This window comes from Microcaecilia unicolor, chromosome 6 (assembly GCF_901765095.1).
Source record: "Microcaecilia unicolor chromosome 6, aMicUni1.1, whole genome shotgun sequence".
Classification (NCBI taxonomy): Eukaryota; Metazoa; Chordata; class Amphibia; order Gymnophiona; family Siphonopidae; genus Microcaecilia; species Microcaecilia unicolor.
The window spans coordinates 193,104,587-193,248,765 of NC_044036.1; the positions used below are offsets into that span (position 1 = coordinate 193,104,587).

At 46.8% G+C, this 144,179-nt stretch overlaps 1 protein-coding gene across 2 annotated transcripts; it reads left to right on the forward strand.

Moving 5' to 3' along the window:
* Nucleotides 1–2,615: 2,615 nt before the first annotated feature.
* Nucleotides 2,616–102,990, forward strand: IFRD2 (interferon related developmental regulator 2). 2 transcript variants are annotated; one of them, XM_030206467.1, is made up of 13 exons: nt 2,616–2,818; nt 11,049–11,108; nt 36,707–36,823; nt 38,819–38,903; nt 46,719–46,843; nt 65,494–65,651; nt 73,404–73,454; nt 74,447–74,628; nt 75,446–75,551; nt 81,628–81,765; nt 82,453–82,581; nt 88,675–88,770; nt 101,155–102,990. In XM_030206467.1, the coding sequence occupies exons 1-13, from the start codon at nt 2,773–2,775 to the stop codon at nt 101,233–101,235; spliced, it is 1,374 nt and encodes a 457-aa protein (XP_030062327.1). In that variant the 5' UTR covers nt 2,616–2,772; the 3' UTR covers nt 101,236–102,990. The 2 variants fall into 2 exon arrangements, with proteins under 2 accessions (XP_030062327.1, XP_030062328.1); XM_030206468.1 differs by lacking the exon at nt 11,049–11,108.
* Nucleotides 102,991–144,179: the final 41,189 nt, after the last annotated feature.

Genomic DNA, 144,179 nt, shown 5'->3' on the forward strand with positions numbered 1-144,179 from the left:
TTGATGGACCTTTGGTCTGTCCCAGTATGGCAATACTTATGAAAGAGGGGAGATGCTGGATGGAAAGGGGGAGAGGACAGAGTTAGTGAAGGGGCATGGGGAGAACAAAAGTGAGGAAACGATGAAACTCCATAGGAAGATGAAGTAAAAAGAAGGAAATTAAAGAATGGATAGTAAGAATGAATTAAATCTGGACAGAGAGAGAGAGGCAGAAAAATAAATTGAAGAAAAAGGAGAGAAAAATGACAAATGGACAGGAAACCCTGGCAAGAGAGTTAGGAGAATACAAAGGAAAGCAGAATCAATAGACTGGGACCAACACAATTAGAAAAAGTAAATGGCCAGACAACAAAGGTACAGAAAATAATTTTATTTTTAATTTAGGATAAAGTAATGTGGTAGCTGTGTTAATAAAGGTTAATACATACAAATAAATCACAAAACAGAAAATAAGGTGATACCTTCACTGTTTTTTAAAACATTTTTGATTAGCCTTCAAAGACCAGCACTTCCTTCCTCAGGTCAGGCGAGGATACCATTACAACATTTTATTGTCCTGACTTGACCTGAGGCAGGAGGTTTTGGCCTCTGATTGAAAAGAGTATTAGGCTATTAAATAAAATATTTTCTGATATGGCTGTGGGATTGAGGTGTGCCAGGAGGTGGAGCCATGTAGAGTGGGTGGAGACAAGGCAGAGTGGGGCAGGGCTGGGGGTGTATACTAAACTCTCTCAAAAATTGGGACCCCTTGGCAACTCTGCACCTGGCTCTGAATTGCAAACCTTCCCTGTTTAGCTGCCCGTGTCATAGCCATGCTGCCTTCAGTTGGTGCAGGCACCCTTTCTCCTTCCATGTCTTGCCTCATCTGATGCAACTTCCTGTTGCATTAAAGAAGAAGGGACACAGTGGAGGAGAGAGTACCTGTGCCAGCTAAAAGCAGGGCAGCTTTGATGCTGGTGCCTATACTGATATGATTTGCAGTCCACTGAGCAGGCGGAGGGGAGGGGTGGGGGCGACACCAGGCCATAGGGAGGGGACAGGCACAATTCAAGGGCGCGAGAGAATATGCCACTGCACGTGAAAAGCACCTTTAGGCATGTGAGCTGGCGAAGGGACCTAAGTACTTGTGTACAGTGGTGTAGCTATGTGGGCCCACGGGGGGCCTGGGCCCCCAAACATTTTGTCTGAGCTCCTGGTTTTGCTGGCAGGGGTCCCCAACCCCTGCCAGCTGAAGCCTTGTTCAGCACCGCTCTCCTGTGGCGCCACATTCCCAGCCCTGCTGTCTCTTCCTCCTGACATCCTGCACGTTCCTTTCAGTGAAATCGAGCATGCAGAGTTTCACTTAAAGGAGCGTGCATGACGTCAGGAGGGGCGCAGCAGGACGGGGGGGGGGGGGGGGGGGGGAGTGAGGCTTGGGGGGGTGGCGGCAGCAGACTAAAATGTGCCCCTCCACCTCAGGCCCTCTCCCACCGCGAGGTCTGGCTACGACCCTGCTTGTGTCACATGCCTAATACTTGTGACTTTGTATATGAGTTCAAACGGCGGCCTCGGGAGCCTTCTTCAGAAGTCTTGCAAGATCACTGCTTGAACTCTTCGCAGCCATTTTGAATCAGCGCCAGGACGGGAGGTAACAAAACAGTCTGCAGCCGCCCTGGGCAGGAAAGAGAGGGGCTGTTTCCTGCCCTGAAGAGGTCAGTAGACCACCAGGGCAGTACAGTGAGGAGAGGATAGGACACCAGTGGGGGGGTGTGACAGAAGGGCAGGGTGGTATGTGATGGGGGTGGGGGAACAAGGTGTATCTGTTGAAAAAGCTGGAGCATCAGTTGGAAGTTGGGAGCAGAGCAGGAACCAAGGCCCAGACTGGAGGCAGTGGAGGCAAGCCCCAGGCTTTAGCTCCTAATTCCCTTTGTGATCCAGCAACTATGAGGTTTTTCCCCCAACAGAGAAGTCTGACTATATTGCACAAATAGGTCCCTCTGGGTCTCCTCCACCCTGTCAGAAGGCAGAACATACTAGAAAGCCTTGCAAAGGAAAAATCCCTACCATTAACCAGAGCTATCCTCACTTATTTATTCCTTTACCCTTAATCGTTCTGTTTACCCGTCTTATCTAGATTGTAAGCTCTTTAAGCAGGGACTGTCTTTTTGTGTATGGTGTACAGTCAGCGCTGCGTATGCCTTGTAGCGCTATAGAAATTATAAATAATAGAAGTAGTAGCTAAACCATACCTAATTTCAGTCAGTGCCTGGCACTAGAACAGAACTGAGCTCAGGCCCAATTGACCCAGGAAAGGAACAATCCCTGCAACATTCTGAAAAGGGCGCTTCCCTCAAAGTACACGTTGGCCACGTATAGTTGAGAAGTTTCTCACTTAAGAAAAGATTACCCGTTGTAGGCTGCAAAGCACCTTCCTTCCTGTCTCGCTTTCCCACCTGCTCTCGACACGTCAGCTGCGCCGCGCCGTGTGTTCCGGGACTTGTAGTCCTGACGCTGCCGTGTCACAGTTGAGTGTCCCGCGGCGATTGTCGTCTGAAAACTACATGTCCCAGGAGGCGCAGCGGCTGATGCCGGCGGCGGGAGCTGAGCGCGTCGGTCGCGACTCGCGAGTCAGACAGTGTAGCGGGGTGAAGATGGTGGAACTGGCAGCGGCGTGCTCTTTCCTCGTGCAGAGCGTTAGCGTCACAAGCGACGGGAGCGGCACCCCCGGTCTCCGGTTCCTCCACCCTCTCAGCGCAGGCGGCCGACCGGTCTCTTGATACCGAAACCAGCAACATGCCCCGGGCGCGCAAGGGCAACTCGCAGAAGAAGGGCGGCCGGGGTGAGTGGCCGGGACAGGGGGAGGGTGCGGGACAGGAACAGGTGCAGGCCCTCGAGCTTCTCTGACGTAGGTTAATCAAGCACCTGAATAACTTTTCCTGATTATGGTGGCAGTAATGGAACAGCTGTTTGATTGGAGGGGTCGAAGAGGCCAATCTCTAGCCTTGCCCCCTCCCCCCAGTGATGCTATGTTGGGTAAACTATTGATGGAGTCGTGGCACCCGGGGGGGGAGGGTGGTCACCCCACCTATTCTGCTGGCTACGGGCCTAATCGCTGTAGCAGAGATTTTCAACTTTTTTCATCTTATGGCACCCCCCCCCCCCCTCCACTCATGTTATCTCTATGACACTTTGTACCCATACATTGTATTATTCCTGTGATACTTTGTACCCATACATTGTAAGCCGCACTGAACCTGCTATCGAGCGGGAAAGAGCGGGGTATAAATGCAACAAATAAATAGACCATTTATTTATTTGTAGTATTTGTATCCCACATTTTTCCACCAATTTGCAGGCTCAATGTGGCTTACATTACCGGGTAAAGAATTACAAATGGTATTGCATTAAGGCACATACATGGTAAAATAGAATACAATATGGTATTGCATAGAGGTTCCTGAGTAATAGAATAAATTATAACATAAGTTAGATAATCAACTATAGAGAGTTCATTTCCGGCATGAGAAATAAAGTGGTAGTGCGTATTGCGTAATTTTCATTAGTAGCAAGGAGGTAAACAGTCATGTGTAGAGAGTTCGATTTTGTCTAGTTCATGTAAAGTCTAATTGTTCAGTATTTAGGATGGATCATTATGGTATGCCTTCTTGAATAGGTCAGTTTTCAGTAGGTTTCGGAAGATTGTTAGGTCGTGCATTGTTTTTATGGCCTTCGGTAGTGCGTTCCAAAGTTGCATGCATATGTAGGAGAAGCCGGATGCATATGTGGATTTGTATTTAAGTCCTTTATAGCTGGGATAGTGGAGATTGAGGAATGTGCATGCTGTTCTTTTTGTGTTCCTAGTTGGCAGGTCTATGAGGTCTGACATATAGATCGCGGTTTCCCCGTGGACGATTTTGTGGACCAGGGTGCAAACTTTGAACGCAATTCGTTCTTTTAGTGGGAGCCAGTGTAGTTTTTCTCTTAGGGGTTTGGCGCTTTCGTATTTCGTTTTTCCAAATATGAGTCTGGCTGCTATGTTTTGGGCAGTTTGAAGCTTCTTAATGATTTGTTCTTTGCATCCGGCATAGATGGCATTGCAGTAATCTAGGTGGCTTAGCACCATTGATTGTACCAGTCTGCGGAATATTTCCCTTGGGAAGAATGGTTTGATTAGTTTGAGTTTCCACATTGAGTGGAACATTTTCTTTGCTGTGTTTTTCGCATGGCTTTCGAGTGTGAGATTCCGGTCAATTGTAGCTCCAAGAATTTTCAGACTGTCTGAGATAGGAAGGATGTAGTCTGGGGTGTTTGTGGTGCTGGGTTTGTTTGTGTTATATTGTGAGGAGAGAGTGAGACATTGTGTCTTTTCTGCATTTAGATTTAGTTGGATTGCGTCCACCCATGAATTCATTATTTGGAGGCTGTGTTTGATTTCATTTGTGATTTCGGTTAGATCGTGCTTGAACAGGATGTAGATCGTGACATTGTGTGCATAGATGTACGGATTGAGTCCTTGGTTTTTGCTAAAGGTGTCATTAAGTTAAAAAGGGTTGGTGAGAGCGGTGATCCTTGTGGTACTCCGCATTCAGGTTTCCATGGTGATGACGTTTTTGAATTTGATATCACTTGATATGTTCTTGCAGTTAGGAAGCCATTAAACCATCTAAGTACGTTTCCTCCAATCCCGAAGTACTCTAAGATGTTCGAAAGTATTTGGTGGCTGACCATGCCGAACACGCTGGACATGTCAAATTGTAGGAGAAGCACATTATTTCCGGTTGCAATTATTTGTTTGAATATGGTTAGGAGAGTGATTAGCACTGGTGCTGTGGTTGGATCGAAATCCTGACTGTGATTCATGTAGTATTGTGAATTTGTTTAAGTAATCGGTAAGTTGTTTAGTTACTATACTTTCCATTAGTTTGACTACCAGAGGAATGGATGCTACTGGTCGATAGTTGGTTGTGTCATTTAATTTTTTCTTTAAATCTTTGGGTATAGGGGTGAGTAGTAAATTTCCTTTCTCCTTGGGGAAAAGTCCGTGTTGTAACATGTAATTCATGTGTGATGTGAGGTCTGTTATGAATTGTTGGGTGGCGAGCCTTATTAGGTTGTTGGCACAAATATCCAGTTTGCAGTGGGATTTGGCAAATTTGTTAATTGCTTGAGTGATGGTTTCTTCGGTTAGAAGATCGAAGTTTGTCCAGATTCGATCTGCTGGGTATTCATCGGGGGTTGGGTCCAGGCAATCCATGAATTTTTCGTGATCAGTGGTATCGTGGATCATAGTTTTATAAATTTCTCATTAAAGTGTTTGGCGAGGTTGTCTGCTGATGGGGTGTCTGTGCTGGTTGTGGTAACCGGTGTGGTGTCTAGTAATTTATCCACGAGTTGGTAGAGTTTATGTGCGTCTTTGTAGTCTGGCCCTAGTTTGGTGGTGTTGTATGCTTTTTTGGTTTGTCTTATTGAATATTTGTATTTTCTTTGCATTTGTTTCCATGCGTTAAGTGTACATTCATCTTTCATTTTTTTCCATGCTTGTTCTAGTCTCCTGACTTGTGTTTTTAGAATTTTCAGTTCTTCTTTGAACCAAGGTATTGAGTTTTCTCTTCGTGTGGTTCTTGTTTGTAATGGTGCAGTTCTGTCTAGTGTGCTCCTGCATCTGTCGTCCCAATTTAGTAAATAGTGTTTGGAGTCTGTTTGTGCTATTCATTCATTATTGTAGATCTGTTGCCAGAATGTTACCGGGTCAATTTGGTCTCTCGTGGTGTAGGTTGTGCGTTCTTGCTTGAGGTACGTGCCTTTTTTTCGACACTGTAGGGTTAAGTTTAGCTTGTGGTGATCTGACCAAGGTATGTCTGTCCATTTTGTGTCTGTTAGTATAAGGTTTAAGTCTGGGGATAGTTTGTGTGTGATGAGGTCAATTGTGTGTCCTTTGACATGGGTAGCTTGCATACTAGGCCAGCTAAGGTCCCATAGTTGGAGGAAGTCCTTGCATTCATGTGCATTGGTTGCATTAGGGTCTTCTAGGTGTATATTTATGTCCCCAATTATAGGTAGATTGGAGTTAGATACACGGGTATTCGATATGAAATCCATAAAGTGTGGTTGGCATTCTTGCCAGTTACCTGGTGGTCTGTAAAACAAGACAACTTTTAAGTTGTCAAGCAGGGTGGTATGGTTAATTCTAACTGAGGCGATTTCAAGTTTTGGTGTTATAATAGACTCGGCAGTTGTTGTAACAGTGAAGTGAGATCTATAGATTAGTGCTAGGCTTCCTCCTTGTTTTTCTTTCTTTGTCCAGTGAGTAATTTTGTAGCCTGGGGGGCAGAGTTCCAAAATTATGGGGTCTTATGGTCATGGATCCAGGTTTTGCTGATGAATAGTAGGTCGAGATTGCTGTGCTCCAGTCTGTTATAATTGTTTTATTGATTACTGATCTGGGGTTTATGTATCCCACTTGAATTATTTGGTAGGGGTCCGTGTTTGGTGGTGTGTGGATTTTTATTAGTTGTCGTTCCTTTGTATTAGTGGGGCCTTTATTTCCTTTCTGTTGTGGTTGTCCGCATGTTGGTAGTTTTCCGTTGTTTGAACTGTGACCAGTTTGATAGGGTGTATTGTGTCCAATCAATCTTTGGTGTGTGTGTAGTATGGGTATCATGTTACTTTCAGTGAGTGGAGTAGTTAGAGTTATGCGAATTAATGTTATGGAGTAAATTACTAGTAACAGTTTGAAGGTATTCATTTTGATATTGGGTTCAATGTGGTTTCTGAAACTGGTAGGGTTTCTGAGGGCAATGTCAATGGTCGGAGGTAGGGATCTTATTGATTGCATAAGGATGATTTACTCACAGTCATTGTTCAGCCGTGGTATCCCAGGGTACTGAGGTTCTTATAACTGTATCTCCAGTCAGAGATGGGGATCTCGGTAGGACGGCTGCAATGCAGGGTTGAGGACAGTCGATGCAGGCAGGCGCGGGGCGCCGGCTTCTCCCAGAGTGATCGTGGGCCTCCCACTCCGTTGTTGCCGCGATCTACGTGGAGTGGTGATGGTCGGCCACGGGGTTGGGCTGGCTGCAGGGTCTCCGTCGGGGTCATGATTCACATTGTCCTTCCGACGCACGGTATTCCTCTTCCTCGCTGCTCTGCAAGGTCGTGGTGGACGGTCTGTTGCTCGGCGCTCTTTGCTTTCCAACAAGCGGAGGGGCACCACCTCTGTGATGGGGGTAAAGGAGGGCGCTGTTGTCCAAGCCGCTCCGCGATCCCGGCTAGGGGGAAGTCGTCTCTGGTGTCGGACCACCTGGGGAGGGCCGTCGAAGAAGTTTGCAGCCGCTCGTCCTACGATCTGCAGGTGAGGCCTTCTTTCCGGGGGCGGGTGGGGATTGAGTCCATCCAGGGCTGCGCCTCGGCCACGAGGCATGGCTGGAGCTGTTTGGAGCTGGATCCCAACCGGGGTCATTGGAGCAGCAGCTCCGTGACCCTCTTGTCAGCCACCATCTTTTAGTCCATCATTTTACCTTCTCTCCTCTCTGCACATAGGCCTTCATTTTACTTTCTCCCCTCTTCACGCAGTCCAGCATTTTACCTTCTCCCCCTTCCCCCCACCCCCCCCCACACGCAGTCCAGCATTTTACCTCCCACCCCCACACACACACAGTCCAGCATTTTACCCTCTCCCCCTCCCCAAGTACACAGTCCAGCATTTTACCTTCTCCCCCCTCCCCTGCACGCAGTCCAGCATTTTACCTTCCCCCCCCCACACGCAGTCCAGCATTTTACCTTCCCCCCCCCATACGCACTCCAGCATTTTACCTTCTCCCCCTCCCCCCTACACGTAGGTCATCATTTTACCTTCTTCCCCCTCCCCTCCCACACGCAGTCCAGCATTTTACCTCCCCCCCCCCCCCCACATGCAGTCCAGCATTTTACCTTCTCCCCTGCACACAGTCCAGCATTTTACCTTCTCACCCCTACCCCGCACGCAGTCCAGCATTTTCCTTCTTCTTCTCCCCCCCCCCCCCCCCCCCCCACACACACACACATAGTCCAACATCTCTCTTTCTTGTTCCTTCTCCGGTCAGTGACCGCCTATGTAGAAGCAGGAAGTTGTATCAGAGAGAAGGCTCCAGGGTTGGTGCAAGCAGGCTGTATGAAGTGCTGCTCAATGTTACCGACCACTAGAGATGAGAAAACTTTTAAAAGACGCATTCTGTTCCGGCACAAATTAATCTCACCCTCAACTCCCGCGGCGAACACCTGTAGACTGGCTGCGGCACACCAGTTGAAAAATGCTGTGCTGAAGAATAATACCGCACAGCATTATATCCAATCAAATTAATACAATCATATTATACCAAAAAGCATAACTTTATTCAATTTAAACATAAATTCCTACTAATTAGTGGAGATTAAACAAACCACTGGTGCAAGGTATTTAACAACTATGACACTCTAAAATTCTTTTCAATTCACATTTCCCATGACTTTGTATAACATACACATAGTCAATTGACTTATATTTCTCATTCCAAATGAAAAGATGTTTGTATATTCACGTATCTAATCCATAAGCGAGTGTCAGTTATATGTCCGTTGATAAATAAGAGAAATTATCAATGTCCTCGTAGTGAGTCAGTATCCTCTGAAACCATTGACTCCACTCCCGAACCAGATCTTCTATCAAGTTCTTCTCACAACAGTGTTAGAATCTCACACATATCCACAATTGTCCACAGATCTCAACACGGCCTGTGTTGAGATCTGTGGACAATTGTGGATATGTGTGAGATTCTAACACTGTTGTGAGAAGAACTTGATAGAAGATCTGGTTCGGGAGTGGAGTCAATGGTTTCAGAGGATACTGACTCACTACGAGGACATTGATAATTTCTCTTATTTATCAACGGACATATAACTGACACTCGCTTATGGATTAGATACGTGAATATACAAACATCTTTTCATTTGGAATGAGAAATAAGATAAGTCAATTGACTATGTGTATGTTATACAAAGTCATGGGAAATGTGAATTGAAAAGAATTTTAGAGTGTCATAGTTGTTAAATACCTTGCACCAGTGGTTTGTTTAATCTCCACTAATTAGTAGGAATTTATGTTTAAATTGAATAAAGTTATGCTTTTTGGTATAATATGATTGTATTAATTTGATTGTGTAAGTATAGGTTATAATAGAGGGATTAATTAAAATTAACCGATAATTAAAGGATTTAAGACCTGGATTGTTAGTTTAGCACAGCATTATATGAGATATTTAATGTAGCTTTTGCATCCTAGAGAAAAAAAAGGCATTTTTACGTTTCTTGGGCAAGGTCATAGAGCAAGTGGAAGTTAGAGAAAAGGAATGGCCCTGTTATGTAAACCCCGCTGTTAATTCTGAGATTAGAGAATTAATTATTTAATGTACTTTGTATTTTAATCACCTTTTCCACCAAATCAGAGCTCAGGAGCTGACTGTTACCTAATGCCATAGAAAAATAATTTCATGGCTGCAAAAATAAATTAATAGTACCTTTCTTCATTGATCAAAGTGAGGTGAGATCAGCTCTTCCAGAAAATTGCATTGTAAAGGGCTTATTTACTAAGCTGGATAACTTAATGTATGCTAACTGCATTACCTTTGCAGTTAATGTGCTAATTTGTACATTAACAGCTAATATGGAACAAGATGGAGAATGGGTGGGGGCTGCATCTTAAAGTGAATGCAGAGGTTGGTAGCTTGGCAGATAATGTGCCTCTGTTAATGTCACCTAAACGGGTGTAGCTAACTGCATCATGTTATCTGCAGTGCCATTAGCTGTACCCAGCAGTTAACAAGAGGCTTTGCAACTAACAATGTGGTAATTTTCACATGCCACACTTTCTTGAATAGGCTCCTAAGTGTTAGGAAATTCACATGACATATTAGTGCGTGTGTAAATCAAGGAGCAGTAAGGTATTGTACTGCTCTTACGTTGACTCTAAAAGTTTATGATTCAGGTGAAACAGACTTGGAACCCAAACACGTGTCATGTATCAAACGACATCCTGTTGGCACTCTGAGGAAATGCAACACTGGCCATTTAAGGGAGAGTGCACAGGGCGTGGTGGGCGTAGATTAGCCTGCAAGGTCCCACTGATGGAAGAGGTCTTCTAGGAGGAGTATCTGAACTGCCACTTTTCAGGATTTTTGTAATCCCGACATCTGAGTTGCCTTATAGCTTGGAATTTTCAGATTCCTAACTAAATAGTTTTTTATGTGATCCTTAAATATTTTTAATCTAGGGGGTCACGCCAAAATTGTGGGCACATCTGATGCATAGATTCTTAACAGACTGTTGCACACATGAAGCAAAAACAGCTACCGCACTTTTCTGTTGTATCATCAAGGCCAGCGTTAGGATAGGGCAATCAGGGCGGTCACCCTGGTTGCCATGTGACGAGACACCACTAACCAAGGGTCACAAATCACCCATTGGGGGAGAGAGTGAGTGTACAAAAGGCATACCTAAGCTGGGGACAGGAATTCTTCCCCCTCCTGCCCCCCCCCCAGATCCTGTGTCTATCTAGGGTGGAGTAGAGAGAGCATACATACATTTCCCAGGGGAAGCACCAGTGACAATACCTACCAAGGGTCCCCTAGTTTTAGAGCTGGCCGTGCTTCTCATTGTACCATAACCTGTCAGGGAGGCAGAAATATCGTGTCCTCTTACTGGCATGATCCTGTCATTGGGTTGTGTCTTATTGTTTGAGGTGCTGTAGGCAACTTCAGAAAGGGTGGGGTGACTACTGCTCAGGGTATTGGCATTAATCTGGGGCATTAATCTGGTGTGAGGTTCTACAAGGGGGCTGCGGCTGGAGACAGGAGTGGGATGTTGGCAAATTGTTTTCCTTTGGGTTATTTATGACTAGTTCATAGCTGATAGCTGATAACTATGCTCCTATCTTACAAAGTCTAAAGTCCAATGGAGAAACCTGGCGTGAACTCATGTTATTTTTTAAAAATTATATTACTGAATTTTGGTTTTCAACTTTTTACCCCTTTATGACCCACCTGTTGCTGTGGTAACAGGGTCCTTGAGGCAGGAGCTGCTGCAGCTACAGGTTTCAGCCAAAGCCAACCGTCTGAAAGGTACAGTTGTTCTGCCTGTCCCAGCATGGCCTTGTGTGACACTGTCTCTTGTCCTCTGATGTTGTCATCTGCTATACTCCTACTGCATGGCGCACTTTCATGTCTCGCCTCTTAAAGGAAGTCCTTGTTTTTGTGAGTGGGATAGTACTGCTAAGACAGATTCCAGATCTATAGGAACTGTTACTGATTCTAAAGACTGGGGACCCTTCAGTAGATCCATAATCACCCTTCAAATTCATTTCATACATAAAAAGAAATGGCTTGGTTCTTCATCCAAGAATATTCAAATCGGCTCCACTTCTGTGATTCTGGTTAACTTATTAAGGGTATTGTTATGTTAGTTTCTTAAATGGAGCTCATTTTGATTGGCTATTACAAAACATGGAGGGGCATTTTAGATAGAACGTCTAAATCTGAATTTGGAAGTTTTACACAAAACGTCTAAATTCTGAACAGGAAAGAAGGTCATTTTCGAAAAAGAAAAACGTCTATCTTTTGTTTTCAAAAATACTATGGATGTTTTTTTTTTTTTTTGGGGGGGGGGGGGGGGCATTTTAGAATAAAAAATGTCCAAAATCAAGCCATTGGGACGTAGGAGGAGCCAGCATTTTTAGTAGACTGCTCCCCCTGACATCCCAGGACAACAATAGGGCACCCTAGGGGGCACAGCAGGGGACTTCATAAAATGCTCCTAGGTACACCTCTCACCATTGCTCCTTTACCTTGTGTGCTGAGCCCCCCCAAAACCCACCCCAAACCCCACTACCCCCAACTGTACACCACTATCATAGCCCTTATAGGTGAGGGGGACAACTATATGTGGGTACAGTGGGTTTCTGGTGAGATTTGGAGGGCTCACAGTTTCCTCCACAAGTGTAACAGGTAGGGGGAGGTAGGAGCCTGGGTCCACCTGTCTGAAGTGCACTGCACCTACTACTAAACTACTCCAGGGACCTGCATTCTGTTGTAATGGACCTGAGTATTACATCTGAGGCTGGCATAGAGGCTGGCAAGTAATGTTCTTAATCACAATTTTTGGGAGTGGGAGGGGGTTAGTGACCACTGGGGGAGTTAAGGGGAGGTTATCCCTGATTCCCTCCAGTGGTCTTCTGGTCATTTGGTGCACCTTTTTGTGTGGAGTGGAGGAGTAGCCTAATGGTTAGTGCAGTGGACTTTGATCCTGGGGCAGTGGGTTCAATTCCCACTGCAGCTATTCGTTATAAAAACAGGTATACCTCAAAACGTCTTAAGTTTTAGTCCTGAACGTTTTTGTTTTGTTCAGTTATGGCTGAAAAACTAAGTCTTAGGAATGCCCCAAGTCCCACCTTGAACACACCCCTGGCACGCCCCCTTGAGATTTAGATGGACTTCTGACGGACCAGAGAAAAACGTCTAAAAAGAGGTTTCAAAAATACTGATTTGGACGTTTTTGTGAGATTTATGTGCAGATTTATGTGCAGATTTATGTCACTTTTTGGAAGTTTTTCTCTTTTGAAAATGAGCCCCAAAGCGCGCGACTTTTTTTTTTTTTTTAATGCAATCATGACTTTTTGGTTTCTTATTCTTAATTGTTTAAAATCCTACTATATAAATGAAGAGTGACCGACGTGCCGCAGGTCACAAATCTCTCCCTACATTGTTAGAACTTAGAAGCAGTAACAGCAACACGTAGAGGCAGGACCAGCGGTATGTCACAGCTGTCTCCCAACGTCGTTAGCCTTAGTCCTAACCACACCCAACTCCTACGCCTGCAGCCCCGTACTTTTACAATGCGAACAAAGGGGCGCAGAAAGCCAGTTACCAAACGCCCCAGCGGCCGGGATCGCCCCCTTACCCCTGTCCCGCCAAGGTCACTACCGCCCCCCCTGAGGTCGCTGCTGGCCCCTCTCCGTTGAACTTACAGCGCTTCACCTCCGAAAGCGCAGCAAACAGCGGAACATTGCCTCCCTTCGGCCTTCCTTCCCTCCCTGTGTCCCGCCCTCACCAAAGTTACATCACGCGAGGGCGGGCCGGGCCACACAGGGAGGGAAGGAAGCCCGAAGGGAGCTCATCTGTCTGCTGCTCTGCGCTTTCAGAGGTGAGGCACTGTGAGTTCAATGGAGAGGGCTGGCGGCGACCTCGGGAGGGGGGGGCGGTGGCGAACTCGGAGGGAGGAAGACACCCTGGAACTGTGAGAAAGGGAGGGAAGGGGCCTGGAACTCGGATCGAGGGAGGGGCCCGGAACTCGGAGGGAGGGGCTGGAGCTTGGAGAGATGGAGGGGGCATGGAAATCGGAGGGAGGGAGCATGGAACAGGGATGGAGGGAGGGGAGCCTGCAACAGGGAGGGAGGGAGGGACCTGGAACTCGGAGGGAGGGAGGCCTCGAACTCGGAGTCTCTCTCTCTCTCTCTCTCTGAACTCACTTTCACACTCTCTCACACACACAGAGTGGGACAGCAATGCCAGGAATGGATCCCATCCAAGAAGACAGGAGAAGCCTCCACAGAAAGTCAAAGCAAAACAGCAAAAGTAGAGGCTGACAAATGCGCAAACCAATAGGGAGATAATATCAAAAACCAGTTTATTCAGAATATTCATATCAAGGACCCGACACGGTCTGTGTTTCAGCGCCAAAGCACCTGCCTCAGGGGTCACAATCAACTTTCTCTGAGAAGAATCTGATAGGCTTGAATAATTCCTTTATGTAGGCAAGTTAATCCACAGAAAGAACAAAGGAACAGCCAACCGATCAGCAAACACCATGTGACAAGAAAAATATTCTGAATAAACTGGTTTTTGATATTATCTCCCTATTGGTTTGCACATTTGTCAGCCTCTACTTTTGCTGTTTTGCTTTGGGAATAGATCCCAGCCACGTAGCTCACACACACCACACATACAGTGAACTCATTGAAGTCAAACAATAACGCACCATACCCCATATAGGTTACAGGAACATGTATGGGGGGGGGGAGCAGGTGACTCAAAAACGAGCCCTGCTTTGATGCCTCAAGCAACTCTGTCTCTCTCTCTCTGAACTCACTCTCACACACTCTCTTCTCTCTCTTTCACACACACACACACACTTTGTCTCTCTCTCTCTCTCTCTCTCTCTCACACACACTCTATCTCTCTCTGTCACACACAGAGCGGAACAGCGACGCCGGGAATGGATCCCAGGCATGTCGCTCACACACACCACACATACAGTGAACTCATTGAAGTCCAACAATACCGCACCATACCCCATATAGGTTACAGGAAGATGTAGGGGGGGGGGGGGCAGGCTACTCAAAAACGAGCCCTGCTTTGCTGCCTCACACAACTGGCTAAGGAGCAAATGACCCTCCACTGTCACAGGGACTCCTAGCAGCTCTCTCACACACATATACACACTGTCACTTTCTCTGTACCCCCAACTTTTCCCCGCACCCTTTCAAGCACTACACATTACGTTCATCAAATTTTACTTCATATGTCAGAAATAAAAAATATTGCCAGTTTTAATGGGCTTAACAGCTTGTATTTCTATAAATGGGAGCATGGGGAAGTTTGTCCAGCTCTTTTATACAGTGAGGGGGGGGATAATCTTAAGACTTGTTGCTTGTTTACCCATGCAGTGGAGCTCATAGTAAAAGTTCACATTGCCATTCAGTAGAAGTCTTCAAATATTCCCCAGTTTAAATGTGGGCAGGGGGTGGGGGGAGGTTGCAGGAGAAGGACAGAATCTATTTTAGTTCTTAGAAAATGTAGATATCTTCCTTTGTCAACTAGGGCCAGCTTAAGAGACCGTTGTGCCCTGAGCCAGCTTTTGGTTTGGCACCCTCCCATTGGCATGCCCCCATTGTCATGCACTCCCCCTCAGGGCATCCTTCCCCCCCCCCCCCCCCCCCCATCCTGGCCTACATTTAAAGGCAGTTTTCCCCCACCTGAATATTGACAGTGTTTCACCTAATGGTATCTACATTAGCCCCTGCGTCTTCCCTCTGCCAAGCCCCTGTGAGAATAGGAAGTTATGTCAAAGGAGATGCCAGGGCACAGCAGAAGGAAGATGCTGATGTGGGTTGCTGGTATCTTTAGGTGAAACGCTGTCTGTTTGGGAGGGGAAAACTGCCTTTAAAGATAGACTGGGAAAAGTGATCTGAGGCAGAAAGAGGAAGGGGGTTGCCGTCTCTTCTTTTTTCCCTGCACATGCACCACCACCAGGTAAGCTCTGGGTCAGTGACTTCACAGATTCAGGCATTTGGCGCCCTTTATCTCCGGTGCCCTGAGCCAGAGCCTCACCTAGTCCATAGGTTAAGGTGGCCCTGTTGTCAGCATACTTTTAAAGGAACTCTGTATTCTGAACGCCCTTTTTACTAAACTACATTCTATGGCGTCCCACAAAACAATCCAGAGACTTGTGGGTTGTGCCCCTCTACCAGCAGTTGGAGATAGAGAGAACCTCTGAAGTTTGCTATATGTGGACCTGTGCAGCCAGCTGAACCTCAGTATTCTCTCTATCTAGCAGGTGGAGGGACATCTCTGTGCAGCTCTGGTTTGATCTGGCCACTGGTGTCTTTTGGGCCTAGTTTAGCACAGACAGGGGTTGAGTGGCTGTTTGCAGCTTGTGGTGTACAACCTGGTGGTGCCAGGTCCCTCCCGGTCTCCCCCTACCTTTCCTCCGTCGCCCGGGGCTGTTGGCCTGATCGGGTGTTTCCTTTCTCTCCTGACTAAAAAAAAGGTAAGAGACTTTGTTTTTGTTTAATCATACGGAGGAACTAGACATTCTGCCGAATCAGTTTTGTGGCAGGCGTTTGTGGAGCAAGTCTGTGCCTTCTGAGGCGGCGAAGCGCTGCTCCCGGTGTGGGGGCCGGAGAGCAGCATTGGGGGAGTGTGAGTCCTGCCGCCGTCAGCCCGTGATGGGGGTTTCCGTCAGCCGTCTGGTGAGGCGGAAGCGCAGGGGATAGTTCCGGCAGTTTCCTCGGGGCAGTTAGTGCAGCGCGCATTGGCGGGCGCCATTTGTTCCTCTCAGGTGCGACCCGCTCCACACTTGGTGGTTGATAGACAAGAGGCGCAGCGACCTTCTGTGGCACAGGCTCCGATGGAGGGAAGCAATGTACAGGGAGCAGGGGAGTCCCTTGCAGTTCCTTTTACCACGGATTTTGTTTTATTAATGCACAATGCCTTTCTTTTGAAGAAGTCAGGAGCTTCTCTTCTGGCAGCCCCGTCTCTTCCTCACCAAACTTCAGTTGCTGCAGCCTCTCAGTCTTTCCTGCCAAAACGTCCCTGGGTGGAGATTTTGGATCCCGAGGAGCTATCTGACACAGATGGCCCGGTTTTGTCTCTGGGCTCTCCCTCAGAATCTTTGGATTTGGCAGATGAGGTCACCGTGCTCTCTGAGGAGGGGGATGATCCGACGGCTGCCTGCATTTTTCGCAGAGAAGAGCTTCCTTCCCTGATTGTTAGGGCTTTTGAGGTTTTGGCCATTTTCTCCCTGAATCGTCAGGGGGAACAGGTCCGGTGCCCTCTATTATGTCTGGCACCAAATGCCGACCTTGTTCCTTTCATGTGCATGAGGCCATGAAGATCCTTATTTTGGCGGTGGGATACGCCGGACAGTGGGCTTAAGGTTGCTTAGAGCTATGTCACGTCTTTACGCGCTACCTGCTCCTGACTTAGACTTGCTGAAGGTCGCTACGGTGGATTCCTTAATCACAGCGGTCACTAAGAAAACCACTCTCCCTGTGGAGGGTGGCACGGCGCTCAAGGACCCTCAGGATCGTAAGTTGGAGACTTGCTTGAAATTGTCCTTGAAGTAGCGGCCCTTTCCCTGCAGGCCTCAGTTTGTGGCTCCTATGTGGCGCAGGCATGCTTATCGTGGGTACAGAACACTTCCTCTCCGGAAGATCTCATGGCTGTTTTGCCGGCCTTGGAGTCCAATTTAGCCCTCCTTGCAGATCTTCTTTAAGATCTTTTGAGGGCTTCACGAAGGAGTTTTCCCTAGCGGTCACCGCGCATTGCTGGCTGTGGTTGCGGCATTGAGCTGCAGACGTGGCCTCTAAGTCATGTTTAGCAAGGCTTCCTTTTAGGGGAAAGCTTTTGTTTGGGACAGACTTAGAACAGATTGTGAAGGACCTCAGTGACTCTAAGGGCCAGCGCCTCCCGGAGGACAGGTCCAAGTTTGTACGACCGGCAGGACTTAGACCTAAGTTTAAGGATACACAACGTTACCGTCCAGGTTGCAGGGCCTCTTTTCAGAGAGCAAGGTCTTCTCAGAGGCCTCAGCCCTTTCGAGGTGACAGGCGGGCCTTCCTTTCCGGTAACAGAAACCAGCCCGCAGCCAGGTCCGCCCAGTGTTGGGACCCTGGTCCATATCCAGCTGGTTATTGGGGGCAGACTGTCCCTATTCCTGGTGGAGTGGACCTGGTGGAGGTTGACGGCTACAAGTTAGAATTGGCTCGTCCGATAGTAGACTCTTTTCTGGAATCTCCTTGCAAATGTCCCGCCAAGGTGCGGGCCATTCAACACTCCCTCCTCAACTTACAATGGCTGGGTGCCGTCCTGCCTGTACCCCCAGCAGAAAGGGGTGTGGTCGATACTCCATTTATTTTGTGGTGCCAAAAAAGTCCATACATTCACTCGTTATTATCGGGTGGATGTGGCAGCTTGTCATGATGCGGTGTTTGGCACGGCGGTGATTTCTGCAGGGTTGGGGGTGTCCCGCCCTACTTGAGGACTGCTTGGGTACATCCCACAAGTCTCTGGGATTGATCTGTGGGATGCCATAGAAGGAAAAATTTAATTCTTACCTGATAATTTTCTTTCCATTAGTCCCAACAGATCAATCCAGAGGCCCCAAGGGCAACTAAAATGATAGCGGGGATAGGACAACTTCCCTATGAAGAAAGACTAAGGAGGCTAGGGCTTTTCAGTTTGGAGAAGAGACGGCTGAGGGGAGACATGATAGAGGTATATAAAATAATGAGTGGAATGGAACAGGTGATGTGACGCGTCTGTTCACGCTTCCCAAAAATACTAGGACTAGGGGGCATGCGATGAAACTACAGTGTAGTAAATTTAAAACAAATCGGAGAAATTTTTTCTTCACCCAACTCGTAATTAAACTCTGGAATTCGTTGCCGGAGAACGTGGTGAAGGCGGTTAGCTTGGCAGAGTTTAAAAAGGGGTTAGACGGTTTCCTAAAGGACAAGTCCATAAACCGCTACTAAATGGATTTGGGAAAAATCCACAGTTCCGGGAATAACGTGTATAGAATGTTTGTACGTTTGGGAAGCTTGCCAGGTGCCCTTGGCCTGGATTGGCCGCTGTCGTGGACAGGATGCTGAGCTCGATGGACCCTTGGTCTTTTCCCATTGTGGCATTACTTATGTACTTATGTCTGCAGTTTTGTTGTGGTTGGTTAGTTTTTTTCTGGTTCCGTTGTCCTGAATGTTCCTTCGTTTGATTAAAAAATAAAATAAATATAGAAGTGGTGGAAGTATGTTGGGCAATTGATCTGCCAATGTCAGGAGAGTTTTCTATTGTTTCCATTCCACTGCTTTGGTATAGTTCATACTGAGGTTCAGCTGGCTGAACAGGTCCACATATAGCAAACCTCAGAGGTTTTCTCTGTCTCCACCTGCTGGTAGAGGGACACAACCCACAAGTCTCTGGACTGATCTGTTGGGACTAATGGAAAGAAAATTATCAGGTAAGAATTAATTTTTCCTTTAACCTGCATTGACTGTCCCATAACGCCTAATGTGGAAATTCTTATGAAGAGGTGTGGTATGGTTGGTGGGCTGTGCCTTGCATTTAACATACAGGTCATTACTGCATGTTAACTGCTAATGTGGCAGATAATGCAGTGTATCTAAGGTCATTTGGCGTTATCGGATATGCTATTAATATGTGCTAGTTGGTGCTCCTTGTTGCTTCCTCCTCCACAGTGTTGCAACCCCCCCCCCCCCCCCCCAAAAAAAAAAAAAAAGTTACCGCATTTTAAGTGCCTTAACTTTGGCGCTGAACATGTCCTAATTGCTCTTATTCCTCCTCTTCAACCCCACTGCCACCATCATTGCTCCATCCTTGGATGTCACCTGACACTGCCATTCCTCATCTCTTCTCTTACAGCCATTCTGCTGTTAAATGCAATAAATAATGCATTAAAGTAGGAACTGCTTTCACTGATCTACACAACTTACTCTACACTTTCAATGTTAAAGGAGGAGTGGCCTAGTGGTTAGGGTGGTGGACTTTGGTCCTGGGGAACTGAGGAACTGAGTTCGATTCCCACTTCAGGCACAGGCAGCTCCTTGTGACTCTAGGCAAGTCACTTAACCCTCCATTGCCCCAGGTACAAATAAGTACCTGTATACAATATGTAAGCTGCATTGAGCCTGCCATGAGTGGGAAAGCGCGGGGTACAAATGTAACAAAAATAAAAAAAAAATTATAGAAGTATTAAACAAAAAAACAAAGAATAAGAAACCAAAAACTTATGGTTGCATAAAAAATTCACACCCTTTGTGATAGCAAATCCAAATTAGCTCCATTTTAAGGAATTGCCTTAACAATGCCCATAATAAGTTTATTAGAATCACAGCTGATTTGAATATTCTTGGGTGAAGAACCAAAGCTGTTTCTTTTGTATGTATCAAGGGAATTTGAAGCAAAGGACTAAACATGTTGGTTACGGATCAACTGAAGGATCCCCAGTCTACAATTTTGAATAACTTTATCATGGAGTTCCCATCATTGTAAAGTGGAAAACGTTTGGCACCATCAAGACACAATCTTGATTAGGTTGTTCCTCCAAGTCAGTTCTGCAAGTTAAAGAAACCGGTTGCTGTGAGGTCTAAAATTGTAAAAGTGTATGCATGATTTCTGCTCTTTACACTACACTAAACATCTTAGTCCATGTAGTCCAAAATAGTGCGTAAGTAGGCGACTACCTGGCTCCCTGTTGTAAAATTACCCTTATGATGTTCCACATAGTGTTTGCAAAGAAACTCTTAATGGGCACTACATGAATATTGCTTTTTGAATATTTCTGTATTTGTTCTTTCATTTTGTATAGATTTAAGTGACACAAGCTCCTACTTTAGATTCAGGTTCGCTTTATTTGATATACCACTAAGGAGGCCATCTTCATAGCAGTGTATAATACAAACCACAAGAAAGTCAACTACAATAATAAAGGAATAGGAAGCAATCCAGCTTACCTCACAGAGAACAAAAAAAAAGAAGAACCCAGAATAGGCAGCACATTGAAAGGCAGCCACTCTATAAGAGTGACTAAGTGCTGGTAGGTCCAAAATGCTGCTAGAAAAGAAACGTTTTAAGAGCAGCCTTCAGTTCTAAATGAGATCGTAGTACTTGCATTTTAGTCTGCACTTTTTGACAGCAGAATATGAAAACTGTGCAGGGGTATGAAGATTTTTACAAAAGGTTCAGCAGTGTGATATAGCAGAGGGTGCTACTCTCTGCCAGTGATCGAAGCAGCACATTGGAGTCCATGCATCTGGTAGATGAGAGCAGGAGCAAGTGCTTACCGAGCATATCTTCACTTAAGTCAACCTGGCATTATCTTTCCCTGTATCAGGTTCCTAAATATGTTCGGATACAGGTGCAGGAGCAGGTCTTAGGCTTTTATGATCATTAACCCCCAGATTCTATATATAGCAATTACAGTTGCTTGTGCAAATCCGTGTTCATAGCTGATTTACGCACGCAACTTAATTGATAAGCCAATCAGTACCAGTAATTGGCTGTTAACCAGTAATTGACTGCATTTTTGTCCTTTAGATTGTAAGCTCCTTTGAGCAGGGACTGTCCTTCTTTGTTAAATTGTACAGCGCTGCGTAACCCTAACAGTGCTTTAGAAATGTTAAATAGTAGTAGTAGTAGTTAACAACCAGTAATTGGCCTTAATTGGAAGTTATGCGTACATTGTATGAATAACGATGTGTGTGTAACTCAGCGCTTAATTTCAAGGGGGCATTCCTGTGAGTTCAGCTCATCAATTAGCTGATTATTTTTGTATCAAAATCTCTCAAATTAGAGATCAGTTCTCTATTAGTGCTTTAGATTGAGAACCTATTGGTAGCTCTATCTCTCGGGTTTCTGTAGACAAAATGTGGATAGAATTTGCCCCTATAACTTGGTCTATGGTTTATGCACTTTACAGAAAGTGTAGCACTACTTATTGTGCCCTAGATACCTACTCCTTGTATGTACTAAAGGCTGCTTCTGGTCACTTTAAGGGTCCTGTTACGTTGGCTGCAAATGCTTCTCGCTGCAGGACACTTTTCCATCAGAGCTAGGAGAAATTATGGGTTTTCACAGTTGGAGTTATTATAAAGAACCTAGAAATCTAGGGCCAGATTCTATATAAAGCACCTAAAAAATCTGCGTAGTAAACATTTCCGCTTAAGCGTATTCTATAGGTGGCACCTAGATTTAGGCACAGAATGCACCTGGATTATGGCACGGCTCTCTAGTTCGCTATATAGAATCCGGCACCTAGTTTCTAATTATAGACCGATAGTTTATATCTCTTTTTTTGTTAAGATCTTGAAGAATTGCTTGCATCACAGTTGACCAAGTATTTGGAAAAACACGATTTACTGCACTGCTTACAATCTGGCTTTAGATCATTTTTCAGCACCGAAATGGTCATTCCTTAACGCAGGCAGCAGATGAATCCATCAACTGGTGAGTTGTGTCCGTCTACCAGCAGGTGGAGATAGAGATCGCTGACTTCAGTGAGTGGTATTGGACTACCAGCCCCTCTGTAAGCTAGTATATCTCTATCTCCAGCAGGTGGTGTACGTCTCCTTACCAGCTCCTAGATTTTCTGCTTTGGGACTCCTCCTGGGCTGCTGTTTGCTAGCCAGTTGAGTGTGGGGGTGGTTGGCACTGGTGTCATCCTTGGCGGCATACCTCTTTTGGGGGTCCCTGCCTCACCCCGTGTCCCACGTCTGTCTCTCTTCCTGCTTTATCTTGCTTTCCTCTGTAACCTTCCTCACCTTAAAAAAAAAAGATTTAACAGGAAACAGCTGCAGGAACTGTGTTTAAAATAAATAAATGAGAGAGAGAGAGAGGAATGGAGGAGTGGCCTAGTGGTTAGAGTGGTGGACTTTGGTCCTGGGGAACTGAGGAACTAAGTTCGATTCCCACTTCAGGCACAGGCAGCTCCTTGTGACTCTGGGCAAGTCACTTAACCCTCCATTGCCCCATGTAAGCCGCATTGAGCCTGCCATGAGTGGGAAAGCGCGGGGTACAAATGTAACAAAAATAAAATAAAATTTTCAGCATTGCTGAACAGAGTTGGTACTCCGGCTCTCCGTTTGAGCTGTCCTGTCAGTGTTTGTTGGAGGGAGGCTCATTTTCAGCGCGGGGTGAGTGCTTTGATTTTTTTCCCCCCTCGGACTTGTGCGGTGATTCGATATGGCCGCCGAAGTTGTCAAGCGCTGCTCCCACTGTGGTAAAAAGAGATCCACAGTGGGGCTTTGTGTAGTGGGTTGCTCCAAGTCTGTGCCGGCTGATGCTGCAGCTGTAGGAGAACTGTCGGCTTCCCGTGCTGAGAGCGCGTCTTCGCGCACCATTTTGTCTCTCCCCGCCAACGCGGCTCCCGCCAGTCAGCTGATGGCGGTTTCGGAGCCATTGCTGACGGCTGAGTCAGAGACTCTTCCTGCAGCTCCAGCACGTTGTCAGGATTCCTATTTAGTTTCTGGGGGCTCTGGGGATCCATTTTCGCCAGAATTTGTTCTTTTGTTGCATCAAGCTTTCCTGTTAAAGAAAGCTACCTCTCAGCCTATTCCTCAGGCTCCTGTGCTTCCTGTTCATTCCTCGGAGGCAGGATTTGAGCATTTATTATCTGCTCAGGATTCTTTCCCTTCCAAGAGGAGGAGAACTGCTATTTCTGAGGCAGTTTCTTTGGGACCTGGGTCCTCTTGGCTGCTCTGTCAGGGGACTCTCTTCGTCCTTCTAGAACAGAAGATTTTGAGGAGGGGGAGTTAAAACAGGAAGAGCCTGATGACCCCACTGCGGTGCAGGTTTTTCATAAGGATGAGCTAACTTCGCTGATTTCTAATGCGTTGGCGGTGTTGGACATTGCTGATCCAGAGTCTACTGTCCTCCTCTTCGGTCAATCTTAAGATGACCAGTACCCGTAAGCCTTCTAAGGCGTTTCCAGTTCATGAGGCTATTCAGGAGCTCATTTCTGCTCAATGGGCTGAACCTGAGGAGAGTTTTAAGGTGGCCAGAGCAATGTCTCGCCTTTATCCGGTGGTTTCGGATCAGGCAGACAAGTATGTTCTTCCAACTGGGGATGCCTTGGTGACCACAGTCACAGAAAAGACAACTCTTTCAGTTGAAGGATACGCAGGACCATCGTCTAGAGGCTTCTTTAAAGCGTTCTTTTGAGGTGTCTGCTTTGGCTCTTCAGGCATCTATTTGTAGTTCATATTCAGCCAGGGCCTGCCTTAGTTGGCTTCATCAGGCGCAAGAGCAAGATCTGGAGGAAGGTTCTCGTTTAGAATCTGTCAGCCTGTTTGGAATCTGGGTTGGCTTATCTAGCTGACCTCCTTTTATGATTTGGTTCGTTCTTCAGCTAAGCTTATGCTTCTGATGGTGTCTTCTTGCCGTCTGTTGTGGCTGTGCCATTGGTCAGCAGATTTGGCCTCTAAGCAGAGACTTGTCATCCGTTCCGAGGTAGACTTCTCTTTGGAGAAGATTTTAGAGAAGATTGTCAAGGATTTGGGTGACTCGAAGGGTCAACGTCTCCCTGAGGATAGAGCTCGGTCTGCTGCAAAGCCCTCTTCTAATTCTTCTGCTTGATCTTGGTTCAGAGAGGTACACCGTTATCGTCCTGGTCGGCCGGTTTCTAACTTTCAGCGGAGACCGCTTTCAGCAGCGTTCTTCCTTTCGCAATGATAAACGCTCTGCAGCCTCCTCTTCGCATCCCAGGCCTGCAGGACGTCCTTCACAATGATGGGGCGCAGCTTCACTCTTCCATTCCAAAGATTGGAGGTCGGCTGACCTTGTTCTTTGAAGAGTGGGCCAACATTACTTCAGACCTTTGGGTACTAGGTATTATCAGAGACGGTTACAAGCTAGAGTTTTCTTCTCCCGTTGGCGACGTTTTCTTGGAATCCCGTTGTGTATCTTCTGCCAAGCGGGTAACACTGCAAGAGACTATTCGTTCCCTTTTGTATCTCGGGGCGATTGTTCCTGTTCCACCTTCCGAGATTCGGACGGGTCGTTATTCCATTTATTTCGTGGTACCTTGAAAGGGAGGTTCCTTTCAGCCCATTCTCGATCTCTGCAAGGTAAATCAGTTCTTGAGGGTGCGTCATTTTCGCATGGAAACGTTGCTGTCTGTGGTAGCAGCGGTTCAGCCAGGAGAGTTTCTCACGGCTTTGGACCTCAAGGAGGCCTATCTTCACATTCCTATTTGGCAGCCACATCAAAGGTTTCTCAGCTTTGCCGTACTAGGACATCATTTCCAGTTCAGGGCGCTTCTCTTTGGCCTTGCTACAGCTCCTCGGACTTTCTCCAAGGTCATGGTGGTTGTGGCAGCATTTTTAAGAAAGGAAGGGATCAGGGTTCATCCCTACTTGGACGACTGGTTGATTCGGGCCGATTCGGCTCGGGAAAGCCACAGAGCAACCGACAGAGTCATTTGTCTGTTGCGGTCATTGGGCTGGGTGATCAATCTGCCCAGGAGTCAGCTGGTACCTTCTCAACAGCTGGAATACCTAGGAGTTTGCTTCAACACAGCGTTGGGACGTGTCTTCCTTCTGGAGGAGCGTGTTCTCCAGCTCCATTCTCAGGTATCCGTTTTTCTCCGGTTGTCCAGTCCTCGAGTGTGGGATTATGTTCAACTTCTCCGTTCCATGGCGGCGACCTTGGAGGTGGTCCCTTGGGCCACAGCTCACATGAGACCGCTTCAGTTTTCCCTTCTGTACAGGATTATCAGTGCAGGCTCCCTTGGCTTTCCAGGGCGAAGCGCAGCTTGACATGGTGGTGCCACGGTCCTTGCTTGCGGAAGGGTGTTTCTCTGGCAATGCCTCAGTGGATTGTAGTGGTCACGGATGCCAGCCTGTTTAGCTGGGGAGCTCTTTGTCTGCAACGGTGTGCCCAGGGGACATGGTCATCAACCGAGGCCGGTTGGCCGATCAATTGCCTGGAACTCAGAGCAGTTTCCTGTGCTCTCCTGCAGTTTCAGTCCCTAGTGGAGGGGAAGCAGGTCCCAGTTTTGTCAGACAACACGATGGCAGTAGCATACATCAATCGTCAGGGTAGCACCAGGAGTTCGGCTCTGGCAACAGAAGCGACGCAACTTCTTCAGTGGGTGGAGGCTCATCTGGAGTGCCTGTCGGCGGCTCACATTGATCGGGCGCGTTGTTCTGCGGATTGCTATGCACCCGGGTCGGGTCGTTCTGGTGGCTCCAGATTGGCCTTGGCGTCCTTGGTATGCGGATCTAGTTCGACTTCTGGAGGAGCCACCTTTGAGGCTTCCAGTCCTACCCGGCCTCCTCCATCAGGGTCCAGTAAACTTGGAGGATCCCTACCACTTTGGTCTTACGGCCTGGCTATTGAGAGGTAACGTTTGAGAAAAAAGGGCAATTCTGATGTTGTTATAACTACTCTTTTGCAGGCTCGTAAGCGATCCACTTCCATAGCGTACACCTGTGTTTGGTGCACCTTCATGGCCTGATGTAACGAGCGCGCGTGGTCTCCTTTTCAAGCTTCGGTGCCTCAGCTCTTGGCGTTTTTGCAAGGCGGATTACAGAAAGGTCTAGCCTATAACTCACTCCAGGTGCAGGTTGCAGCCCTGGTGTGTTTTCGGAGTAGAGTGTCAGGCTCCCCTTTGGCAGCGCATCCGGACGTGGTTAGTTTTTTGTGGGGGGCTCTTCATCTGCACCCTCCCTTACGTCAGCCCTGTCCGGCTTGGAACTTTAATTTGGTTCTGAAGGCGTTGCAGAACTCTCCCTTTGAGCCTTTGCGTACTGTTTCTGATAAAGACCTCACCTTAAAGGCAGTATTTTTAGTAGCTATTGCTTCGGCGCGGAGGATTTCCAAAATTCAAGCCCTCTCTTGTCGAGACCCTTTTCTATAGTTCTCGGAAGCGGGAGTTAAGCTGCGTACTGTGCTTTCCTTTTTGCAAAGGTTATCTCAGTTTTTCATCTCAATCAGCCTCTTTTTCTGCCTTCCTTTTGGGAGGACGATTTTCCAGGGACGTTTCAGAAGCTTCATTTGTTAGATATGCATCGCGTCCTCCTACGTTACTTGGAGATGTTTAATGATTTTAGTCGCACAGACCATTTGTTTGTTCTTTCTGGTTCTCGTTGTGGCCTAGCAGCTTCTATGCCGACTATTGCTAGATGGCTTAAAGAGGCTATTTCCTCAGCGTACTTGTTAGCTGGTCGGATTGCGCCTATGCCTTTGCGGGCGCATTCCACTAGGGTGCAAGCGACTTCATGGGCAGAGTCGTCAGTGTTGTCTTTGCAAGAGATCTGTCGGGCAGCTACTTGGTCTTCTGTTCACTCGTTTTCCAAGCATTATAGAGTGGATGTGGCAGCCAGATCCGATGCTGCTTTTGGGTTGGCAGTTTTGACTAGGGGGGTGACGGGGTTCGCTCCCTGTTTAGATACTGCTTTGATACATCCCACCATTTGATGGATTCATCTGCTGCCTGCGCTAAGGAAGGTAAAATTATGTCTTACCTGATAATTTTCTTTCCTTTAGCTGCAGCAGATGAATCCAGCATCCCTCCCTGATTTCCGTCGCAATTTTTTGATCTGTTCACTCGGGAATGTTGTTGTTGTTGTTCCTCTCTGTTCCACATGTTTTTTTGTTTTCCAGTTTTCATGCAAGTTATACATTTGGAATCAACTTTATCTTCAGTTTGTTATGAAGTGTTCTGATGTTGTTTCTCTTCGGGTGAGGAAGGTTTTCTGTTGCTTTGTGATGAGATATATACTAACTTACAGAGGGGCTGGTAGTCCAATACCACTCCCTGAAGTCAGTGATCTCTATCTCCACCTGCTGGTAGATGGATACAACCCACCAGTTGATGAATTCATCTGCTGCAACTAAAGGAAAGAAAATTATCAGGTAAGACATAATTTTACCTTTGTTCTTTAGTTGATAACTAGTAAAAAAGACCCGTTTCTGATGCAAATGAAACGGGGGCTAGCAAGGTTTTCTTCAGAGTGTGCATGTGGGAGTGTCCCTGCCCTCTGCCCTCTCTCCCTCCCCCTCCCCCCTCCGAGTCCAGTCCTTCAGTGTTAAGTTTCCTGCTGTGCTGTGTTTGTGTTACAGAGAGAGTGAGGGCATCTCTCTCCTCCCCCCTCTGAGTCCTTCACTGTTACAGAGAGAGGGATTTCGTGCTGTGCTGTTTTCCTTCACTCATGGGGAAACCGGATTTCTCTGGCGCTTCACACTTTCGGCTGGAGGCTTCATAGAACGTTGGGGTTGCCTTTTATATATATAGATGTGCATCAATTATTGTGTGAATGTAAAAAAGACTTGATACTACAATTCAATCTATGTAGCACTTTTTAATTTAGTAGATCATAGTATTCTATTAAACGTCTTAGAGAATACGGGGATTGTTGGTCAAGTTCAAAAATGGTTTTGTTGTTTTCTTACACAGTGCTCATACAGGGGTTAAAATGAATGACAAGTTTTCAAATATAATGTTTGTGGAGTCCGTCATGGCTCCCCTCTATCTCCCATTCTCTTTAACATTTACATTCATTCTTTAGATTTCCTCTTGGAACAACAGGTTGTCCGCTTATATGGTTATGCAGATGGAAACATAGAAACATGACAGCAGATAAGGGCCAAATGGCCCATCCAGTCTGCCCATCCTCTGTAACCACTAAGTCCTCCTTTTTCTAAGGTATCCCATGTGCCTGGCCCACACTTTTTAAAATTCTGACACAGTCTTTGCCTCCATGATTTCCACCAGGAGGCCATTTCACGCATCCACCACCCTTTCCATGATAGAATATTTTCTTAGATTCCTCCTCAGTCTGTTTCCTCTTAACTTCATCCTTTTCCCTCTCATTCCAGAGTTTTCCTCCATTTGAAAAGGGCTCACCGCTACTTTTGCCTTCAAGAATTGGTGTAAAGTCCACAACTAAAAGTATCCATGGACTTTCAGCAACCTGCGGCTCTTTGAAAATTGCCCTCTAAATGAGTAGCTAATTAATATTTTATGAGATGGTTTTGATGCTAGTAGACTGCATACTTTGAGCTCATGATCTAAAGGAAAGGGAACCAGAAAGCCTATTTCTCCAGAATAAGCCACTCCATGAATGAACCTGGGCAACACTGACCCACTCCACAAATACATAGAACTCCTAGTATCAACCTTCAGCTTCTACAAAACGTTGGAAGGTACAAAAGCTCCTCTCCTAGACATCTCTTCCTCTTTCATGCTTCCTTCTGCTTAATGAGCCCTGAGGATTTAAAGCTGCGATGATATTTATGTTGTTGTTTTTAACAGTTTGTTGCTGAACTCTGACCTCACAGCATCCGGCTTTGTGTGTTTCTCTGGGCTTTGGGGATATTGGTCTTTTGAGAAGCTTTCTCTACAATGTTCATTAAGAGAGGCATTCCCGCTTATTCTGTAACCTAGCACTTCATGTTAGGCATTATATATGGTGCCAATCAATAATAGTTGGGTCCTAATTAGCACAATCTGAATTTGTGCACACTTCTTGCCACATGCTATTCTATAACTGTGTGCTCAAAGCTCGTAGTGTGCAACTCAGAAGGGGGCGTGGCCATGAGATGTACATGGGCCAGTCAGGGGTGCTCCTAAAATTTTCACGCAGTGTTATAGAATATTAGGGATGTGTGCCCAAATTGGGTGCTGGGAATTACATCAGGTTTCAGCGGGTGCAAGTCCTGGCTTATCTTTGAGTGTCCATTATAGAAAATAGCATTGAACGCCGAATTTGTTTTGGCGCTTTTTACGGAATCTAGCCCTAAGTGTGCAGAAATGTTATAGAGTAGTGGCACTTAGTGCACCAGGGGTGCCAATATTTTGCAGTTATGTGCATTCTGTAACGCACACACTAAAGTCGCCTAACATGTAACTGCAGAGGGGTTATATATGTGGGCGGGTGATGGACCTGTCACTAAGCGACACGCGCAACTTCTACAGTGCTTTCAGTTGAGCACATTACATGGCACACAGTTCACTGGCTGGCGTAAATTGGCAGGCTGATCGCTAGTATTTTGTGATGGGTTAGGTGTGCCTCAGTGCTCTGATAGAGTTGGTGTCTACATTGCCTACATCTTGGTGCCAAGTTATAGAATTGCCCCCGTTGTGGCTCTGTTAAGAGGGCAGGAACCAGGAGCAAGGTCTGCTTGCCAGCTCTTGATATCTTTCCAACAGAGACAAAATCCGAGGGAGTGAGACTAAATAGCTGGTATCCCAGTATACTGCAGTGCTTACGGGGCATATTACAGGTCTGGTGAAAATTGCACAATTAAGATTTTGTAAGTTCAGAATGGTTTCCATATCATCATGCTGATCAATCCATAGACTGGTGGGTTGTGTCCATCTACCAGCAGGTGGAGATAGAGAGCAAAGCTTTTGCCTCCCTATATGTGGTCATGTGCTGCCGGAAACTCCTCAGTATGTTCTCTATCTCAGCAGGTGGTGGTCACACACAGCAGCAGCTCTGGCTAGGTCTCCAAGCCTAATTTTTAGGTTTTGTTGAGTACCTGGGGTTGAGGGCTCTTCTTGAGCAAGTGCAAACCTGGTGGTGCCAGGTCCCTCCTTTTCTCCCCCCTCCCGCTGGCTCCGTTAAAAAAAAAAAAAAAAATTTTGGGACGTCCTTAAGGGCGTTTATTTCAACGTTTATTTCAACGTTTATTGCAGCTGCTCACTGGGACACCAGTTCGTTACAGCTCGGAGCGAGAAGCAGGTAATTTTACCTTTTTATAGCGGGCAGGGGGTTCCCCGTTCGGTCTCCACGTGGCTTATGGTGTCGGAGGGCGAGGGCGCGAAGAATCGCTCCCCGGACCGTGTGTGCGCTTCTAGCGGGGATGCGGGGGTCTTAAAGTCTGATTCGCCCTTGTTGGGTGTCAGTTTGGAGGCCGGTCAGTGTCCCGGGTCTTCCTCCGGTGCGGCGGTTTTTCCCGCCATAAACGCCCATCCCCCGCTTCTCGCCTCCGCCATCTTGGCCGGCCACTCTGCTCGGACGGCTTCTTCTTGGGCCGCCCTTGAGCTGGGAGACGTTAATGCCATGGCCGCCCTTGATTTGGGCGACGGCAAAAAAGCGGCTAAAGTTAAGCGCTGTTCTTCCCGCGCGGCTCCTTCGCGGAGTGTCGCGCCGGACGCCATCTTGGATGCGCAGCATGTTTCTCCCCCGCTCTTGCGAGCGCCGGTTGAGGGTGCGTCTAGGGCTGTGGCCCAGGCTGCTGAAGTGCACAGTCTGGGGGGTTTCTCCCCCGAGTTTATTTTGCTGCTGCATCAGGCCTTCATTATGCAAAATGCTGCCACTTCTCTCTTGTCCGATAAAGGGGTTGAGGCCCCCGGAAGTAAACGCCCTCGGGTGGATTCCCAGGCCTTAGAGGACTCTGTTTCCTCTGATGTAGATGAGGGCAGCGTATCTGAGTTCTCCCAACGGTCCTTTGGGGATTCCTTGGAGGAGACGGATTCCCGCTCGGATGGAGCGGATGACCCCTCTGCAGCGCGGATCTTTCGCTCAGAGGATTTGCCCAACCTGTTAGTGCAGGCCATGAGCATTTTGAAGATTTCCTCTCCAGAGGATGTCTCTCCCTCAGCCCCTGTTGGCTCCGCCATTATGCTGGGGACGAAGCGCCCGCCTAGAACCTTCCACGTGCATGATGCCAAGCACACCTTAATTTCGGCTCAATGGGATGTCCCGGAAGCGAGCCTGAAAGGGGCTAGGGCTATGTCCCGCCTCTATCCTTTGCCTGAAAGTGAACGTGAGGCCTTTCTTTGGCCTACCGTGGATTCTTTAATCACTGCGGTGACTAAGAAAACGGCGTTGCCGGTGGAAGGTGGCACGGCCCTAAAGGACGCCCAAGACAGAAGATTGGAGGCGGCCTTAAGGTCGTCCTTCGAGGCGGCTGCCTTAAGTTTGCAGGCCTCAGTTTGCGGCTCCTATGTGGCCAGGGCGTGCCTGACGATTGTGCAGCGGGCTTCCCCCTCGGATCCTTCCTTGAGGGCTGATTGGCCGGCCCTGGAATCGGGCTTGGCTTATTTGGCAGGCTTACTGTATGATGTCTTGAGAGCCTCGGCTAAAGGTATGGCTCAGACAGTCTCTGCGCGGCGCTGGCTTTGGCTGAAACATTGGTCTGCTGACCACACCTCTAAGTCCCGCCTGGCTAAGTTGCCTTTTAAAGGCAAGCTGCTCTTTGGGGTCGAGCTGGACAAAATTGTGACCGATCTCGGCACGTCTAAGGGCAAGAGGTTACCAGAGGTCAGGGCTTGGGCCAGTGCTCGCCCCGGTAACTCCAGAGGATGGTTTCAGGAAGCCCGTCGGTACCGCCCGGGCAAGTCGGGCTCCTCTGCCCCCCCTTCCTTCAAGAGGAACTTCTCCCCCAAGCAGCATTCCTTTCGCAGAGACCGCCGTCCCGGAGGTGCGCCCTCCGGTCCTCCCCCAGGGTCTCGTACCCAATGATGGGGTCCTGGTCCATGGCCCAGTGCAGATTGGAGGACGCCTGTCCTCGTTTCTGGGCGAGTGGACCAGGGTAACTTCAGACGCTTGGGTGCTGGAAGTCATCAGAGACGGCTACAAGCTAGAGTTCTGCCGACCCTTAAGAGACGGGTTTGTACTCTCTCCCTGCAAGTCTCCGGTCAAAGCTGTGGCAGTGCAGCAGACCTTGGACAATCTGATCCGCCTGGGTGCGGTCGTTCCGGTGCCAGAAAATCAGCTTGGCAAGGGACGTTACTCCATTTACTTTGTGGTACCAAAGAAAGGAGGTTCTGTACGGCCTATCCTCGACCTCAAAGGGGTCAATCGGGCCTTGACAGTTCGGCACTTTCGCATGGAGACTCTCCGCTCTGTTATAGCGGCAGTGAAGGCAGGGGAGTTCCTGGCATCCTTGGACATCAAGGAAGCGTACTTGCATATTCCCATCTGGCCTCCTCATCAACGCTTTCTGCGTTTTGCAGTCCTGGGCCGACACTTCCAGTTCAGAGCCCTCCCGTTCGGGTTGGCTACTGCTCCGCGGACCTTCTCCAAAGTAATGGTGGTCATCGCGGCCTTCCTGCGAAAGGAAGGAGTACAAGTCCATCCTTATCTGGACGACTGGTTGATCCGAGCCCCCTCTTATGCAGAGTGCGGCAAAGCTGTGGACTGGGTGATTGCTCTTTTGAGCTCCCTGGGGTGGATCATCAACTGGGAGAAAAGCCAGCTGCGCCCGACTCAGTCCCTGGAGTATCTGGGAGTTCGATTCGACACCCAAGTGGGCAGAGTGTTCCTGCCGGACAATCGGATTGTCAAACTTCAGGCTCAGGTGGACCAGTTCCTAGTAGCCTCTCCGCTTCGGGCTTGGGACTATGTGCAGCTGTTGGGCTCTATGACGGCCACGATGGAAGTAGTGCCCTGGGCCAGGGCTCATATGAGACCACTACAACACTCTCTGCTGCAGCGCTGGACTCCGGTGTTGGAGGATTATGCTGTGCGCCTTCCCTTGGACCCAGCAGTGCGCAAGGCGCTGAGCTGGTGGCTGAAGACAGACAAGTTGTCTGCAGGGATGCCTCTTGTGACCCCGGAGTGGATTGTCGTCACGACGGACGCCTCTTTGACGGGCTGGGGAGCCCACTGCTTGGGAAGGACAGCGCAGGGGCTCTGGTCTCCTGCAGAGGCAAAGTGGTCTATCAACCTCCTGGAACTCAGAGCCATTCGGTTGGCGCTTTTGGAGTTCCTCCCGGTACTGGCGTTGAAGCCAGTACAGGTCCTGTCGGACAATGCCACGGCTGTGGCCTATGTCAACCGCCAGGGAGGTACCAAGAGCGACCCTCTAGCCAAGGAAGCCATGAATCTATGCCAGTGGGCGGAAGCGAACCTGGAACAGCTGTCAGCGGCCCACATTGCCGGAGTCATGAATGTCAAGGCGGACTTTCTCAGTCGCCATACCTTGGATCCCGGAGAGTGGCAGTTATCGGCTCAGGCGTTCTTGGACATCACGAAGCGCTGGGGCCGGCCGAGCCTAGATCTGATGGCGTCATCAGCCAATTGCCAAGTGCCGCGCTTTTTCAGCAGAGGACGGGACTCTCGATCTCTGGGAGTAGATGCTCTTCTCCAACAGTGGCCGACACATGAGCTTCTCTATGTGTTCCCGCCCTGGCCCATGTTGGGCTGGGAACTAGACCGGGTGGCAAAGCATCCGGGCCGAATAATCCTGGTGGGTCCGGACTGGCCCAGACGTCCCTGGTATGCAGACTTGATAAGGCTATCAGTGGCCGACCCTCTGCGGCTGCCAGTGGAGCAGGGCCTGTTGCATCAGGGTCCCGTGGTGATGGAGGATCCCTCCCCCTTTGGTCTTACGGCCTGGCTATTGAGCGGCAGCGTCTGAGGAAGAAGGGCTTCTCAGACAAGGTCATCGCCACTATGCTGAGAGCGAGGAAGCGCTCTACTTCTACTGCTTACGCCAGGGTTTGGCGTACCTTTGCAGCGTGGTGTGAAGCAGTCTCACTTTCTCCCTTCACTGCTCCAATTTCTTCAGTGCTGGCGTTCCTGCAAGAAGGTCTGGAGAAATGCCTGTCGCTCAGTTCCCTTAAAGTCCAGGTAGCGGCTCTGGCTTGCTTCAGGGGCCGCCTGAAGGGTGCTTCCCTGGCTTCGCAGCCAGATGTGGTACGTTTTCTCAAGGGAGTTAATCACCTGCGCCCTCCTCTGCACTCAGTGGTGCCTGCGTGGAATCTCAACCTGGTGCTAAGAGCCTTGCAGAAGCCGCCTTTTGAGCCCTTGTCGTGGGCATCTCTGAAAGACCTAACGTTGAAAGCAGTCTTTTTGGTGGCTATCACTTCAGCCAGAAGAGTTTCCGAGCTCCAGGCACTCTCATGTCGAGAGCCTTTTCTGCAGTTCACTGAGGCAGGAGTGACTATTCGCACAGTGCCTTCCTTCCTGCCCAAGATTGTTTCTCGCTTCCATGTGAATCAGCAGCTCTGTCTCCCTTCCTTTTGTAGGGAGGACTACCCAGAGGAATACTCTGCTCTCAAATATCTGGATGTGAGACGAGTCATCATCAGATACTTGGAAGTGACCAATGATTTCCGGAAATCGGATCATCTGTTTGTCCTGTTTGCAGGTCCTCGTAAGGGTCTGCAGGCTGCTAAGCCTACAGTGGCAAGATGGGTCAAGAAAGCCATTGCAGCGGCTTATGTGGCGCAGGGAAGGTGCCGCCTATTCAGCTGAAGGCTCACTCCACCTAGAGCTCAGGCGGCCTCGATGGCAGAGGCCGGGTCCATCTCCTTGGAAGAGATATGCAAGGCGGCAACTTGGGCATCGGCCCATACCTTCTCCAGGCATTACCGCTTGACTGTGGCTGCTCGGGCGGAGGCCCGGTTTGGAGCTTCAGTGTTGTGGTCAGGGATTTCTATGTCCCGCCCTGGGTGAGTACTGCTTCGGTACATCCCACCAGTCTATGGATTGATCAGCATGATGATATGGAAGGTAAAATTATGTATCATACCTGATAATTTTCTTTCCATTAATCATAGCTGATCAATCCATAGCACCTCCCAGATATCTGTACTGTTTATATTATGGTTGCATTTCAGGTTCAAGTTTAGTCTTCAGTTCCTGTTCAGGAGGACTTCGTGTTCAAGTTTTTCAATTGGATTCTTCAAGAGTTGAGACGAGTTTGTGTTACAGTGAGCTGCTGCATTCCTCTCCCCTCCGTTTTACGGGGCTGGATTGAGACCTAAATTCTGCCGGCGCTGCCTCCCGCTTCGTGCGGCTGTAGGGCAGCTTTGTACCCCTCCCGCTTCGGCGGTGTCAGGGTCAGTCAGCTCCTCCCGCGGTTGCGGTTGCAGGATAAGCCAGATCCCCCCGCATCGGCGGGGTGGTGTCCCTCCCCCGCTCCGCGGGGATGAGCTGGACGGATTCCCCTCCCCCACTTGTGTGGGGATGAGCTGGGTTAATTCCCCTCCCCCGTTTCGGCGGTGGTGAGCTGGGCAGAGTGTCCCTTTGTGGGTGTAATTCTCTAAGTGCTGAGTCCTGCGGATGGAGCTTTGATATCGACATACTGAGGAGTTTCCGGCAGCACATGACCACATATAGGGAGGCAAAAGCTTTGCTCTCTATCTCCACCTGCTGGTAGATGGACACAACCCACCAGTCTATGGATTGATCAGCTATGATTAATGGACAGAAAATTATCAGGTATGATACATAATTTTACCTTCTCTACATTTGCTACTTAGGAAGCTGCAGGACTGTCGATTCGATGGTCCTAAAAGGAACTCTTGACTAGAGAATGACACGGGGACAAAGTTTGTCCTTGCCCCATCCCCGCAGGTTCTGTCCCCACCCCATCCCCATGGGCTCTGTTCCTGTAAACGTAATCTGCAGAAGCTTCGAACACTTAAAATATCAAAAAGGAACAATATACTGTGCAACTGTTGTTTATAAATCACATATAGAAAACAATAATAACAACGAGCAACTATAACCCTCCCCTACCACCACCACCCTCTACCCTTCCAACTCCAACAATAGCTGACTTCTACTACCCCAAGGAATCCTAATCCACCCTGTTAAAATGTCCAGGGGTACAAAATACAATCCATTTTGTACTCCCTAATGGGGGAGAAATATGCCCTATGAAGCACTGTTACAATTTTTTAATCTGTGGATGAATAAGATGTCATCAACAATCTCAGGATTCAGTCTAGCTCTCCTGTCTTCCACAGTCCTTCCTGCAATAGAAGATGTCTTCTTAGAAGATATACTGGTAGCAGGAATGAACAGGATCCCCCATGCAAATTTTGCTAATTGTGGCCAGCATGTTTGCTTGTTTTTCCAAAAAATCAAAATATCATTGTCTGCATCACTCAAACATAAATAACAGTCCAGTTTCTTAACAGTCTTCAAAGTAGAAATGATACAGGGACAAAGTTTGTCCCCTTGGGATCTGTCCCTGCCCCTTCCTTGCGGTTACCATGAGTCCCTGTCCCTGTGTCATTCTCTACTCTTGACTTAAAGGTTCAAGAAACAACAGAGTCAGAGCAGGCCTCCAGCTGAGCTCATTCTGAATTTTCTGCCATTCTAATGCCTCAGACATCAGCTGGTTTGTGCACTGCAAGATCAGTACAGCCAGCCCGCATAAGATCTGCACAACCAGCCCATGAGTTTTAAAAGTGCTGGTGGCATTACAGAGGATGTTGGGGATGACGGGTGGAGGCGGCACTGCAGCAGCATAGAGGCATGAGCTAAGATTTTATTGGAAGCTGGATACATTTATCAGGCGATTCCCCCCCCTTCCCGCTCGTGTGCTGGTATCTCTTAGGAAAGCATTGCTGACTTCTCTGTTGGGAACAAGCTGTAGTAATACTGAGTACTGCAAGAACATTTCCCATATTTGTGCTTAATAAGCACTCTGTGATCAACTGCTGGAAATTTTGCTTGCAGGAGCCCGTAATGGTGCCAAGGATGACTCGCAGGCTAGCGATGATGAGGTAGCAAGTGAGGTGCTGAGTCACTACAGTAGCGCCAGCGAGACCACCAGTGTCGTAGAGGAGGGGACAGGTGAGTAACACCCTACCCCCCCCCCCCCCCCCCCCCAGAGAGTGGAGGTAAACCTGAGAACAGGCAATAGTAGTAGGCAGCTGGGTGAAAGGAAAGTAGATTGGGATTGCCTTAGTTCAGACAGTCCCTTGGTTTTGTAGATAGACGCCAGGTAAACTTGTGCATCTGTGCACCACACATTTGCTAACTGGCACCATCTTTCTCCAATGTTTATTTACTTGGATTTATCATCTGCCCATCTTTACAACTTCAAGTAAAAAAAAAAATCACATAAAACATCAACACAAGAATATGCATTAATCAGAGAGATAACCAACATAAGAACAAACCATTCTAGAACTAAGACTAAGATGACAACAATATTAAAATGGCTCATAACACTTCATAGGGATATACTGTGAAAGCATCAAAGGAGAGAATATTAATAATCCCCTCTTACAGCGGATGCCACAAGGGGCCAGCTTTTTTGAAGGTATACAGTTATAAGATGGGTATTGCCAAATGTAAGCCCATGCCCGTTGTGACGTGTCGTAAGCTACACAGCTTTTTGTATGCTAACCCTTCTCAAAAGAAATCTTTCAAGTGTAAGAGTGGACTATTTGATACTCTCCTATTTTGATGCTTTCATGGTATGTTCCTGTTTTGGTTTTGATTATATTATTAGAGCCTATTTTTGTCTTTGTATGATTTGGTAAGAACATATCATAAGTACTGCTCCAGTCATTCATGAGGAGGCAGACAGACTAAAAGTCACACTGAAAAGCCAAGATAAATCTCAGCTTCTTTGGCTTCTTATTCCAAAGGCACTTTCCTTTTTGAACTAACTGAACTTCTTTTGGAGTGGAGCAAAGGACTAGGGGCCCGATGCACAAAGGGGGATTAAAGTTACCGAGTTGCAAACAGCAACCAGTGCACAAAGGGGATCGCATGCAGATGAGATGCACAGATTCCCTTTTGTGCATCGGTCACCATGTGCACAAAAATCCCTGGTGGTCCAGTGAACCATTTCCGGTCCCCCTCCCCCGAAAGAATTCCCAGGTGGTCCAGTGGAACTATCCCCCATGCCTCACCCCCCCCCCCCCCCCAAAAAAAAAACAATTCCATGGTGGTCCGATGGGGGGCCCGGATTGTTTTTTTTTGGGGGGGGGGGATCGGGGCACCGGGAGGGGGGAATGGTACAGGGTCTACAGATCACTAGGATCACTAGGGAATTGTTTCAGGGGGGGTCACACGGGAATCGTCAGAAGGGGAGAGGTAGGGAGAACAAAGCAGGCTGCCTGCTTGTGCTTCCCTCCCCTCCTCTCCAACAGCTCCAGAGCAGCTGTAAAATTTGCTCTGTAAGGCTAGGCACTCTGGAGCTGTGCATCACTCAGAATGTTCGTTAGAATACTCATTGTAATACATTGCATGGGGATCTCAGTGGCTGCTAACAGCACACATTAGAGCCACAGTAAACCCCTTTGTGCATTACTCGCTAAATAACATTTGCTTTAGACTGGCTACAACCAGTCTAAAGCAAATGTTCCTAGCACAGCAAGCTTTGTGCATCGGGCCCTAGGTCAGGGGAAACCAGGTGATGTAATGGGAATGCAGCTTCTAGGTGGTGGTAAAAAAAAAAAGTCCCAGTGTGAAATAAACGGATGATGTTAAAGAAAATAAACTCCGGTGACCCGACATGGCCACATTTTGGCAAATGCATACATCAGGGCAGTGGTGACTTTGTAAACAAAATGGAAACAATTATTTCTTTGAGCTTCGGACAGTCTTGCTCCAGAGTGTATCTCGGCATAGGAAAAAATGCATTTGCATTTTTTTTTCTGTGGTGAAATATACTTTAGAGCAAGATTGTCAGATAGTCAAAGAAATAATTGTTTCCATGTAGTTAACGAATTCACCCCTTGATACAGTAGAGCAAAAGCAGGTCTGTTGGGTAGCATGCAATCCCAGTGCCTCAACCCTGCCAACCTGCGCTATCATTTTCTTTTTGACTTGCAGTGAGTGAGGGTGTGGATGAACAGACTCTGCAGGATGAAAGAGAAGATAAACTGAAAGAAAGTATCGACAGCGTCATGGACAGGAGGTGAGATGAGGCCAGAGGCAAGCTAGTCACAGAATAAAATCCCAGGAAGCTCATGCAGTAGAATTGGTAACAGTATGCATACATTTTAGAGAAGGCTGAATTCTGGGATTTCCTCATCAACTGGGACCGGATTATTTTCTGTAACAAGAATGTGCCTTGCTGCTGAGATCAAAGACCCAAGAGTCAGACTTCAGACTGTGTGAAGCAAATGCAGCATGTTTGATGAGCGACCATCTCTCCTCATCTATTTCTTGAACTACATTGCGTCTGCAAGGACTATGGTCTTACAGTTTGTAGAGTATATGCTTATATTGAATAAGCAGTGCCCTTGTAGCTGTCTTTATCCAAGGACAAGCAGGCTGCTTGTTCTGATGTGGGTCCACATCCGCGTGGAGCCGGGAATCGACATTTTCAAAAGCAAAATATAAACTTTTGCCAGAGTCTTCTGGCGTGCGTGCTGCGTGGACTGACTTCCCGTCCGCCCACTGCGCGAACGCGTCTCCTCAGTTTTTCTGCGACGAGGTATGACTGGTTCCTCCTGCGCTCCTTGTTGAGGCCCGGGAAAGGAGTCTTCATTTTCGCAAGTTTTTTCGCCTACTAAATCGTTGGTTTGTTTTAAAAAAAAAAGAAAGAAGTTAATTCTCTTAGTTACTTCCTTAGTATTTTCTCCTATTTTTAAGTTTTCTTTGTTTTCGACGCGGCCGGGTTTCTCTCCCTTTTTGTGCCCCTTTCATTTTGGCACAACCGCGTCTTTTGATTTCGCCGTGGCCATTTTTCCTTCCATGTCATTGAAGACACCCAGCAGCTTCAAACGTTGTACTCGGTGCAACCGGACCATCTCAGGTACCGAAACCTTGTGTATCCAGTGCCTTGGGCACGACCACAGCAAAGCTGCTTGTAGTCTGTGGCTTCGTATGAAGAAACGGACCCAAGTGAATGGAGAAGCCCAGTGAAAGAAACTTTTTGGGGCTCAATCCGGTCCTTCGACGTCAGCATTGACATCGGTACTGAGGTTGTCGGCATCGACGTCGGGAGCAAAGGTAATGGTTGCTGAGAGACCAAGTTGCTCTGAGAGCAGTGAGGCATCGAGTGGGTCTCCACCTGGTCCGAGGCCTCCTGCTATGCACACCCCCCCCACCCCGGGACCGACCATCATCGGACCCGACCCCGAGGAGACATGAGGATTCCACGTCGTCCTCGTCGGTACCGAGGAGTCCCAATGACAGGCATCAAGCGAAAGCGAAGAAGCACCTTCATCAGTCTCCTTCTACACGCGGTGCCAGGAGCTCCGGGGCGTCGAGGGACTCGGCACCCGAGAAGCATTGGCGCCGGACTGCTATGCCAGTCTGCTTCGGTGTCGGGGGTGCTTGCGCCTTCTGTACCGTCTGCTACAGTGGTGTCTGGCCTTCCCTGCGGTGAGCTCCCCGTCATTGGTGTCAGCTGCCACCCAGGTCGACTCTCCGACGTCAGTGGAGGAAGCTTCACCGCAGTCCAGGCGGGCGTCAACATCGCCATCGAAGATGTCGATCCTCGGCGTCGAGGCAGGCTCAGTCTCGGAGTGCCCTGAGAGAGGTCTTATCCGATACTGAAGAGGAGCGTTCGTGGGAGTCAGAGGAAGAGAATACAAAACAAACTGAACAACAGCCAAATTCAGTTCCAAAAGGTCATAAAAAGGCATACAATACTTGAAAGCATGAAGATTACCCTCAGAAACCAAGGTGTAAACCAAGGTCTGACCAACAGGACCCGTTATCTATATAAGATTGTGGGGCCCTTATCGTTTCACCCACTTCTGGGCTTCATCAGGAACAACCCAGTTTAAACAAACTTATGCAGGGGCATTCATCTCGCTGGCAGGAATCCACTAGGAAACACCAGACCACGGACACCAAAATCTTATATAGATAACGGGTCCTGTTGGTCAGGCCTTGGTTTACACCTTGGTTTCTGAGGGTAATCTTCATGCTTTCAAGTATTGTATGCCTTTTTATGACCTTTTGGGATTGGATTTGGTTGTTGTTCGGTTTGTTTTGTATTAGTTTACGCAACTTAGATCAACATCTCATACTGTTACCTATTTATTAGTCAGAGGAAGATCCCAGATACTTTTCTTCTGAAGAGTCGTATGGGATTCCCTCTGAACCTTCCCTTCCACCTGAAAGGAAACTATCTCCTCCAGAGAGTCTGTCCTTTACTTCCTTTGTCCAGGAAATGGCTACGGCTATTCCTTTCCCTATGGAGGTTGAGGATGAGCCCAGGGCTGAGATGCTCAAGGTCCTGGACTATCCTTCTCCACCTAGGGAGGTTGTGACGGCTCCTCTACATAAGGTACTGAAGGAAGTCCTTTTGCGGAACTGGTTGTTCCCTCTGTCTGGCCCTGTGATCCCAAAGAAGGCTGATTCCCAGTATCAGATCCATGGTGAACTTGGGTTGATGAGGTCTCAGTTACCCCACAATTCCATGGTGGTGGACTCTGCCCTCAAAAGAGCCAAGAGTACTAGAGACTATGCTTCGGCGCCCCCGGGCAGAGAAGCTAGGACATTGGATTCTTTTGGGAGGAAGACGTATCGGGCCGCTATGCTCGCCGCCCGAATCCAGTCTTACCAGCTCTTCATGAGCATCCACTTGCGGAACTCGGTGAGGCAACTGTCTAGCTTGGTTGATGCCCTCCCTCCGGAGCAGGCCGGGCCTTTTCTCCAGGTAGTCAGGCAGCAGAAGGCGTGTAGTAAATTCCTGGCCAGGGGCACTTACGACTCTTTTGATGTGGCATCCAGAATCACTGCTCAAGGGATGGTGATGCGCAGACTCTGGTGGCTGCGTGTCTTTGACCTGGATCATTCAGTCCAACAGCGGATGGCGAATGTACCTTGCTGGGGGGGGACAATCTTTTTGGTGAAAAAGTAGAGGATCTTGTTGACCAGATCAAGAAGCATAATGATGCTGTGGTTTCTCTCTCCCGCCGGGCATCTTCTGCTACCACCTCCTCAATTAGGAGGTATTTTGGGGGGAAGCGGAGTGCTCCCTATTCCTATGCTAGGCGTAGGTACACTCTGGCTTCTCAACAGCCTACCCAGGCTCAGCCCCAGTGCACTCGTTCTCGTCAACAGCGTGCGCCTAAGGCCCCTGCTGCTCCCCAGCAAAAGCAAGGAACAAGCTTTTGACTGGCTCCGGTTCAGCATAGCCGCTGTAACAGTGTCCGTACCGGACGACTTGCCGGTTGGGGGGGGAGGTTAATGTTTTTTCACCAAAGGTGGCCTCTCATAACCTCCGACCGGTGAGTTCTTCAAATAGTCTAATTAGGAAACGCTCTCAATCTGGAATCCACACCTCCAAATTGTCCACTGGGAGCTCATTCTTACAGCTCCCAGCACAAGCAGGCACTTGAAGAGGAACTCTCCGCCCTTCTAAAGGCCCATTTGGTCGAACCCGTTCCCCCAGGGGAAGAAGGGCTGGGATTCTATTCCAGATATTTCCTTGTGCAAAAGAAAACAAGGGGGATGCATCCCATCCTAGACCTAAGGGCCTTGAACAAATTCCTAGACCGAGAAAAGTTCAGGATGGTTTCCCTGGGCACCCTTCTTTCCATAATTCAGGAGAACGGTTGGCTATGCTCTCTGGATTTAAAGGATGCTTACACACACATCTGGATATGTCCAGTTCACAGAAAGCATCTTCGGCTGGAAACACAGCACTTTCAGTACCATGTACTGCCCTTTGGTCTGGCGTCTGCACCCTGAGTCTTTACAAAGTGTCTAGCAGTAGTCGCAGCATCGCTACGCAGACTGGGAGTGCATGTGTTTTCTTATCTCGACGATTGGCTGGTGAAGAGCACCTCGGAGGAAGGTGCTCTAGAGTCTGTGCAAATGACTATTCAGGTGCTAGAGCTACTGGGGTTCGTAATAAATTGCTCCAAGGCCCATCTCACTCCTGTCCAAAAATTGGAATTCGTTGGAGCAGTGCTGGACACGAAGACAGCTTGGGCTTACCTTCCCGAGACGAGGGCAGACTGTCCCTGGTGTCCACAGTTCAAGCGTCTCAGCAGATCATAGCTCAGCAGATTGAGACTTCTGGGCCACATGGAGGGGCATAATCGAACAGGGACAACCATCTCTAAGGGCGTCCATCTCTAAGGATGTTCTGGCGAAGGGGCGGGGAAACCCGTATTATCAAAACAATATGGACGTCCATCTTTTGTTTCGATAATACGGTCGGGGACACCCAAATCTCAGCATTTAGGTCGACCTTAGAGATGGTCGACCTAAGAGATGGTTGTCCCCGATTTTCGGCCATAATGGAAACCAAGAACGCCCATCTCAAAAACGACCAAATCCAAGCCCTTTGGTCGTGGGAGGAGCCAGCATTCATAGCGCACTGGGCCTCCTCACATGCCAGGACACCAACCGGGCACCCTAGGGGGCACTGCAGTGGACTTCAGAAATTGCTCCCAGGTGCATAACTCCCTTAGCTTGGGTCCTGAGCCCCCCCAACCCCCCCTAAAACCCACTCCCTACAACTGTACACCACTACCATAGCCCTTAGGGATGAAGGGGGGCACCTACATGTGGGTTTCGTGTGGGTTTTGGAGGGCTCACATTTACCACCACAAGTGTAACAGGTGGTGGGGGGAATGGGCCTGGGTCCGCCTGCCTGAAGTGCACTGCACCCACTAAAAACTGCTCCAGGGACCTGCATACTGCTGTGATGGAGCTGGGTATGACATTTGAGGCTGGAAAAAAATGTTTTTTAATTTTTTTTTTTAGGGTGGGAGGGGGTTGGTGACCACTGGGGGAGTAAGGGGAGGTCATCCCCGATTCCGTCCGGTGGTCATCTGGTCAGTTTGGGCACCTTTTCAAGGCTTGGTCGTGAAAAAAAAGGGACCAAGTAAAGTTGACCAAATGCTCGTGAGGGACGCCCTTCTGTTTTTCCATTATCGTCCGAGGACGCCCATCTCTTAACCATGCCCCCGTCCCACCTTCGGTACACTGCCGACACGCCCCCGTGAACTTTGGTCATCCCCGCGACGGAAAGCAGCTGAGGACGCAAAAAAATCGGCTTTCGATTATGCTGATTTGGGCGACCTTGGGAGAAGGACGCCCATCTCCCAATTTGTGTCGGAAGATGGGCGTCCTTCCCTTTCGACAATAAGCCTGTCAGTCTCTACAGTTCATGTAATTCCCATAGCACGTCTACATATGAGATCAGCTCAGTGGACCCTAGCTTCCCAGTGGTATCAAGCTGTGGGGAATCTGGAGGATGTGATCCAACTGTCCATCGATTTTCGAAATTCTCTTCAGTGGTGGGCAATCTGGTGCAATTTGACTATGGGACGACCATTCCAAATTCCTCAGCCGCAAAATGTGCTGATGACTGATGCATCCCTCCTAGGATGGGGAGTTCATCTCGATGGGTTTCGCACTCAAGAAACCTGGTCCTTCCGGGAAACAGGTCTTCAGGTCAACCTCCTGGAATTACGAGCAATCTGGAACGCTGTAAAGACTTTCAGAGATCGGCTGTCCAACCAGATCATCTTGATTCAAACAGACAATCAGGTTGCAATGTATTACACCAACAAGCAGGGGGGCACCGGATCTCGCCCTCTGTGTCAGGAAGTTGTTCAGATGTGGCTTTGGGCACGCCAACAGGGCATGTTTCTCCAAGCCACTTATCTGGCAAGTGTAAACAACAGTCTGGCCAACAGGCTGAGCAGGGTAATGCAACCTCACGAGTGATCACTGAACATGGACGTAGCCCGCAAGATCTTCCGAGTGTGGGGCACCCCCTCGGTGGATCTTTTTGCCACTCAGATCAATCACAAGGTCCCTCAGTTATGTTCCAGGCTTCAGGCCCACGACAGACTAGCATCAGATACCTTTCTCCTACATTGGGGAATAGGCCTTCTGTATGCGTATCCTCCCATACCTCTAGTAGGAAAGACTTTGCTGAAAGTCAAGCAAGACCATGGAACCATGATCCTCATTGCACCCTACCGGCCACACCAGATTTGGTTCCCTTTTCTTCTGGAGTTGTCCTCCGAAGAACCGTGGATATTGGAGTGTTTTCCGACCCTCATCACCCAGAACAAGGGGTCGCTTCTACATCCCAACGTCCAGTCTCTGGCTCTCATGGCCTGGATGTTGAGAGCTTAGAATTCGCGTCCTTGGGTCTTTCAGAGGGTGTCTCCCGAGTCTTGCTTGCTTCCAGGAAAGATTTCACAAAGAAGTGTTACTCTTTCAAATGGAGGAGGTTTGCCATCTGGTGTGACTGCAAGGTCCTAGATTCTCTCTCTTGTCCTACACAGACCCTGCTTGAATACCTTCTACACTTGTCAGAGTCTGGTCTCTAGGCCAACTCCGTAAGGGTTCACCTCAGCACAATTAGTGCTTATCATCGGCGTGTAGAGGGTAAGGCTATCGCTGGACAGCCTTTAGTTATTTGCTTCTTGAGAGGTTTGCTTTTGTCAAAGCCCCCTGTCAGACCTCCGCCAATGTCATGGGATCTCAACGTCGTTCTCACCCAGCTGATGAAAGCTCCTTTTGAGCCACTGAATTCCTGCCATCTGAAGTACTTGACCTGGAAGGTCATTGTCTTGGTGGCTGTTACTTCAGCTCGTAGGGTCAGTGAGCTTCAGGCCTTAGTAGTGGATGCACCTTATACTACTACTACTACCACTGTTTCATCACAATAGAGTAGTCCTCCGCACTCACCCTAAGTTCCTGCCAAAGGTAGTATCAGAGTTCTATCTGAGCCAGTCAATTGTCTTGCCAACATTTTTTCCCCAACCTCATGCCCACCCTGACGAAAGCAGTTTGCACACCTTGGACTGCAAGAGGGCATTGGCCTTTTACATGGTATGGACGAAGGCCTTCAGACAGTGCACCCAGTTGTTTGTTTCTTTTGATCCCAACAGGAGGAGAGTCGCCATTGGAAAACGCACAATCTCCAATTGGCTAGCAGATTGTATTTCCTTCACTTATGCCCAAGCTGGGCTGACTCTGGAGGGCCATGTCACTGCTCATAATGTTAGAGCCATGGCTGCGTCGGTGGCTCACTTAGCCTCCATTGAAGAGATTTGCAAGGCTGCAACATGGTCGTCAGTCCACACATTCACAGCTCACTACTGCCTTCAGCAGGATACCCAACGCGACAGTCAGTTTGGGCAGTCAGTGTTGCTGAATCTGTTTGGGGTTTAGAATCCAACTACACCCACCTAGGCCCGTTTTTGTTCTGTTCCAGGCTGCACGCTCAGCTAACAGTATATAGTTTCAGGTTAACCTATGTTGCGAGGCTCAATTGACCAATGTTCATTGTTTTGAGTAAGCCTGGATGCTAGGGATACCCCATGTGTGAAAACAAGTAGCCTTCTTGTCCTTGGAGAAAGCGAAGATACTTACCTGTAGCAGGTATTCTCCAAGGACAGCAGGCTGATTGTTCTCACAGACCCTCCCACCTCCCCTTTGGAGTTAGTTATTTCATATGCTTTTTGATTTAACTGAGGAGATGTGCTCGTGCGGCGGGCGGGAAGTCAGTCCGCGCATGCGCGGTGCGCTGAGCATGCGCACTGGAAGACTCTGGCAAAAGTTTGTTTATTTTTTGCTTTTGCAAAATGCCGATTCCTGGGCCGACGCGGACGTCGACCCACATGTGAGACCAATCAGCCTGCTGTCCTCGGAGAATACCTGTTACAGGTAAGTATCTTCGCTGTTTCTCCTGTGCCCCTGGTGTGTGAGCAGTAGGGCTGTTTGTACATACTGAAGAGACCCTGCCTCCCAGTTCCCCAGAGCAATGGTGATACATCACCATGTCTCTCTCTTTCAGCGCAAAAACTCGTCAAGTGGCGCTGGAGAGCCTGCGACTGGCATTCTCCTCTAGGATATTGTACGATTTCCTTCTGGAGCGACGACTGACTCTCACTGACGCGCTGGAGCGTTGCCTGAAGAAAGGTATGACCACCACCACCAAGCTGCTGGGAATCAAACTGGGAACTGAAAAATGAGAACAAGCGGGGAAGGCATGCGAGCATAGTTTATGTATGTATATATATATATATATATGTAGGCAATGTATGTCTGTACTGCCTATGGGTTGTTAGTTATGGGCTTATGTGTTTCTTTTTGTGTACCAGTGTTAGGATATATGGTAATGGGTGGTTTATGGGGGGGGGGGGGGGGGCAGTTGCAGGTTGGTGGAACAGCTGTGGGGATAAGTTTTTGGAGCGGGGCAATTAGAGTTTGGGTGTGAGGGCAGTTTGCAGGGTGTGTGGACATTTACAAGGGGTTATTATTTGAGGGTAGGACAGTTTGTTAGGGTATAGTGTTGTAGGATGAGGCATGGAGTGGTGAAAGAGTTGGGGGGGGGGTAGTTTTTGAAAGTGGGGCAGTTAGGTTGTGGGTGTGAGGGCAGATGCAGGAAACACTTTTTGGAGAGGGGAGAGCAGTTTATGTGGTCGCAAGGCAGTTTGCAGGAGGTATTTTTTTGTGGATGGAGCATTTTTGGGATGGTCAGGCATTTTCGGTTGTAGTACTTGGGCATGGGAACAGTTTGGGGTGGGGATAGTAGAGAACAGGGAAAAACACTTTGAAAGGAGGAATTTTTTTTTAATTGAAAATTTTAAACTATATCAACAATCAGATTATAGCCAGAAAACAGCAGCTAATAACAATTACAGTATAGTCATCCTCAACCCATCTTCCCTGTTCCACCCCCCCCCCCCCCCCCCAATATCATAACCTTTGGTCTAATGGGTGGTTGGTCTGCTTTAGATAGAAAACTTATAGCGCCATTAGATAGTCAAGCAGGTGGCACAATCAATCTTGGGGCATCCAGATCTATCCCCAAACAGGATCTCCATGTGACATATTTGTCCCATTGTTTATAAAATTGTATAACTTGTCCAGCTCGAATTGCCGTCAGCTTAGACATCTGGTACAAATAGTCCACCTTCAGCACTGGAGGTGGTAGCGGTTTTTCCAAGTGGCTGCCAGTGTAATTTTTAGGAGGAATTCTTTGTTACTTCCCTAGCGTCAGAAGCAGATGAATCCAGAACCCTGGATTGTGTCCGTCTACTAGCAGATGGAGATAGAGAGTACTAACTTGTACAGTATGAAATAGGACGTCCCGCTTCCTGGCTAGTCAGTATTCTCTATCTCCAGCATGTTAACGGATGTGTCCTTGGGCTCCCGCTCTGGCTTTGCTGGTTCAGTGGAGCTGGGGGATCACTGGCTGTGCGGCGCCAGCTTTGGGAGGTACACCTGGTCACCCCAGGTCCCTACCCCACCCCATATCCCTCTCTTTTGGCCTCCCACCATCTCCTCATTTCTCACAGACTGCTTCATTTGTAAAAAAAAGTTTTTTTGTTGGCAGCAACAAGCAGTGCAACTTTAAAATAATAAAAATCTTCTGACTCTGTTCGGCAGGGTGTGAAGGGCCGGATTCGCTTGTGGGAAGCGGCGGTGAGGTTGATGCTGGTCTTTCCCATGTGCGGGAAACACATAAGACTCTTGCAGATGCCACCTCTATCTCCTACCGCGGTTTTTCCCACGGCCACTGCACCTGCTCTGCCACTTGAAGCAGCTGTTTCTTTGGTGCCCGTGGTTCCGGGTAATGCTGGAGAGCCGTTGGTGGTTTCCTCCATGGGAGGGGGGGGGGGGGTCGGATGACTTCTTTTCCCCTGACTTCATTTTGCTGTTCCATAGGACATATTTAATGGAGATCAGTGGTTGGGGCTGGGATTTCTTCTCTCCCTTCTGGGACTGTGCAGAATCTGGGTTGTAGACTACATGGTGCCTTCTTCCAAACGGGCACTGGAGATACGAGCCGGGGGATGATTTTGAAGCCCCTGCTTCCTCGGACCCTCTGAGTTGGGTGGGGTTTCTGCTTCTCTGGCCACCTCGGGGCTGGTAGATCCGGAAGACGGGGAGCAGCAGCTTAAGTCTGATGACCCTATGGTCAACTACTGCTGACCCAATGCGACCGCTGACGGTGGTCCCGCTCTGAGCGCATGCCATTTCCGGGGGGAAAAGAAAAACCCCGAGAAATGTCTTGCGTGGTGATAACCCAGGTGTAAACAGGCATCGCCATGCACTGCCCAGTTAGTTCGGGAGCCCTTATTGCCACCTCAGTGGGTGGCGGTTAAGGCTCCTTACCGCATGGCCATGTGTGCTTGGGGTTTTTTTTACACACTGAGGTAAAAAGGGCCCTGGTGTGCGGGATAAATGGCCCCCGCCGCTAGTGAGGGCACTTTTTCTCGCAGCTTGATGATCGAGAAGTAAAAGGGGCGCTCAGGGAAGACAAAGCCGTAGCAGAGAGATTAAATGGATTCTTTGCTTCAGTCTTCACCGTGGAAGATTTGGGTGGGATACCGGTGCCAGAAATGGTATTCAAAGCTGACGAGTTGCAGAAACTTAATGAATTCTCTGTAAACCTGGAGGATGTAATGGGGCAGTATTACAAACTGAAGAGTAGCAAATCTCCTGGACCGGATGGTATTCATCCCAGAGTACTGATAGAACTGAAAAATGAGCTTGCGGAGCTATTGTTAGTAATATGTAATTTATCCTTAAAATCGAGCGTGGTACCGGAAGATTGGAGGGTGGCCAATGTAACGTCGATTTTTAAAAAAGGTTCCAGAGGAGATCTGGAAAATTATAGACCGGTGAGTCTGACGTCAGTGCCGGGCAAAATAGTAGAGACTATTATTAAGAACAAAATTACAGAGCATATTCAAAAGCATGGATTAATGAGACAAAGTCAACATGGATTTAGTGAAGGGAAATCTTGCCTCACCAATCTACTACATTTCTTTGAAGGGGTGAACAAACATGTGGATAAAGGTGAGCCGGTTAATATTGTGTATCTAGATTTTCAGAAGGCGTTTGACAAAGTACCTCATGAAAGACTCCAGAGTAAATTGGACAGTCATGGGATAGGAGGTAGTGTTCTATTGTGGATTAAAAACTGGTTAAAAGATAGAAAACAGAGAGTAGGGTTAAATGGTCAGTATTCTCAATGGAGAAGGGTAGTTAGTTGGGTTCCCCAGGGGTCTGTGCTGGGACCGCTGCTTTTTATCATATTTATAAATGACCTAGAGATGGGAGTAGCTAGTGAGGTAATTAAATTTGCTGGTGACACAAAGTTATTCAAAATCGTGGGAGGATTGTGAAAAATTACAAGAGGACCTTACAAGACTGGGAGACTGGTCGTCAAAATGGCAGATGACGCTTAATGTGAGCAAGTGCAAAGTGATGCATGTGGGAAAGAGGAACCCAAATTATATAGCTACGTCATGCAAGGTTCCACGTTAGGAGTCACGGACCAAGAAAGGGATCTAGGTGTTGTCGTTGATGATACGTTGAAACCTTCTGCTCAGTGTGCTGCTGCGGCTAAGAAAGCAAATAGAATGTTAGGTATTATTAGGAAAGGAATGGAAAACAAAAATGAGGATGCTATAATGCCTTTAAATCGCTCCATGTTGCGACCGCACCTCGAATATTGTGTTCAATTCTGGTCACTGCATCTCAAAAAAGATATAGTGGAATTAGAAACGGTGCAGAGAAGGGCGACAAAAATGATTAAGGGGATGGGACGACTTCCCTATGAGGAAAGGCTAAAGCGGCTAGGGATCTTCAGCTTGGAGGAAAGGCGGCTGAGGGGAGATATGATAGAGGTCTATAAAATAATGAATGGAGTTGAACGGGTAGATGTGAAGCGTCTGTTTACACTTTCCAAAAATACTAGGACTAGGGGACATGCGATGAAGCTACAATGTAGTAAATTTAAAACTAATCGGAGAAAATGTTTCTTCACTCAACGTGTAATTAAACTCTGGAATTCATTGCCAGAGAATGTGGTAAAGGCAGTTATCTTAGTGGAGTTTAAAAAAGAGGTTTGGACTGCTTCCTAAAGGAAAAGTCCATAGACCATTATTAAATGGACTTGGGGAAAATGCACAATTTCTGGGATAAGCAGTATAAAATGTTTTGTACTTTTTTGGGATTTTGCCAGGTATTTGTGACCTGGATCGGCCACTGTTGGAAACAGGATGCTGGGCTTGATGGAACTTTGGTCTTTCCCAGTATGGCAATACTTATGTACTTATGTAAATCCTGAAGAACACCCAGAGAACTAAAAAAAAAAAACATTAAAAAGAATAGGAGAGGGGGACCATATGATGTGCTGAGGAGAGCAGACGTGTGCTGCTGTTCCTCCCGGGCCCCAACCCTTCCACTTGACTGAAAGACGGACAAAAAAAGATAAGAAGCGGCAGCAAGCCCCAATAAGCATTACCAAGCTGTATGGAACCCTTTGTAACAAGATCTGGAGCGACTATGCCCGGAAAAGGGGGGAAAAAGAACCAGAAAAGGTGCGGGGAGCTGACGAGCCAAAGATGGCGGCGAGTTTTTCAAAAGCGCAACTAGAACAACTCACAATGGCGGTGAAAGCGGCGATCGAGCCACAATTTAATCAGCTATCAGAGCAGATGACCACATTAGAGGGTTACCTAGAAGATACTCAGAAGCGCACTGGAGAGCTTGAGGCGAGAGTGTCCGCAATTGAAGACAGTGAAGGCAACATGGCGGCTCAACTACAAGAAATGAAAAACACCATAGCGACGCATGCACAGCAAATCGACAAATTGGAAAACAGCTCCCGAAGAGACAATTTAAGGATAGTAGGTTTCCCGGAGACTGTTCCAGACGCTTCCCTGCAAAGCTTGCGACAGAAATGGTTGAAGGCAGAATTCACCTTGTCGGATAGTATTGAACTGCTGTGCCTGGAAAGAGCCCATAGAGTGGGCCGCAAAGGTGAACGTGCAAATCGCCCATGATTAATCATCCTCGTCCATAATTTCATCCACAAAATGGAGATACTCCGAGGCGCCAGGATAAAGAGAGAACAGCTAATGTACGAGGGAACACCGGTAAAAAAATTTTCAAGACTATTCTAAAGCACTGCAAGAGAAGAGAAAGACATTTAACCCAATTTGCCAAAGTTTAGTGGCAGCGCAGAAGAGATTCAGAATCGTATACCCAGCAACCCTAAAGATCTTGCATGAAGGAGACTGGCATTTTTTTGGAGCACCAGAAGCAGCACAAGCTTTTATAAGAGATCGGAAGATTCAGACCTGAGAGACGCAGATAAGTAACTGCATAAGGGTTATGCAAGGAATTCCCAGGTTATTGAGTTTGGGGAGTTAATACAATAGTTATATAATATAGACAAGGAAGTGGCTGATAAATGTAGTAAACGCAAGGCGGATTAAGATCAGGATTGAGAGGGAGGGGGGGGATAATGTTGGACAAGGTAATATTCCTTGAACATAGGAGAGACTTGTGTATTGCCAGATATGCATTCAATCTCATGGATGTGTTTACTCTGTGGAATAATCAATAAAAATGGTTGAAACATAGAAAGGGCGTTATTACACAGAACAGTACACGAGGTATTATTATTGGAATTTAATGTTTGAGTTTATTGCTCACTGTTACATACTTTTTCTGTAACTGTACAAAGATTATGTTCAAAGGTATTAGGAATAAGGGGGGAAAGGGGAGAAAACTGTAATAAAAATTTGATGATAGCAGCTAAGGCTTAACGCACATAGGATTGACCTGTTTACTACCAGTTATGTACTTAATCTTATGGATGTGTTTACCATGTAGAATCATCAATAAAAACCGTTAAAACATAAGATCAGGATTGAGGGGGGGGGGGCCCTACACGTCTGGAATCCCAGTTCTTCATCTCGTATCCGAGAGAAGAACAAGGGTAGATGAAGGGAAGGGATGGGGATAGTAAAGGGAGGGGAAAGGGTGAGAGGATGTCTCGATGTGGAGCTAGGCAGCAGGGAATAACGGAAGTGGATGAGAGAAGGTGGGAAGGAATTGGGAATACGAAGCAGAGACTGGAGAGTAATAGTTGTTGGCTCTCGGGTGAAGCTGGGCACCCAGAGGGCGAGATGAGGATAGATGGAAGCGCAGAATACAGTAAAGGAATAAGTGATGACTAAAACAATACGATTGGGCACTTGGAATGTGGGGGGCATTGTCACTCCAGTGAAATGGGCTAAGATTTTGTCAGGACTTAAAAGGCATAACATTGATATCGCTTGCCTGCAGGAGACTAGACTAACGGAGGAGGAACATCGGAAATTGAAAAGAATGTGGGTGGGAGAGGTTTTCTCGGCCTCCTCCTCAGAGCGGAGAGGGGGGGTAGCAATTCTAATTAAAAAAAGGTCTAGCAGCCAAAGCAGAGTGGGTGTCGGGAGATGCACAGGGCCGATATAGTACATTTGTGGTTGCAAGATAGGGAATACCTGTTGGTCAATATCTATGGGCCGAATAACTATGATGCAAATTTCTACCAGATGATTAGGCAAAAGTGCCAGCCCTATAGATCATTAAAATTAATACTAACGGGAGACACTAACTTAGTATCAGACCCTATGTTAGACTGCACGGCGCCAAGAGTTGCTCATAGAGAGGGGGCTAGAGCTCGAGTGTTGCCATCCCTTATGAGGTCACTGAACTTGGTGGATGTATGGCGAGCACTGCATCCAGGAGAGCGCGATTTTACGCATACATCACGAGCACACGGAACATCATCCCACTTGGATTACATTTTACTGGATGTAAGAGCTTTTCCCTGGGTGACAGAAGCATGTGTGGGACCGGAAGAGGTTTCAGATCATACCATGGTATGGATGGATCTGGAGGTGACAGAATTTTACCAAAATCGTGCAGGGTGGAGGTTTCCCGCTTATATGTATCATAATATAGATTTTAGAACTTACCTGCAGGAGAAATGGGAGGAGTATCAACAGCATATTGGCATACATAGAGAGCAGCCAACTTTATACTGGTCAGCAGCAAAAGCGGTGATGAGGGGCGAGATCATTGCATATATGAGCCGAAGACATAAAAAACAATCAACGGCCATATTAAATTTGGAATCGCAGCTTAGGAAAGTAAAGAATCGATACATTCAAAATCCCACGATAAGAAATAGAGAGAATCTAGAAACGATACAAACCACACTTAATTCATTGTTGCATGAACGCGTGACACGGTCACTTCACTATAACAAGTATAAGCTACAGCGGTTTGGTAATCGCTCGGGACCGCTGTTGATGCGTTTGATCAAGCCATGGGAGCCGCGTAGGGTGATAACAGGGATGAGAGATGATAGGGGAGTCCTTAAACATAAGAGTGAAGAAATTGCACAGATACTCACAAAATTTTTACTAACCTGTATGGCCCACGGAACCCAATAGACCCTCAGGAATTGCGAGCATACCTGACAAAAATAGTGATGCCCCAGCTGACGGAGCAGGAGCAACAAGAACTAGCTCGGCCCCTAGAAGGGAAAGAATTGCAGGACATCTTTCGCAGCTTAGGCCTCTATTCAGCGCCAGGGCCAGATGGATTAACAGGGGAATTCTATAAAATGCTTCCCCACACTAGTCTGAAGCCATTGATAGCGTTCTGTGATCAAGTGGTACGAGAGGGAGGATTCCCACTGCATTCTAACTTGGCACTGATTTCACTGATACCAAAACCAGGGAAACCCCCAGACCATTTCACTAATAAATGTAGATGTTAAGATGCTAGCGAAGGTTCTGGCAAACAGGTTAGGCCCCATTTTGCCGAGACTAATCGGGAAAGAGCAAACAGGGTTTATACAGGGTCGGCAGTCAGTAAGGAACATCCGTCGTCTTTTAATAGCAATAGCACACTGTCAGATTATTAAGGCCCCGGCAACGCTATATAGCTTAGATGCGGAAAAAGCGTTCGACACAGTGGCCTGGGAATACCTTTTTAATACACTGAAATATATGGGATTTCAAGGGTGGTATTATGAAGCTGTCGTAAGTATATATAACAATCTGGCAGCCTTGTTAATGATTTAATGGGGTAAGAATGGACCCATTCAAGATAGGGCGTGGAACGCGGCAGGGATGCCTCCATCCCCACTTTTTTCGCGATAGCGGTGGAACCACTCTTAAGAGCAATTAAGCACGCTGGAGGTGTAACTGGAGTGACAATGGGGAAGGAGACAGTAAAGGCACTAGCATTTGCAGACGATCTAGTAGTAATCACTCAGGACCCTGAAAGATCATTAGTAGAGGTGTTGCAGTTACTAACAGAGTTCGGAGGATTCTCAGGATTTACGCTAAACAGGCAAAAGTCACAAGCAATGGAGGTACAGCAAGGGGAGGATGGAAGAGACAATTCCCCCTGACCTGGGCGGAGGAAAGCATTTGTTATCTGTGAATTACCTTACCCAAAGAACTGACACAGCTCTATACTCAAAATGTTGCAGACTTGATGAAAGTCACGTGCAAAAAATTAAAAGCATGGAAGGACAGTTCTCTATCATTGATTGGACGTATAACACTATGTAACATGATACTTATACCAAAATTTGGCTACATGTGTTCCAATCATTGCCACTATACTTAAAGAGGAAAGACAAGACAAAGTTAAACAGATACCTGCAAAACTTCCTATGGCGAGGGAAAAGGCCTAAGCTGCCGCTGCAAGTATTGCAAGTGCCAGTGGAGCATGGTGGATTGGGTCTTTTTTTTTTTTTAATTTGTATTTATTTATTGGTTTTATGTAATAACAAACATGTTGCATATCAAGCAGTCATTCGCTGATACAATCCAAAATGTTCCCATCCCCCTCCCTCATCCCCCCTCCCCCCTCAACAAATTATACGTTTAAGATTTATGTCACGCGGGTTAAACTCCGATATTGAGTCCATAATTCTGAAGATTCATTATAACGTCCCAATCTTTTGTCCGTAAATTTCTCCATTTCGCCAATCAAAGATAACTTCAAAAGCCAATCCTCTTCTGAGGGTGCCTCTAATTGTTTCCAATGCTTTGCTATTACAGTTTTTGCCGCTGCCAAGCACATTCTTTTAAACCGACTCTGCCATTTAGCTCCTCGTCTATTACCCAATCCAAGCAAACACCATTGAGGTTCACACGGGAAGGGCTTCCCCGTGTGGGCTGCTATCTTTGTTGCGACATTTCCCCAGAAGACCTGTATTTTGGCACAGGACCACCAAATGTGTAGATAGGTCCCTTCCTCATCTCCACATCTCCAACACCATTGTGATGTCCCTGGAAACATAACATGCAGTCTGTGTGGGGTATAATACCATCATGACAGGATTTTGAAAGCATTTTCCTTTATCAGCACACAAGTTGAGGCTTTAGTAACCTCAGCCAGAATTGCCTTCCACTCGTGTGCTGTAAATTCCTTATTCAAATCCCGTTCCCACTGAAGCATATAAGGACACTTCTCAAAGGTCCTACCCCTTAAAAATTTATACAATATCGAAATAGTACCTTTCATTTTCCCCAGGGAACTCCACATATTCTCTAGGCCCTCAAACTCTTCCGGGTCCGTCTTCAACCACCCTTGTGTTTGTATATAATGTTTGACTTGTATGTAAAAGAATTGTTCAGTCTCTAAGATCCCATTTTGTTCTTTAAGCTCCGCAAAGGGCACCATTTGTCCATCATCCATTAGATCTCTAAAACAAATTATCCCTTTCTCTGCCCATCTCCTTGCCACCGGATGTCCCATTCCTATCTGAAACCCTGGTTCTCCCCCAATGTATGCAAAAGATGAGGTGAGCCTGGACTGCCACTGGTTACTCCTAACCACTGCCCACAATGTTAAGAGGTGTTGCACAAAAGGATTGGAAGTCAGTGTTGTGTACATTCTACGTGGATAGGAGGCCCAAAGTACTGATTTGAGACATTGATTCGGCACCATAAGTTGATCAAGTTGGGCCACCACTGACAGCCTGTCTTGGCTCCATGCAGAAATGAACTTTAATTGAGCAGCCCAGTAGTACCATTTAAGGTTTGGAACACCTCTTCCCCCCAAGTCAACTGCCTTCCATAACAACTTTCTGCTTTGCCTTGGCGCTTTGCCCTCCCAAATAAATCTCAATAGCGCTCTCTGCAATTTCTCCAACTCCCCCTTTGGCACTAATATTGGTAATGTCTGAAAGAAGAATAGTACTCGGGGTAGAATATTCATTCGGACAACTGCAATACGCCCCGCCCCCACCATGACAGCCATTTCCCCGTCCATGCTTCTAAATCTGCTCGTACCTGTTGAAAAAGTGGTATATAGTTCAGGGAAAATACTTGAGAAATCTCCATAGGTATCCTGACCCCCAGATATTTAATCTTATCGTGCCTCACACGGAATGGGTATGTTCGCATGAGCTCTTGCATCCAGGCCTGTGTAAGGGAAATCCCCAACAGCTCTGATTTGTCATAATTAATCTTAAAGCCTGACATGCGTCCGTACTCTGATAGAATTACCATCAAGTTCGGAAGGGTCAATGCAGGATTTCCCACAAAAAATAACACGTCGTCCGCAAATAATGCTAATTTGTGTTCTATAGTCCCAATTACTATCCCTTTTACATCCGCAGATTCTCGAATCTTCTGCGCTAACGGCTCTATATAGAGCGCGAAGAGCAGCGGCGACAGTGGGCAGCCCTGGCGAGTGCCTCGTTCTATCGGGAATGTCGACGTGTACCCCCCATTGATTTTTAATTGAGCTATTGGCCTTTCATATAGCCTATGAAGCCATCCCAGTAGACCAGTCCCAACTCCCATATTTTCCATAACTTCCCAGAGATAAGGCCACTCCACCCTATCAAATGCTTTTTCTGCATCTGTACTTAGCAAAGTGACCGGTATATCTTGTCTCTGAGCCTCCCATATAACATGCAGGGTTCGGCGTACATTATCTGCTACCTGCCGGCCCTTAACAAACCCAGATTGGTCAGTATGTACTAATTTTGGTAGGATTGCACCTAGCCGGTCTGCCAATACTTTTGATAATATTTTTATATCTAGGTTGATCAGCGAGATTGGTCTATAGGACCCACATATTGCAGGGTCCCTTCCTGGCTTTAAAAGCAGGGATATTCCCGCCTCGTGCATACTAATGGGCAAAGACTGACCCTCAAAACAGGCATTACCCACTCTCATCAGCAAGGGTCCCACTTCCCCCGTGAAAAGTTTGTAGAATTTGGCGGAGTAGCCATCCATTCCTTGGGCCTTTCCTCCCTTAAGATTTTTAATAGCTCCTGTGATTTCATCAAGACGAAATGGAGCTTCCAGCTTACGGCTCTCTTCGCTAGTCAATTTGGATAGCCCAAGTCCCTCGAAACTCTGCCGCACCTCAGCATCTTCCAACCCTATTTCTCTTTTATAGAGCTCTTTATAGAAAGTTAAGAATTGAGTTCTAATTTCTTCATCCCTGTAATATAGTTGGTCCCCTGGGCCTTTAATTTTTGTAATGGTGTGATTTCTCTGCCTAGCCTTAAGACAATTGGCCAGCATTTTCCCTGACTTATTACTATATTCATAAAATTTATGTTGGAGAAGCTTCCTCATAATTCCACCCGCATTATTTGTAGCTTTTCCAATTCCATCCGGCACCTCCCGAGCTCCTGCAGGTCTTTTGCTAAACCCCTCGCCTGGTGTTGTCTTTCCAGATGAACCAGTCTGGATCTCAGATTGAGTTCCGCAGCTTCTCTGGCGCGCTTTTTACGAGCCCCCCACTTTATGAGGTGCCCTCTTACCACCACCTTCAATGCGTCCCAGAGAGTTCCATCTGAAACCTCCCCCGTGTCATTGCTTATGCAGTAAGACTGAATCACTTTACGAATATCAGCACAAATTCTGTGATCCCCCAGTAGTGACTCATTTAATCTCCAAAAGAGGAGCCTATCTTCCTCCCTCCACCCCTTCAGTTCAAGTTCTACTGGAGCATGATCTGAAATACTAATGGGGCTAATCTCAGAATCTATCACATTATCCCAGAGTGTGCGACTGCACCAAATCATATCTATTCTAGTATATGTAGTTTGTGAATGAGAGAAAAATGTATATGTCTTTTGGCCTGGGTGTCTGAGCCTCCAAACTTCTACTAAATCTAACTGTGACGTCAATTGTTTTAGTTTTTTACTGTGGGTCACATTTATACTGCCTCCTCCTCTAGAATGGTCCATTGGTGTCATATATGTATTGAAATCACCTCCCAAAATCATATGGCCTTGTTGGAACTGGGAAAGTTCCTCTGTCATATTATCGAAAAAGTCCCCCTGCCCCACATTCGGGGCATATACATTCACAATAGTCACAGGTTTGCCATATAGAAGTCCCTTCACCGCCAAACACCTGCCTAGGACATCCTTGTAAATATCATTAATTATAAATGGTATACCTTTCCGAACATAGATTACAAGCCCTCCCACTTTTCCTCCTCTGTTATCAAAATGAGCTATACATTCATCAAAAGATTTGTGCTTGAGCAAGTGAGCATCACCACTCTTAATATGTGTTTCCTGTAGCATTACTATATCCCAATGAAGCCTTTGCACCTCCCGAAATACACGACTGCGTTTTGATGGGGAGTTCAACCCATTGACATTCCATGTACCCACTTTTAACCCCTGACCCCCCTCCCCCTCCCCCTCCCCTCCCCCCCCCCCCCCCCCCCCCCCCCCAAAGTAGCTGGTAGAGAATCTGCCAGCAGAAGGTTCTGAGGGAGTAACTCCTCGCCAGAGCAGACTATTATTGGGCTTCATGTGAAAAACCCCAATTGCTATACACTGTTTCAATCCTTATCCCTCTCACTATTCTTCTCTTAGTATTATTGCTAGCCAACATAAAACATATGTATTAACAACATTTCAGGAGCGACATAAAACTATCGCCTAAAATAGACATGTTCAACCAACTGATGATAAGATTAACACTGTATGGTGTGCATCTAGTTCTCACTATCATATACTCAAGTCCCACTCTTCTGTGGAGATCCTCGAGGACTTGTTTCCTTTCTGGAGCCCACTCTCTGCCACGTGGATGCCCTGCGTGACTGATGCACAATTGCAGAGGATGATCCAGAAGCTTCTGGTGGTAAATCCTTACAGCCCAGATCCTTCAATATAGTCCATGCCTCTCCCAGCCGTGACACTCTCCGGGATTGACCTCCCACTGTAAATTGTAATCCAAAAGGAAATGTCCATCTGTATCGAATACTGGATTGTTGAAGATATTGAGTAAGATCTTTAAATGATCTTCTGCGTTGTAGGGTGCCTAATGCCAGATCTTGAAATATCGCAATTTTCTGGTTTTCCCAGAGGACCTCGCCCTTAGCTCTTGCTTGTCTCCAAATCCTGTCTTTGATTGCATAACTTGAGAAACAGACTATTATATCTCGAGGTTGAGAGGACCTCCTGGGTCCCAGGCTTCTATGTACTCTGTCAAATTGGATTGCAAGATCTCCTTGTTCCTGCTGGGTCCCTGCAGTCTCTCCCAGAATAAGAGCACATATTTCTCTAATAATTTTTGCACAGTCCATATTTTGATCAGTATCTGGAATGCCTTTGAATCTGAGGTTACTTCGCCTTGAGCGATTTTCCAAGTCCTCCAGGTCTAATTCCATTTTTTCCTTATCCTCTTTCAGGGATTGTAGTTCAGACTGTAACTGGTGCACTTCGCCTCCCACGTGCTCCAGCTCACCCTCTGCCTGCTCCATTCTATGCCCAATTTCCCGCATGTCTTTTTGTAAATCTGTGACTGCCTCCTTAATCGTCTTGCGAACAGACGACATCTCTGCTTTCAAGGCCTTAAACCATCGAGCGACTTCTTTTTTGGTAATCTCTGTGTCGCTATCATGTTGTTCCACGAGGCCTTCCGCCTCCGATTCGGAATCTGCAGCCGCCATTTTGGCGCGTGTCATATGCGATCTGCTGCCAGAGTTCGCTGCTCCGTCGCGCTTCTCCGCCGTGAATTTAAATTTATCTAATTTTTTCCGGGTCGCCATAGGCTTGTGTTGGCCGCTGTGTTTTTTATCTGGATGCCGAATTTTCGGGGATTTATTCGTCGTTTTCGCCGTCGCTCTAGCGGAGCTCCGGAATCATGCGTCCATCCCTGACGCTGACGTCACTTCCTCCGATTGGGTCTTTTAAATGTGCGGCTTTTAACGGTGGCGAGTGGAATGTGGCACACAGCAGACTGGTATCGAGACAAAGAAGATACTAATTTAGAAATGAGCTTGAAAAAAAAAGACACACTTCAGCTGCTTACTGCATACAGGAGGGGGGAGAATCCCACAACCGCTGAAAGCTACATCAATGTTACCAACGGCTAAAGCAGTATGGCGCTGGCTGTGCAAACTTGATCACTTTTCGACAAGGACGACGCCATTTCTAGCAGTATGTGACAACCCTGCGTTCCCTCCAGGAACTTTATATGATGCTTTCCAAAGATGGAAAACGCAGGGAATGATATATTTAGTGAATGTGTTGGCAGAGGAAGGGAAGATTAAATCATTTGAACAACTACAGCAGGAGTTCGGGCTCCGAGAAGGAGATCGTTTTCATTATCAACAGCTGCAGCATTATGTGGCTAGTTTGCCTTGGGAGGATTTAGCGGAGGAAGAACTGTCCTCGGCATGCTCCCTAGCGGCACAACAAAAAGTGCCGCTCTCATCTCATCATAAACATATCAGGGTCTCCATTCTCGAGCCAAATTTTCGGAAATTTGCAATGAACTGGACAACAGAACTGGGGACTCTTATAAAGAGTGATACATTAAAAACACACGTGCTGCCAATAAGGAAAAGTACCATGTTCACCGCGCATTGGGAATTACAGTACATAGTAACATAGTAGATGACAGCAGAAAAAGACCTGCACGGTCCACCCAAGAAATGTGCCACTTTTTTGTGTATACCTTACCTTGATTTCAAGTTTGCAATGAGAGTATATGTACCACCTAGGCGAGCGTTTTATATGGGAGTATCGCCAGATGGAGAATGCAGCAAATGTGGCGCGCAGGGAGCTTTGCTGGGACATATGTTTTGGCTTTGCCCGAAGATAGAGCAATTCTGGTCATCCCTATTACATACGGTGTCCCACATGTGGGAAACAGGCTGGCACTATGAAGTGCAACTATTATTTGGACAGCCCACTTTGAGCAGCCCGAGACCCATGGGATATCGTGAATTTGTAGTGAGGGCGGTAATTATGGCCAAGAAGGTGATATTGTTGAACTGATTGTCAAAGAAAGCTCCAACTATGCAGCAATGGAGAATTCAAATGATACAGTTAATGAGGATGGAGTGGATAGCAGCGAACACAGCACCAGCAATATTGGAAAGCATTTGAGAACAGATGGGCTCCCTTCTGGAGAACCCTGACTCCAGCAGCAAGAAGCAGACTGTTGAATGTATAGGACCCTGAAGGGTGCAGGATGTGAGACTCGAATAAAGACATGAATCCCACGAACTGGAACCCAAAGAGACATAGGGGGGAGGGGATGTTTATAGATGGGAGGGTGGGAGAAGTTGGTTGGGAGGGAGGAAGGAAGTTAGATTGTGATAAGAGAAGTGGAAGGGAAGGTGGGAGGACGGACTAGATGAAGAAGGAAGATACTATATAGAGTTGATGTTAGCTAATAGAAGATTACCAATGTTAACTGAGGGTATACGAATAGTTAATCAAATATTCCACTGATGATGATCGTTTAACATGTGTGATGTACCATCTTACTAATAAAAATGATTTGAACAACAACAAAAAAAAAAGAATAGGAGAAAAAGGAGACCCAGCGGGACCCCCACAACCAGTAGACTATAAATCAGACAAATTTTGCATCAACCTGACTGTGTGACTTTTTTTAAAGCCCTGGTAACTACAGCAAAACTGGACCAAACAATCCAATATGATCTAATTTTAACAAAACCAGGTCATGATCATCCAAATGAAAAGCGGATAAGTCCAGTTGCATCGGAAGAAAAAAATGCCCTTATCAACAGACAATCTGAATTTGGATAAAAGCGTAAGCAGACAGGTTTCCATGGTGTGCATTTTTCTGAATCCTGTTTACCTATCATCTAGCAAATTAAACCTGTTCAAATATTCTTGTAGCAGTTCAGCAACTAAAGATGGTATATTTCTCCCTCTCTTTTCCTGTGTCTTCCCCTTTATTAGCCCAGTATTGCCTTCAGTATAATTGAGACTATTTGTTTCTGGAGTGCCTAAATCTATGAGAGTCTTTTGATTATCACCCTGTACTGGATGTTGTGCTTGAACCCTTCAAGAGGGGGAGCATCATCATGTCTGTGTAATGCTTTCCACAAAGAGGTGAGCCCTTGTACTCGATGAGGGAACCCCTCACCGGGCTGTCAGTCAAAACCCCGAGTTCCCCCTGTGTCTCCCACCGTTCCCCAGGGGTTGAGCCCCTGAGTGCGGGTAGCCAACAGCAGAGAGAACAAAGTCCAGCACAAAGTCCACAGGGTTAGACCCAGCAGCAGAGAACAGAAGAACCAGGGACAGGCAGTGGTCAGTACCAGGCAGCAGACAATAGCAGATCCAGGAACAGCCAGAGGTCAGTACCAGGCAGCGGTCAGTAGCAGATCCAGGGACAGGCAGAGGTCAATACCAGGCAGCAGTCAATAGCAGATCCAGGAACAGGCAGAGGTCGTTACCAGGCAGCGGTCAATAGCAGATCCAGGGACAGGCACTGCAACTAATCAGCAAACTGAGTAGAAGCCGAAGCATGGAAGGACTGAGGGCAGAGTCTTAAATAGTGTAGAAATTAGGCCCAAACTAGCACAGCTGAAATCAAGATGGCTGCCCCCCATCGGTGAAACCCTACACCTAAATATGGGCTTCCTGGGGGCGGAGCAAGATGGCGGCTTTGACAACGCTCCACGAGTAGCTCCGGAGAACTGAGCGGTTCAACCCTTCTCTTTGAGGGTTTTTTTTTCCTTCAGGAAACATTTCTTCTGTGAATTAGTATGCCGCATACGAAGAGGAAGAGTTTGGTTAGAGCCAAGACCCAACCGGCACTAACTTCGACACCGAACCAACCAACTCTGGAGACCTACCTCGTGCGCTCCTCACTTACAGCGGCAGGAGGTCCCGCTGAATTGCCGGACCAGGAAGAGTCCGAACTCTTGGGACAGGACGTTTCATTGTCCCCTCCACCGCATTACCCTCCGCCGCAGCCAGCAGAACCCGACAGCGGGGGTGCTTCTAATTCTCGCGAGAGCGAAGGAAGAAACACACGAGTGGGGCCTGCAATCGGGGCTCCTGCTGAGGTCCCTTTTTCACCTGGGACTTTTCATTTAACAATGCAGAACCCATGCAAGGGTTCCACTGCGTCGGTTACCCTTGAGGCGATTTGGGAGACGCTACAGACTGTCCAGGCATCGACGGGCAAGATTGAAGGTTTGGTGAGCAATGTTCAGGATTTAACTGTTTCATTTGCATCAATGAAAGGCGAATTAACTGATAAGATTAACCACCTAACAGCAGAAAATGCAAAATTGAAAGAAATTTCTACTAAGCTGATAAAAGATACAAATGCCATAAACAACAAATTGGAGTACTTTGAGAATTACAACAGGAGATTAAACCTTCGCTTATTAAATTTTCCCTGTACACCTGTGTACTCTCCATTGGAGATATTTAAGAAATACTTGGTGGAAAATTTGAAATTTTCTTCTGATAATATACCTCCTGTGAACAAAATTTATTACCTACCTACAAAAAAGAATAGTGACATTCAACCACAAGGAGATTTGAATGTTACAGATTTACTAGAATCTTCTATTACATCTACAACGGAGAGAAAAACTTTATTGGTATCTTTTATATTTCAACAAGATTTGGACTTAGTGAGAAAGATGGCCTTAAGAAACTTACAGACTCCTTTCCATGGAGGGAAAATCTGCGTGTTCCCAGACGTAACAAAACAAACTCAGGCCAGAAGAAAGGACTTTTTTGCACTGAGAACTGATGTCTTGGCATTAGGCACTGTCTTTAATCTAAACTATCCATGCAAATGTAATATAAAATATTTGGGTGTAAAATATGGTTTCTTTTTTCCCGAGCATTTAAAACAATTTATAGATCAAAAAAAGATATTCTAATGCTGGTTTGTGTCATACAGACTGAGCACTTCCGAATGGGTAATTTATAGAATAGGCAAGTATGGAGTATAATTAGCTAAGTCTTTCTTTAAATAATATGTAAAAATCTTATCTTCCAAGTTAATAATGGCTCATGTCCCCCTAATTTGGTGGTCTAATTTAAGTTATTTATCTTAATTCAAACTATGTTACCTTAAGAATTTCTGACTGTTTTTTTCTTATTCAAGTAGTAATTGCTTGTAAATTTTTGAAAATTGATTAAAAAAAAAAAATGGGCTTCCTTCCTGAAGCTGCCCTACTCCAAGATGGCTGCCATAACTTAAGCTGCCCCCTACTAAGATGGCCGCCCAAACCTGGAACAAGCCCAAAATAGAGATGGCCATCCATTTCTCCGGTGCCCATACTCTGCATAGACAGGGAACGTGACAGTCTGCCACCTCTTGCATCTTGACTAAAGGATGCTGCTGAGATCTTTGGTGTCTGCAGAACATTTCCTGTTGTTGCATGTTTTTGAGCAGCAGCATTATTTGGGGGGGGGGGGGGGGGGCGTGGCATTAGCTCTATGTATTACAGCTGTTCTCTCTCTCTGTGTCTGGTGGTTGCAGGGAAGGGGGAAGAACAATCTCTTGCTGCTACAGTTCTGACCCTATTGTGCCTTCAGATGGGCTCGGGGCCTGAGGGAGAAGAGGTGTTCCGTAGCCTGAAGCAGATTCTCATCACTATCCTCAGCGATACCACTGCCAGTCCCCTTGCTCGACAGAGTGTAAGTACCTGTTTTCTGTCTGTATCCTAATTGTTACTACAGCCAGTTCCCTCATTTGACAAAACATTGGACACTCCTGTTCCTTGACAGCTGCTTGACATCACTGTCCCAAGCCACACTTCAGCCAGAATGTAAGTATTGGTCACCTTGCTCCTTCTCTTCCCCCACCTGGCTTCCATTGGGTATGTCATCTGTTCTGGGGCCAGTGCTGTAAGCCGGGCGCAAAAGAGCATAACGCAAAGCCCATAATGCAGAAAGGAAGGCAAACAAATAGCAACACAGTGCTCAAAAGTAATTGTATGCAAATCATATACGTGGTTAATTGGTGCTAAGAAACTGAAAGCAAGAGGAGGACCGTGCCTGGAACAAAGGGTTTGCATTAAATGTGGCTTTGTGCACATGATCTTCTATACTTTTAAATATAATACGCTTTTAAATATAAGCCTTTCAAAAATGTATTTGCATTTTAATTTTTTGAAGGGTTCATATTTAAAAGTGCTGCTGTGAGCCATATTAAAAAAAGCTAAGAGGTCAAGTGGCGGAGCGCTGTGTTCTTTGGGTGGGGAGGGGGGTTCTGAGTTTGGCTCCACTCAGATTTTCAGATGCATGCATACTGTCCTTGTCAGCCACTCGGACATAGAGGAGGTGGTTACTTTTACTGGATGTCCTTTACACTACATTTCAAATAGATTCAGTTAGTTTCCCTTACAAATCCATACACTTTGCAGTTACATGGGCTCCTGAAAAATGTCCCCATAGTGACTTCCCAGGTGTAGATCTGGAAAAAGGTGTTCTAACCCCAAGCTCCACATCACTCAGGCTGCTGCTGTACAGGGTGAGGCCAAAAAAAAAAAAAAAAAGTAACTCCCTACAGTTTGGTGTTTTCCCAGCAACCACTTGGAATTTCAACATGAAATTTTACAACTTTATTTGTTGTTACTATTTATGTTTATGATGAGATTTTTTTTAATACTTTCACAAATTAAATCAAGAATATTCTTGATACAGAAAAGATTGGTAATATTAACATCATATTACTCAAGTATATAACAGGAAATATATAATCTGTCCGATCTGTAGTCCACAATTAAGAAGGAGAACAAGGTACAATTCTAGGAAATATAAGTTTCACTTACCAAGTTAAGCAAATAGAAGAGAAACTCAGACTATATTATTAATTATGGAGTAGACGAGGCTATTACTACTGGTTGCGTAATTGGGGTTACAACAGTCTTCGAATCTAAGAAAGAGGTTAAATGCATAGGATCATAAAAAAACATATTTTACCGAGTTTACTTTCAATATACATTTGCAAGGAAAATTCAACCAAAACAAACCACCCATTTGTAAAACCCGAGGGCGAAGCTTAAGAAAAAGTTGACGCTGCTTTTGGGTTACTCTAGCAACATCTGGAAACACTCTAATCTTAGAGTTCATAAAGAGTTCTTCCCTATGCCAGAAAAATTGCTTTAATATCCAATCTCGGTCAGGTTGTAACAAAAAGGTTACGATTAATGTTGCTGGTTTAGAGCCCAACTCAACCTCTTCAATCAGTTGTGTAAGGTTTAAAACATCAAAAGAAACATCAACTCCTTCCGCAATCATTTTAGGAAAGTTTATCAAGCGTAAAGTTTTAGCTATCTGTTGGTTTTCCAAATTTTCAATCTTATATTGTAGCAACTTATTTTCTTTAATCAAGTTCACATGAGTTTGTTGAAGATTACCTATATTACTAGTATTAGTTTCAATATTTTTTTCAGTTATTACTTTTGTTTCCAACATAGAGATTTTTTCTAAGGGAATCTTAGTATACTGAACCACAGAAGGCAGTTTTTGAGAAAAAGAGGTTTCCAACCCCCAAAGTGCTTCCCAAATAGTATCTAAGGTGATAGTTAATAGTTTCTCAGGCAAATAAGACTTACTGAGAGAAGCAAATTCAGTCTCTGTTCCTTCTGAAGAGTGTCTCTCCATTACAACTTTGCAGTCCAGCAAAACGCTGACTGCTGCCTGTGCTTCAGCTTCCTGGATGGAACAAGCCGGCGAACCTATACCACGACCTGACCCTGCTGAAGGAAGCACTCCCTGGACGTCAGTGCAAGAGGCCTCCAAGGCACGTTGCAGGTCCATCGCCAGCATGAGCGGATGACTCCGATCATCAGGGTTGAGCGAGATTTCAGCCTCAAGCTGGAGGAGTGGATCACCTCCCACCGCACCCTCCAGCAGCGAGGATTCCAGCCCCGGAGAACGTCTTGAGGGGGGCAAAATGGTCCATCGGTCCCACCTCCAGTACCGCAGGTGTTGCGGGGCCCATACGCTGCTTATCCCTGATAGGTACGGGCGGAGAGAGGGATCTTGGGGGTGATAGTATCTGAGGATTTGAAGGCGACGAAACTGTGTGACAAGGCGGTGGCCGTAGCTAGAAGGTTGTTAGGCTGTATAGAGAGAGGTGTGACCAGCAGGGGGTGTTGATGCCCCTGTATAAGTCGTTGGTGAGGCCCCACCTGGAGTATTGTGTTCAGTTTTGGAGGCCGTATCTTGTTAAGGATGTAAAAAGAATTGAAGCGGTGCAAAGAAAAGCTACGAGAATGGTATGGGATTTGCGTTACAAGACGTATGAGGAGAGACTTGCTGAACTAAACATGTATACTCTGGAGGAAAGGAGAAACAGGGGTGATATGATACAGACGTTCAAATATTTGAAAGGTATTAATCCGCAAATGAACCTTTTCCGGAGATGGGAAGGTGGTAGAACGAGAGGACATGAAATGAGATTGAAGGGGGGGCAGACTCAAGAAAAATGTCAGGAAGTATTTTTTCACGGAGAGAGTAGTGGATGCTTGGAATGCCCTCCCGCAGGAGGTGGTGGAAATGAAAACGGTAACGGAATTCAAACATGCGTGGGATAAGCATAAAGGAATCCTGTGCCGAAGGAATGGATCCTCAGGAGCTTAGTCAAGATCGGGAGGCGGGGCTGGTGGTTGGGAGGCGGGGATAGTGCTGGGTAGACTTGTACGGTCTGTGCCAGAGCCGGTGGTTGGGAGGCAGGGCTGGTGGTTGCGAGGTGAGGATAGTGCTGGGCAGACTTATACGGTCTGTGCCAGAGCCGGTGGTTGGGAGGAGGGGCAGGTGGTTGGGAGGCGGGGATAGTGCTGGGCAGACTTATACGGTCTGTGCCCTGAATAGCACAGGTACAAATCAAAGTAGGATATACACAAAAAGCAGCAAATATGAGTTACCTTGTTGGGCAGACTGGATGGACCGTACAGGTCTTTTTCTGCCGTCATCTACTATGTTACTATGTTACATTTTAGGCATAAGGGAACAAGAAAAACGATTCCAACACTAAGTGGAGGTAGGAGAGAGAGCTGCTTAACCGCGTTCTCTTCACGACGCCATCTTGTCTCCGAGATTATTTTTAATAATGGTGAAGTAACAGACTTTTTAGTGTGATCACCCAGCAATTTTCATGTATTCAAAAATGTTTGCTTTGTAAAACTACCATTCCTTGTCACTTGCAGCAGATGAATCCAGGAATTAGTGGTTAAGTCCGCCTACCAGCAGGTGGAGATAGAGATAAACAAACTAAAGGCAGTGATGCCAGATGGCCAGCTCCTTCCTCAGTTAGTATGTCTCTATCTCAGCAGGTGATGGACGGCTTTTTCTCCAGCTCCCGGGCCCAAGGCCTCTGAGGGTGCTCCTGGGCCGGTGGCCAGTTTGAGCCGGGGTGGCGGACTGGTGGTGTCCCCTTTGGCAGCATGCACAGTTGCTGGGTCCCTGCTGCACCTCAAATTCCCTCTGTTCCTTTCCTTCCCTGTTTTTGCCTTCCTCCTCACTAAAAGAAAAAAAGAGAAACAGAGAAGCACAGGGAAGTGTGTTTTTGCTGAGAGCAGGTTTGTGTTACTGCAGTCCGAGACCTGTTTTCTGTTCCTACTTGTCTGAGCCTGCCTCGAAGTGGAGTCAGAGAGTTTTTTTTTCTTTGGCTCAACTGTCAGTTCCCGCGCTTTCCCAATCCGGGGTAAGTCCTGCTGGGTTCCTGTTCGGGGACGGGCGATGGCAGCAGAGGCGGTAAAACGCTCTTTCCAATGCGGGAAACAGCGTTCAGCGGCGGGCCTTTGCAGTGCGGGGTGCGCTGATTTGGCGGGACTCAATGGAGCTGGTAGTCGTGACGGATGCCAGTCTTGCGAGCTGGGGAGCCCATTGTCTTCGTCGAGTAGCCCAGGGATCGTGGACCCCTCTCGAAGCGACTTGGCCAATAAATCGTCTGGAGTTGCGAGCAGTCGTGCATGCACTGTGGAGTTTTCAGGACCTTCTGCAGGGGCAGGCGGTTTGTGTATTCTCGGACAACACCACGACGGTGACCTACATCAATCGGCAGGGGGGCACTCGCAGTCTTCCCTTGGCAGTGGAAGCGTCTCGTCTTCTAGTATGGGCGGAAGCGCATGTTTAGAGTCTGTCGGCAGCGCACATTGCGGGTCAAGACAATGTTCAAGCGGATTTTCTCAGCCGGACTCTTTTGGACACTGTAGAATGGACGCTGTCGGACTCGGCTTTTCGGCTGATCTGTCAACGTTGGGGAAGACCAGTAATGGATCTCATGGCCATGGCTTGCAATGCCAAAGTTCCCCAGTTCTTCAGCTGCAAACGGCAGCCAGGATCCGCAGGATTGGATGCTCTTCTCCAGCCATGGCCGGAACAACAGCTACTGTATGTTTTTACTCCATGGATAAATCCTTCTTATCTGTTCCCTTCTCCACTACTGCCAACTCCAGACTTCGCACCTTCTGTCTCGCTGCACCCTACGCCTGGAATAAACTTCCTGAGCCCCTACGTCTTGCCCCATCCTTGGCCACCTTTAAATCTAGACTGAAAGCCCACCTCTTTAACATTGCTTTTGACTCGTAACCACTCGCCTACACCTACCCTCCTCTCTTCCTTCCCATTCACATTAATTGATTTGATTTGCTTACTTTATTTATTTATTTATTTATTTATTTATTTTTGTCTATTAGATTGTAAGCTCTTTGAGCAGGGACTGTCTTTCTTCTATGTTTGTGCTACGTTGCGTACGCCTTGTAGCGCTATAGAAATGCTAAATAGTAGTAGTAGTTTACCTCCTGCACGCACAGACGCTGCTTCAGACAGCTTTTGCTTTCGCTTCTGTTTCAGCTGTTCCTGTGATCCCGCCCTTCCACAAACAGGAAATGAGGGCGGGACCACAGGAACAGCTGAAACAGAAGCGAAAGCAAAGGCTGTCTGAAGCAGCGTCTGTGCGTGCAGGAGGTAAAAACTTTTTATGTTTCAACATTTTTTATTGATGGTTCAACCTTATAACAATACAAGTGAATCTGGTATTATACAACTGAGAGTAATACCACATATTTGTGCATTGCAACAATAACAGTCATCAACCTTTTTTGTTGTTTTTATCATTCCCACCCTCAGGTCCGACCCCTTAGATTCAAAACATTAAATATAACATGACTATATCTATAGAGATCAACCTTTGTACATTAATGATGCTCACCTAAAACAACTCTTTATTATAGCTGTGATACAACTCTATCAATCACTTATGTTCCTTTTTATTTATAATTTTTTTCATTTTACAAGGATCACTTGCAAAACAGTAAAACAGAGATGATTGTACATTAAAACAATATTAGAAGAAAACAATCTCAACAAGATAAATGGATTTTATACAATCTTTCTCTTTCTTAGACCACAAAATAAATAGGGAGGGTGAAACAAGACAAGGAGATCAATTTAAACAGCAGCAAACAAAGAAAACGTGGTATTAACCCGATTATCCCCAGTTATTATTTATCTAAATCATTATTCCACATTGATCATCTGGTTGGTTTCTTCAAGACCATAACGGTGCATAGTCCATCAATTTCATTGGAAACATACTTATTGTCCAATATTAGTGAAAGTAATACACCTGATTTCATTTTTTTTCCCTTTTAAAACCAGAAATTGTTTAACAATACAAACCCTTGAATCTCCAATCCAATTCCCGCTGATTAAAGTAATCCCAGTTTCACAGGCTTCACTCCTTTTGAATTAGTATATTAAGAGGAATCATTTCAGAGGAAAAAAAACATTAGGAGTCATACCTGGAACTCTGGGAAAACAACAATCTCGATATTAATCATCTGTAACAATATTCATTTTGTTCAAATTTTTCGGGTCTTTTATCATTTTCAAATCTTAACCGTTTCCTACTTCAGTAGAACTTCATTTGCTGTATATTCTCAAAGGATTCGATTAGATTATCCATGTGGCTCATTAACAAGACTATATCTGAAGTAAAGTCATTCTCTACCACCGTCAGGTCCTGGAGCACCCTCCAGATGACATTCAATGCAACCTCAACGGGAGCCAAAAACTCCAAGCTGATAACTCTTAAGGGTTTAGGAGTACCACCGCCGACACGGGTTCAGCTATAAACGACTTCCGTTTCAGCATACACTCCTGACTCACTCCTCCACTCCTTTGGGCATAGTGGTTAAATGATTTTTGAGCGATGAAGTTGTTTCCAGGTCCAAGAGCATCGACGCTCCTTCGTCGGCACTAATCAAAGGACTCATCAAACCAGTCATCTATGGGCAGCTCGTCACACAGCGGTCCCACACTTGCTGCACAGGGGACACAACGCTGGTCATCGGCGGCTGACCCCCCATTGTCCCCTTCCTCTGTTAAGGCAACTGCAATGCAGAGAGGAAATTTCAAGTGAACAAAAACTGAACTTCAGAGGACAGCTGGGCCGTTGAGTATACGAGCTTCAGGTCACCATCTTTCCCCTCTCCCTAATTTGGGACACTCTTTGTCTGGTTTCTCCTCAGAGGCCTGTCTGATATGGGTAACCCTTCAGCATAGCCCTCTGAGTCATTGAAACACGGAAGCCCCTCCACCACTTACAAGATGGTGTCCCTTCGGAGGGGTATGTTCCTACTAAGATTGCCAGCCGTACATCCATCCAGTGCAGCCTGGACAGACAAGTCTCCAAGGGCTTGTTCTCTGATATCCCTCCAAGACTTCTCCTCTTCTTTATTATTACATCTACATTTTTGTTAAAGAACTATGAACCCATCATCTTTATAACCAATTATCTTTAACCCAGTATTCCAATTTTCTCCCCTTCCCTCTATATCCCCCCCCCCCCCATGATTCCTTGTGTTCCTTCCCTCTCCCTCCCTGTCCCAGTATTTTGTTCGACTCTGTGCTAGCCGAGGTCGCAGGGCACCTCGGTCCCCCTCATCTTCATTCGTTTTATTCTCTCCTGATCCTTATTATTTATCTCCACTAGGTATCGAGTGAGGTAAAAACTTACAAACAACAGCTGGCTCTTACGAAGGGGAGGGGCAGAGAGGGGGGGTTCGGGTCCTGAAACTCCACTGGAAGGGGAGGGCTGGTCCTGGAACTGGAAAGGGAGGGGGGTCCTGGAACTCGAATAGGAGGGGTGGGAGGGGGAGATAGGGGGAGGGGGTCCTGGAACTCGGACAGAGGGAAGGGGGTGGGGGAGAGAGGGAGGTTGAGGGGGGAGGGGCGCCTGGCGCTCTGAGGACAGAGGGAGAGAGGGAAGGGGGCCCTGGAACCTTGCTAGCGCCCGTTTCCTTTCTGTTGGAAACGGGCCTCTTTTACTAGTAAATAAATAAAATCCCCTCTCTGCCTAGTTACTTTGATAGTTATCTTGTAATTGTTTTCCATCCTGGTTGCCTTTCAGTATTCATTGTCTCCCCTTTTTTATAGTGTGCCACAGCCCTGGGGATGTGCTGTTACATTGCGGCAGCTGATGTTGAGGTAATTAGCACCTGGCCTGCGTTATTTCCTTCCTCTGCTTTTTTTGCTTTTTGTGTCACATGCCCTAGTGCAGTTCTGATCAGTCGCCTTAACACAGCACAAGTTTGGGTTACACAGGTTAGTTCTTATGTAGAGCTGCAGGGCCTATCTGTTAGGTGAAACAGCACATGGGGACCTCAGAACATTTGGTTTGGCAAAAAAAGAATGAAATCCTAATCTGTGTTGACAAGATAAGGGCGTACTGGAAAACTAGCAAGAATGTTCTTATTCCTTTTGATCCAGACCAGTCCAGAACAAACGGGTTATGTCCCATCTACGAGTGGATGGAGACAGAGAAAGAAAGAAAGTTCCAAGTCATTCACCCCTTAAGGGTTTGTGCAGCCATAGTATCTTTCTCTGTCTGAAAGCATATGGTGGTCAGACCATGCAGCTCCTCTTTGGTGCTTCCTAGGTCCTGACCTGATTTTTAACTATGTGTAATTCTGCTTTCCAGTATCCCTTGTAGTCCATTGGAGGGCAGTGGGGACAGGAGCAAAGCCCACTGTGCCTGCCTTCTGCAAATAGTGGTTGCAACCTCTCACAGTACAGCGAGCAAGCACAAGATGTTGTGGCAGCTGTTTGCCTTCAGAATGGCAGCAAGCTAGGGGAAGGGGGAGGAAAAGAGGTGGGCTGCTTCGAGGGTGGGGGGGGGGAATTTTTTTTTTAACCCTACTGCTGCTGTATTTGAAAATGGCAGAAGTGACATGAGGCTAGTGCTGTTTTGAAATGTCCACACTCCTGGCCCACTACTGCTGTATCACACTTTCCATTCCTTGGACCCCAGGCTATATGATAAGCTGGGGGGGGGGGGACCTGAAAGGAAAAGAGGTTAATCACTCAGTGCTTTCAGTTGACAGGGAAGGGGAGCAATGGGAGGAAGTGCTTAAGTAGGTGCTTTTAACCTTGTTTGTTCTTGTGTGCTTTACCACCTCACTCAGTTTTCTGTCCCCTAGGACCTGCTTTCGTGTCTCGCCTGCCTGGAGAGTATTTTCAGTGCCTCCTGTGTGGATGAAGGATCCCCAGTACCAGCTCAGCAGAACTCCATGCTGCAGGTCTTGCACTGCAGCACACTGCAGGCCTGGTCCCTCCTTCTCACCATCTGCCCCAGGTCCCAGGTGGAGAAAGTACTGGTGAAGTAAGTGACAGACTGAGATCAGACAGTTGCGACATTAGTAGGTGCTGTTGAAGTTGATAGTTGTGTGCTGTTATCATGTATGTATTTTTGTAACCCGGTTAGAATTGTAGATAGGCTAGATATAAATTTTATAAATAAATACATTTGCAGAAACACAGCTTATCTTTCTGTCCCTTGAAATGAGCGCTGTTAAAGAAGCTTTTTGCTTGAAAAGGGTTTTTAATAGATAGCAAATTCCTAGGTATAGTTTGAATTTAATATAAAAATGCAGTTTCAGTATCTGTATTTTCTTGCTCCTCTGCTGGTCCGCTTTTTTTTACTTGATCTCTTTAGCAGCTAGGTGCTGCAGGGCCCCATCACTAGTTTCGAATTTAAGTAATAAATTGAGGCCTCAGCTGTGCTAATTTTTGTCTTATTTGTTTGCTTAAGTGCCTTTCAGACCTCAACATCAAAGCGGTTTACATAATTTAAACAGAAAACTGGGTACACAAGTCATACTAGTAAAACCACAAGAGACCCAACAGTGAAGAAGAGAAAAATGGCAAAGCAAACTCAAATTCACAGACAGAGGCAGCCTGCCATGCACTGTGATCTGAAACTCAGTTCTTAGTCCAGTCACAGCCAGACTGCCTGTGTGCATAGTACCAGTAGAGGAAATGCTATGTTTTGTAATTTTGTGGAAGCTGCTTGTGTAAAAAGGTGGTTGAGGAGAGGGAAATAGATAAGAAGGAACTGTGGCTGAACTGAAGAGAATTTCAAGACTCTTGGAGGCTGTGCCCTGCTGTTCTTAATCACTCTTTGTTCTTCTTTTCCTTAGTCACCTGCCCCGGCTGCCTAGTGTGCTGTCCAGTGAGAACGTCAACCTGCGGATTGTGGTGGGAGAAAGCATAGCGCTTCTTTTTGAGCTTGCCCGGGAATTAGATGTAAGTTTTCTTCTTATCCACGGGACCCAACTGCAATATAGCTAGGGCTTTAGATTATCCTTTATAACTGGAAAACACTGATAAAGAAACGCCTGGTGAGAAATGGAATTTACAGTTTATATCTGATAATCGCCTAGCTTCCCATGATGTCATTTGACTTTATGGCTGGATGATGTCATTGGAATTGGACTGGCCTCTTGTCTCGCTCGGTAGTCGAGCAGAGAGACAGCCATGGCACTGAACTAGAAACAGCAGCTGCCCCCCAGAGCAAGAGGAAGTTGTACGATTCGTGTTCCAGTTTATTCATTAATACGTTGGTGGGTAGTCAGAAGTCTCATTCCCTTCCCCCCACTTTTGAAGGTGATCCAGTGAGGATAATTGATAGGGTTTGAACTGTATTAGTCAGTACCCCTGATGCAGGCACTTGCTAAAACATGGCTTGGGTTTTAGCAAAAATTGTGCTTTTTCAAGATATAGGTTTTTCTTCTTTTTTTTATAACTTATAAATTAGAAAAAAAATTACCATCTTATACATTTATGGTTTAAAAATATAAAAGGTCATTATATATTAAACTTGTTTATATATAAACCTTTGATGGCATTTTTGCACATTTTTTTAATAGAAGTAGTAAAGATTTCTTTTAAAAATTAAGATCATCTAATATTAAGTTTTCCATTACTCTTCTGCTGTCATCCTGGTAAAAGGAACCCTCTTCTCTTTTCCACAAGTTGCATGCTGGCACCATGCATTTTGCTGCTTTTGTTCATGCAGCCAGACAAACTTAGCTGCTAGTTAAGTTAGAGCAATGCAGCCAGGTAAATTAATCCAGCCTTATGGTTGCCCAGACTGGCTGCTAGTGTTGTGTCCTAACATACCGCTGAATTTGGATGTGGAGGGAAGAGTGTGCTGCTGCATATCCTCCTGAGACCAGGTAAGTAATATTGGTCCACCTCAGCTTCAGAGACAATAGTCAATTGCACTGTTTTAACACTTGGCTTATCACACTGGCCTCTAAATGTTTAAACAAGTTTACTGTTTTAGCCTTCACCACCCATCCAAGAGTGCATACTATATATCTATAACCCTTTCAGTAAAAAAAAATGTTTTGATGATGTTACCAAACCATGGCCCCTTCTTCTAGAATTTGCTTTATAACATTGGTTCCTGTCAGGCATTTGGATGTCTTTATTATATCTCTTTTTTTTTTAATTTGTATGAAGTCTTTATTAAACATTTGTCAGGACAACATCACAGAGTTCAGCAAACCAGAACATGTATGCAATAAAAGTGCTGGCCAACACTACCAAAACATCCAGGATTACAAAGCCCAGCAGTATAGAGCAATAGTAATTCTTGATATACAAAAAGATAAATGTAACTTCAAAATATTTTAATAGTTTTCTTACACCCATCCCCCACCCCCTCCTTACCCTCCCTCACCCTCTCCTTGTGTCTCATTTAACTCTGGAACCCCCCCCCCCCCCCCCAACCCACTTACTACCACTACTACACAGGGTCCAAGCACACCGCAAACCAGCTCAGCAAGTACAATACTTCAGAAAGTGGTTCCAAATAGCCTACCATTTAGCAAGAGTATGGCATTTAATTGCCCAAAGTCTCTCCATCTCACAAATATACTAGAGTTTGTTTAGCCATTTGGTAATAGGGGGAACAGAAGGTTGCTTCCAGTGCGCTGCTAATGTCACACGGGCAGCAGACATCGCAGGTCGCACCAGCAAGGATTGGGACTTGGTTAGGCCTGGTGGCTTTTTGCAGAACAGAAAGTAAAGCGGGGCCCACCTGAGTGGTCTTATCTAACCATCTTTGTAACCTATATTGTATTCCCTTCCAGTAAGTCCTAGCCTTCTCACACCCCCTCCCGCATGACGCTGATACTTGAGAATAAATTTGGTTAAAACGTGCCGGCGTCAGGTACCACCTGTACAGCACCTTGACACAATTTTCCTTTATAGGGCCAGAGATAGACCTTTAGAGAAGCCCGTTCCAGGAGAGACCAATCGTGCTCATCAATTTCAATCCCCAACTCATCCTGCCACCTTCTACAGTGCGCACAAGCAGGTTTAGCCAGGGATCTCAAATATTTATACAAGCCAGAAATCAAGCCCTTTGCGCCCCTAGAGTCTTCACAAAAATCTTCCAGATAAGGATTTTCTCTAAGTATCTGAGTCTGGATTGTGGGAGAGGATAAAAAGTGTCTCAGCTGAGTGTAGGCATAGAACTCCTGCGGCAAAATGAAGAACTCATTCACCATAGTGTCAAAAGATTTAAGGGCATCTCCCTCATACAGTTGACCCCAAGTTGAGACCTAGCAAAGCCCATCTGGCAAAAGGCCCCCGACCCATGCCCGGAGGAAACATTGGATTCAGCCAAATAGGTGATAAACGTGACAGCACCATTTCAGGCTTAGGAAACATGGCATCCCAATAATATAGGGTGGACGAAATTGAAGGGCAAATGCTCAGAGGAATTCTACTGTGTTTTCTAGGGATCCACATGAGCCCACTGAGAAGAGAGGGAGCCACAGCCCCCTGCTCTAGCTTAACCCAAAGCTTCTGAGGAGAGTTCTGATACCACTCTAAAGCAGAGCGAACCTGGGCCACTCAATAATACCAAACAACATTAGGCACTCCCAAACCACCCTTCCCCGGGTCCTGGTAGAGAAGGGAACGCGGCAACCTAGGCCGCTTGTTATGCCAAATGAACAGGTTCAGTCGCCTTTGCCCCCCAGAAAGGAAAGATCGAGACATTCTCAAGGGAAGAACCTGAAATAAGTACATCAATCTAAGGAGAACATTCATTTTTAAAGTACCTATACGCCCAAACCAAGACAAGTTCAACCGGTCCCAACAATCCAAGTCTCTATAGATATCTTTCAGGAGAGGGGAGTAGTTTGCAGAGAATAGGTCAACGAATTGAGGAGTAATAACAACACCTAAGTACTTCAGTCCTCTGGAAACCCAGCGAAAAGGGAATTTATCCTGAAGAGATGTCAACAAATTTGGTGGAATGCCAACTGGCACAGCCTCCGATTTACCAATATTGAGTTTAAAACCGGAGACCATGGCGTATTCATTTAAAACTTGTAGCAGAGGAGGAAGTGACGTCACCGTTGAAAGATGGCTGCCTAAACGCGGAGCTCTGCGGGAGCCAAGATAAAAAACGTAAAATTAAGCACTTAGCATTGCAAGCCCCTGAATTTAAGTAAGTGAATTATGGTTCTAAACTTATGTGCTTAAGTTTTAAGTTACTTTTCAGCTGGAATACTTAATTTAAATGCCTAAAATTTAGGAATTGAGCATTTTATGAGGATTGATTTCCCCCAGGCTTTTATTTCCAATTAAGAACATGAACTACTACTAGAGACTGCTGACATTTTCTCTTACCATTAAGAGGTTCTCCTTTCCGCTGTTAAAATTTTGGGTGTTACCCTCGACCAGGAGTTCTCTTCCCTTTCCCATATGTGGTTTCTTCCTGTTTCTTTACCCTGTACCAGAACAGATGACTATGTCCAATACACCTTGTTCCTGGCTTTAGTTATCTTTAAATTTGACTGATGATTTTTTGAAGCATTAACATTGAAGGGCTTTTTTTATTCCTTTTAAATAATCTCTTGAAGGGGTGGGTAATTCTCTGTAAATTGCCTAAAATTAGGCCCCAGATTGAAGTGTACTAAGCACAAATTCTGTATAGCCAATTGCATGCCAATTCCCTGCTACGTGGTCTTCCTAATTTCCAAATTCACATGTTAAAGCTAGTTCAAAAATAAAGCAATCAAACTACTTTATGGCAGGAAAAAATGTGGTCATGTCAATCCTCTTCTACAGTGTGAGCTTTGGCTTTCTGTCTCTTACAGAATTGCCTATAAGGTCCTTTGTTTTGTGTCTCCAGATCCAGCCTTCAGGATGTACAGCCTTCTCATTCCCTATAACCCTCATTAAACATTTCATACTTCTAATCAACACTTGCTCGTTATTCCAGCTTATCACCAGGTCCATTGGGAATTCTCTGGAATTCGTTGCCAGAGAATGTGGTAAAGGTGGTTAGCTTAGTGGGGTTTTAAAAAGGTCTGGCCGGCTTCCTAAAGGAAAAGTCCATAGATAGTTACTAACTTGACTTGGGGAAAATCCACTGCTTATTTCTGGGATATCAAAAAAATGTTCACAGAGTGTGTGAATGCAAATATGATAGTCTTAGATGCTTTTAGACTAAAGTGAAGGAGAGTCTCATATATGGTACACGGTGATATTACTTTCACTCAATAGGTGAATCCATTACACGTGTTGATGTCTTAATCATTGACTCGACCTCCACCATCCCAATTATATTAACAAAAAAAGGACTTGCATTGCTTTTTTTGCTCATGTACTTATCAATAATGCACACTGCACTTATCTTAGGCAGATTGGTGCGCTCTTAAAACCCCGACAGGTTCCCGTTTTGTATTGACTTTGTCAAGGGGGAGTGACACCAGTTCTGTCGACAAAAGAGAAAAAGAACAAGAAAAAAGGAATCAAGTCTCTTACATATAAACCTTAACCCTATTATTTTAACTTCTCTAAATATTCGCATAACTTTTCCTAAATCGGCTGATGGCTTACCCGATTACTGCCCTAGGCATTCGTGTGTGCTGGCTTATTCTGATTGAACTAAAAAATGGCGACAGCGTCTTTTTATTATTAGCACGTACACAGCTGATGGTATTACGTCAAACGTTAATACGTAAAAATCATTGCGGAACTCTTAAAGGTATAGTGACCTTTGAAAGAACAGCTTAGAACAATCTTCTACGGCGGACATTAGAAAACTTTGTGGAAAAACTTTTCAAAAAACTTGAAGAGACCTCAGGGGAGATATATCAGAAAAAACTTCCCCATTGGATATATGTATTTAAACCTGCAGGTTCTATTGTACCTAATGTGAAAATCCAATAAGTTTCACGTTGTAAAATTCTTCTATTGAAATCCCCTCCCCTTTTTCAGGGGGAGTACTTGCTCAACTGCCATACATTTTAAATCTTCTATGGTATGCTCATGGGACACCCAATGATGAACTAAAGGTGCTCCTAAATTTTGAGCATTTATACGTGAGCGATGTTCAATCAATCTTTCGTGTAAGGATCTGGTTGATTTGCCAATATAGTATTTGCCACAAGGACACACTATATAATAAATAATGCCCACTGAGCGGCAAGTAGTATAACTTTTCAATGTAAATGTTTTATCATTGCAGATGAAACTTGTGTCTGGGATAAGCAGCATAAAATGTATTGTACTTTTTTGGGATCTTGCCAGGTATTTGTGACCTGGATTGGCCACTGTTGGAAACAGGATGCTGGGCTTGATGGACCTTTAGTCTGTCCCACTACGGCAATACTTATGTACTTACGTATTTATGAATCATTGCAGATGAAACTTGTGTCTGGGATAAGCAGCATAAAATGTATTGTACTTTTTTGGGATCTTGCCAGGTATTTGTGACCTGGATTGGCCACTGTTGGAAACAGGATGCTGGGCTTGATGGACCTTTGGTCTGTCCCACTACGGCAATACTTATGTACTTACGTATTTATGAATCACTCCTGTTTTAGTGTTTCAGCTCCCTACCCTGTGGAATTCCCTCCCATTTTGCATTAGACTGAAGGTGTTGATTACTCAGTTCAAATATTTCTTTAAGGCTTTTTCATTTTCTGCCGCCTTTACTAAGCTAGGCCTCAGCCTTCTGTTCTTTGGTGGGCTTTGTACAAAGTAAGTGACACATCCTCCCTCCCTTATTATTCTTTCCTCCCCAGAATTTTTTCATATGTAAAATTGTATCTTTTCGTTTCCATTTTTTTCTGTCCCTTGTCTTTCTCATTGGTTTTGTTTGTTGTTGTCACCCCCACACACACACATACACCCACTATTTTTAATATTGTATTGTAAACTGCTTAGATTTATTTTATATAGAAGGTAGTATATCAAAAATTGGCCTTGACCTTTATAAGCTTCTGTGGGGTTCAGACTGATGCTTCTGCTATTCCCACCATCTTTGATTTATAAACTTTTCTTTTCACAGGAGGACTTCTTTTATGAAGAGACAGATCTGTTATGCGCAAAGCTCAAGGCCTTAGCAACAGACAGCAACAAGTACAGGGCCAAAACTGATCGGCGTAAGCAGCGGTCCATCTTCCGTGATGTGCTGCATTTCATTGAGGTACATGGTCTACTTACTGAGTCATTGATTTCTGTCCATACAAGGACAGATAGATTTTATACTGAGGGAAAACCTCCAAAAGAAAACCCGAGAGCAGCTCATGTAAGGCTCTGGTAAGAACAGTATAGAAAGCTTCTAAATAGTTTCTTTTCTTAGGCGTTCCCCTGCGTAACCTTCCTGTTATATTGATCTTGACATAACAACCAGCCAACAAAAACTTGTAAGACTTCACTATGCAATGTAGGGAGCCTGGGTCACTGAGGCAAGGCCACGTGCCAAGGGGAGCTTGGGTCACTGAGGCAAGGCCACATGCCAAGAGGAGCCTGGGTCACTGTGAGGCGAAACCATGCAGTTTTGTGTTTTTTGGGTTGCTTTGAGGTATTGAGCATGCAGAGTTGATTGCTATTAAGTGTGATTGTGGTTTCAGAGTCAATATGAAGCATGGCTGTGCAGTGGAAAGCATTAGTGTTACTATGAAGGGTGACTGCTAGGCAGGGGGTCTTGATTGAGGCATGACCATGGTGGGGGGTGGGGTCCTGGGTTGCTGCAAGGAGGGTGACTGTTCCTGTGCCATTGAGGAGAGCATTGGATTGCTGCGAGGTGTGGCTGCACAGTGGAGGTTGAGGTTGATATGACGCATATATATCGGTAAAGGTTCACTGTCCAACATTTCTTTGTGTCTCACAGAGCAGCGAATGTCATGAGGAAACAATAAAGTTTGGCTTGGAATGCATGTATGTAGACAGCTGGGTCAGAAGGAGAACTTACAATGCTTTCAAAGAAGTGCTGGGCTCGGGGGTTCGCCACCACCTTCAGGTAAGAAAGGGAGGGTGTAACATATTTACATAGACCTTCATATGCATCATTAGTGGTTGTAGAGAAGCTGGGTAAGAATCTGAACAGAAAGCTCGTAAAGGTGAAGGAAAAAGACTATAGCCCTGGTCTCTTCCCTTGTTATAATCATTTCTTTTTTTTAAACCTGAGGTTGATGATGAGGCAGAGGAGGGAGGGATTCAATCATATCTTCATATAGGGTTGGAGATGGTCTCTGTCTGGAGGGTGTGAGACAATCTCTCTTCTCACCATCCAGTACAGGATGATCTCTCCATGTAGGCTTTGAGATCGAATCCCTCTTTCCTTGTCATCAAGCAGATGAGTTCATTACGAATGGGTTGTGTCCATCAACCAGCAGGGAGAGATAGAGAGCACTGAAAAACCATAGTGCCTCATGGCCAGCTAGCTCCATCTGCCTCTTCAGTATTCTCTATCTCCCCAGCAGGGTGGACGCAGCTTATTCAGCTCCTTCAGAAAATCTGCCTGGGGTGGCTCCTGTGCTGTTGCCAGTTGTAGCAGGGGTGTTGTGGCTGGTGGTGCCCACTTTAAAGGCACATAGGTTTGCCCTTTCTCTGCCTTACCCGGCCCCCGATGTGGAAGTAGACACATAGGCTAGCCCTGTCCCTGTCTTTGCCCACGCTCTACTTGGTGGATGCAGGCACATTGGTTCGTTTTTTCCCTGCCTTTCCCACGCTACTGATCCTCCGGAGTTGGAAATTTGCCTCTCGCTGTTGCCTCTAACTTTCCTCACAGCGTTAAAAAAAAAAAAAAAAGTTGCGTTGCGCTTTGGCGCTGCGAGTCCAGAAAAGAGGTTTTCTTCTGATTGTGCAGCGTGACCGGAGCTCTGGGACTCGGTCTGGAGAGGTAAGAGCATTTTGTAGCTCCTCCGGGGAGGGCGCGCATTCAGAACGATTTTGGCGCGAATCCGCCATTTTGAATTTTCCGTCGTTTTTCGGCGATGGATGCAGAGGTTGTTAGGCGCTGTTTCCGTTGTGGCAAGCTCAGATCAGCAGCAGGGCTTTGTAAATCGTGCTCTTCTGACGTCAGAGCCGGTCCGAGCATGGCGAGCGAGGTTTCTTCCCGCTCCGTGGAGCTGGCAGCGGGCGCCATTTTGGAACAGCATGGTGCGACCCCCACTGAGGCGGAGGGGTTTGAGCCTGGAGGGGAGCCTCGTGTTGAGGCTAACATGAGAGCTGCTACCCCCGGACTGGAACCGGGAGACCAGGGTGAGCCATTCTCCCCTGAGTTTGTATTGCTGCTGCATAAAGCATTTATGTTAAAAAGAGCTCTCCCGCAGGGGTCTCATTCGGCCCTGCTGCCTGTTTCCCCTCCAGTGGAGTATGGTCTCGGATTGCCGTCAGGCGCGTTTTCCCCTGACAGATGGCCGCAGGATAAGCGTAGAGGGTAAATTCCCCTTCAGAGAGTGTCACACCCCCCTTCCCCCCCCCCCCCCTCCCGTGGTCGGGATGTGAGGATTCTGAGGGGTCTGGCAGGCCCTCGTGTTCTGGAGAGCCAGAGGAAGGTGCAGGATTGCCACCGGATCCAGATGATCCTTCCGCGGTGAGGATTTTCCACCACGATGAGCTGCCAGCGCTTATTTCTGATGCATTGCAGGTCCTCTCTATTGAAGAGCCTGGGAGTGCTGAAGCCTCCTCTGCTAATCCGAGGATGGCAAGTACTAAGAAGCCTGCTCGAGCCTTTCCTTTGCATGACTCCATCCAAGAGCTTATTTCGGCTCAGTGGGCTTACCCCGAGGGACCTTTGAAAGTTGCCAGGGCTATGGGGCAATTATACCCTCTTGGTGAGGAGCATTTGGCACGCTTAGCAGTGCCTAAAGTGGATGCCCTAGTCACGGCTGTGACAAAGAGAACTACCCTCCCAATGGAAGGAGGAGTTGCCCTGAAGGACATGCAGGACCGACTCCTTGAATCAGCTATGAAGCGGTCCTTTGAGATTTCAGGCCTATCCTTACGGGCGTTTGCATGCAGCTGTTACGCTGCCCGAGCCTGCCTCGCTTGGTTGCAACAGGCAGTGGAACAGCCCGGAGATGGAGCGGAGCCGCTTGCAGAGGTGGCACTGTGGATGGAGTCAGCCTTGTCTTTCTTGGCTGATGCCCTTTATGATCTGGTCAGAGCTTCGGCTAAACAGATGGTTGTGGCGGTGGCGGCTTGCCGCCTTTTGTGGCTATGGCATTGGGCGGCTGACATGGCCTGTAAGCAAAGGTTGGTGATGTTGCCCTTTCAAGGCCTTCTCCTATTTGGTGAGGAGCTGGAGAAAATTGTTAAAGGCCTGGGGGATGCTAAACCCCAGCGCTTACCCGAGGATAGGCCACAGCCTTCCTCCAAGGGTCAGGCGGTTCCCTCCTCTTACAGACCTCGCTTCCGTGAAGCTCAAAGGTACCGCCCGGGGCGTTCTGCTGGGTTTACTTCACGTGCCCGTTTTCAGCAGAGGAACTCCTTTCGCTCGGACAAGTGTTCCGCAGCAACTGGCTCAAGGCCAGGAGTTCAAGGGTGACCCTCTCAGTGATAGTGGGCCAAGATTTCCTCAGATCAGTGGGACCTGATCAGAGATGGCTACAGAATAGAATTCAATGCCCCGGTGAGAGACGTGTTTGTGGAGTCCCGATGCGGTTTTGCTGCCAAAAGGGTGGCGGTAGAGGAGACCTTGCAAGACTTGATTCACCTGGGGCGGTGTCCCCGGTGCCTCCCGCCAAACACGGCTCTGGCCGTTACTCCATTTACTTTGCGGTGCCGCGATAAGGAGGGTCTTTTCGGCCCATCCTAGACTTAAGTCAACAAGTCTCTGAGAGTGCGGCATTTTCACCTGGAAACCCTGCGCTCCGTCATTGCGGCGGTACAGCCAGGAGAGTTTCTCACGTCTCTGGACCTGAAAGAAGCGTATTTGCACATACCTATTTGGCCCCCGCACCAAAGGTTTCTGCGGTTTGCGGTGATGGGAAAGCATTTCCAGTTTTGGGCCTTGCCTTTTGGCCTCACCACAGCTTCCTGAACCTTTTCCAAGGTAATGGTGGTAATAGCTGCCTTCCTCAGGCGAGAGGGTATTCAGGTTCACCCGTACCTAGACGACTGGCTCATCAGAGCGGACTCTGCAGTAGGGAGTCATCATGTCACAGCTAGAGTGGTCTCAGTACTTCAATCTCTGGGCTGGGTCGTCAATATGGCCAAAAGTCACCTGACCCCCTCTCAATCTCTAGAATATTTGGGGGTCCGGTTCGACACAGCCTCGGGGTATGTGTTTCTACCTGAGCAAAGGCGGTGCAAGCTTCAGAACCAGGTCCGTCTGCTCCTGAGGATGCCTCGCCCGCGAGCTTGGGACATAGTCCAGCTGTTGGGGTCGATGACGGCCACTTTGGAAGTGGTGCCATGGGCGAGAGCGCACCTGAGACCTCTGCGGTGTTCCCTGCTTCAACGATGGTCTCCAATATCTCAGGATTATCAACGCAGACTCACGTGGCTCCCTGCGGCCCGGCTCAGTATGGAGTGGTGGCTCTCAGACAGCATGCTGCGGCGAGGAATGCTGTTAGCGCTCCCCGATTGGTGCCTAGTCGTAACAGTTGCCAGCTTGAAGGGCTGGGGCGCACATTGCCGGGGAAGGCATGCCCAGGCTCTCTGGACACCCGAGGAGTCGGAGTGGTCCATCAATCACTTGGAGTTGAAAGCGATATTCCAGACGCTTCTGGCCTTTCAATTGACCCTGGAAGGTTTGGCTGTCAGAGTTCTGTCGGACAACACGACAGCAGTGGCCTACATACATCAACAAGGTGGCACTCAGTGCCAAGCACTGGCCGCGCAGATATGCCACTGGGCCGAGCTACATCTGCAGTTTCTGTCAGCAGCTCACATTGCAGGTCGGAGCAACGTGCAAGCCGATTATCTAAGCAGGCATCAAATCAACCCTGCCGAGTGGGAACTTGCAGACGAAGTATTCCTGCAGATCTGTGCCAAATGGGGGACGCCCGTAGCGGATCTTATGACCTCAAGCGCAAATGCCAAAGCCCCGTGCTTTTACAGCAGACGGAGAGATCCTCGCTTGGCAGGGTTGGATGCCTTGGCTCAACCCTGGCCTCAGGGCCTCCTGTATGTGTTCCCTCCGTGGCCCTTAATCAGGTGAGTACTCCTGTGGATTCGGCTACATCAAGGAGAAGTGATTCTCATTGGCCCAGGAGGCCTTGGTATGCGGACCTCCGGCGGATGCTGGTGGAGGCTCCCCTGCCCGTTACCTCTGGTACCGAACCTGTTGTCACAGGGGCCGGTGACCATGGAGGACGCCTGCCGCTTTGGTCTTACGGCATGGCTATTGAGAGGGCGCTATTGAGAGACAAGGGTTATTCCATTAAAGTCATTTCCACTCTCCTACAGGCCCGCAAGCGTTTTACTTCCATGGCTTATGCCAGGATTTGGCGCCAGTTTGAGGCTTGGTGTGCTTCTAAAGCGATCACACCCATGCAGGCTTCCTTCTCGCCGATACTTGACTTTTTGCAGGATGGTTTACAAAAAGGCCTTGCCAATAATTCCCTGCGTGTTCAAGTGGCAGCCTTAGCATGTTTTTGAGGGAAGGTCGCTGGCCTCTCTCTGGCTGCTTGCCCGGATGTGGCAAGGTTTCTCAGAGGGGTGCTTCGGCTCCGTCCTCCCGTGCGGGCTCCGTGTCCGGCCTGGAACCTGGGGCTAGTATTAAAGGCTCTTCAGTGTTTGCCCTTCAAGCCGCTCAGGCGAGCTTTGGAAAAGGATGTGGCCATTATATCGGCGAGACGGGTGTCTGAGCTCCAGGCGCTGTCCTGTTGAGACCCATTTCTGCAATTCTCAGAGTCCAGAGTAATGGTACTTACTGTGCCTTCCTTCATGCCTAAGGTGGTTTCAGCATTTCACCTAAACCAGCCTATTTTCCTGCCTTCCTTTTCCAGAGAGGAGTTTCCGGAAGCCTTTGGGCAATTGCACCTCCTTGATGTGCGAAGGGCTCTGTTGCAGTATCTGCGCATGTCAAATGCCTTTAGGACCTCTGATCATCTTTTTGTTCTGTTGTCAGGTCCGCACAGAGGGTCTCCAGCGTCTAAAGCCACTATAGCCCGTTGGCTCAAGGAAGCTATTTTTCCAGCATATCTGCTGTCTGGCCGGCCTCCGCCTGAAGCCTTTAAGGCGCATTCCACAAGAGCGATTTCCTCTTCTTGGGCTGAAACTGGAGCACTCTCTCTTCAAGAGATATGTAGTGCAGCTACTTGGGCTTCTAAGCTCTCTTTTGCCCGACAATACAGGCTGGATGTGGCTGCTAGGAGAGACGCGCATTTTGGAGCACAAGTGCTGGCGCGTGGTGTGGCTTGTTCCCACCCTATCTAGGGATTGCTTTGATACATCCCATTCGTAATGGATTCATCTGCTTGATGACAAGGAAGGGAAAATTAGGTTCTTACCTTGGTAATTTTCTTTCCTTTAGTCATAGCAGATGAATCCATGAGCCCTCCCTCAGTGGTTCATTGTGTGATTGATGTTGGTTTTTCTGTTCAGTTTTTCCTGTAGGTATGTTCTCTCATTGGGAGAAGTTGGAAAACAGTCTTCAGGATTTCTGTTCTGTTACAGGAGGTTGAGTTCGTCCCTCCTTTGAATTACTGCTCCTGTTCTGTGGCGTTCATCCGCTGTGAGGGAAGTTCATGTTGTTATATGTGGCGGTGTCACACTGCTTTGGAAGCTTCAAATACCGAAGAGGCAGATGGAGCTAGCTGGCCATGCGGCACTATGGTTTTTCAGTGCTCTCTATCTCCCCCTGCTGGTTGATGGACACAACCCATTCATAATGGATTCATCTGCTATGACTAAAGGAAAGAAAATTACCAAGGTAAGAACCTAATTTTCCCTTTCTGTTCCTGATAAAGCAAGGTTGAGGTGTAGAGGAAGATGTGAGGACAGAGGCCTTCCAGAGGTTAATGTAAAGAAGCAGTAATGGCTGTGGCATACCCTATCTTAGAGTGGGAGTGAAAGCCCCTGGCAGCTGGGGTTAGCGTAGTGTAGCACGAAAAGTGTTTTTGCTGAGGTTTTATTAATAAAAGTTTTATTTTTCAATCAGAATAATGAGCTGCTACGTGAGATTTTTGACCTGGGCCCTCCACTGGTACTGGATGCAGCTTCTATCAAAGCCAGTAAGATCTCTCGGGTAGAGAAGGTATGTGTAGTAGCAAGGACCAGATCTTCAAGTCCACCATCTCGGGCAGCCTGTTAATTTCTTTACCTGGAAACAAGTGGCATGTACTGTATGCATACAGAGGGTCATTTTATAATAGGGCAGAAAGGTACCTGTTTTTAATCCAAGTCTTTACAAAATACTAGCACACATCCTGCAGAAATCACAGCTAGACTGAAGGTACGGACATTACACCTGCTCAAGAGCGGTGTAAATGTACACACACACAATACACATGATCATACATATTATAAAATATGCATGTAAAACATGACTGCTCATGCTCTACACAGTCTGCCTTGAGCCTGCCGATAATACAAGTTCATATTGGCTTGTACCATACTTAGACATGACTCCTCACCCCGTTCAGGGGCATATCTTTTCTCTGCTACAGGTAAGTGGTGTGCATATTATTGTCAGTTTTACACCAAGGGCATGCTTTTAAACACACAGGGACTGGATAGTGTTTAATGCATATTTTTTCATTTATCTGTGGGTTTTGCACCGGTTTTCAGTGTCAAAGGGAGCAGAGATCAGCAATGATTCTTAGCTTGGATGCTGAAAAGGCATTTGATAAGGTGGATTGGGGGTATTTGTTTGGGTTGCTGGATTACATAGGAATTCAGGGATGGTACGGGGATGCGGTAAACGCCTTGTACAGCGGCCCCCGTGCGGCGGTTTTGGTGAATGGGGTGAAGGGAGGGTATTTCCACATACGACAGGGGACGCCCCTCCTATTTGTCCTGGCAATGGAACCTTTGCTTAGAGCCTTGCGGGCAGATGAGGGGTGGACCTGGAGGGTGGTACGATCAAGGCCCTCGCATTTGCGGACGATTTGCTGGTGGTGACCCGGGAACCGGAGCAGTCTGTACCTAGGATCTTGGAGCTGATTCAGGAATATGGGGCTATCAGGCTACACACTAAATATTCAGAAATCTAAGGCCCTAGAGATAGTGCCTGGGGATAACATAAAAAGTAGGCTATCACTACCCAAAGAGTGGGAGGAAGAGTCCATAAAGTACTTGGGAGTTACTGTACACCGAGAACTCCCACAGGTGTATGCCTAGAATGTGCGAAAGCTTTTGAATGATACGAGAATGAGTTTACAACTATGGCAGGGACTACCTTTATCACTTTTGGGGAGAATAGCTCTGTACAATATGGTGATCATACCGAAGTGGCTATATGTGTTCCAGACCCTGCCACTGTACCTGACTAAAGTTGATGAAAAGCGGCTTAACAGGACTTTACAGACATTTTTATGGGCAAAGAAAAGACCCAGAGTAGCGCTGTCCACGCTTCACTTGCCGGTGGACTATGGGGGCTTAGGGCTCCTGAATTTGCACTACATGACTATAGCAAGTGGCATGAGACATTTAAATGACTGGCTACGGCGTACGCAATTTTTCACCCCTACCCACCTTGAATTGCAAGAGACAGAACAGAGGCACATTAGCTACCTCCTACATAAGAAAAACAAAGAGAGACTAGCCTGCTTGCCTCAGCACAACTATTGCCAGCAGCGCAGGAAACTTGGCGCTGGCTTTGCAGGCACCACCGATTCTCGGCTAGAACCACCCCGTACCTCCCAATCTGCGGCAACCCGGATTTCCCGCCGGGACAGCTTTATGAGGTGTTCAAGAGATAGAAAGGCAAAGGACTGGAGTATGTTCTACAGGCGATAGATGGGGAAGGGACAGTCAAATCATGGGGGCAACTCCGGGATCAGTTTGCTTTGAACCCAGCGGATTGGCTCCATTACTATCAGCTGCAGCATTACATATCGAGCCTTCCCCAAGAGGCTCTGGCGGAGGATGTGCAGGAGGAGCTGAGCTCGGCACTTTCACTGGGAGCACAGCACAAAGTCCCGCTAACCTATCACCACAGACATCTAAAGGACATGGCAAAAGAGCCAGATTTTGAGAGACTATCAAACCTGTGGAGTAAAGAGCTGGGGGTGTCTGTGGCTCAGCCCTGAGGGAGTTTCAGTTCGGCATGCAGCCAGTTGATGCGTAGAAGAAATGTGATGGTGGTTCCTCCTGAGGAAGATTTGTGAAATGCGGTCCTGCATTAGGGAACCGGCACAATATGAAACAGATATGGTGGATTGTTGTCAGTCATCGAGCACACAGCACTTGTATTTTGATGCATACAGATGATTGGAGGCGGTGCATTTAGCCAGCCAAAGGAGGGTCAATAGACACACAGTGTTTTTCTACCGGGGAGCAGTCATCCAGCGTCTACGTGTAAACACGATTACAGCGACCAAGCGGAAGGCATGGCGTCTGTAGGAAAAGGACTATTCAGCTGGCAGGACTGAGTTCTGATCCTTTGTGTATGATATAATGTATTAGTACTGCAAAATATATGTAAAATAAGAAACAGCATTAGTATGCAGTTTAAAATGTAAAAACAGTTGGTTTGTTTTCAAATACAGGTGGTGCAAGGTGAGTGGAGGAATGAATATGTGAGGTTTTAACATTAGGTAGCAGTGCTAGAGTGGTTAGTGAGCATTGCAGTACAATAAAATGTTTTTGTGATATGAAAACTACTGGAGTCTTTGTGTAATAGATATCAAAAGTGACTCTGGAATTAAAAGAGTTATCCCCTAATTAGTAGTTTTGGACTAAAATAACTACTACAGTGATCCGGGAGCACTTCCTTGGATATCGCAGGAACACAGACCAAGCAAATTATTGGGAATTACAATTTAAGTTTGTGTTGAGAGCACACATACCGCCCAGGAGAGCGTTCCATATGGGGGCCTCGCCGGATGGAGCAACCCTGGGGCATATGTTCTGGGGCTGCCCGCGAATCAGGAAATTTTGGAAAGACGTGAGTGGCCAGATAAATGCTATTTGGTCCACGAGCTGGATACTGGATGCTAAGCTCCTTTTTGGACACCCAAGGCTGTTGGGGCCCCCAATTAGGGGATGCCGAGCATTCGTCATGCGCACGGTAATGGTGGCTAAGAAAACAATACTGCAGGCCTGATTGTCGGCGGAAGGCCCCACAGCATCCCAGTGGAGAGGGCAGATGATCCACTTGTTGCGCACTGAGAGAACGAGACTGAGAACCCAACGACCCTCTGATACGCGAGCCTTCTGGGCCTGTTGGACCCCATTTTGGCTTACACTAACACCCCAGGCTAAGGGGCAAATAATGAACATGTGACTGCTGCCTTAGATCAATTAGAATATGGGGTCTGCGAAATAAGAAACTGTGACAGTAAATGGATAGGGGGAGGAGTTGTGGGTATAGGTATGGGGGAGGGGAAGGAGATGGGGGAGGAGGGAGGGAAGGGGGTGAAAATGTAAAAGTTGCTGGAGAGATAAGTGGATCTTTGTATACTGCTAATGTGCTTGCCAGGGAAGTTATGTTATTTATAATACTAAATGGAGAGGAAGTTAAGCACTGTCTAGATATGTTTGTTGTGATCTCTCTAATAAAAATTATTGAAACATAAAGTATTTGTGTGTGCTCCCTTTCAGAAGCGCAGCCACAGAAATTAGCAATGTAATACCAGTAACAACAAAATCAGAGTAGAACAGATTCATGTACAAAATCTCACTGACCCAGAAAAATAGTAGAAGGTGTAACGCTTCAATAATGGTCACTCTCAGTTATCTAAGCTATGGCACACTTGCACCTAAGGATTCTAAGACAAACGAGAACTAAGAGCCTACCCTATGGGGTTCTCCCCGGGTGAACCAAAATCTTAAGTGCAAAACAAAAAGACTCCATTGAAAGATATATATATATATATATATATATATATATATATATATATATATATATATATATATCTTTCAATGGAGTCTTTTGTTTTGCATATATATATATATATATATATATCTTTCAGTGGAGTCTTTTTGTTTTGCATACATATATATATATCACCAAGTCATCAATCTTTCAAAAATGGGACTTATCTTAATGCCAGACGTTAGTTGAAAGAATAGCAGGTAGCAAAGGCTCATATGGTAGGTGCGGGTGCGCCATGGCTTAGATAACCCAGAATTACCTTCACAAATTTTCTTTGTTTGAAGTGTTGTCCTCTGCTGTTTTTCTTGCATGTGGGATTTTTCTTACTTAAAGAGAAAATGATTGCCATGACCTCTCGCAGCACGACACAAGTACCACTAGCTGTCGCAATAGATCGTGGCAGCCATTTTCATGGTGCAGCTGCAACGGGCAGGAATGAGTGGGGCTTCTGTCCTGTACCTACTGGACCACCAGGGATAGGAAGTATGCCAGGAGGGGGGGCAGGGGGAAAAAGTTATATGTGGGTCCCATCCAATATATCCAGCTGAATATCAGCTGGAATCCACATAAGCTGTGGTAGCCAGAGCCCTTTATTAGCCCGGATATTCAATGCCAGTGCCCAAACATGGCCCAGCACCGGTGACAGCATTTAAAAAAAAATAAATGCTAACTTCCAGCAGCTGAATATCGGGCAGAGAATTGATAGCTTACTTCTCTCTCTCTCTCCAGAACCTCCAAAATTACAAAGGGGGAGAGGAATTTAGGATTTAGCGTACACCATTTTTTTTTTTTCAGTTGTACTTCAGGGTGAATTATATTCAAGTAAAGTACATGAGACAATGGAAGATTAAGATCATAAGGAACCACAATGGGATTTTGATGCGGGCTGTGTCCAGCAGCCCACTATTCTTTTTCATATTTCCAAGGAAATGTGCAAATAACTCAGACATTCAGAAGGATTAGATATAATACTTAGCCTGTTATGTGTACAGATGAAAGGTCAGGCAAAGCAGATAATCACAGCCCTCTAGAGTAACTGATGCAAACAGTGAGACTCCAGACCCCAATCTGTCAGTTTCCAGATTCAGGCTAAAACAGGCTGAGAGGAAATAAGACAGGTCCTGGGTTCCAAAACCACCTCTGCACATAAACTGGTGCAGATCTGAAACATTTCCCGAGGGAAATATTCCGCAGACTGGTACAATCAATGGTACTAAGTCACCTAGACTACTGCAATGCAATATATGCTGGATGCAAAGAACAAATCATTAAGAGACTCCAAACCGCCCAAAACACTGCAGCCAGACTCGTATTTGGAAAAACGAGATTTGAAAGCGCCAAACCCTTAAGAGAAAAACTGCATTGGCTCCCAATCAAAGAACGAATTGCATTCAAAATCTGCACCCTGGTTCATAAAATTATTCACGGCGAGGCCCCGGTATACATGGCAGACCTCATAGATTTACCAACCAGAAACACAAAAAGATCAACACGCACATACCTAAATCTCCACTACCCAAGCTGCAGAGGACTAAAATATAAATCAACCTATGCATCCAGCTTCTCCTACATAAGCACGTAACTATGGAATGCACTACCAAACATCATGAAAACAATGCACGACCTAATAAACTTCTGGAAATCACTAAAAACCAACTTGTTCAAAAAGGCATACCATAACGATCCAACTTAAACGCCTGAACCCTGCAACACAACGAAACCTATACCAGAACTGGACTAAACTTATCTGTTTCTCCTTCATTACCTAATTTACTCTGTCACTCATGAACTCTAACACAACACCACTCTGTATTTCTTATGCCAGAACTGGCGATCGCCATCACAGTACTATGCAAGCCACATTGAGCCTGCAAATAGGTGGGAAAATGTGGGATACAAATGCAACAAATAAAATAAAAAATAAACATACAATAAGCATTTTACCCTCTGCGTTCAGGGAATGATGGTGATCGGAGCCAGTACCTAGGACTACAGAATGAACAGAGTCATAAGCTGTGAGAGAGCACTTGGTAGCTTGGGAAACATCTTTTAACCAGCACAGAAAATGTGATTGAAAAGGATAGTACTGTAGCAACGTCAGGCTAACTATTAGGCCACAAGCCTAATAGCCTGAGTGGAGGAGTGACCTAGTGGTTAGAGGCACACCGTTTTTGACATCCAGAGGTGCCCAGTTCAAATCCGACTACTGTTCCTTGTGGTCTTTTAACCCTCCATTGCCCAGTGTACTTGAGCTACTACTACTGAAAAAGGTGTGAGCAAAATCAAAATAAAGGTGAAATTAGGCCTTACCTGCTAATTTTCTAGATACTCCAGACCGTTCAAGACGCTTGGGTTATGCACTCCTACCAGTAGAGGGAGACTGAGAACACTAAAACTTCTTATACAAGTAGCCTGTGCAGACCTTCTACTAACCAGTAAAACAGTAACAAAGCAGAGGAACAAAACACCTCCACCTAAACAAAACCACTGAATCCACACTCAGATCTCCTCCCCTTAAGACAGGGGAATTCAACTGCAGATGGGCACAAACGGTACCACAAACTGCCCTTAGTAAAACTCCAGGACCCAAATCACAGGAGCTACTAGAAATATCAGTAACTGAAGTCTAAAGAAAATATCATCCTGAACTGTCCGATACACTGGGTGGGCTCTTGAACGGTCTGGAGGATCTAGAGGAAAGACAATTAGCAGGTAAGGCCTAATTTCACCTTCCTCAGCAATCCTCCAGACCGTTCAAGACGCTTGGAACGTACCAAAGCAGTAAACACATCTAAGGGTGGGACCTGCGAAGCTCAGAGGACAGGACTGCAGCTCCAAAACTGGCATCCTCCCTTGCCTGTACATCCACTCTGTAATGTTTGACAAAAGAATGCAGGGAGGACCACACTGCCGTTCTGCAAATGTCCACCGGTGGAACAAAACTACTCTCTGCCCAAGAAGCTGCCATCCCCCTAGTGGAATGTGCCTTGAGCCCCACCAGCACCGTATGGCCATGCAATATGTAAGCCGAAGAGATGGCATCCTTCAACCACCGAGCTATAGATGCCTTAGAAGTAGCCGCTCCCTTCTTGGGCCCCCCCCCCCCCCATGAAGACCAAATAACCTGTTCGAAGACCTGAATTCCTCCGACCTGCGCAAGTAAACCTTCAACACTCTGCGCACATCCAATTTTGCCAAACGACGCTGAGAAGCATCCCCTGTCCAGTCCCCCAAGACCGGCAACGAAATCACCTGATTGACATGAAAGGAGGAAACCATCTTAGGCAAAAACGAAGGGACTGGACGCAGCGAAACCTTTTCCTTAGAAAACCACAGAAACGGAGGTCTACATGAAAGAGCCTGAAGTTCCGAAATCCTGTGAGCCGACGATATAGCTACCAAAAGACCACCTTCATAGTAAGGTCTTTTATCGAACAAGACTCCAAGGGCTCAAAAGGAGAACCCGCCAAAGAGTCAAGAACAATATTAAGATCCCACTGAGGAACTACCGGCCGCTGAGGAGAACGAAGCAACTTCACCCCCCCTCAAAAAAACGGACCACATCCAGGGAAGACCCAACCGACCTGCCCTGCACCTTACCCCGAAAACATGCCAAAGCAGCCAGCTGCACCTTCAAAGATGACAATGAAAGGCCCTTCTCAAAACCATCCTGCAAGAAATCTAAAATGCACGACACAGAAGCTGTCGAAGGGACACACGCCCGGTCCCCACACCAATCTTCAAATATGCGCCACACATGGACATAGGCCAAAGACGTCGAATGTTTGCGAGACTGCAGCATCGTCTGAATCACCTGAGGGGAAAACCCTTTCCTTCTCAACCGTTCCCTCTCAAGGGCCACACCGTAAGAGAGAACCGAGCTGGATCCGGCATGACAATTGGACCCTGACACAACAGCACCGAGGCCCCCAGTCGCAGAGGCTCGCCTTCTAACAAGCGCATCAGATCCCCGAACCACGGCCGACATGGCCAATTCGGAGCCACCAACAACACCGCATGACATTCTACCCTCTGTAGGACTCGACCTATCAAGGGCCACGGGGGAAACACGTACAGCAACACCAGGCCACGGAAGGACCAACGCATCGATCCCTTCCACTCGCGGATCCCGACGCCGACTGAAATACTGAGGAACCTGAGCATTCTGTGCCGATGCCATGAGACTGGCATTCCCCACTTCAGAACTATCTGGTAAAACACCGACCAGTGCAGAGACCATTCTCCGGGGTCCAACATGTGTCTGCTTAGAAAATCCGCGTTCACGTTGTCCACCCCGGCCACATGCACCACCGAAATCTGCACTAGATGCCTTTCCGCCCAACTCATGGGCAGAGCCGTCTCAATTGCCAACCGCAAACTCTTTGTACCGCCCTGCCAGTTGACATACGCTACCGCTGTCGCGTTGTCGGACATGACTCTTACCGCCTTTCCGACCACACTTGAGCGAAACGCCAACAGAGCTAGCCAAATCGCTCTCGTCTCCAACCGGTTGATAAACCACTGAGCTTCCTCCGTCGACCACTGCCCCTGCGCGGACGGACCGACCAAGACACTGAGCTCCCCAGCCCAGCAGACTGGCATCCGTTACCAGAATCACCCACTGAGGAGGTTCCAACGGCATGCCCTTTTTCAGATGGGCCGAGCACAGCCACCACTGGAGACTGCGCCGAGGAGCCCCCCTCAATGGCAACCGCAACTCCAAACTGTGTACCTGGGGAGACCACCGGGACAACAGAGCTGACTGAAGCTGACGCATATGCGCCCTGCCCCATGGTACTACCTCTATTGTCGATGCCATGAGGCCCAGAACCCGAAGGTACATTCGAACCGTCGGACTCTGAACGGACATTTACAGCCGGACCTGCTGCTGAAGAGAGGCGATCCGAGAATCTGGCAGAAAAACACGACCCACTGCCGTGTCGAACCGCACTCCCAAGTACTCCAGACTCTGCGATGGGATCAACTGACTTTTGACTACATTCACTACCCATCCGAGCGATTCCAGAATCGCGACCACCTGAGCCGTCGCCGCAACACTGTGAGCCCGAAACTTCGCCCGGATCAACCAGTCGTCCAGATATGGATGCACCAGAATTCCCTGCCTCCGCAAAGCCGCTGCTACCACCACCATTATCTTGGAGAAAGTGCATAGAGCCGTTGCCAGACCAAAAGGCAGAGCACAGAACTGAAAGTGCCTTTCTAAAACAGCAAAACAAAGGAAACGCTGATGGGCCTCTCGAATCGGCATGTGCAGATGCACTTCCGTGAGATCCAGTGACGTGAGAAATTCTCCCTGACGAACAGCCACTATGACCGAGCGCAGAGTCTCCATGCAGAAGGATGGCACCTTGAGCGCCCCATTGACCCTCTTGAGATCTAAAATGGGTCGAAACTTGTCCTCCGGCACCACAAAGTAAATGGAATAACAACCCATTCCCTGCTCATGCCGAGGAACGGGTACCAGAGTCTCTTGAATAGCCTTTAACTTGACTCGAGAGTGACAAGAAGAGGGAAGAAACAGATCCGGCAGCGGGTGCTCGAACTCGAGCGCATAACCGTCACGAATAACCTCCAGCACCCACTGATCTGAAGTCATTTGGGTCCACCCCTGATAAAACAGACGAAGTCGCTCCCCGACCTTCACCAGAGGCTGGACCCGCACACCTTCATAAGGCGGACTTATTACCATTTCCGTCACCTCCGGAGGAGTCCCAACCTCCTCGACGACCCCCTCGAAAGGACTGCGTCCACTGGAAAAACCGGCTTTTAGAAGGAGATACAAATCTGCCTGGCCTGTACCATCTCGTGTCCTTAAACCGACCTCTAGCCGAACCACCTCGACTAGCTGCCTTAGGCTGTAACTCCAGCAACCGTGAGACCTTGGTATCCCCAAGACCACTCATCAATTTATCCAAGTCCTCTCCAAACAACATAGAACCTTTGAAAGGTAGAGAACACAACTTTGCTTTAGAGGCTGCATCTGCCACCCAGCCCCTAAGCCAAAGAGCCCTGTGAGCTGTCACCGCCAGAGCCATATTCTTAGCCGAAGCCCTTAGCAAATCATAAAGGGTGTCCGCCAAAAACGAAGACCCCATCTCCACTTTGGCCAGGTCCTGAACCAAACCAGTCCTATCTAACGCACGCTCATCCAAGAGCTTCTCCGCCCAACGGAAACAAGCTCTGGCTACCAAGCCCACACACACAGAGGCTTGCAAGGCCAAAGCCGACAAATCAAAGCTGCGCTTCAGAAAGGACTCTAGCTTCCTATCCTGAGAATCCCGTAAGGCTGTACCGCCATCCACCGGAATGGCCGTAGCCTTAGAAACCACCGCATCCACAGTAGGTGGTTTCAGCAGGGCCAAATCTTCTGGAGGCAGGGGATACAGCCGCGCCATAGCCCTAGACACCTTACAAGCAGCCTCCTGCACAGACCATTCCTGAAAAACCATGTCTCTAATGTCTGAATTCATGGGAAAGGAACAGGAGGCTGTCCGAATCCCCTTAACCAAGGGATCTACCTGGGGTCCCTCCGCAGAGGGAGTGGCCGCCAGAGCAAACTTCAAAGTAGAGATCACCTGATCATTGAGCTCTAACAACTCCTTCTTATGAAAAATGCGAACCACTGAAGAATCTTCCCCTTAGCCCATCCTGATCCTCAGACTCATCTAAGAGATCCTCCTCTCCTGGGTCACTCCAAACCTCCGACCCAGGCAGAGAAAGTATCTCCATAGGCTCCGAAATATCCACCCGCGGGCGCTTAACTCCCACTGAGCTAGCAACCTCCGGGGAACAAACAGCCTGAGAGGGGCCAGCTCTCCGGGTATTATACAGAGACCAAACAAACTCAGGGGGAAAACCAGACCCCCCTGAAGCCCCAACAACACTTCCCGCAGTCTCCGCGATGGACCCCCCTCGCTCCCGAGGCAGCAGGTCCATCGCGTGATCCGCGGCTAAACTAGGCGCGCTTCCCGCCACACACGGTACAGAATGCGTGGCCAAAAGGGCTGCGCTTCCCGCCAAAAACGGCTTAGTCGAGGCCGACCCGGGACGCGCAGCCAAAATGGCCGCATTTCCCGCTGTTGCCGGCTCGGAATGTGCGGTCAAATCGCCGCCCAACACCTCCGCCGACTCGGGAAAGCAGGGGGGGCGAGAGCGCTGACAATGTAGGCTCCCCACAAAATTTACATTGGCCACCTTTCACTTCAACGCGCGCTTCACACAAAATCGACACCTCGCCGGCTTAGACATAATGGCCGCGAACACAATAAAAACAAACAGTTGCTTTGTGCTCTGACAGACTAATAGGCAAAACCGCCTAAGGCAAGAACGCCCTTGAAGACGTTTTATCTCTGGACTGCCACAAGAACGGCCAAAATAGCCGCTTTTTAAAAACGTTTATTTTTTTTTATTTTAAAACCTCATTGCTGATGCCTAAACGCCTCAAGGGTACAGAACGAGGTCTGTAGCCGAGGTCAAGCAGTCCTCCAGAGGCAGAGCACAGGGGGAGGGACCCAGCCACCCGGGTGTGACACCCCACAGGGAATAAGAAGCCCCTAAGGACTTACAACCTGTAATAGAGATCCAAGTGTGGGTTCGCTAACATTTACAACCCAACCTAGAAACTCCAAACGGGCCTACCAGACTGAGTACACTGCACAGGCTGCACACTTCTACCCTCTGCTGAGACTGAGAAAATACTGGTTAGTAGAAGGTCTGCACAGGCTACTTGTATACGAAGTTTTAGTGTTTTCAGTCTCCCTCTGCTGGTAGGAGTGCATAACCCAAGCGTATTGAACGGTCTGGAGGATTGCTGAGGAATACACATTGTTCCTATTCACATCAGATTTGAACTGGGCTTCCCTGGATCATCCTGTCACACAAATCAATATAGTCCATTCTCCCTGTCACATGCATTTTCCCATCACACTCACAACCCCCCACTCCACCCCCATCAGATGTGTTTTTCTGTCGATCTCTCATGCGATTTTGGATAAGGTAGAACCCATCCTGCCTAAATGGATTGCCCTGAACCAGTCCTGCCTGAATTTAAATAATATGCTGCCACCTGCCCAACACAGACCCCTTCTCACTCTGTCCACTTTGCACTGTCTAGTCCCCACTGTTCTTTCTCTTCTGATCCCTCTTCCTCCCCTCTCTATTGGTCCCCAGGTCCCCTCTCAATTCCGGGAGCTCTGCTGCTGCCTCTTAGACTGGCAGGTCCTGGGCTTCCCACAAGCCACGTTGTTTATTTCCGCTGGAGGTCCTGTATCAGCCATGTTGCTAAGTAGGACTGGCATTATGCAATGGCCAGTCTCACCTCTCAGGTCCACCAGTGTGACATGGTGGACACGCATAACACTGCATAAATGGTGCCACCAATGTGATCAGAAAACATCTGAACAATGAATTGTCTTTTTTAAATAGTGGAATGTCTGGAGCAGACTTATTAATAGTATAAATCATCGGTGGTGATGTGGTAATCTAGTATTAATCCTGCGTGGGTGGTAGTAATACAGTAAAATCCTTCCTGTGGTGTCATTGCTATGGTATTAATGAATGTTTTCTGGTCTTTTTCTTAAGCATTTGTACAACTCTGCTGCCTTCAAAGCCAGGACGAAAGCAAGGAGTAAAGTTCGTGACAAACGGGCTGACGTCATGTGACCAGATGCAAGTGTAGGCGCTGGGGAATGCTTCAGCAGGACACCACTCACTGTGACACAGGAAGAGGCGAGGGGGGGCTCCCTGCATCTGACTTCCAAGGGGTTTTAACTTGTATATTTAAAAGAACAAAAACAGTTGTGCAGACTGTTAAATCATTGAGTCCTGCTGTTTACAGGGTAGAGCATAGAAGAAGGGCCAGCTGATAACATGGAGGACATTATTTTAAGAACTCTTTTTAATTGGAGCGAGAGGCCATGCCGGGGCCTTGATTTCATGAAGACCTGATTCAGTTATACAAGTGTCTGGGCCCCCATTTTTGGCTCTTCCTTTGTGCCCGTTTGTTTAGGAAGACCTGCCAAATACCCATGCTCCTTATGCTGCTCTTTTAATAGAGTCCAAACTGGTTGCACTACCTGTGTTCCTCAGGATGTGATTTCCTTTCCCTTCCCGATGCTGTTCAAGATGTCTGTCTGGCCTACCTCTCGGCCCTGTCTCCCTTCCTGATTTACTGTCTCTGTCCTGAACAGTATTGATCATGTGATTTCTGTTCTGTATGGTCGGTTTTGAGCTTGAGGTCCCAGTTTGGGGCTGTTGATATATTTTTACTAGAGCCTGGGGAAGGACAAGGAGCTGCCAAATATTTCTATTACAGTGGCATTAAGGTAGGTCCAGAGGGGATGGGCCTCCTGCTCTGATGTGTCCTGTGTATGGAAAAGAAAAGGAGTAATATTAACTCTTGAGGACTGCATGGGAAAAGAGACAACTTTGCAGAGAATGAAACAGAAATATATATTTATTTTTTCATACTTTTGGACATAAAACGTGAACTGTTTTTAAGATGTCCCTGCTTTCTATTATGTGTCTCTTCAGCTGTGAATGCTACATTCATGCTTTGAATGTTTCAGTTTGGTATTAGCACATAATGGTTAAATAGGAGGCGGTTTTAGACATTTTTAAACCCTTCGGGGCAATTTGAACACAGACTCATTTGTATATGTACCTTACAGTTAATTTTCAATTGAAAAATGTGCTAAAGGGGAGTGTGTACAAAATCAGCCCATCTATTTTACCCCTGCTGTGTAAAATACAAAAATGCAGTTGTATGTACATAGCTAACAACCCAGACCTAAACACTCCCCTAAGAATACCTCTCTTTAATCTGGCTAAAAGTCTGCACGGAAGGGAAATCTACATATGCTTCTAGCTGAGTTTCCATCCCAAGGCATCTAGCCAGGTGACATCGGGTGAGATCTCTTCTTGAAAATTAATGTAGAGCTTCATTGGGTCATAAAGCCAATATTGCTTGACAGTGCATAAACTAGACAAATGGAAGAAAATCAACCATCTACCTCTTACAGTATAAGAATGTTGCCCTGTGCAAGCTTGAGTTGACAGTCTGTATATCTCTTGGTTTTCATTCAGTGTTGCATGACTAGCGTTCTCACACACTAAGTGGTACCTTGCACAGCACCCATCACAGCCGATTGCCTCCTCCGTGCAGTGGGGTCATGCTGATGCTTTGTACCAACAGCTCACTAATAGTGCAACCGTTAACCAATTATTTGTTAGGTCTGCTGCTTTAAGGAAGGGATTTTGGTTTGTAGTAATTTGTGGGCTACAGCCAAAATACGGCTTTCTAATTTGAAAACCTCATTTGTTATCATGCCCAGTGTCTCAGATTTGTTTTGTGGTTAAAAAACAAAATAGCCTACATAATAATACAGGAGAGATGAAATAAAACAACTTTTGTCCAGATTCCTTTCTTGCCTGTGTTTTATATTTCTAATTAGTTACTGATTATTGAAAATAGTGCTCTCCCGCCTGTTTTCTGGTGGTTTCAGAATTCCATGTCTGATACTGATCATTTTTATGTTAACATTGAAGGTGTTACGAACATGTAAGCTGTAATAAGATTTTATCTTGTTGTCATCTACCATGTTATTCTGTTACTATCAGTAGGGTGAAAAGCATAAAAATTCTTCTAATTGGCGTTTATCAGTGGAGATCTGATTTTTTTTTTTTAATTTTATGTCACATTTGCTTTTTGGCTTCAGAAGTACTTGCTGTAAAGATTGTCCCATGAAACCCCATGCTTCTTAGGATACGAGAATTTCCCAGCACTCATTCAGAAATGTAATATTCTGTCATCTGCTGCCTCTTGTATTTTCTGTAATGAGATTTTACTTTGTGCTTACTGACCTCACAAAAAGGGCACTTTACTAGGGGAAAAAAACTTTAGACTTTGTATTAGTTTGTTTTGATCATTGCTCAATTTGATTTTATGTTCTTGTATTTTATGTGAGTTAGATATTTCCCGCCTAGGTTTTAGGTGGGCTAGAAATGTACAATAAATAAACACTGCCTCCAGTGCGGCCAAGTTTAGAGGATGGAATAGTGGACCCCTTCACCCCTCATTAGAAGACCCTGTCCTCTGTGACTGCTGGGTGGATTTCAGAAGGTGAAGACTCGCAGCATAGCTTTCCCCATCCTCACTTGAAATCCTTAGTTCTGAGGTTCTGTCTGTGAGGTCCTGTCCTCAAACACCATGACAGCTAAGAATATAATTCCTAGATACAAACATTAAGCATTAAAACAGTAAGATCAAGCTTAGGAAGTACTAAACTAGATGATCTATGTAGAATTAAGTGGGAAGGGGGCATAAGAACATAAGAGTAGCCATACTGGGTCAGACCAATGGTCCATCTAGCCCGGTATCCTGTTTTCCAAGCAGTGGCCAAACCAGGTCACAAGTACCTGGCATAAACCCAAATCGTGGCAACGCTCCATAACACAAACCCCAGGGCAAGCAGTTGCTAGCAGACTATGGAATTTTCCTCCAGGAATTTGTCCAAACTTTTTTTAAAACCCAGATACACTAACCGCTGTTACCACTTGAGTAAAGCTGCAAGGAAGGTTATGCAAGGAGACAACAGCGTGGGTGGGACTCTTAGATTCTTCCCCTAGATTTTGAGTAAAACTATTCTCCAAGCACAAGCAACAAATCAAGTCCTCACAGTAGGGGTGGCATCAACAGAACCCACGTGGGATATCTCCAGCTTAGTATGTACTGGAAGGTTTTGAGTTGTCACTACACTTGTACGTCACTTCTGCCCACAGATGTCACACACTTCATTTTTCTATGGAGCTGGTCAGATTATGTTACCAGAGATCAAATCAATATAACAGATCAAAGTTACATTTTTTTCTTGTATTGCTGTCATGCATTAGTTAGTATCTTGGATTTTTGGTTGTTTTCAAGTTGGTTTTTTTTGTATTTGTTTTGTTTTTCTTGTCACCTAGTGTAGGTTGCAGTGAGGGTACTTGTTTTTCAAATAGACATTTGATTTCACAGAGGCTATTTTCCCAGGCACGATCTCCCAGAGAAAAGCCCCTGGTGGCTTTAGGAAGGTAACCCTGTGCAACAGGATCATATCCATTATGGATACCCTCAACTGGGGACTGACCTTGTGGTAAATTATGTTCACTGATGTCCAAGAGCAGTCTTTGTGGTTGTGAAAAGTAGCATGAATGTATTTTTGGTGCTGATAAGTCCAGTCCATCAACTTTGGCACTGGAAGCTTCAGTCTCTGTGGGACCAGTGCTGTATTGGATGCTGAGGATGCACTAGCCTAGCGTCACAGCTTTAGTCTCATGCCCACAGAGGTGAAAGTGCTCTGCACACATTGGATTGCAAAAAAAAAAAAGCCTTGGCCATCTCTGTGGAGTAGAATAAAGTCCTTAGAAGTCCACCCAACTGCTGTCGTCAAACGTACACTAATTGTCTAGTAGACTGCATTTCCTTTGCTTATGCCCAGGCCAGATTGACTTTTGACGTTCATGTCATGGCTTATAATGTTAGAGCTATGGTGGCATCAGTAGAACACTTGAGATCTGCCTCCATGGAGAAAATCTGCAGAACTGCAACACAGATGTTTGTTCATACATTCTCAGCCCACCACTATTTGAAAAAGAACTCCTAATGTGACATTAGGTTTGGCGAGTCAGTTCTCCAGAATCTCTTTGGGAATTAGATTCCAACTCTATCCCTCCTAGTCGGGGGGGGGGGGGGGGGGGGGGGGGTTCTGTTCCAGTTTGCCTATTATAAAAAAAAAGAAGAAGAAAATATACAAAAGGCTAGTTACGACCAAAAACCTGCTGGTGTCTGCCTGATGTTTTTATTTTCCCTCTTTAAAGATTGTCTTAATGCAGTGAGGACTTGCTGTTCTTTGGAGAAAACCAGTTAATTACTTGTAACGTGTACTGCAGGATACAAGTGCTCACATACTTGTTCACCTTCCCAAGGAGTTGCATTCTCCTCATAATTCAAAATATAGCTGAGAAAGGGGACATTCTACTAATAGGTACTTACATTCTCCTCAAGCTGAATAATAGAGGTAGTCCCACACCCAGTGGCAGGGTGGAAATGGTGCGCATGAAGTAAACTGGAGAAGCTTTTCTGTGTGGGCTCCATTGATGATGACACCTGTGGAGTGAAGGCTTTTATCCTGCTGTCCAGTGAGAAATCCTGCTACCTTTGAACTCAGTTCTGCATTTCAGTGTTGTTTAATATAGTTCCCTGCAAATTTAAAGGGGTCTTGCTTTGTGCTCCCCCATCCCAGTGAAGAGTATATGGATAGTGGTTGACCGAACCATTGTGCTGTGCTGTTCCCTTACAAGCGTGACCACTATAGTGCAACCCAGGGTTTGAACAGAGGAATATATAACTGGATTTAAGCAAGCACTATCTAAAGTCTGTAATGACCTGTTCCTTGCCAAATCCAAAGGTCATCCTCATCCTCCTCGACCTATCCGCCGCTTTTGACACTGTCAATCACAATTTACTTCTTGACACACTGTTCTCATTTGGGTTCCAGGGCTCTGTCCTCTCCTGGTTCTCCTCTTATCTCTCCCACAGTACCTTCAGAGTACATTCTCATGGATCTTCCTCCACCCCCATCCCGCTCTCTGTTGGAGTTCCTCAGGGATCTGCCCTTGGACCCCTTCTTTTTTCAATCTACACCTCTTCCCTGGCCTCGCTGATCTCATCTCATGGTTTCCAATATCATCTTTATGCTGACGACACTCAGCTCTATCTCTCCAAACCAGACATCACTGCGGAAACCCAGGCCAAAGTATCGGCCTGCTTATCCGACATTGCTGCCTGGATGTTCAACCGCAACCTGAAATTGAACATGGCCAAGACCGAGCTTATTGTCTTTCCACCCAAACCCACTTCTCTCCCTCCGCTCTCTATCTCAGTTGATAACACCCTCATCCTCCCTGTCTCATCTGCCCGCAACCTCGGAGTCATCTTCTCCCTCTCCTTCTCTGCGCATATCCAGCAGATAGCCAAGACCTGTTGCTTCTTTCTCTATAACATCAGCAAAATTCGCCCTTTCCTAACTGAACACACCACCCAAACTCTCATCCACTCTCATTACCTCTCGCCTTGACTACTGCAACCTACTCCTCACCGGCCTCCCACTTAGCCATCTATCCCCCCTTCAATCCGTTCAGAACTCTGCTGCACGTCTTATCTTCTGTCTGGACTGATATGCTCATATCACCCCTCTCCTCAAGTCACTTCACTGGCTTCTGATCAGGTACCGCATACAGTTCAAGCTTCTCCTACTAACCTACAAATTCACTCGATCTGCAGCCCCTCGTTACCTCTCTACCCTCATCTCCCCTTACGTTCCTACCCGAAACCGCTCACAGGACAAATCCCTCCTCTCAGTACCCTTCTCCTCCACCGCCAACTCCAGGCTCCGCCCTTTCTGCCTCGCCTCACCCTATACTTGGAATAAACTCCCCGAGTCCATACGTCAAGCCCCCTCCTTGCCCATCTTCAAATCCTTGCTCAAAGCACACCTCTTCAATGTCGCATTTGGCACCTAACCATTATACCTCTATTCAGGAAATCTAGACTGCCCCAACTTGACATTTCGTCCTTTAGATTGTAAGCTCCTTTGAGCAGGGACTGTCCTTCGTTAAACTGTACAGCGCTGCGTAACCCTAGTAGCGCTTTAGAAATGTTAAGTAGTAGTAGTATTGTGTCATGGTATGCAATGTCTCTCCTTGGTGTAAGTGACTTGAGTTTTGATGTATCCCACCAGTCTGCCCCCCCCCCCCCCAACAGTGTTTTGGCCAGTGTGTGCATTGGGGAGAGGGGTGCCGGAAGGTCTCATTGTAGTCTGCTCTCTGATGAATACAGCAGAATCTCCAGGTGCAAGGAAGGATCTTTTCCCACACTGTAAGCTATAATGCTTTCCTGTCCCTCATTGCACCTGACTAGCTACCAAAGACAAAGGAAACCTCAGTATTGCCAACTGACCTTTCAAGTTGAGCTTAGCCTATACTGGGTGTATGCACTGTGCTGTATTGTTTATTTAATTTTATATTCAGTACAGTTTTCTATCTAATTAGAGACTATTTTATGTACAGGACCAACTTAACTGTTAGGCAAATTAGATGGTCCCCTTGGGGGGCAGCAAAGAACAGCTGCAGTCAAAGCAATTGGTGGTTTTTTTTACCGACGGTGTATTCTGGGAAATATACCCTGATTGCTCGATTGATCTCATATGTTTATACCTATAGGACCCTTTTGACCCCTGAGGCAGGCGGTTGTGTGCCGAAACAGCCCATGTCGGGTCATCTTTTGGAATAAAGGATTACACCTTTCTCTTTTCCTGAAGGCCCAGTGTTTGCTTTTTGTGTTTTTGTTGCCTTTTGTATGCTGTTACCCTCTCCTTTGCGACTCTGAACACTTACGTACTTACCATTCTGGGACAGATGATATTTGAGTAAAAATGCTTGTTGAGTTCAAGTCATAAAATGGGGGAGGGGGGGGGAAGAAACTTGAAAGGTAATTGAGGGATTGGGTGCAAGGTTGAAGGTTTGCGTAGAGTGCCTTCTGCACACACCCACCCCCACCTGCAGAACTTGGAATATGTTTTGTTTCAAGATAGGAGCAAAGAATATTAATGAGAGAGATTGGCATGTATCGTTCTCACTACATGCAAATTTCTTTTATGCATATTCATTGGGGGTATTCTGAAAACCTCTAGAACAGGTTTGGTAATCTCTGTTTTAAGATACCATCCATTTCTCTGAGCTAGGACCAGCGTTTCCATGAGGCAGACTAGGCATCCACCTAAGCTAGAAGAATTCAAGGGATGGTGGTGTGGCATGGGCTGAGCAGCAGTGCATCACAGGGCCTTTAAGTACCTGCCCACCTTTAAGGTGTGCTGTGCCATAACTTACCCCCCTCTAACTGAGGAGGTTTGTATCAGAAGGTTCTGTGATGCACTGACAACTTGGTGCAGAACCTGGTGAAAGTAAGGAAGCAACAGCAGTGTGGCAGAAATGACATGGGCAGTGGTGTGCTGGGTCTTTATTAATCTTTTTAAGATCTTGCAAGCCGGTTCAACACAGCGAGCCGGCTCCGGTAAACGAGGTAAGCATGGCAGGAGGGCGCCACAAGCCATGCTTACCCTGTTTACCTCACCTCCCACCATTGCCCTCGTTTGCCTGCGCCACCCAGCGATTCTCCTACCCTGATTACCTCCATCGAAGCGACTGCGTCATTGAAAGCCCTGCCCGTCTCCTGCCTTCCCTCAGAGTTCTGCCTTCTGACGTCATTTCCTCTTTCCGCGAGGGCGGGACTCTGAGGTAACAAACTCAAAGGGAAGGCTAGAGATGGGCAGGGCTTTCAATAGCGCAGCCGCTTCGACGGAGGTAATCAGGGGAGAGAGGAGAATCGCTGGGTATGGATGGCTGGAGGGGGAGCAGGGGAGAGAAGAGAATCACTGGGTATGGGTGGCTGGAGGGGGCAGGGGAGAGAAGAGAATCGCTGGGGATGGAGGGGGCAGGGGAGAGGAGAATCGCTGGGGCTGGATGGATGGAGGAGGGCAAGGGAGAGAAGAGAATCGCTGGGTATGGATGGAGGGGGCAGGGGAGAGGAGAGTTGCTGGATATGGAGGGAGGGCAGAGGAGAGTTGCTGGACATGGGTGGGTGGAGGGTAGGGGAGAGGAAAGTTGCTGGACATGGGTGGATGGAGGGGAGAGGAGGGTTGCTGGACATGGATGAAGGAGAGGGAAGGGAGAGAGAAGAAATGCTGGACATGAATGGAAGAGTGAGGAATGAGATGAGGGAAAAGGAAGAGAGGAGAAAAACTGCACATGGCTGAAGAAAATAGGCAGAAGCTGCATCCACTGGACAGTCAAGTCTGCGGAGGATCCAGCTTTTACTTACGGTTGTAGGGCAAGAAATGAAGAAGAAAGTAAAGAAATAAATGGAAAGGAAGCCCTGGAAACGGAGTTAAGAGGACAGATAGCAGCAGAATCGGATACTGGGCCAGCATGATCAGAAAAACAAAATCACCAGACAACAAAAGTAGAAAAAATCATGTTATTTTCATTATAGTGTTTGGAATATGTCCACTTTGAGAATCAGGTGCTCAACATTAAAAGTTATATTTATTTATTTATTTATTTATTTACTTGTGGCATTTTATCCCACATTAAACATGAATTAGATTGGAACCTGGGATCATTTAATTTTTTTTCCTGGAGTAATGCATTGCCCCCCCCCCCCCAGGCTCTCTCCCCGGCTATAGCCAGCTCTGCAATTTGGGGGGGGGGGGGCGCAGAGGTGGACCGGGGAGAGAGCCTGTTAAACATTTACCAGCACACCACTGGACATGGGGCAGAGAAAGTGTGGCAAGAGCTGACAAGAGCAAATTGAAAAGAGTTGGAGAGATGAAGCTCTGAGGAACGCCACTTGTAGGTCTTCTGGAATCTTGCTGCATGGGTGCCAGCAGAGATTTCCAGAGCTTCTACTTTAAATGGCTTTCCAGCCTCTTCCAGCAGGCAGGGAGGATTTAATGTCCTAATACTATGAACAAAAAGAAGGAACTAATTTAGGAGGGGGACACCCCCCCCCCCCCCTTTGAGTATAAAACCCTATTCTACATTTGCATGATTGTCTTTGGCTTTCTTTGCCTCCCTGGCTGCTGACCAAACCTACTAAGGGAGAATGCCTTCCAACCTAAAGCCCGAGCCATATATTTATTTATTATTATTATTTATTGCATTTGTATCCCACATTTTCCCACCTATTTGCAGGCTCAATGTGGCTTACAGAGTGTGGTTATGACATAATCAATTCAAGATAACAGGTACAGTGCTTAATGTTTGAAGATTAGGTATGGGAAGATATAGATCCAGAAAGCCTAAAGAAATTACACCTGGCTATCCTAGCTGGTATAAGGAGTAATTTAGGAGTGCAGAAGACACACAAGCCCCTTAAACATCTGGCCTGTTGGGTGCCTGAGGGAATGGGGAAATCTCTATGTCAAATCAAACCAGTACAGCAATACTAGTGTCGTAATAAGGTAAAACTATACAAAACAAAAAAATGACACTGGTACGTGGCTAATCCGCTCAAGTGTACTTAATTTTTGGAAGAGAATCCCTCAGAAACCTATCGGACAAGAAGTCCTAGGTTAACGACGGGTATATTTCCCTGTCGATGAGTCTCTATCATAGGGATTCATAGGAGTCTTCCTTTTTATATTTTTATGCAGTGTTCAATACTGTAAATTACACAAAACATTTTATACAGCTTGAATCACAAAGTTTTAAATGAAAGCACCAGAAAGTACATCAAAGCAACACTTAAGTCCAATGGCGCCACCGTTGCACCTTCTCGTGGCTTCCTCAGGGACTCATGTTGCCAATTAATTTAAATCTTTCAAGTTGCTTGCTTCTGAAACATAAAGATTCAATCAGTATATCAGGACATATTAAAAAAGACGTGGGCATGTAATGAACCGCTGAGATACTAACTTCCCGATTATTATATCTAGGCATACACCACAGGACCTGCGTTACAATATCACAGATTAGTTGCCAGTTATCACTCAGAAGGATCATTTCAAAAGGAAGGAATTAAACCTTTCAAGGGCAGTCCCTGAAATATCTAACCCTGCTAGTCTCCCTAACAGGAGGGGGGTAATCCACTATGCCAAAGGCTTCAGAAATAAGAAAATTATTGAAAATAACATTTATTAACCTTTATTTGATTCAGTGAAGATTGGGCAACTTTTGGGGTTGGGATCACCTACTCTCCATGTTACCTGGGCCCTGAACCCCACTTAAAATCTGGCAACACTGGCAGGGTTTGTCTCATACATTCTCACACTCTTGCACATACACACTCATGCTAACATATTTGGTCTCTGACAGTTGTGCTCTGTCTGACACGTGTTGTCTCAGTCTATCTTTCAATTTTGCACGGGCACTTTCTCCCTTGAACACCTTTCCTTTTGTAGCACTAAGTTTCACTGGTCTTCTGTCTCCATCCTAAGCGTTGCCTATTATAGCTCTGCCCCTCCCTTGGTTTATGCGCACTGACTTTTAGCTGATTCCTGGTCTATTTATAGCCTTCCCTCTTTGTGGAGGCCTTCCTATTTTAGGCAGGAATGACTTGTGCTCCTGGACTGGATTTCCCAGGGCTCTATCTCAGAAATGTGGCTGAGACCCTGCATCTCTTTTCCATGTGTCCAGCAGCCCTCCACAGGGTGCTTCCAGCTGAGTGCAGAGCTTAGTTTCTTGAGCCGATGGTAATGTCCCTGCAGCTGTACAAGAAAAGGTGAGTCTAACTTTAAATGGTAGAAGGGCAGTGGGCAGCTGGACAGAGCAGATGCCACCAGGGGCACATGTGATAGCAGCTGATACTGTCAGTCAACAGGAGTTAGGTTTTCCCACCCTACACAAGGGACAGGTGAGAGAACCCAGGTCTCGGGACAGCTTTGTAGACCAGAAATTTAAATTTCAGCCAGTATAATTATGGGATAGGAGGCAGTTTAGCTAGAGATGAAATCGACTAACCCATGAAAGCAAAAACAAATATGATAGAAGGCGATGCTTTAAGAAAAGCCAAATATGTCTGCTGAGTATTGACATGGGGAACGAACACACACACGGAAGCGCATATGCGCGCACACACACAATAAAGGCCCATCATAGGTACACACACACAATATAAAGGCCCATCCTTAAAGACCTCCAGGCATGCTATACACATATCATGCTGTTAAATATATGTCATCAGTATACACACTATGTATGAATTTAAGCAATGATATTGTACCTGAACAAATTCATTCTGTCTGATATACTACATTTCAAAAGGTATTATCATGTCAAAGCCTATCTCTGTCCCAGAAATACAGACCCCTTAAAGTTTCCGACATACTAGGCGTTTTCAAAACAAAATCATGTGTAAAAATCCCCAGACTAACTCAGCAAAATTCCACCATAAATGTGAAAATTCTGTGAAATAGCATGACTAGCTCTCAAAATATTTGTAGAAAGTTGATTCCCCTCTGTTTTAAATTAAAGACAGGCTTAGTACAGGAAATGTGTAGAGAATGATTTGGTATGCTGGAAGTTTGAGGTAGGCCAAACAGCAGCCTCCTGTTGCCAGGGAGATGTAAGTAGAATTTCAAGAAACTAGACCTATTCAGTTTGTGATCATTTTATGTTACCAGGTTATTACTAAGGGGGTGCACCTAAAATTCTACATTTTGTTTTGTTTCCTGTGTCATTTACAGGAATTGTTTTTTTTTTTCCTTGTTGTTTTTGTTTTGAGGGCAAAGTCAGAAGCGTAGCCAGGTTGAAGGCACTGGGGGACCTCTGACGGCATCAGCACATGTTTTAAATGTGACAGCGTAAAAAAATAGGTGCTGGCGCCATTGGAAATCCGTTTGGATGAGTGGCCGCTCCCGTGGCACCCCCCCCCCCCCCCCCCCCCCAGCTATGTGACTGGACAAAGTTGCAAAGAGTGTGTGTTGTATGTACTCTTTGGAAAGAGTGGACACTCTTTCTGACACGTAAAAAAATATGATTTTTTTCAGGGGGGGGCATTTCTTGCCCATAAAACAGAAGCGGGAGTCCTCCACCTACAGCCCTGCCAGTGGGGGGTGCTGTTTGACTATCACATTTTCAATAATGAGGGACAGGCAAGCTCTGCAGGACTCCATAGAACTTATCTGTCCCTATCAAAACAAATCAGGTCTTGTATACAGTTAAAATCCCCTCACTAGGGTTCAGTGTGGATTACATAATAGATGTAACAAAGCAGAAACTGTTAGAATGAATGCACGAGACCAAAGTGTCTTATAGGAAAGTCAGTTGAATAATAAGAGGAGACAGGCATCATATTGAATGTTATGAAACAGACTTAGGGAATAGGAAGGTTTTTAGCCTCTTCTGGAAGCTAAGGTAGATAGTATCTGTACTGATGGAGATAGGTAGCGAGTTCCATATTGATAACTCCTAGTACGGGGAATAGAGAGCCGAAGATCTTCTGATATCGGATTCCCTTAGGAAATGGTGTTACTAGAGTCAGTTGCTCTTTTTTTTTTTAATCTTATATTTTTTTATTTTACATTTACACAATTAATGTAAATGTTTAAGCAATATCCTTGCATACAATAACAGGAAAAACAAAGTCTACTATTGAAATATATCTAACAACTTTGTCCACATACTTTTAGATCCAGATACCGGGAAACCAAAAAGAAGGAAAAAGAAAAATTACATCAATAGAGCAGTAGAGAGCCTATAAACGCTCGCAGCCGATATACAGCATAATCAATTATTAGATAAGACCAAACTGTCCCTAGTACCTTCTTTCGAATTAACAAATTCCAACAGTTTTTTTGGGTCAAAAAAAAAAAACAATTAAGTTTAAAGATACTAAACACCTACAGGGGAATTTCAATACAAACAATCCACCTAAATTAAGAATTCTTGGTTTAAAGGCCAAGAATTCCCTTCTTCTTTTTTGTATTTCCCTTGCTAAATCAGGAAAATTTTGAATTTTCAATCCCAAGAAAACTGCGTTTGTATGACGAAGATAAGTACAAAAAATATTATTTCTGTCCTGCTCTAGAGCAAAAGTCACTAGAAGGGTAGTCTGTTCCATTATTACTTCTAAAGAACTTTCCAGAAATTCAGTCAAATTTAAATCAGATTGAGGTTGCTCAGTTAAAGGTCTAGAAGTTTCCGTGATATATTGGGCTCTGACTATGGGCGGATAGCCCTCAGCTGGAATTCCCAATATTTCACCAAAGTATTTTCTTAGCATATCAAGGGCTGGAATAAGCGGTGACTTAGGAAAATTTAAAAAACTCAAATTATTCTTTCTTCCTTGGTTTTCCAAATACTCAAGCTTGCGAGCTTATACATCTCTGTCCCTAATAGCAGTTAAGGCAAAACTCTGTAACTGGACAACTTCACCTTCCAGTGAATTAGTTCTATTCACCTGATCTTCAATCTTGCTGGACAAAGATTGATATGATTGTTTTAATTCCAAAATGTCTCCCTTAAAAGAGTTAGAAACCTGGAGAAGGGTGGAATTCAAACCTTGAATCGCATCCCATAACGACTCTAACGTCACCACAGTCGGTCTCTCCAAACCTCCATTCCTTCTGGAAGCAGAGCCCTGGGTAAAAGAAGAGGAGAGCTGAAAAACCTGGCTCTCCTCTGATATTAATCTTCCCGGGGACGATACATCGACGGATCCTCCTCGCACAGCAAGGGAAGCCTGTCCCTCCTCAGGTGCTTCTACACGCTATGACCCCGTTGACGCGTAGCTGTTTCTGGGTCTTGGAGGAGCTGTGCTAGAGGGAGGACTAAGTGAAACTTCCTCGATGCTGCGGTCCGCCTCAATAGTTGCGGGGTCCATCGAAGCGAGCGTCGGTTCTCCCAGCATTCAGACCCCAAAACTCTCCAGAGTGGTCTGTCGTTTGGTGGGGGTTTCTACCAGGCTCGAGGAGGTAAGAACCTTGGTTTTCCCCTTCCTTTTCCCCATTTCCAACATGGGGAAGGTTCCCAACGAAAGACTCCCTCGCGGATGTTCACGAACTCAGAAAGCCATGACTGCTCCAATCGCCATCTTGGATCTGCTCCTCAGTTGCTCTGTTAGTCTGTTGGACCGAGCTAAACCTAGTGAAGCCACTTTAGTTAGCAGTTCTGATATAAAACCCTGTAAGATTTGAAAACCTAAACAGGCAGTTTTAAGCCTGATTTCAATCTGATATGGGAAGCCAGTGAAGTTTGGTAAGAAAGCATGAAACACTAGTATATCTATTCAATTTGAATATTAGTCTAGCAGCAGTGTTCTGTATTATCTGCAATTTCTTCTGATATTGACAATACCAAGAAATAAGAGATCTGATTAGAGCTGTCTCATTTTGAATAGAGATTTCTTCCACAGCTGGTTAATATGTGAGGAGAACGTAAGTGAGGAGTCAAGCATGACCCCTAATACTTTGGTTTCTGACTCTACTGCAAAGTTTTGACCATTGGATAATGTTATTGAAGATGGAACCACAACTCCATGATTCTGGAACCATAGGATCTTAGTTTTCTGCTCATTCAGTTTTAGTTTGTGTTGGTCAGGGCCCAAGTACTGACAGCCGTTACTGACTGAGTTGGGTCTTAATTGGCGGAGGTCAATGGTAGGTCAAGTAGAATGTAATCAGCGTATGATAGAAATTTGTTGTGTGTCAGATGTATTGTGCTGAGGGATGACATAAAGTAATTGAACAGGATGGGTGAGAGCGGAGAACCCTGAGGAACCCCACAGGAGTTGATTATTTTAACAGAATAGCTTTGGTTTGAGAAGAATTTGCTTCAACCATTTAAGAACAGTACCAGTTATTCCTATCTGATCCAGGCATTCCAGAAGCAATGCGTGATCCACCGCATCGAACACCGCAGAGATGGCGAATTGGAACAGAATCACTTGGTCTCCTTTACATAGTAAATCTATCCAGGTATAAGGAGAATTGTTTGCTGATCTAGGTTTCTATTATTTTTATGAAAAGTGGCTGCCGATAATACATCAAGACCAGAACCCTTCAGCAGCGGAGTGAAAACAATTTTGCCCATGACTGAAAGAAGAGAGCCAGATTTTAACAGTTCATTGAGTCCGTCTTGGAACCAATGAATTGCCTCAACCGAGATGGATGGGAGCAAGGATTTTGGGCAATGGTCAAGGGAGCAGTGTGTGCTTGTGAGCATTTCCCTAGTAGCAATCTGACTTCCTCAAATGTCAATGGTTGAAAGAATTCCCAGTTCTGGTCTACCTTGTGATCTTGGATTGAATATTCAGGTGATTTTTGGCCAGGTTACATTTAACTGGCCAAGCCATTATTCAGCACTGGCTGGTTATTTATTTATTTGTTGCATTTGTATCCCACATTTTCCCACCTATTTGCAGGCTCAATGTGGCTTACATAGTACCGTCAAGGTGTTTGCCCAGTTGGTTGATAGTAAATACAAGGTTGTATAGTGGTCGAATGAGGTATATGTGGAGGGTCGGAAGGGATGAAGATTGTGTGTTGTCCAGTACGATCATTAGGCATGCTGTGTTTCTGGGTGAAGAGGTTAAGTTTAAACAGGCCAAAAATATTCCTGCTATTTCAGCCGCCTAATTTAGCGCCAGACTTAACCAGTGATGCACTGAATATTGGCAGATATCTGGTTATATTGCATGATATAACTGATTATCCACTAGGCGCTAACCGGCAATATTCAGCGTGGCCCTTGCAGTAATTTCATTTTTTACGCATGTCCACTACGCGTGCCGGAAAATATTTTTATTTTCTGGCACATGGGTGGTAATCGGCATTTTATGTGCGTAGAACATTACCACCCGGTTACTGCATGAGACCTTACCGCTAGGTCAATGGCTGGTGGTAAGGTCTCAGACCCAAAATGGACGCACGGCAATTTTAATTTTGTTGCGCATCCATTTTCAGCAAAAATTTTTAAAAGGCATTTATTACAGGTGTGCTGAAAAATTATTCTGCGCACACCCAAAACATGCGTCTACATTACCGCAGGCCATTTTCAGCACACCTTAGTAAAAGGGCCTCTGAATAATTTTAAATATCAGGCAGAATGGCGTACCAAGGGGGGTGGGGGCGGTCCGCCCCAGGTGTCAGTGGGTGGGGGGGTGCTCCGTTGCTGACTGCAGTCAGCCCTCGTCTCCTCTCCATCCTGTGCCTTTAAAAAAAATCTGAAAAGCAGCATGGCAGGCAGCGCTTCGCGTCTGCCCTACCTGCTTGTAAAAGAAAGCGCTGGCAAACCTCCTCGTCGACGTCACGACGTCGCGTCGGGTCTTCCCTCACTGGGTCCCGCCCTCGCGGGGGGCGGGACCCAGTAAGGGAATAGCCGACGCGACGTCGTGACGTCGACGAGGAGATTTGCCGCTTTCTTTTACAAGCAGGCAGGGCAGACACGAAGTGCTGCCTGCCATGCTGCTTTTCAGATTTTTTTTAAAAGCCCCGGATGGAGGCAGGAGACGAGTGCTGTCGTCGAAGGTGGTAGGTGGGTCGAGTTGGGGGGGGGGCTTAGATGGGCGAGGAGGGTTTCAGATGGGAGAAGGGGACTTGAGAGGGGGGCCTCAGATGGGAGAAGGGGACGTGGGGAGGGGGGTCTCAGATGGGAGAAGAGGGGAGAAGGGGACTGGGCTGGGGAGAAGGGGGTGGGGGGTCTCAGATGGGAGAAGAGGACGTGGGGAGGGGGTCTCAGATGGGAGAAGAGGGGAGAAGGGGACTGAGCTGGGGAGAAGGGGGTGGGGGGTCTCAGATGGGAGAAGAGGACGTGGGGAGGGGGGTCTCAGATGGGAGAAGGAGACGTGGGGAGGGGGGTCTCAGATGGGAGAAGAGGGGAGAAGGGGACTGGGCTGGGGAGAAGGGGACGTGGGGAAGGGGTCTCAGATGGGAGAAGGGGACGTGGGGAGGGGGGTCTCATGGGAGAAGAGGGGAGAAGGGGACTGGGGTGGGGAGGGGGATCTCAGATGGGAGAAGAGGGGAGAAGGGGACTGGGCTGGGGAGAAGGGGACGTGGGGAAGGGGGTCTCAGATGGGAGAAGGGGACATGGGGAGGGGGGGTCTCAGATGGGAGAAGGGGACGTGGGGAGGGGGGTCTCATGGGAGAAGAGGGGAGAAGGGGACTGGGGTGGGGAGGGGGATCTCAGATGGGAGAAGAGGGGAGAAGGGGACTGGGCTGGGGAGAAGGGGACGTGGGGAAGGGGGTCTCAGATGGGAGAAGGGGACGTGGGGAGGGGGGGTCTCATGGGAGAAAAGGGGAGAAGGGGACGGGTGGGGAAGGGGCCATGCGAGAAAATGGGAGCCATGCCTGGGGCTGGTGGGAAAATGTGTCTGGGGCTGAAAAGGGGTCCCTAATGCAAGGCATATGGATGAAGGGGGCTGGAACTGGGGGCTGAAAAGGAGGGTAGGTGGGATAAGGGGGCTAGTACTGGAACTGGGGGCTAAAAAGGGGCAGAGGCTGAAGCTGGGGGGACTGGGGGCTGAAAAGGGGACAGGGAGAAGTGGCTGGGGCTGAAGCTCGGGACTGGTGAGAGAAAAGGGCTGGGGCTGAAACTGCGGACTGGTGGGATAGTGGGGCTGAAAAGGGGGAGCAAGTGGGAGATGTGGGCTGGAGCTAGAACTAGGGGCAGGTGGGATAAGAGGGCTGGAACAGGGGACTGAAAAAAGGGGCAGAGAGAGAGGGGACAGACGATGGATGGATGGATGGGGGGGAGAGGAAGGGCAGACCCTGTATGGATGGGGGGAGAGGGGAGGGCAGACCCTTAATGGATGGGGGGTGAGGGAGGGCAGACCTTGGATGGATGGGGGGGAGAGAGGGAGGGCAGAAAGTGAATGGAAGGGGGAGAGAGAGGGCAGACAGTGAATGGAAGGGGCAGGGAGAGAGGGCAGACATTGGATGGAGGGGACAGCAGAGAGGGCAGACACTGGATGGCACAGAAAGAACGAAGACGGATGCTGGATGGAAGGAAGACAGTGAAAAGAAGATGAGGAAAGCAGAAACCAGAGACAACAAACTGTAAATAAAATATATATTTTTGTTTTTTTTTGCTTTAGGATAAAGTAGTATTGTAGCTGTGTTAATAAATGTTTATAATAGAACATGTAAATAAGGTAATCTTTTTATTGGACTAATTTTAATACATTTTGACTAACTTTCGGAGAACAAAACCCCCTTCCTCAGGTCAGGTTAGGACACTGTAACACACTATACTGTATTGACCTGAGGAAGAAGGTTTTGGCCTCTGACAGCTAAATGTATTAGTCCAATAAAATGGTATTTTATTTTCTATTTTTGTTTTATTTCTATTTGTTAATTTGTAAAGTGGTGATTGGTATTTGTTAGTTTTTTTTTCCAAATTTACATCTGCTGCCTTTATATTTTGCACAGTACTAGGGGACATTTTCTGTTTCTGTGGTGTTGCATTGCATGCAGAGTCTGGCATCTTGGGGGTTCAGTTTAATTTTTGCCTAAATAGAAAGTTTATGATTACTTGTTCTATAGTGGATTAGGGTGTATCAGTGTTTGTGAAAAAGACATGACTTTCAGTTGGCATTGACTGTGCAGGATTGACGATCTGTACTATCTGTCTGGTTTCGTTTTACAATAGGTGAATTGATGTTCTAGTGCTCACTGTAGTGTTTAAGATTTCTTTTTCCATGTGTGACTCATAGAAATGACTGCTTATGGTATGGTAGAATTGCTTTATAGGTCCTGAGTGTTTTGTATTCTTGGTATGCCTAGTACTGGATTTTGGAGGGGGGTGTTAAAAAATGACCGGCCCCGGGTGTCAACTACCCTAGGTACGCCACTGGGTATAAGTCTGTCATATACAGGTAAATGGGTTATTAGCCACATGAAGCTATGCACATTCTTTCATAATATGCACAAACTTGGTCAACAAAAAGGTTCTCTGAGGATTGATTCTTAAACTTCGTTTGCACCTCATGCTCAGACTTTTGTGTCCATACAAATAGAAAGATGACAAATATGTGTGAGATTAGGATCGGCTCCACTGCCTGCTTCCAAGTTTATTCCAATTGAGCCTCCCGCTCCCCTCCTTTGGAGAGACCAAACCAAACGGTGACCTTTTCATTGATCTGATTAGCAGTGGAACTTAGCACTGACAGATCATCAGAAGCCCTGTGAAGCAAAGCCAAGTGACAATTTGTCTGGATGTTTTCAAGTGTTAAAAGCTTCCTCAGAATCCTGCAGCTCTGTATCAGAAAAACTGCTGCAGACTGGGAACATTTTGAAGAATGGCAGAGCTGCCAGCTGTACTTTATTTTAAGCATGCAGTAATAAATAGAGAAAAGTGATTTTTTTTTCCAACATGCAGCAAGGACTAGGGAGCACACAATGAAGCTACAAAGCAGTAAATTTAAAACAAATTGAAGAAAATATTTCGTCACTCAATATGTAATTAAACTCTGGAATTTGTTGCCAGGTAATGTGGTAAAAGCAGTTAGCTTAGCAGGGTTTAAAAAAGATTGGATAACATCCTAAAAGAAAAGTCCATAAGTCATTATTAAAATGGACTTGGGGAAAATCCACTGCTTATTTCTAGGATCAGCAGCATAAAATGTATTGTACTGTTTGGGGATCTTGCCAGGTACTTGTAACCTAGATTGGCCACTGTTGGAAACAGGATGCTGGGCTTGATGGACCTACGGTCTGTCCCAGTATGGCAACACTTATGTACACAGCAGACTCCCACAGGAGGTGGTGGAGATGAAACCAGTAACGGAATTCAAACATGCTTGGGATAAACATAAAGGAATCCTGTTGAGAAGGAATAGATCCTCAGAAGCTTAACCGAGATTGGGTGGCGGGGCTGGTGGTTGGGAGGCGGGGCTAATGCTGTCCAGACGTCTACGGTCAATGCCCTGAAAATGGCAGATACAAATCAAGGTAAGGTATACACAAAAAGTAGCACATATGAGTTTATCTTGTTGGGCAGACTGGATGGACCATGCAGGTCTTTTTCTGCCATCATCTACTATGTTACTATCCAGCTTATAATCGAAAGTGATCACCGGCCATCTTCCGACATAAATCGGGAGATGGCCAGCGATTTCTTAAAAGCGGCGAAATCGGTATAATCGAAAGCGGCATTTTTGACAGCATCGCCGCTTTCCCATCGCTTCGCCGGCAAAAGTTCAAGGGGGCGTGTCGGTAGATTAGCGAAGGCGGGACATGGGCGGACATGGGCGTGGCTACCAGATGGCCGGCTTTCGCCGATAATGGAAAAAATAAAGCGGCGTTAAGCAGTATTTCGCCGGCTTTACTTGGTCCTTTTATTTTCACGACCAAGCCTCAAAAAGGTGCCCCAACTGACCAGATGACCACTGGAGGGAATGGGGTATGACCTCCCCATACTCCCCCAGTGGTCACCAATCTCCTTCCAAACTAAAAAAATAAAACTAAAAACCTTTTTTGACACCCTGTATGCCAGCCTCAAATGCCTTACCCACCTCCATGACAGCAGAATGTGTTCTATCCTCCGACAGCCTTTCCCTGGTTGCGATGTGGCTCTCGGGTGAGTGTGACACCTTTTCTGTTAGGTGCCCTGCAGAGTCACATTAGCAATGCATTGTGGTGGGTGTAGGGTACTGGGCTCTACTCCCATGGTGCTTTTCCCCCCTGCTAACTGGGTCAGAGTGTGCCCTGTTTTGTTTCCTGTTGTAGTCCGTGCGGTAGTGGCCATTTTTGTAAGCCAGTTTTAGTTCCCTTTCGTGTGTTACCCACATTAGAGAATGTAGTTCTTACCTTGAATGGTGCTGAGGGCATTGTACACCATTGTGCCAGCTCTGACCTACTGCTAATCTTAGTACCAGGGGACTCTTTGCCAGTGGGGCACAACCTCTGATCTGCAGTTAATTGTGAGTAAACGTGCTTATTTCAAGAAAGGACTTTTTCAGAGAGATTAGTCTTCAGGTGTGAACTGGTATGCCAAAGTTATACAGCAGCAATAAGTCCTAGAGGCTGTTTGCAGGTCCCTGGAGCAATTTTAGTGGGTGCAGTACATTTGTGGGTAGTGGGTTTGGGGGGCTCAGCTCCCAAAGTAAGGGAGCCATGCACGTGGGAGCTTTTCTGAAGTCCACCGCAGTGACCCCTATGGTGGCTGGTTGGTGTCCTGGCATGTTAGGGGGGCCAGTGCACAAAAAATGCTGGCTCCTCCCACGGCCAAATGCCTTGAATAACTTTACATTATCGCTGAAAAACAAACCCGGCCATCTCAAACCCAGCGAACTCCACGGCATTTGGCCAGGCTAAACCGTATTATCGAAAAAAAAGATGGCCGGCCATCTTTTTCGATAATACAGTTCCGGCCAGCTGTAGCGCTGCCGCCAACATAGATCGCCAGCGATCTATTTGGCCGGCGACGTTCGATTATGCCCCTCTATGTTACTATGTATTATGAGCCACTCAAAGCCATGGGCTGACTTTGACACTGGATATTCAATGCCGGGGCATGCGAGGCTCCTGGCATTGAATATCCAGGTCTCAGAGGTCACCTGGAAGTTAACCGGGAGCTGGTTGATATTGAGACTGGCGCACAGTTAACGTCACTGTATAAAATTAAGGCATCCTTTTTGGTGGCCTAATTTTATGCCGTTATTTAGCCGGTTGGCTTGCTGAAAATTGCTGCTAACCGCCCTTAACCTAGCCAGTTAGGGGATGACTCAGTTAAGTGCTGCTGAATATCCTTGGATCAGGGCCACTGAGAAGGGGGGGGGGGGGGGGGGGGGGGAATTCTCCAGGCCTGGGTCTCCAAGGGTGGCCTGGCGCTGGGGTCTCTATCTCTTTCTCTCCTGCTCCTGACGGGACCCAGGTGATCACATCCCGACAGGTGCAGGAAAGAGAAAACTCTGGTGCTGAACCCCCCTTTCATTGCTTGCCAAGTGGCTGCTGGGCCCTCAGGCCACGCATGCTCAGCTTTGAAACCGAGCGTGCGTGACATGAGAGAAAAGCAGGCGCAGGCAAAGCGGCAGAGGAAAGAGCAGTGCTGGAGGAAGACCTCTTCTGCTGGCAGGGCCTTGGGATCCCCGCCAGCCAAGGTATTTGCAATTCCGGTGGGTGGGCAGCAGTGGCGGCGATAATCCTGGGGGGGAGGGAGGCCCTGCTCAGTGACCCTGCCTTGGATAGCCCTGGGCAAGAAATTTAAACAGCCCAAAGTTTCTTCTGGCTGTTTTAATGACTTTGAATATCTGGCCTGATATTACAAAAGGCCTGCTGGATTTTGTAAACTATGTGTAAGGCAGTGGGAAATGTATGTGTGTTTCTTGACATAATGGCATTATTTTCCTTTTCTTATTTTGTTAGTTTGTACTGCCTTGGCCTACATTATTTTGTCAGAAAAGATGAGCTAACAAACTTGAGGAGGGTACAAGAGTCTTTGAGGCAAAATACAAATCTCTTTCCAGATGATAATGGCAGAATGTAGGACTTGCCTCTGCATTGGGCACAAGAGTCTTAAAAGCTGCCATGGCTTCCTCCAGCCCAGTATAGGTAGAGCTTGGGTATTTTCTACTTGACTAGACTGATCTGGTATGAATTAAATTTTAAATTTACCTATTAATTTCCTTTCCTTAAGTTGTGCCAGACCAATCAAGAAGCCACCCTGGGAAGCTGCAGTAGTTGCGAATATGAACAGGGAGTGCATTGTTACACATTTTGGAATTATCTGAGGTTAATTTTATCTTTGGTTCCACATCTTCTCTCTAAGTTACTGACCAGACTATCAGTTTTAATGGTGTTTTGGAAGCTTAGACAAAGTAAATTTTTTGTTGGCTTTGATTTTTTTTTTTTTAAATCCTGAGTTCTGAGCTTTGACATAGATATACGTAAGAGCAGAAGACGGCTCCTGCTCCCTATAGGGGGAGAAATCAGCTCTGAACTTTGTTTTCTGTCTCCATAAGACAGGAAGATATAACTCACTTGTCTGGACTGGTCTGGCAGGACGCAAGGAAAGGAAATTAACAATAAGTTTACATTTCATCTTATGGCCAGCAGTCAGCTTCTCTCTCTCTGAATCCACCTCTCCTTGTGGCCAGCAAACATACTAGCAATCCCCTCTCCCCGTCACCATCACTTTATCTCTCTGAATCCATCTCCTTATGCTCTGCAGTCTCTCTCTCTCTCTCTCTCTTAATCTCCCATCATTATCCACAGTGGTCATTGTGTTTCTCCCCTTGAGTGGCTGTTCTCTTAGTGGATAGGCTTGTTCAGGGGGTTACCACAAGAAGATACCACAATTCAGTCTGAATCCATGACCTGTGAAAGACTCCCAAAAGAAATTAAAAAGTGGTGGGTGGATGGTGCATGGGTTGTTAGTAAGGGTACATGATGTGTGCAATGAGTGAGGGGGTATCTGTGATGGATAAGGTGGGGTATTTAGTAGATGAGGCCTGGGATATGGATGCAATGGATGTTTAGGGGTGTGATGTGTGGGTGCATGTATTAGGGAGGGTATATAGTGGTTGGAGGGAGCAGGATATATAGTGTATAAGGGGGCATGTGGCATGTATGTGGGGTGTGAGCAGTGGTGTGCTGGAGCAGGCTCTCACAGGCTCACAAGAGCCAGTTGTTAAGTTTTTAAGAATTTTGGGAGCTGGTTGTTAAAGTAGGGCCCTCCATGGCTACTTTAACAACTGGCTCCCAAAATGTGGGCTTGGGCCCCTTCCTGAATTCTCTTTTACTTTGCTGGTGGGGATGCTGAGCCCTGCCAGCCAAGTAAATAGACTGCTGCTGCTCCCTGCTCCTTGTTTCCAGCTCTGAGCAGCAGGCTGGGACTTCTCCAGCATGTGTGAGAAGTTTCAGCATGCTGCTCAGAGCAAGACGTTGGGAGTGGTGGCAGTCCATTTATTGGCTGCCAGCAAAGGTATGCCTAGTGTGCCCGCACGAAGGGAGGGAGGAGAGAGAGGCAAGTGTTGCTCCCCCTCCCCCCCCCCCCCCCCCCCAGCTACCCCTGGCCCTTCCAACTGCAGAGCTGGCTACATCCGGAGAAAGAGCCTGTTGTTAAAAATTTAACAGCACACCCCTGGGTGTGAGAGAGGCTGGGTGAGGGCTGTGGGTTTGTGGGATATGTGGTCTCTGATGAGATGTAGTAGATGAATGGGTATTTAGGGTATGTAGTGTGTGAAGGGATGTATTAGTTGCGTGTGGTGGTTGAATCTGTATGTAGCTCTTCCCCTTCCCTTCCCTCCCCTCCCCTACCTTCCCCAATATGACAAAGGCACACTTTCTCCCCCCACCCTCCTTGACCCAGGCACTACTTGCATCCCTCATCTCTCAGATAGTCTCTCATCCCTCCTTTCCACCCCTCCAGGTCCCATCTGATTGATCAGAATGCATTAAGTACCTGAAGAGCTTTATTTGGCTCCTCCCACTCCAGGCAGCATTGGTGTGACCGATTGGAAATAGGCTTCAAGGCAGAGCTGACATCATAAGTCAGTGGCAAATCTAGAGGGTTTGCTGTTGTAGCTGCCAGGGAGCAAGAGGCAAGCTCCTACTGCAGTTGAGCGATAGCTGAAGGTGCGCACGTCAAGGGAGGTGCCAGAGTGCAACTGCTAGAGAAAGCCAAACTGGGCCTAAGGCCATGATCATGAGTTAAGTACTCTGTGTTCAAGTGTTGTAGGAATCCAGGTGATTTTTCTCCCAAGTATAGCAATCCTCTGTGAGCCTGAATACAGCAGAGTATGAATGTATGCATGCTCACTTCACCTGCACAGTCAGACAAGATGGACAAAGTTCTTCTGATATTATTTATATATAATGGAACATTCAAGATGGGATGTTCACAATGTCCAGCCTACATCAAAAAGGCCCTGTGAATGGGCTTTGTCTGCTTGTCTGCACAGGTAAAGCGTGCAAGCACATTTCAGCAAACCCCCACACAAATATATGTAGAGAAAGTGAGAGACTTATTTTTCTTTTTTGGCCCTGGGTTTCATCCCTGCTCCTTGGATCTCCAGCTATGCTGCATCACCACAAGCCTTCATTTGTAACTGCTCAAGATTTATATTATTTCCCCCACTTTCTGGTGCCCCTGGATCAGTTTCTAGCAAGAATTCAAGAGGAAAGCAAAGACTGTCCATAGAGTGGCTTGGAAAGCCTTATCCTATAAGTGAGTCTTTGCTGGTCCACTATGCCATCTGTTCAACCACTGACTGTTAAGAACCTTTATACCCATATATTCTGTCTCTAAAATTTGCTTTTGTTTACAGAAATGTTCCAAGAGGCCACTTCAGTGGAAGAGGGTCCAGTCAACCTTAATGATAGGAATGAACTGATAGATATTAATCTGCACGCTGTAGACTCTATCAGTGACCTTCACTGGGCACCCACCGTCCCAGAATTTACCAAGAGTGAAGAAGGTAATCACCAAAGCTTACATATGCTTCCTCCACACTCTCACACATAAGAACATAAGGATATAAGAATTGTCATGGTGTGTTAGACCCAAGGTCTATCAAACCCAGCATCATGTCTCCAACAATGACCAGTCCCGGTCACATGACTAATAGTAACTTATAGACTTTTCCTCTGGGAACTTGTCTAAACCCAGCTACGCAAACTGCCTTGACCATATCCTTTGGAAACATATTCCACAGCTTAATCATGTATTGAATGAAAAGAGTGTTCTCTAGCTAGTTTCATGGAACGCCCCCTCATCTTAGGAAACTTAGAAGGGGTAAACAACCATTTCTTTTTTACCTGTGCCACCCCAATCATGATTTTGTAGATCTTGATTATATCTCCTCTCAGCCTTCTCTTCTACAAGCTGACGATCTCTATCCTCTTTTAATCTCTTTTTATAAGGGAGGTGTTCCATCCTTTTTATCAGTATGGCAGAGCTGCAAAGGGGGCCGATGCACTCAGTGGGAGATTTAGGGTCTGCCCTCAGCCCTGCCCCACCCCACCCCATCAATTGCTCCACCCACCTCCATCCACAACTCCATCCATTTCTCCACCCCCAGCAGAGCTGATTCGTGGCCAGTACAGGAGTGGTCTCCCTGTCCAGTAGCAGCAGGAAACGCCTTTATAAAACGTCATTTTCTGCTGCCGTCGGGCATGGGATCAGCGGTAGCAGAAGATGGTGCTTTATGAAGATGCTTCCTGCTGTCACTGGATGGGAAGCAACTCAGCAGGAGATCCCGATTTCTTGGCGGGAAATGACTTGGCAGGGGCCCTATTTGTATATTTTATTTTATTTATTGCATTTGTATCCCACATTTTCCCACCTATTTGCAGGCTCAATGTGGCTTACAGAGTGTGGTTATGACATAATCATTTTGTGATAACAGGTACAATTCCTAATGTTTGAAGGTTTGTGATGGGGTGACCTACTGAATGTAGCTGATGAATATTTGTGGTTAGCACCTGAGCTGAAACTGACTAATTTGTGGGTGCTCCAGGGTTGGAGTTGGCACTCATTTGGTTAAATGCAGATATACAGCATGGGAGGCAAGAGCGCCAATATTACACCCTGTCCATTGCCTTCCCTGCTTCTCCACGACATAGTGGGTGCTCCTGGCTGCTCCTCAAACCCCCTCCCCCCCCCCCCCCCATACACTCTTCTTTCTACCAACAGCTAACTTGCCAGGGTAAAAATCTACGTTGGGAGCCATTGAATTGGTACATATCATAGGTATAGGGTAGATAGTGTGGTTCCACAGGGGTCTGTGATGGGACCGCTGCATTTTAACATATTTATAAATGATCTAGAGATGGGAATAACTAGTGAGATAATTAAATTTGATGACGACACAAAGCTATTCAAAGTTGTTATACCGCAAGAGGATTGTAAAAAATTACAAGAGGACCTTACGAGACTGGGTGTCTAAATGGCAGATGATGTTTAATGTGAGCAAGTGCAAAGTGATGCATGTGGGAAAGAGGAACCTGAATTATCAAACATATAAACAGTGAGTGACCGACTCACTCGCAAATGCGCAGTAGAGACGTCCCTCTCTGTCCTGCCCACGCGTCAATACGTGATGATGGGGGTGGGACAGAGAGGGAAACTGCACAAAGCCACCAAGGTCGCTACTGCTCCCCCCCACCCGAGGTCGCCGCTACCGCTCCCCCCACCCGGTGTCGTCGCCGCCGCCAGCCCTCCACCCGCCCAGGCCCTCTCTCCGCTACTGAACTTACATCCATTCGCCGGAACGCAGCACGCACATCAGCTGAGCTGCCGTCTGAATGGATGTAAGTTCAGTAGTGCAGAGAGGGCCAGGGCCGGGTGGAGGGCTGGCGGCGGCGGCGACTCCGGGGGGTGGGTGGGGGGAACGGTAGTGGTGACCTCGTGGGGGGGGGGGGGGGTGGGAGCCAGCGTCGACCTCCGAAAACCCCAATACTAGCCCGTTTTAAATGATTCGGGAGTGATGAAGTTGTTTCCAGGTCCAAAAGCATTGACGCTCCTTCGCCGGTGCTAATCAAAGGACTCATCAACCCAGTCATCTGTGGGCAGCTCATCGCGCAGCGGTCCCACACTTGCTGCACAGGGGACAAAACGCTGGTCATCGGCGGCTGATCCCCCATTGTCCCCTTCCTCTCAGTTAAGGTAACTGCAAATGCAGAGAGGAAATTTCAAGTAAACAAAGACAGAACTTCAGAGGACAGCTGGGCCGTTGAGCGTACGAGCTTCAGGTCACCATCTCTCCACGCTTCCTAGTTTGGGACACTCTTTGTCTGGTTTCTCCTCAGAGGCCTGTCTGATATGGGTAACCCTTCAAGAACAACGAAGAGAGTCCAAATCTCCTGCACAAAAACAACAAAACAAGCGGAAGAAATCCAGAAAAAAACAGACTAAAACCACAGATAATAAAAGCACCAAAAAAGAAAATTTTTATTAGGACCCTACACGGTTCGTGTTTCAGCCGAAAAGGCCTTCTTCAGGGGTCTTCAAATTGACATATACGGATATTCCTTCAAAAGTTCTCACAAGGTGAGATGATCGCTGGTGCTGTCTGAACGGAGCATAGATATTAAATATTATAATGTTTATGCTCCGTTCAGACAGCACCAGCGATCATCTCACCTTGTGAAAACTTTTGAAGGAATATCCGTATATGTCAATTTGAAGACCCCTGAAGAAGGCCTTTTCGGCTGAAACACGGACCATGTAGGGTCCTAATAAAATTTTTTTTTGGGTGCTTTTATTATCTGTGGTTTTAGTCTGTTTTTTTCTGGATTTTTTCCGCTTGTTTTGTTGTTTTTATGGGTAACCCTTCAGCATAGCCCTCTGAGTCATTGAAACACAGAAGCCCCTCCACCACTACAAGGTGGTGTTCATTTGGAGGGGTGACCTCTGTCTTTCTCCTTTTTTTTATTTTTTATTTTATTTTTTCAATTTTTCCAACATTTTCAAGGTTACACTCTTGATCAGGAAAGTGTTAATACAATTATCAAATTGACTAAACGGCCATTAAGAAATATATATGTAAATAATTTTTAATACTCAAGTCCACTATAATGCGAATCCAAGATTTTCACAAAGACAGGCAAGAATAATAAAAATAAAGAAAATATATTATAGGTTGTGTTGCACCTAGAGGAGACAGAGGAATTAAATTTAACTTGAACCTCCAGCTCTTTTAGATGTTATGAAGGATGACAATTGCGGAGGGTCCATAAAGACATATTTTGATAACTCGTATCGTATGATACATTTACAGGGAAACCTCAGATGAAAAATGCCTCCTAACTGGAGAACTGCCGGTTTTAGTAACAAAAATTGTTTCCGGCGTCTCTGGGTTTCTTTTGCAACATCAGGAAACATGTTAATTCTCAATCCCAGAAATAATTTATCTCTGTTCTTGAAAAACAAACAAAAAACCACTGTTTATCCGGTGTTAAAGCCAGGGCTGGTCTTAGGCCGAGGCGACCGAGGTGGCTGCATAGGGCCCCGTGCTTAGGGGGGACTGCGCGCCGCGCCTCAGTCAGCCTCCTCCCAGGGCCGGTCCGACACGGTAAGCAACAAGCAAGGTAAGCATGGCAGGGGGGCGCCAACCTGGAGGGCGCCACCGCGCCATGCTTACCGCCACTTATCTGCCTGCCCTGGCGCCCTCTTCTCCCCCCCCCCAAGGATCATTTTTCTTTTCTTTTAAATGTACCTAACCTCCATCACCGGAATCTGACTGCATGGATAGCAGCGTCACTGAAAGCGCTCCTCCCCTCCCGAGTCCCCCCGAGGTCTCTAGCAGAAGCTTCCTGATTCATTCATTCTCAGTGTCCCACCCTCGAGGGACAGATGGGCATGGATGGATATGGATTGCAGGGCAGGGCTCAGGGAGAGAGGGGAATTGCTGGATAGGGATGAATGGAGGGAGCAGGGGACAGATGGGCATGGATGGATATGGGGTTATGAGAATTGGAACTACTAATTGTAGTGGACTTGAACTGAATAATTTCTGGGGAGGGGAGGTTTCATGATAGCATTGTGCTTATTATTTCAATCAGTTTTTCGGGTCGCCGCTGCGCACCCCCCCCCCCTGGGTGCAGCACGGCGCACCCTCCTTCCTCTGGAGCGCACCCCCCCCGGAGCGCATACCTCCCCCCCCCACCAGAGCGCATACCTGCAGCGAGGGATGGGCAGGAGGGCTGATCCGCCCCGACCGCATGTTGCTGGGGTGTGTCGGCTCCGCGCTGGTTCACTGCTCTCTCTGTCCCGGAACAGGAAGTAACCTGTTCCGGGGCAGAGAGGGCAGTGCACCAGCGCGGAGCCGACACCCCCCAGTGGCATGCACCCAGGGCGGACCGCCCCCCCTTCCTACGCCACTGCCCTCGGGTTGTATAAGAACCGCCATCATGGGTTCATCGCACCTCGGCGTGTTCCCCATCAATCCGTCGAGGGGTGAGCTTGAACATCTGTGGCTGTGGGGGTGGGGTTCATTGGTCGGGGCTCAGAGAAACATTAAGCCCCGAAGACATCGAAGTTTCCTGTCCTCTGCTGGCGTTTTCTAGGCGTCCGCAACCAATTAGTGTACTCTGTCCCAGGACGCCCACAAACCTGTCCATAGGACCTGAAGGCAATCGGGTGGGGGTCTGCGGTGCTCGAGCAGGCGCCCTCCCTCATCTCTTAGGCATTCTTAGAGAAGAACGATGTGAACGTCACTACCATCCAGGCGCAGCAACGGCCATCTTGGATCCCGGTCTCTGTCTTTCTCTTTTAACATCTAAAAACACACACAGAATTTATTTCACAGCCTGTCTTTCTCGTCTAAACTTATAAGACATCATTTCCCAGAAAACCAATCCTCAAGTTCTGCTCATCCACCAGCAGAAGCAACTTCTGATACCACCAGTCTCTCAGAATTCACACACACACACACACAGTATCGTAACACACACAAACATAGTCCCCACATCTTTACTTCCCCTTCATATGTTCCCTTTTACATATTCACACTAACAACCGGGTGCATCAAAGTCCCAGTAAAGCACTGATTGCTACTTCCACCTCAGTAAAAATTACCGAGTTGGAAATAGCGAGGGATCAGGGCTCTGCCTAGGGTCTCTGGTGCCCCCCTGCAGACTATCAGTTGGCGCCCCCCCTCCCCCCCCCGGGGAAAATGATCGCTCACCACTTGCCACACTGACAGGAATTGTCAGTGTTATTCTTAGAAACAAATTGCTATACATTGCAAAATAAGATAGCAGATGTAAATTCTCAAAGTGGACATATTCCAAACACTAAAATTAAAATAAAATGATTTTTTTTCTACCTTTGTTGTCTGGTGACTTTCTTTTTCTGATCATGCTGGCCCAGTATCTGATTCTGCTGCTATCTGTCCTCTTAACTCCGTTTCCAGGGCTTCCTTTCCATTTATTTCTTTCCTTTCCTCCTTTCTTTTTCATTTCTGGTCCTCAGCTTCTGCCTATTTTCTTCATCCATGTGCAGTTTTTCTCCTCACTTCCTTTTCCCTCATTTCATCTCCTTCATCTCTCTTCCCTCCCCTCTATGTCCAGCAATTTCTCCTCTCTCCCTGAGCCCTGCCCTCCCATCCATGCTCCTCTGTCCCCTGCCCACCTCCATCCATCCATATTAAGCAATTTCTCCTCTCTCCCTGGGCCCTGCAATCCCATCCATATCCATCCATGCTCCTCTGTCCCCTGCCCACCTCCATCCATCCATATTAAGCAATTTCTCCTCTCTCCCTGGGCCCTGCCCTCCCATCCATGCTCCTCTGTCCCCTGCCCACCTCCATCCATCCATATTCAGCAATTTCTCCTTTCTCCCTGGGCCCTGCAATCCCATCCATGTCCATCCATGCTCCTCTGTCCCCTGCCCCCTCCATTCATTCCTATCCAGCAATTCCCCTCTCTCCCTGAGCCCTGCCCTCCCATGCTTCTCTGTCCCCTGCCCCCTCCATTCATCCCTATCCAGCAATTCCCCTCTCTCCGTGAGCCCTGCCCTCCCATCCATGGTCCTCTGTCTCCTGCCCCCTCCATTCATCCCTATTCAGCAATTCCCCTCTCTCCCTGAGCCCTGCCCTGCAATCCATATCCATCCATGCCCATCTGTCCCCTGCCCCCTCCATTCATCCCTATCCAGCAATTCCCCTCTCTTCCTGAGCCCTGCCCTGCAATCCATATCTATCCATCTGTCCCCTGCCCCCTTTATTCATCCCTATCCAGCAATTCCCCTCTCTCCCTGAGCCCTGCCCTTCCATCCATGCTCCTCTGTCCCCTGCTCCCTCCATTCATCCCTATCCAGCAATTCCCCTCTCTCCCTGAGCCCTGCCCTCCCATCCATGCTCCTCTGTCCCCTGCCCCCCTCCATTCATCCCTATCCAGCAATTCCCCTCTCTCCCTGAGCCCTGCCCTCCCATCCATGCTCCTCTGTCCCCTCCATTCATCCCTATCCAGCAATTCCCCTCTCCCTAAGCCCTGCCCTCCCATCCATTCTCCTCTGTCCCCTCCATTTATCCCTATCCAGCAATTCCCCTCTCCCCTCTTCCTGCCCTCCCATGCTCTTCTGTCCCTGCCCCCTCCATTCATCCCTATCCAGCAATTCCCCTCTCTCCCTTCCATGATCCCTGCCCTCACATCCATGCTCCTCTCTCCCCTGCCCTCGCATCCATGCTCCTCTCTCCCCTACCCTCCCGCTCCCATCTCCCAACTGCCCCAACTGTCTCTTCTCCCCCCCCCCCCCCCAACATCCCTTTCCTTTTTTTTTCTTTTAAATTTACCTCCGTCCGTCAGAAGGCGGAACACTGAGTGAAGGGAAGGCTAGACACGTCGGGAGCGCCGCCTCCTTCACGGACGCTGTGCTGACGGACGGAGGTAAATTGAAAAGGAGAAAAAAAAGGAAAGGGATCTTGCGGGAGAGAAGAGGGCGGGCAGTTGGGCAATGGGAGCAGGAGGGCGAGGTAAGCATGGTGCGGAAGCGCCCCCCAGAGGACGGCGCCCCCCTGCCGTGCTTACCCCGCTGCCCTGCGAGGGATGCTCAAAAGAATCGGTATGCAAATGAGCTGCTCACAAAACCAGTGAGCAGCTCGGCAGGGGGGAAGCCAATCGGTCACCCAAGCGTGCGCAGAGCAGCCAATCGCTGAGCGTGTCTGCTCTACATGTGCGGACGTATTTCATAAACACAGAGAGAAGTGGGTAGCATTTTTTATTTTCAAACTTTTTTTTTTATTGTCACCAGACCCTTGGCAGCAGTAAAGACAGGGAGGGAAGCAAGGAAGGCGAGGCAAAGGAGAGAGCGAAAGCTGCCTGCGTGCATGCTTGGCGAGCGGAGGTAGGGGGTGGGCTCTAGAGATGGACACAGCTCTCCTCAGCTAACCAGCAGCTGCTATTTCAGCAGTAATGGGAAGGAAACAGCAGTACTGACAGCTCCTGACCACCCGTAAAAATGTCATCGTTAAGGCAGGCGATCCTTTCTGTGCAATGCTTGGAAAGCGGCAGTGCATCACTTGGAATGCACATTTGAATAGCAATTAGCTCATAATAATTTTGCATACAATTTTCATTAGCTGCTACGGTGACAGGAAAAGAGCTCGTTGAACCCTTTTGTGCATGACTCGCTGAACTCTGTGCTTGCTTAACCGGCTGGAACCAGGGTAAAAACCATGTTTCTGGCTCATTAAGTTTTGTGCATCTGCCTAACAGTTCCCTAGCTGTCAACTACACATATCCTCTTTTCTGGATATGTTCCCTAAGATGCACAATGTCCTCACATATAAATTAAATTAAAGCAAGTAAGCAAATACACTGCATGATGGTGCTCAGCTGTTGAAAATCATGACAGCGCATTGCTGTGGGAAGCTAATGCTACGAGACTCAGTTTAGGGCAGTGTTTTGTATACTCAGGGCCCATTGCTCTATTTTCTGCTCCTTTCTCTGAAGACAGGAAAAGAATAGATCTCCTTGGCTAGCATATCTCTCCATACTCTTCATGCACACAAATGCCTTTCCCCAGAATTTCTTTTCTTGTTTCTATCAGATGCACTGGAGCAGTCACAACGTGTGTTTGTTAGATCCATTTTTAATAAGGTCAGTGGTGGTTTTCTGTCAAGTCATATTATAACCTATATGAATTGGAAGGTGGAGGTCACTGCCTTTTTTTTGTGTGTTTTTTTTTAGAAGATGGGTTTTTGAAGTGCAGTCAGTAAAAGTAATCATTTAATTACCAAATTTAATTTATTGAGCTGTTTCTACATTTTCCATGGGAACAAGGGAGTAGCAAGACCAACAGGACTCGACACAACACTGTGTTTCAGCAATAGTGTCTGCCTCAGGAGTCTTATGCTTGGTTATTCATTTGACATTGAACCATAACAACAGACAGACTCCTGAGGCAGGCACTTTTGCCGAAACACGGTGCCTTGCTCCTATTTTGTTCTCCTCGTAGCAGACCTTGGGCCAGATGCACTAAACCTTAACGACCCTCTAACAACTCTTTAACGAAGGAAATTCCTAACCATTGCATGCATTAAAGGCCTTTTTCCAACGAAGCAAGCAGCTAACGAAAATGGAGTAACTACCATTGTAATGTGGGTGATTCGGGATGCACTAACAATACCAAAGATTGCACCGAATCATTTACCGCAATATATTTTACGTGTAGTCAGAGCTGTCCTTGCCTGAGCTGTCAGACACGCCACTACTGCCCGCTCCCCCCCCCTGCAGCATACAAATCCAAGCTGGCATGTTTAAAAGTGAGATTAAATAAGAACAGTACCTCAGTACTTCCTAGGCTTCCCCCTGCTTCCGTAGAAAACTAAAAACAAAAATCGAAATAGATCGGGAGGGGGCAAGGGCGCTCGTCAGGAGCGTCCTGCATGGACGGCCTTGCCCCCCCCCCCGCTGCTCCCCGCTGCTCCCCGCTTCCCACTGCTTCCCCCTGCACGAAAAACCTTAATTTTATCAGCCCCGCTCCCCCTCCCTTCCTGTTCCTTTCTCTGTTCTCTGCCAAAGCTCCACCTCTTGTCATCCTCCGACCCCGTGCCCCGCTCCCCCTCCTGAGATTGTCTCCACCGCTCCCCTCCTCCACCGGGACCCCCCCTCCGCATTACCGGGCCCGCATAGCGCCTCTCACCTCTGTCTGAAGGCGCTGCATGGGCAGGAAGAAGATCTGTTCGTCGCCGAGTCTTCATGACGTCTCTCCTTTCCTGGCCTAGGCCCGCCCCCTTCTGATGTAAGTAACCTATGTAGTTACTTACGTCAGAAGGGGCGGGCCTACGCCAGGAAAGGAGAGACGTCATGAAGACTCGGCGATGAACAGATCTTCTTCCTGCCCATGCAGCGCCTTCAGACAGAGGTGAGAGGCGCTGTTCGGGCCCGGTAATGCGAAGGGGGGTCCCAGTGGAGGGGGGGAGCGGCGGAGACGATCTCAGGAGGGGGGGCGGGGCGGGGCACTGGGGTCGGAGGATGACAGGAAGCAGAGCTTTGGCAGAGAACAGAGAAAGGAAGGGAGGGGGAGCAGGGCTGATAAAATTAAGATTTTTCGTGCAGGGGGAAGCAGCGGGAAGCGGGGAGCAGCAGGGGGGGCAAGGCCGTCCATGCAGGACGCTCCTGATGAGCGCCCTTGCCCCCTCCTGATCTATTTCGATTTTTGTTTTATTTTCTTCTAGTGCAGGGGGAAGCGGGGAGCCACGTGTTTGTGTTTTTTTTTGTTTTGACGTTTGTGGCATGCGCAGAGCAGCCAGCATAACGCTTGGCTGCTCTGCACATGCTTTAGGGGCCGATTACCGACGGGGATTACGAATGTTTAACACATTGTACTTTTCAGTACCGCACCGTATGTGTGTGACTTGTTTATTTGGTGCATTGTAAGTTTTTTCAAATTTGTTAGGACTTTTACGTATTAGTGTTTTTTAACGTTTGATTGATGCATCTGGGCCATGTTTCTCCACCTTGGTGGTTGATTCTTGTCTTGTCCGTTGAATCTACATTTTCCACACACATTTAGAGGCTCATTTTCAAAGTACATAGACTTACAAAGTTACATCTTCGTCTATGTGCTTTGAAAATGAGCACCTTATTGTACTACAACTCACAGAAAGCAGGGTTTTTTTTTTTTGGTAATCTTTGTATATGCTTTTATCTCCCCAGGAAACAATCGCTCTAGCTCAGGAACTCCTAGAATCCCGCAGACTCAGCCCAAGATCCCGGCTGAACAAGAGCTGAAAAAGCTTCCCCTGCAGCAGCCAATCAGCAGTCTCCATCTCCCAGGGTGGTGCCGTGCTTGCTGCCACTTCACCCTGCTCACCCTCCTGGCCATCCTACTACTGGTGGGCATCATTCTGGCTGCCTCCACTCTCTGGCTCAGTGGTAAGTCTCCAGACCAAGATGCTCATATACCCTTCCATAGACACATGTATTATTACCTTCTCTGGGAAACTAGATATATCTTACTGAGACACAGCCAGATCTAGTGGAGCAACTGTGTAGAGTTAAGGGCGGGGGGGGGGGGGGGGGGGAGTTATATGTGGATTATTATTCATGTAAGCCCCAACCTTTGGGTTCACTCTAGATAGTCACCTATTGTGTTCTCTGGTGCATGAGAGTTGTCTGGGTACCCAATATTGTGTTTTTAGGGCATAGGCTGGGACTGGCTATTTCCCCAGGAGGCTGAATAAGGCTTAGTCCCAGTGGCCCCTGGTTTGGCTGGTGGGGATCCCCAACCCCCACCACCAACTGAAGCATTACTCCAGCGCTGCTCTCCTTAAATTGCCTGCCCTGCTTCCCTCTCGTCTCGTGGAGTCTGTGTCTGCTGGCAGAGATGAGGACAGCACTATGTTCATGTTTGTTTATTATAAACATTTAATATACTGCCTGGTTTTAAACAGATCACAGCAGTTAATGAAATACAATTAGAAATTTAAAAGAAAAGAATGCCATTGTTATTGACAGGAGACCTAATCACAAGACGAAAAACTACAAAGTGGAAAGAACACAAAGGTCCCAGGAAGTAGATAAAGTAAAAAAACAAGGAGTGGGAACTGGACCAGGCTCTTTGAAAACAGATTCAGGACTCCACAGTGAAATTCTAGGTGTTTATTTAAGCTGACTCGACATGGCACCATGTTTCGGCACATACGTGCCTGCCTCAGGAGTCTTAATGTGTATACTTGACACATATGGTGAATACGTCTGGCAAAACAAACATGAACTGGTCTTTAAAAAGACCATTGGTTAAGGAAAAAGTTCAATAGCTTGTGAAATGCCACTGCGGTGCTAAAAGACGCAAACAACCAGAGCATTCACATAGGAGTATTGTCTTTGCGTTAACAAGAACCTAGTGAATCTACAGTATTTACTGAACCACCAACTACATTTCATTCCTTATCTCTGATTTATCCAGTCTCAGTGCAGCACTGAGATGCCCCTCACCCTCCCCATGTACACACACACAGTTCTACAAATGCATTTTCAATTTGTCTTGCAATGGCACTTGCTGTTCCATAAATATAATATTTCCTTGGCAGAGACAGGCTGTGCATAGGGTTTGTTTGGCTTTTTCCCCAATTATCTGACTTGTTTTGGTTGTTACACTCATTCATTTTACCAAAAAATGTTTAATACACCATCAAACATTTTCATACCTGCTAGTCAGTGTAATGTGCATTAATTCATAGGTTAACATACATTAGCTTGATTTAGTGTGCACTAACTTTTTTTAAGGCACACTAACAAGCTGAATGTGTGCTAAGAAATGCACATCCCTAGCAGAGACTGAAGCAATAATTCCTAAAATATTTACCAAATTACATGGAAAAATGTCTGTGAAAAACTAGCCCAGGAGCTATCAAACTCCTTCCATGTTTTCCCAAACTTAGAGCTAGTTTTGTTAAAGCGTGCTACTGTGCTAACGTGTGATAAATGCAACACTTGTCCGTTTACTGAAAACATGCATTAATGACATTAGCACACACTTTGGTACAATTTAGCAGGTAGTCTGCAGACTAGATAGAGCAGTAGTATCCTAGCAGGTACTGTGCATAGGCCCTGTACACAGTCTGATCCCCTGATGTGTGTTTTTCTTGTGTCCCTGCAGTCCGCCAGAGTGAATCTCTCCAGGCCCTCTCCCAGCGACTGGCTTCCCAGGAGGAAACTGTCCTGCAAATAAAGTTCACCAGCTCCCAGCTGTGGAAATGGCTGAAAACCAATGTAACCAGGCGTCATGACTGAATGTCTTGAGAACCTTTCCCTAAGCCATATACAAAGGACCCAGTGACCCTTTGACCGTCATATGCAAGGCCCGCTGCACCTTTCCCAGCTTGGATCAGAAAATGCTGACTCTCTATTCCCCCTCCAATGAAGGCCTTTGGTCAGAAAGGGTCGAGTTGCTGCATTCTCATAACTGGGACAACTTTTACTTTTCCAAGCCAATTTTTTCTCTTGATTTTCCATGACCTTTAGTCTGCTCCTTCCAAACCTTCTTTGGGAGAAATTTCTCATTTTCTATGCAGCACTCAAGAACCATTTTATTCCCTGATCAAGCGTCAGGTAGGAAAGAGGAGAAGAGCATTGGAAGAGACCCTGCTTTTTCTCTCCCCTTCTAAAACTAGAGCAGATTATCTCCTGACCTTTACATTGTACCTTATTTTCCGTCTCCTCCAGTGTCCTGGCTTTGAGAATGCATTGCAGTTTATGACCTGTTACTGAGTTATACAAGTCTTCTAATCTTGGACCCCTGTCCTCCTGCTCTGGTGAAGATCCTGGATTCTGTTTCTGCACTTGTGGAGGCCAAAGCTTTGCCTTTTGAGGTTCCTAGGCTCTGATGCTCTGTCATTTGGCAGGTCCTGCATCCTGTCTCGCATAGGCCTTCTATAGTGTTTTCCTACTCCTATGAGAAACCTGTAATTCTCTCTGTTTGAAAACAGAGGGTCTATCATTGTCTCTGTGGCAGCTCCACTTTCTATCTGTATGAGAACCGCAGATTCTTTCAGTCTCTCTCTCTCTCTCTCAATATCTCTGGCTCTATTATTCTGCCTTGCAAAGGCCTTGGGTTCTATTATTCTGTCTCTGTGAAGGCCTCTGATTCTCCACAAACTGCAGATTTGATGTCTAACACCAGAATGGCCTTAGGTTCTCCATGGGCTGCTGTACCCTTCTTTTCATGCTGATTTTCCATTCTGGTGGGAGCAGCAGAAAACGTTCAGAGAAGATGAGAATGGGTTAACAAACTGAGGGGAGGTTGGATAGGGTTGGGGAAAAACTATTAGGTGCTCTAGGAAAACCTTCAATCATGTGTCTCCCCCCCCCCCCCCCAATGGGCCCCTTTCCCTTTCCACACCCACTTGTGCCCCCCAGTAGTCCAGCAACTCAAAGCTCCCTCCTTTCTCCAGTAGTCCTGTGTCTTCCTGTCCCACCCCCTCTCTCTTCTTTCTCCTCCTGTCTGATAGTCCAGCATCATGCGTCCCTCCTATCTGGTGCTCCAGTCAGGGTTCAGCAGGCAAGCCAACAGCTAACCAATGAAGACGTGTGGGTCCTCAGCACATGGGCATATTGAAGGCTGCCATGTCCCCAGTCCATAACAGGAAGTCTGCATCAGAGTAGGCGGGGATAAGGCAGGCCTTTAGCATGCATACGCTGAAACCCTGTCTTCCATGTTGAACTGCCAACCTGTTGCCACTGATTTGGAGGGAGAATGCCTACACTGCCATTGCCATCCCACAACTACTGGCACTTTAGGCAACTGCCTAGTTTGCCTAATGGAAGCTCTAGTTGGAGATGGATACAGGCTGACTGGTGGGAGAAAAGGATAGGCAATGAAACCAGCTGCAATGTGGTTAAGGGACAGTGTGGGCCACAAACAACTCAATAGGGCCACAGCTCACAGTTTTTCATGACTCTTATGCTAAGAGCAAGCAAATCTCATTCAAACACTCCAGGATAGATATAATGATACTTAGGGCTATCAGTTAATAAGGTCAAAGTAAAGGCATCAAAGGGTTATCTCTTACCTAACTGCTGCCTTGATTTTTTTTCGTTTATTCAACTGGTTGCAATACCATTTTATAGGACCAATATCATAAATATTCAGACATGATGTATCTGAGTTTTTGGGAACACAAAGATCTACATCTTCAGATGTGATCTATAAGTTTGGAAATCTGATAACTGAGTTCTGTTTTGGTAGGCTAACAGGGTACTTTTTTTTCTAATTCATGGAGGGAAAAACAAATAAATGTCAATCTCAAAACTTAAATTGTACCTACTTGAATGCTAAGGTTGAGTTTTTAGCTATCATGACACTTCACCTTTAACTTAGCATTTAGCTCTTATGTTTCCTCTCAATACAAAGGCAGAGAGCTACATTCCAGTTAGTCAAACCATGGTGGTGAGTAAATTAATGGAATCACTTCTAAAAGAAAGGACAGTGCAAATTCTAAAATCCATAGATTATAGGATCCAATGAAGGGTGATTTTTACCAGCGGCAGGTCTTGACAGACAAATCTGATCGGTTTCTTGATTACTTGCAAGGCACTGGACACCCTAAAGAAAGTAGACATAAAGCATGGTCTACAAAAATTAGAGCAAAAAAAGACCGAAGAAGTGGAAAGAACACAAAGGTCCCACGAAGTAGACAAAGTAAAAAAAAAAAAACAACAACAAAGAATGGGAACTGGATCAGGCTCTCCAAAAACAGACTCAGGACTCCCAGAGGGAGTGAAAAACATGGAAAAGGATCTGCAGAAGCTAGAAGAATGGTCTAATGTTTGGCAATTAAAATTCAATGCAAAGTGATGCACTTAGGGAGTAGAAATCCATAGGAGACATATGTGTTAGGCGGTGAGAGTCTGATATGTACAGGCAGGGAGAGGGATCTTGGGGTGAGAGAATCTGAGGTTCTGAAGGCAATGAAGCAGTGTGACAAGGCGACGGCCATAGCCAGAAGGATGCTAGGCTGTATAGAGAGAGGTGTGGCCAGCAGAAGAAAGGCGGTGTTGATGCCCCTCTACAAGTCCTTGGTAAGGCCCCACTTGGAGTATTGTGTTCAGTTTTGGAGGCCGTATCTTGCTAAGGATGTAAAAATAATTGAGGCGGTGCAAAGAAAAGCTACAAAAATGGTATGGGATTTGTGTTACAAAATATATAAGGAGAGACTTGCTGACTTGAACATGTATACCCTGGAAGAAAGGAGAAAGAGGGGTGATATGATACAGACGTTCAAATATTTGAAAGGTATTAATCCGCAAACGAATCTTTTCTGGAGATGGGAAGCTGGTAGAACTAGAGGACATGAAATGAGGTTGAAGGGGGGCAGACTCAAGAAAAATGTCAGGAAATATTTTTTCACAGAGAGTGGTGGATACTTGGAATGCCCTCCCGCGGGAGGTGGAGATGAAAACGGTAACAGAATTCAAAAATGAATGGGATAAACATAAAGGAATCCTGTTCAGAAGGAATGGATCCTCGGAAGCTTAGCGGAGATTGGGTGGCAGCACTGGAGGCTGGGAGGCAGGGCAAGTACTGGGAAGACTTCTACGGTCTATGCCCCGAAAATGGCAAGGATAAATCAAGGTCAGATATACATATAAAGTAGCACATATGAGTTTATCTTGTTGGGCAGACTGGATGGACCGTACAGGTCTTTATCTGCTGTCATCTACTATGTTACTATATGTTAGTATGTAAAGTGAAATTATAGGCATTTATTAATTTAAGCTTAAATGAATAAACACCTATAATTTCACTGAGTCTGTTTTTGAAGAGCCTGTTCCTACAAAAATTAGAAGCATGGGCTAATGCTTGGCAGCTAAGATTTAATGCAAAAAAAGTGCAGAGTGATGCACTTGGGGTGTAGAAATCCAAAAGAGATATTATACAATAGGGGGCATGAGGCTGATCCCACAGGCCAGGAGCGAGACCTTAGGATGACAATGACTGGAGATCTCAAGATAGCAAATCAATTTGACAAGGCGGTGGCCAAGGCCAGAAAGATGCTAAGATGTACAAAGAGAGACATAACTAGCATCAGGAAAGTAGGTGATAATGGTCCATTACAGGTCATTGGTGAGGGCTTACTTGTGGGCCCGATGATCAGAAGCCCCACGCTGTTCTAAACAGTGCTCTAAAAGTAGCCCCTATGATCAAAGCTAATAGCATGCAAATTTATGTGCCCTATTAGCTCTGATCATAGGGGTACTTCTGTGGGACGATTGTGCCTGGGCATGCGCCCAAGGCACAATCTTCCCACACAAGTTGTTTGACAGGTCCAGCCTGTCAGAAGCCCGGACCTGTCAAACCTAATCCCACCCCCCCTCCCCCAAAGCACAAAAACCCTGGTGGTCCAGTGGGACTGCTAGCTTCCCTCTCCCACCCCTCCCCACATTGCACGAAAATGACCTGGTGGTCCAGTGGGGATGCTAGCTTCCCCCTCCCAACCCCCCAACCCCCACATTGCACAAAAATGCCCTGGTGGTCCAGTAAGACCGCTATCTATCCGCCCCTTCCCCCTGGCAGCCTAACTTTTCATGGTCATAGTGGTAGGAGGAGGGAGGGACTAGCACTCCCTCTCTCCTCTTCGGGCACCTTCCCAAAATGGTAGCGTCCTGCCCTGCCCGGTGCATCCTGGGATGCGATGGGCGGGGCTTAACTTCCATATATGCAATTTGCGTTCAGAGCCAGCAAGCGCGTTATTACACACGCTCACCGGCTCTGATTATCAGGCGGGCGCAAACACAGGCGCTAGTATGGGGCTATTGGCCTCTAGCGCACATGTTTGCTTCTGATCATCGGCCCATTGGTTCTGTGTTCGGTTTTGGAGGTCATATCCACTAAGCAAACCAAAGTGGTTTGGAGTCTGCGCCAGTAGAGACTTGAAGCAATATTCATACCCTAGAGGAAAGGAGGGACAAAAGAAATATAATACAGATGTTTAAAAACTTGCCAGATATTTGTTACAGTTCTTGCAAAAATGGTGTCCGAAAAACACTAAGCTTGACTGTTAGTTAAACCAGAGTATAGAACCTCACTGTGAAGACTCAGAAGTCTTGAACCAAAATCTTCTTTAATGCAAAATCAAACACAAACAAAGGAAATGACTTCCAGTTCTGAAGTGTTGAATAAGAGTTTCTGCCTAGCAGATTGGAGTCTCTTTTCAACTGGCTCACTCTGTATTCAAAGAGGAACAAGGAGGTTTCGGCACTAAACTGAGAGCAGATGTAAATACATAAGTTCATAAGTATTGCCATACTGGGAAAGACCAAAGGTCCATCAAGCCCAGCATCCTGTTTCCAACAGTGGCCAATCCAGGTCACAAATACCTGCCAAGATCCCAATAAAGTACAATACTGGCACAGGCAGCTCCTTGTGACTCTGGGCAAGTCACTTAACCCTCCATTGCCTGCCACATTGAGCCTGCCATGAGTGGGAAAAATTGCGGGGTACAAATGTAATAAAAATAAAATAAAATAAAAAAATACATTTTATACTGCTTATCCCAGAAATTGTGCATTTTCCTCAAGTCCATTTAATAATGGTCTCTGGACTTTTCCTTTAGGAAACCATCCAAACCTTTATAAAACTCCGCTAAGCTAACTGCCTTTACCACATTCTCTGGCAACGAATTC

Bases quoted from the DNA above. Each gene is read 5' to 3' on its own strand.
- IFRD2 (XM_030206467.1), top strand. From the start codon at position 2,773: ATGCCCCGGGCGCGCAAGGGCAACTCGCAGAAGAAGGGCGGCCGGG. The intron at 38,904-46,718 runs GTGAGATGAGGC...TCTCTCTTTCAG, and splicing joins GACAGCGTCATGGACAGGAG to CGCAAAAACTCGTCAAGTGG. The intron at 88,771-101,154 runs GTATGTGTAGTA...CTTTTTCTTAAG, and splicing joins AGATCTCTCGGGTAGAGAAG to CATTTGTACAACTCTGCTGC.